We start from the raw sequence: 144,179 nt of genomic DNA on the forward strand, positions 1-144,179 counted from the left end.
TTGGAGGATGCTCTTGGACTGGCTGTTTAATGCACACCCAAGTGTGATTGCTGTGTTCTCATTTGCCAAAAGACAAACACACCCAGGGCTCCAATCAAACGCACTAAACACTGCATATGTGAAGGTACCAAGACATTTGCCAGGACTGTCCTCAACTGAAACATGTAATTTATTTTTCTAACCAGTGTTTATATCACTAAGTTGAGTACTTGCAATTGCCTGGCACCGTAGACCAATGACCTGTCTGAACAGTGCCCTTTTAAGCGGCGGATAAATGAGTACACCGCAGCCAAAACTCATTAAGAGAGCTCATTTTTGCCAACCAGGTTTGAAAAAGCATATTTCATTTTATGAAATGGTGACAGACAAATTAAAGGCAAAAAGGTCTGTTCTAACAGTGCAGGAAAGTACGAAGTGGTTTTAAAGAAGTTTTGTTTAAACGCCAAAACAGCATGGTATTGTTCTGAATTTGGGACAGGTTTAATTTAAGATGGTCTGTATATGTAGTCATGGAAATAGAAGTTTACCTTAGTGCACATTCTATCAGAGGCGAACCATCAGGGCCTTCTAGTTCTTCAGAGAAGGCCTAAACATACCAGCATTTCAAATGTGATATTTAATTTCTTTCATTCTTTAATAGCTTTCATAATTTCATTATAATTTTTTTTCTAATTTTAATTTGGCCTCATTTTCTATCAAATTTGTTTCAGAAATGAAAGGGTTACTGTCCTGAGAACATTAAAATAGACTTATCCAATGTGATTGTTTTGTATGTTGTCTCTAGGCTGAGAAGAGTTTAGAGCTGGGTCACTCATTGGTTACGACTTCATTGCCGGGACAGAAGGCCATGGCAGTGTATGTTTATGTAGAAAGTGACTGATGAATTAACCAATCAGATTTTGATTTATAGTGGGAGGGACCAAAAATGTTTCACCCTAGGCCTTCTCAAAGGCCAACGCAAGCCGTGAGTCGGCGCCATCAGCGCAACAGTGAAGTCACCTTCCAGCCGGTGTAACGTTCATCAGTCGTGTTAGCAAATGCTAATAAAGCAGTCAAATCAGTGCTATCAAGAGCAAGTAGCACAGGCTAAAAACTAAGATTTCTGTCTCCAGACTCTTCTTCCACGCACATGTAGCAATGTCATAACTTCATATGAATAAAGTTTTGGATTTTTTTGTGAACTTCTTCAAATCCCTCCATTATAAAATATGTTAATTTGTTGGGTTCCACTATTGTATGTTAATGGTTCCACTATTGTTTCTGGTGGCGTGTCAATTAGTGTAACACACCTGTGCTTGGGATGTCTGGAAAGGGGTAAGCTGGCTTTGTGAATCCTGCACGGACAATATTCATTAATACTATATATATATATATATATATATATATATATATATATATATATATATATTTTTTTTTTTTTTTTTTCCCATGATATGAGGTTTATGTTTTAATGTAAGAATGTTTTGACACACACCGCTGTTTGTATTGGATCAAATATTAAGTGCACAACTATTATAGTCTGTTTTATCTCACACAGTGTCATGTAGCGAGCCTACTGAACAATATGTAGCCTACAGTATGTAAATGTTTTGTACTTTTTTTTTTTTTTTTTAATCGTGGTTGGGATGCCTGGAAAAGGGAATGCCAGAATCTTTCCCCTGTCTCCGTGTGTTGATAGCCTGGTCATTCATTGTTTTCCAGAATAAATGCTGACAGATGAACTCTTCACCTCCTTTGCATAATCTATTAGCCACACAGAGACTTTTAGTTATTATTCAAGTAACTGACTGGTTATAGTCAGTTACACACACTCGTTTAAGAGTGAAGAAAGGAGTATGGCAAAGGTCCCTTCTGACACTGTTTTGCTTCAGTCTTTACAGCGAAGAGGTAATGTGGGAATCTGCTGACGAGCTAGCCTTGGTGGGTGTCCGGGTCATTGGCCGTGCAATCAACAACTTTCGTTATGCGGATGACATTGTTTTGATTGCTACATCACCAGAACAGCTGCAGCGACTGGTAGACAAGGTTGATACAGTCTCAAGAGAATATTCCCTTGAAATCAACACCGCCAAAACAAAAGACCATGGCAGTGACTCGAGAGGCAGAAGCGATCAACATCTACTGCAATGGTGCGCTACTTGAGCAAGTCAGCTCGTTCAAATACCTTGGGGCATATATCTACCAGGACACTAACTGCAGCAAGGAAATCCATCATCGGGTTGGCATAGCTACAACAACCATCAAAGCTTTAGCCAAACTCTGGAAAGACCACACCCTCAGTAAATCCCTGAAGGTCAAACTTCTTGAAACACTAGTATGGCCCATTGCAACCTATGGTGCTGAAAATTGGACCTTCAGGAAAGGGGATATGCAGCACATCAAGGCATTTGAGTTGTTCAGATACCACAGGATTTTAGGGGTTAGCTAGGTAGAACATAGAACTAATGAGTCCATTCTGCAGGAACTGAACACCCAAAGGAAACTCCTGCCTGCTATTGGCGAACGTAAGCTAGCCTATTTTGGCCATATAACAAGAGCTGGAGGTCTAACATGCACTCTCCTGGAGGGCCAAGTGGAGGGGACTAGAGCAAGAGATCGGCCTAGGAGGAGATGGATGGATGACATTCAAGACTGGACGGGCCTGACCGGTGCCATGTGCTCTTCCTTGGCACGGGACAGGCAGGGTTGGAGGAGTGCATGTGTGTCTCCTAGGATCGCTGACTCTCAAACATGAGGATGGCCAGAGAGAGAGAGACACACACACACACACACACACACACACACACACACTTGCCCCAGTATATTTCACTCAGACTTAAGTATTTATTTCCCTGTGGAATTTACTTAGTTACTTTTAAAATCAACATCGACAACTACACACAACAGAGCGACCTGACACCCTACTGCGAATCCCTTACAAAATCCTTTGGTCTGTTACTTTTGTGGTGTGTCTGGCTAAGTTTTGGCTGAGTTCAAGTCCCAGCTCTAACAGTTACAGTTTGCCAGTGCATTCTATTATATTTTTCATATGAAGTGGGCTGCTATGTGGACCGGAGCTAAAGTGATTCCAGGATTGTAGTCAAGAAACGAATGATGGATTTTTTCATATCTGCCTTGGCAGGGAATACGAAACCCCTGCAAATTTCATTTATTGAAATTCCCCTTCCTGTGCCATGGTAAATTTGAGATAACATCACACATCGGAAGCCCTGAGTTAATGTACCATACAGATCCCATTTGCACTTTTTGTATCATTGGTAAAAACCCCAGTACTGTGAATTCTAATATGGGGTTTGGCATTGGTGCTTTTGGGCTTTCGAATTACCTTCGAAATGATTAGCTTGTGTGTGTTACATAATGGAAAGACATGTAGACAATGAGGTGCGGTTTGAAATCTTAGACTTCTTGTTCCAAACCAGATGAGAAACAAAACAACGTTCAAATTTGAAACTCTCCCAATGTGGCCTTTTTGGATTCCCTAGATCATGTTGAGAAATTCCTGGGCCACATTACTTGGAACATAACTCATTTCGAGGAATGAAGCAAGGCCTGGGTCTTCATACGCTCGTCCATTTTTAAGTCTCTTCTGGTTCTGTTCACTTTTCGGCTCTTTCTTTTTCTCTCTCAATCTTCATTTTTCTTTTTCCTACTCTCTCTGGTATCTGGCCTGCTCTAAAAGCCAGAGATGTCACTCAGTCAAAACATCTTTCGATTCCCAGACCATCACCCCTCCTTCACTCCCTCCCTCCTTCACTCCCTCCCTCCCTCCCTCCCTCCACCAAAGTCAGCCTGAATGGTTTTAATTTGGCCTTTCCCTCATTCCATTTTGTAGTCCTGGTGGTCTCCTGCGCTCAATTTTATTCAAATCCATCAACACATTCCAGCAGGTTCTGTTATTTTACTGTCTGCGGAAACCTGTAGCTTCAACCACTTCCATGCTTTTCCAGTTCTATTAAATTAGATATCTTGAGCTTTAGCCCAGTCCTTTTTTTTTTTAAATTCCCAATAGGCATGAACAAATTAAGCCTGGACTTTCATTTCATCAGTTATCTCTTGTGAACAAATGGGTTTATTTTCACACCTTTTATTAGGGATTTTACTCGTCTGCGCTCTGTTGGCTTTGCCACTGGTCCTTAAGCTTCGGCAGAGAAATCCTCCAGGTTGCTGTCCTTGCTTGGCTGATGGTCTGGGTTCTGTTCCTCACAGTACACATAAGGGATAAAATCTGTTACGGTGCTCTCGATTTTACAGCTGATTTACTGGAGGCATGCGAACACTGGCAGGCTTCAGGAAACACATGCCAAGAATATCATGCAGCGAAGGTCTGGGATTTAAATAAGTCCATTCCCAACCTGTTAAATGACAGTTTGATAGCGGAACATTTTGCGCTTATATCATAAACCAGTGCAGCCCGAGTAAAAATACATGTTAACATGTTATTTGCTTTTAAAATGTGTTGCACAGGAAGTCATTTCTTCAGAACAAAACTGTGGATTTCACTATTTATATCAAGTATCTTTGATTATTAACTTGAAGAACATTAAATGTAAGTAAAACTGATATAAGTATAATGTTTTATACTGTTGTTAAAAGCTAATCAGTGTCAGGGTGGTAATGCGGCAGAAGTGCTACATGATACTGTACTGGCACACATTGCATCACCCTGTCATTGATTATTTTCATATACTAGCACACCTAAACAGTTTGACGTCCAACTTTGAGGCACATTCGATTATTCAAGACCCATGATAAATTATAATAAAAACCATATAAAATCCAAAGGTGATGTGAGCAGAGGGATAAATAAACATGTGGAAAAAAAACTTCATAGTACTTGTCCTCCACAAGGCAGCCATGTAAACCATTCCATTTCCACGAGCCATTTCTGTTTCAGTATGCCTTATTAGTATTAAAAAAAAAATACAACAATGGTACATTTGTCTATAAAGATCTTAATGTTCACCATTGCATTACTTATTTTAATTTAATTTTCAGTGTAATGTAGGTATTGTTAAAACATGGGCTATGCAACTATTAAAATATAATCAAAGTCTGTAAAACTGTGAAATTGCTTCTGTGGTTATAGTGAATCTATCTAATTGGGGGGGGAAGAAAACTTGTGGTGTCATGAGTGAATTTCATGCGCTTTTCATTAAAAAAAAAAAAATCCCTGGCTGAAAACAGTTTCATCTGCCCTCTGGGGTACATCAGGTCAAACCAGGAGACGTGAACGCAATAAAAATCAACATTAAAGAGCAGCCTGTCGACGGGTTTTTTGACAAACCGCTGGCCCTCTTTGGTTGGCTGGACGCTGATTGTTTTCATTCTGTTCCTCCCTCGAGGACAAAATGTGCACTGGCTCTCGTTTATTTTCCTGCAGATTTACTGTTCATGGCTGCAGAAGGCATGCAAACATTGCCAAGAATGGAGCACATCGTAATTATATTGTTAGCAGTGTGTGTGTGTGTGTGTGTGTGTGTGTGTGTGTGTGTGTGCATTGATCTCAATATGTATGTTTAGTAGAAAATATGTATGGTTTTGGTTTTAGGCAGCGGACAGAGACTTGATGCATCGGGTGGGGCGCGTTCGGAGCATTTCCTCAATTTACTGCCTTAATTGTGTAAGCCAATCAGAACACACACAGCAGGTGATTTCAGCAATCAAGCTGAAATATAATGAGCACTGGAAGAACTTTAATTGTATAAATACCAAGGTGCCAACACTTATAGCATTTTTTGACCCCTTGTACTTCTCATCTCATTATCTGTAGCCGCTTTATCCTGTTCTACAGGGTCGCAGGCAAGCTTGAGCCTATCCCAGCTGACTACGGGCGAAAGGTGGGGTACACCCTGGACAAGTCGCCAGGTCATCACAGGGCTGACACATAGACACAGACAACCATTCACACCTACGGTCAATTTAGAGTCACCAGTTAACCTAACCTGCATGTCTTTGGACTGTGGGGGAAACCGGAGCACCCGGAGGAAACCCACGCGGACACGGGGAGAACATGCAAACTCCGCACAGAAAGGCCCTCGCCGGCCACGGGGCTCGAACCCGGACCTTCTTGCTGTGAGGCGACAGCACTAACCACTACACCACCGTGCCGCCCGACCCCTTGTACTTACTACGTTTAAAAAGAAAAATCTCTACTTTCCACAAACTGCATTTTCAAACACTACATTCAGGATTACAACAATCTTAAATGAGGCTAGTTTTGATGAGGTTAGATGAGCTTGATGGAAAAAGTAAGTGCATAGAGATATTATGCTAATTCACATGTGAAAGTTAGCTGCACTTTTACTCAACTTACTTATTTTCAGAATTTCTCATTACATTCGGTTTAAATGTGTTTTATATATTTATAGGCAGATCAGATGTTCGCTGGCCGTGCTGTGAAAATTGTCCATGCAGACGCTCATCTAAGTTTCCAGATCTGTCATTGCTTAACTCTTGAATATTTTTTATCGTGAATACTATTATTAAAAAGCTTATAATCTCTGCTTTCCAAAGAAATTTATCTCATTAAGATCTGTTCAGTACTTTGGGAGTAACGGCAGATTGAAGTCGGTACAACAGAGTAAAAACTCTGCTCGTGTGACATCGGGAAACTGCCAGTGCTTTTCTTTTTGAGTCACGGGAAAGTGTTCAGTCTCTCTCTCTCTCTCTCTCTCTCTCTCTGTCTGTCTCTCCTGATTGGTTTCTGACTGGATTACTCATGAATATCAATCAGATAACTTTTATAGGGATGTTCGCTCGCTTTCACTGTTTCTGATGACAATTCAGCAAAATTTTCCGTCTGCTAGTTTTGATGCTATGATTCACAGGAGACTTTGAAGTGAGTTTTCATAGCTTTACCTACTTATTTTTTCAAATCAAACTGATCCATGTAAATAAATAACTATTTTAGAATATAACTGGAGTTGTTTTGGTGAAAAATATTGAAATCTTTGGGGTCGGAATGATATTTTTAAAAACTGGAAGTCAGAAACGCGAGTGTCAATTTCAGTTCAGTTAATTGGAATTGTTTATTGGATGTGGCTCACACAGGTTTTTTGAGGTTCGCCTGGAAAGCAGTGAATATTTAATCAAAATAATCATTTATATTCTTTAATATAAACACTAGTAGACCCTACTTAGAAATACAAAGGCCTACAGAGCACAAAGAGGGGATTAGAAATAATCTTTTATTACTTTTTTATTGAGTGTACTGATTTAACGTTTTTACCCAAGTAGCATAATTAATACTAATTAAACACTGATTTGCATAATTGGTTTTTACTAATTTTTCAAACTTTGTATTCAGTATACAACCATCTATGTGCCTGCCAATTTCCATGTAAACATCTTGAAAAATAAAAAAGGTATGAAGGAAAAATATTTGATCTCATGGGTTAATTTTGGGCCATGTGATCCTCATACAGAATATTATGGCAGTTTTCTAAAAATTAAACCGTTTTTTCAATCTTTGATTTGTAATATCTCAAGAACGGATAAACATATTTTAATTCTGTAAAAAGTGTATTGTTCTGCATTCAGTTCTGAATTCAATGAGAGCAGTTTCAAGCAATTTGGATTGAATTTGAATTTTCACCTGATATGCCTATTAGATAGATAGATAGATAGATAGATAGATAGATAGATAGATAGATAGATAGATAGATAGATAGATAGATAGATAGATAGATAGATAGATAGATAGATAAGTACCATAGCTGTCAGAACTTTTATTACTTTTTTCCCTGTTAGGTAGTTAGCGAGCTAGCTAATTCATACAGTAGCTAGTTAGCATAAAAAAACCTGCATAACAGGAACAATAAAATGTGTACTATTTCCGATACAACACTTGACCTGCTGTGTTTAATGTGGAATTTAGCCAGTACTCCATCTATACACAACAGCTTGCATTAGTAACCTTATTAAGTTCCTCTGCTCGGCAAGCTAGGTTTTTAGGACAACTAATTAGGATAGAAGAAATAACAAGACCAATAAAATACTTAATATTTCAAACTTGCTCTGTCCAAATTAGATTTGGAAAGCTGATACTTTATTCTGCTGCCTAGTTAGCATAACCAATGTGCATTTTTGCTAAGTGGATGAATGTGTGTGTTGGGCTGAGCATAACATTAGATGACAGAAAAGCATTTTTTTGCCAACTTCATGGATATTTGCTTGCAATTTGCCAAACTATTTCAACGGATGTGCAATGTGTGTGTGTGTGTGTGTGTGTGTGTGTGTGTGTGTGAGTGAGATAGTCCATATAATAAATTAGCATGTATGTAGTTCTTATGGCCCTTTTCCACTACCCTTTTTCAGCTCACTTCAGCTCGCTTCAGCTCACTTCAGCCCGACACGGCTCGCGTTTCGACTACCTTAGAGCAGCACGACTCAGCTCGCTTCAGCCCTACTTAGCACCCAAAACTCACACGGTTTTGGAGTGGGGCTGAAGCGAGCCAAACCGAGCCGAGTGGGGCTAGGGGCGTGAAGAGACACTCTCCTGTGCACTGATTTGTGAGGAAGAGCGTCCTCACATGCCCACACACGCCCCGCGAGCACGCTGGGATCTGTAAACACCGTAAACCCGGAAGAAGAAGAATTACGAATTACGAGAATTTCTGAAGCCTTATGCGCCTCACCTCATCTATACGCTCTTGCCAGTATCTGTTGGCGTTGTCGGCGACAACAAGCCACAGCACCAAGACCAGCAACACTAACGACTCCATGTTTATTGTTTACTATCCAGGTTGTGAGACTACCGCTTAAAAGATCACTGATGTCACTGTTGTCACTAACGACATTACGTGACATCCACCCACTTTCGCTAACTCCACCCAATGTGTCTACCCACTTCCAGCCAGCACGGTTCAGCGCGGTTGTAGTCGAAATGCAACTCCAACAGCCCCACTCAGCTTGACTCAGCCCAACTCAGCACGGCACGGCTCAGCCCAACTCAGCCGCGTTGGTAGTGGAAAAGCGGCATAAGAAAAGCGGCATCCTTATTATTTTAGGGGGATTTTTTTCCCCAATTTCAAACAAACATTCATCCATCAAGGGCTACTTTAGAAAACTAACATGAGCCTCAATGAGGAATGTTGTCCAGCGACTCCCATGTGGTGACTCAGAGGCTGTCCACACGGCAACGGATTCAGGTGAATCTGATAAAATTGTTTATCGTTTTGGCCTGGCGTCCACACGGCACCGGCGTTTTGGGTGCCCCAAAACGATATTTTTTGAGAACGGGTTCCAGAGTGGAAAAATCTGGCAACGGCGCCGTTGCGAAGTCGTCTGGATGAGTAGAACGGATTTGTTTACGATGACGTCACAACCACATGACTAGAACAAGCAGCACTCTTGCTGTTTTGTATGAACCACTGCATTGCATTCACTCTTGTATACAGCTTTTCTTTTAAATAAACAAGTAACTGAACCATTTCTTGAATTTCTTTTTTTTATTGGATAAGACTGCTTTTCAAAATGTTCACACACAATATAAAAAGTTATATAAATTATATAAAAATACTTTTCAAAATGTTCACACACAATAAGAAAATTAAGTTATATAAAACTATGCACACTAATAAAACTAATTTGTACACACAGAAGGCACGATTTCCTCGCGTAGTCGCAGCCATCTTCTTCTTGTTGTTGTGTGTTTGCTCCTGTGAGTGCTTCACGCCGGGTAGAAGAAGGGGTTTATGCGCATGCGTCCTACTTCTTCTATTGTTCTGGTGTCTCCGATGGGACCGTCTTACAGCGCACGTAGAGGTGTGGCATGTGTATTGCATTGTTTTCAGCAAGCGTTGCGTTGCCATATGTACCTGATATTTTACTGATCCGTTGCCAATGTGGACGCGATATTTTTTTAAATAAAATCTCGTTGCCGTTGTCGTGTGGATGTAGCCTCAAGCAGAGCTGTTACGACCTCTTAATGTTTTCAGAACATAAGCATCTCACCACCCTGCACTGACAATTTTTTTTCTGTCTAAGGAGTGCTTCATATTAATGCTACTACATTTCCATTACCTTTTCTTCATTCAGCTGAGGCTTTTATCTAAAACTGACTTGCAAGTGAGGCCTTGAAACTTGTATGTAAATTGTGGTCAGACGAAACACTGATCAGCCTGAACATTAGAACCACTGACCGGTGAAATTAATAACATTGATTATCTTGGGACAGTGGCAACTTTCAAGGGGTGGGATATATTAGTAAGAGAACAGTCAGTTCTTGAACTTGATGTGAAGCAGGAAAAATGGGCAAGTGTAAGGATCTGAGCGACTTTGATAAAGGCCAAATTGTGATGGTGAGATGACTGGGTCTGAGCATCTCCAAAATGGCACATCTTGCGGGGTGTTCCTGGTATGCAGCGGTTAGTACCTACCAAAAGTGGTCCAAGGAAGGACAACCAGTGAACCGGCGACAGGGTCATGACTCATTGATGCGTGTGGGGAGAGAAGGCTAGCCTGCCTGGTCTGATCCCACAGAAGAGCGACTGTAGCACAAATTGCTGAAAATGATAATGATAGAAAGTTGTCAGAACACACTGTACATCACAGCTTCCTGTGCACTGGATTGTGTAGCTGCAGATCGGTTAGTCAGAGTGCCCATGCTGACCCCTGTCCACCACTGAAAAACCTACAATGGGCACGTGAGCATCAGAACTGGACCATGGAGCAATGGAAGAAGGTGGCCTTGTCTGATGAATCATGTTTTGTTTGTGGACCAGTCTTCGGATGCACTATGGGAAGAAGGCAAGCCAGCAGAGGCAGTGTGATGCTCTGGGCAATGTTCTGCTGGGAAACCTTGAGTCCTGGTGTTCATGTAGATGTTCCTTTGACATGTACCACCAACCTAAACATTATTGCAGACCGAGAACATCCCTTCATGGCAACGGTATTCCCTAATAGCAGTGGTGTCTTTCACCAGGACACACTGCAAAAATTGTTCAGGAACATGACAGAGAGTTCAAGGTGTTGATTGGCCTCCAAATTCCCCAGAGCTCAGTCTAATCAAGCATCTGTGGGATGTGCTGGACAAATAAGTCTGATCCATGGAGGCCCAACCTCACAGGTGGTTTTACTATTATGGCTGATCAGTGTATACTGTACTGTATACTGTTGTGGAAACCAGCCATCCTGTCAATCAAAAGACACTCGCATTGTGCCTCGAATTGCATACTTATGTACTATTCTTGACAATTATTGAGCACTAACACTAAACTGTTTCCTATTAGAGTTAATGTTTTAATTTTTTTAAATTTCCCATGTCACCTTTAAACCTACTAAAAAGTCTGATTTGTGGACCAGTCTTCTGATTTGTGGACCATTATTAGATTACTAGATTAGTAAACACTTTTGAATGTAAGGTCAGAGTTTTGGATTTGAGAAGCAGATCATGACAATCACAACAATGGCAGAAGGTTTTAAAGAGAACCAGAGCTCAACGCTTGGACACATGGCGGACAGGAATGTTTTGGCTCTGACATGACTGAGTAAATGTCGCTTTTAAATATTCCAGATATACATAAGATACGCATTGAGTGTGTGAACAATACTGCTTGCATTACTGCTGCTTCTGCAAGAGCACGCAAAATCATGTGTCAAGTTTTAACCAGACGCTTTGCATCACACCAACCCAACATAGATTTTGCCCAGTATGTTACATGGTTTAATGTACTAAAATCTATAGGGTTCGTCACTGCATTTTTAGTTTCATGTAATAAAAATCTTCATGTTTATTTGGTTTAGGTTATTAATTAATATAATAAAATCTATAGGCCTAGCCATCATTTTGGCCATGCCACCTTTTTAACCTTAATCCAGTGCTGGCCTTGCAGAAAGGCACACTCCTAAATAAATTTAGTTTGATGTATTCAAGGAGGATCTGCATAATGTCTTCTTCACCACAGGCATCTCCAGCGTTCCTGAAAGATGAGCTGGCAGGAACACGGAGGTCTCTTTTGCAGATCTTCACCACATTCATCATGCATCTCATCTGAGATAAGCCTCCTTTGCATGAGCCAGTATGACTGGAAAATAAATATATAAAAAAGAAAACTTGCAACATATAAGGGCTCCTTTCTTCCAGGATGGTTTTAGCGATTTGGATGCCAAAGACATCCAGGAAATGAATTCATGACACACATATGCTCATAAATAGGCCTGAAATTGTGCCAGATTTGCTCTCAGTGTCTTTCAGTCAATGATAAGCTGGTAGAGAAAAGGCAGATCTTTAGAAATTAATCGAAAATGTACAGCCTAGTTGAAAAAGCAAGTGTGCACATCTTCGACCTCTGCAGGAATGCAACTAATGTAAACTGTGCTGAAGTAGCTGCAAGTGCAGACATACCAAAGCATAAAGTGTTTTCTGTGAACTTTCAAATAACTTAGGACTTGATGAGTAGGTCACTAAATAAATCACTTCAAGTGTGTCAATGAAAGCTATAATTTAGGAGCCAAATGCCTTTGGGTGCAAGGGAACACTTAGGGTTTGTACTTTTGCTAATTTATGATGCTTTTTTAAAATATAGAGTAGTGATGTTAGACTGGCTCCTGGAGCTTTGAAGCGAGCTTTTGTGTTGAGAAGGCTGGGCACTTTGAGATGAACCTCCATATTGTTGCACCATGCTTGTGACTCTAGTTTTTGGTGGTGCTGGATCTCATGGCCTCAAACAAAGTTACAGTGTCTTGCAAAAGTATTCATCCCCCTTCACGTTTGTCCTGTTTTGTCGCATTACAAGCTTGAATTAAAATGGATTTTTGGGGGGTTAGCACCATTTGATTTACACAACATACTGACCAATTTAAAAGTGAAAATTGTTGTTTTATTGTGACAAACAATAAGATGAAAAAACAGAAATCTCGAGTGTGCATAGGTATTCACCCCCCCCCCAAAAAAAAAGTCAATACTTTGTTGTTACTTTGCCTCCTTTTGTTGCAATTACAGCTGCAAGTCGCTTGGGGTGTGTCTCTATTAGCTTAGCACATCTAGCCACTGGGATTTTTGCCCATTCCTCAAGGCAAAACTGCTCCAACTCCTTCAAGTTAGATGGGTTGCGTTGGTGTACAGCAATCTTCAAGTCATGTCACAGATTCTCAATTGGATTGAGGTCTGGGGATTGATTAAGCCATTCCAAGACATTTAAATGTTTCCCTTTAAACCACTCCAGTGTAGCTTTAGCAGTATGTTTAGGGTCATTGTCCTGCTGGAATGTGAACTTTCATCCCAGTCTCAAACTTATGGCTGACTCAAACAGGTTTTCCTCCAGAATTGCCCTGTATTTAGTGTTATCCATCTTTCCTTCAGTCCTGACCAGCTTTCCTGTCCCTGCAGATGAAAAACGTCCCCACAGCATGATGCTGCCACCACCCATGCTCCACTGTAGGAATGGTGTTCTCAGGATGTTGGGTTTGTGCCACACATGGCGTTTCCCATGATGGCCAAAATGATACATTTTTGTCTCATTTGACCAGAGAATCTTCTTCTATGTGTTTGGGGAGTCTGCCACATGCTGTTGGGCAAACTCCAAACGTGTTTTCTTAAGCAATGGCTTTTTTTCTGGCCACTCCTCCATAAAGCCCTGCTCTGTGGAGTGTACGGGTTAAAGTGGTCCTGTGGATAGATACTCCCATCTCCGCTGTGGATCTTTGCAGCTCCTTCAGTGTTATCTTTGGTGTTTTTGTTGCATCTCTGATTAATGCCCTCCTTGCCCGGTCTGTGGGTTTTGGTGGGCGGGGCCTTCTCTTGTCAGGTTTGTAGTGGTGCCATGTTCTTTACATTTTGCTATAATGGATTTAATGGTGCTCTGTGGGATATTCAAAGTTTGGGATATTTTTTATAACTCAATCCTGATCTATACTTCTCCACAACTTTGTCTCTGACCTGTTTGGAGGCTCCTTGGTTTTCATGTTGCTGACTTAGTTGTGTTGCAGAGTCAGGGTCCTTCCAGAACAGGTTGATTTATACAGACATCATGTGACAGATCATGTGATACTTTGATTGCACACATGTGAATCTTAATCAACTACTTATGTGACTTATGAAGTGAATTGGTTGGACCAGCTCTTATTTAGGGGTTTCATACGAAAGGAGGTGAATACCTATGCACACTCCAGATTTCTGTTTTTTCATCTTAATTATTGTTTATGTCACAATCAAACAACAATTTGCACCTTTAAAGTGGTAGGCATGTTGTGTAAATCAAATGGCGCTAACCCCCCAAAAATCCATTTTAATTCCAGCTTGTAATGCGACAAAACAGGACAAACGTGCAGGGGGATGAATACTTTTGCAAGACATTGTAAATCAAGAGGTGATCACACTTGACCTACAGGCTACGATCTACCAAACGTTTTGAGTAACTCTGTAATAGGCATTTGACAGTTGGGAATATTTTAGAAGTATCTTTTTCTTCAATTGTATTTGATCTAATATCATTAATCAGGGCTGCAAACTTTCCATCAACCATCCATCAAGTCTGATCTCAGAAACCACACAAAGGATCTGAAAGTTGTCCAAAAAAAAAATCATAGAAATGGAAAAGGAGAAAAGCTTTTCTTTTTCTCACGCTTTGTGTGGGAAACAAGGTCACCATTGTTCACATGCATTTCTAAATGTACAGACAATGTCCACTCCATAATCCCACTTTCCGTCTTCAGCTTCGATATATCTTACAAGAGAAATGGTCCCGCACATCATAGCCACACTTTCTGCACTTGCACTTATTCCGTTTAATTCCGTATATTTGTGATCTTGGTGACTAGCCCACCCTGGCAACCCTGTTACATGTTCTGAAAAAAGATACTTCTGAAGACACTTCGGCCCTGTCCTCTTCTTGAGAAACCAGAAAGTGTTATCCACACTAGATAGTACAAGAGATAATTTCACATCATGTCTCAAGTAACGAATGTTCATGTCTCTAAGATTAACGAGGCAGCTACTAGGAAGAGGCATTCATCATCCACGTGTTTGTTCAGTCTTGTGCGTTTTCAATATCCAGTGCATTACAGGACCAATGGTGTTCAGGCACGTGCTGCTCGGTCAAGTTGGAATAAAGTATCTCACAAGTGCAAATCCAAAAGAGTGACTGGCCTTTCGAAAAGTTTTCCAGGTTCTCCATTTTACCTTTCCTTGCTTTCATAGATCTTTATTTTGGTGCAAAAGCACCCTCTTGTGGAAAAAGTGCAAAATTACCACTCAACATATTCGAGTTTTCCTGGATGCTCATATTTATTTACTGCTAAACAACATTACAAATGCACAGGATGGGATTTTTTTTTTAAATGCTCCATTCAAGTAAGCATAATGTAAATCAGTCATGACAACGCATATCCTCTAAAAACAGAGGGTAGATCTTTGATAGCACCACTAGATCAGGAAAACAACAACAAGAAGAAAATATAGACATTCTGCACCAAATAAATGAACTACATACATTTGTTAGCTAATCCCTGACTTAAAATAAGTTACTAACTAAAGCTATGATTGGAGTAAAATTGTAATGCTATGATCTTAAATCAAACCAGCACGAGATCTTCAACGAAATGAAAACAGGGTTCTGATTTGATCTTTCAAGGCATTTTGACAGCCTAAAATATCTGAGCCATTTGTGGTTAGCAAATGCTAGTTAGTAGTAAAAGGAAAGAAAATCAATGGGGCAAAATGCTAGATTATATTCCCAAAGGTCTGGGGTTGTACAAGTGTCCATGGAAAAGGCTCAAGGGAGTTTGACGTACCTTCTCAGGTTTGTTTGCGATTCTAATACTCTACTTCTTTTTTTTTTAGCTAGCTAGTTTGTTAGCCCTGTGATGACCTGGCGACTTGTCCAGGGTGTACCCCGCCTTTCGCCCGTAGTCAGCTGGGATAGGCTCCAGCTCGCCTGCGACCCTGTAGAACAGGATAAAGCAGCTAGAGATGATGAAATGAGATGAGATGAGCTAGTTTGTTGTTACTTAGCTAGCCATGTAGCGAGCCAGGTTGTAATCCCAGTCGCATTTCCCCAACTCTTTACAGTCATGTGAAATATGCAAGTACATCCCATGGAAATTGTAGCCGTTTCCCAACATATTTAAACAAGCAAACATTTCACCCTTTTGATACAGTGTCTACAGATAAAGGTGATGAACAAAACAAGGAAAAGTCGCTCTTTCAATCATTTACTCAGCAAAAATATCGATAGATGTGATTTTCTTCTGTAGAAAGTAAGTACACATTGGCTTCAGAAGCTAGTACAGTATTTCCCCCTTTAACAGAAATAACTTTTGTAGGCGTTTTGCATAACTGTCCACCAGTCCCCGACACCAGCTTGCTGAAATTTTTGCCCACTCTTCCATGCAAAATCCCTTCAGTTGCAAGACATTTGAAGGTTTTCTTGCATGTCCTGCCCTTTTCAAAATCTCCCCACAACATTTCAATGGGGTTCAAATCTGCGCTTTGATGAAAAAGGCCATTCCATAACCCTCCAGTTCTTCTTTCTGAGCCATTCCTTGGTGGATTTACTCCTGTGTTTAGAATCATTATCTTGCTGAAAGGTCCACCTACGGTTCAACTTCAACTTTTCAACAGATGGCCTCATGTTATCCTCAAGTGCTCTTTGATATGATTCAGAATTCACAGTTAAATCAATGAATGCAAGCTTCCCAGTCCCTGAGACAGCGAAGCAACCCCAAACCATAACATTTCCACCACCATGATTCACAGTTGGTATGAGGTTCTTCTCCTGAAAAGCCATCTTTGGTCTGCACCACACATTTAATTCGTCTGTCGGGAGCATGTTGTTCCAAAAGGCCTGGTCTTTGCCTATATGTTCATTGGCAAACTGTAGTCTTGCTTTAATGTTCTTTTTGGGCAGCAAAGGTTTTTTCCTGGCACGCCTCCCATGCAGGTGAAATTTGTCTGATGTCTTTCTGATTGTAGATGTTTCACACCACTTTGACACCAGCAGTTACCTGCAGATCTAGTGATGAAATTCTGGGTTCTTGGAGACTTCTTTTAGCATCAAACAGTCTGCTATTGGGATGAATTTGCTGCCAGTCCTGGACAAATTGGCAGTTGTTTGAAATCTACACTACTTGTACAGTAGAATGATTTATTTCTAATAATTTAAAGATCTTTTTAAATCCTTTGCCAGATTCATAGGCATCCACAACCTTTTTTTTTTTTTTTTCTGAAGGCCTGAGAAGGCTCTTTAGATCTTGGCATGATGACACCACACACTTCAATAACAAAGAGAGCTCCAGACCCAAGATGTCAGGTTTAAATAAGATGGGTTCCACCAGCAGGGGGTTCTGATCAATGGCAACTAATCTGGAACATCTGATTCTAATATTATGGACTTGAAAGCGTGATAAGTATAAGGGTGTACTTACTTTTTCCTGACTGATATATATATATATATAAAATGATGAAAATGACTACAAAATGTCAATTTTATGTGTCGTTTGTTCAAGTATATCACCTTTATCCCTAGGCACTGCATCAAAGAGTGAAATGTTTGCTTGTTTAAATATGTTGAGAAAAGCCTACAATTTCCATGGGACGTACTTTTATTTTCACATGATTGTATTTTACATTTCTAACGAGTGCACTATTAATATTCAGTACTAGTTGTTTATTGCACTAATATAGACAGGGATACTTATGTGCTAGCTACCTAATATTAAGCTAGCATACCACACAATTAGCATAAGTCAAGTTGCTAATGTGCTGCTCATAAAATAATCAAAATGTCTTTTAATTTAGAATATGTACAAACACTGTATATGGAGATTGTGTATTTATTATTTTTAGTCTTATTTACTGGTTTATTCCAATATATCCAACATGTATTGGCTGTTCCACGTTACCAACTGTAATTATCTTTGGCCAAACTCCCGAGATTGTCCATCATTCTTATTGAACACTGCAGTTTCTTCGCGCTGAACACTTTTTGGAAATGAAACGTGACGATTGTCGCCAATGCTCGGAAAGGTTTCACTTTTATTTCTCCAGAGAACTGCAGCTGAACGACATAAGATCATAAAATATTGAATGATACTGAAATACTATGAAGGCAGCAAAGTAATTGCAGATACAATTCCCAAATCTGGCTCCTTTTGATCTTCAGGAGTCCGTTCATGTTTGTGCACAAGTCCATTAAGGCTGAAAAAGTGCATCTGAATCACCAACACCAGTGGCTGATGGAGGCAAATGTGTTATGTTACCTTTGGATTGTCGTAACCTCAAGCCACTTTGAAACAACTTGAGATTCATTATGAAATAGGTGATCTGTTAGTCCACCGTTTTTTTGTTTTTTTTTTCTGGATGTCCTGAACCAGTAGTGTCAGAGTTTTGCTTTGGTGGGCATGTACTGATAATCAGTTGATCAAACTGTACCACAATGTTGAGAAAATAATCTGCCTCAAGCATAAGGTCAAGACCAAATATGAATGAAGTTCTATATATGTATATACAGAGAACATGGTGACAGTACTGTATACCATGATAAAAGGTGGTATAAAAATCATGATATCATAATTATCATTATATGCCCAGTTTTTTTTTAGTGTGTTTTATCATATAAGGTGATTTCTTTTTGGGGGGGGGGCGGGTTGGTAGGGTGTTTCATCCCAACAGAGTGGCAAAGGCTTGGTGCATGTATTTAGCACTAAGCCATTCAGGGAAGGAAACGTAGTGGTCCAAGCTCTCAGTGTCTCCGTCCACCTGTCCACCTTTTACCTGTGGATCACCTGGTTGTTCAAAAGGCCAGGAAACAGTTCATCTGTTTCACCGCTCACTGATCCACCTGCAAAAAGAAGAGACTGTCCTGAAGACTTTCCTGTGGTGGAAAACATAAAACTACAGCTTTAACTCTCACTGTTATAACCCGCTTCCAAAAACGCTTAAAAAAACGTAACAATATTTTCTTTCAAAATTCCTTTCTGTAGATCAGCCACCATAGAAGTTCCTGTGTCAGCTGTTACTATAGAAACAAAATTCATCAACACCTTATGACCAATCAAAAGTTCATCCAAATGTATGAACTGAAAATAATTTTCTGAAAACAATATATGATGCTATTGGCTCCTTTTGATTAAACTGTTACAATGACAGATAAATGTTTTCGGAAGTAAACCCAGAATTTCGGACCTGTTTATAGATTGAGATATACACTCATCGGCCACTGTATTAGGAACACCCATACATGCGCCTGCTGTTTGATGCCGTTCTCTAATCAGCCGATCCCTTGACAGCAACACAATGCATAAAATCATGCAGGTACAAATCAATGTTCTCAAACATCAGAATGGGAAAAATTGTGATCTCACAGTGAAGTGTGAATTTCTTCCACTGTGGTATGGGTGTTGGTTTGAGCCAGATGGACTGGTTTGAGTATTTCAGAAACTGCTGATCTCCTGGGGTTTTCACACACAACAGTCTCTAGAATTTACGCAGAATGGTGCGGAAAACAAAAACCGCTGAACGAGTGAGCGACGGTTCTGTGGGTGGAAACAAACGTCTTGTTGATAAGAGAGGTCAGAGGAAAATGGCCAGATTGAGAAGTTCAAGCTGCCAGGAAGGATATAGTAACTCATATAATCACTCTTTACAACCATGGTGAGCAGAAAAGCATCTCAGCATGCAACAGCAGAATACCACACTGGGTTCCAGTCCTGCAGCCAAGAACAGGAATCTTAGAATCAAGAACAAGTTCATATTAAAGTGGCCGGTGAGTGTATAGTATTTTTTTAAAATATGGACTAGATAGATTTTAAACATTTATATATTAATACTAAATTAAACTAAAAGTTAACACCAACTCAAATAATCACCATGTGATTATCTCACCTATATGGCAGTTGTACATCCATATACGGTGGCCGTCATAACGAGTCTTGCATTTCACAATGTTGTTGGTGTAATCAGACTCGGCCACCTCGTAATTGGGGTTAATGATGATCTGTAAAATAAGTTCAGAACAGAGGTTAGGTTCCATCTACAGACATTTCTTTCTCTGAGTAAGAGGTGTCTTGATTCAATTCTGCAGCATTTTTATTCTGGGAACTATTACACAAAACATCGTTATTCCCTCTTATTAAATCCACACTCGCTGGATATGAGCAATTGCACGCTCTGATTGGCTACTCCACTCCTAAGCTATCAGCTCATATACTGTGAGTAGAGAAAAACAAAATGGCGGAGCGTGTTGCTGAACCAATCGAGGACGAAATAAAACCTCAACTCGAAAACAAAACCCCAACAAATACAAAAAAGTAACAAAATATGGAATAAAAGTATTTGATGGTAAGAACATATCTTTTTTTATTTTCCAAGCATTATTATTACCATCGCATTTTTCACAAATTGCTCCTGTCATTTCGCCGGTTTGTTTACGTTCTTTATCTTTAAGCCTTAAAATTTGTTGAATTTTTTTAGATCAGTTCAAAAGCTCAAAGAAGTTTGAAAATTACAGAACTGAAATGTCCAAGGAAGAATTAAATAAATGTCGAAAGGTATTCTATACCTCGGCATGACAGCAAGACGGCACTTTCTACAAAAAAAAAAACACTAAAGTCAATCCGTGCAGCCATCGATAGGTTTTTAAGAAGTCCGCCTAAGCAAAATGATTTTGTCGGACGTTTTGTATAAAGTTTTTATTTGTCGAATTTGCAAAAAATAAAAATGCTCCGTTTCTCAAAATCCAGTGAATGTGGACAGAATAAAACAGTTATTCCACTCAATCTTGTCGTACATGGCTTATAGACAACTCGGTGCTATGTGTCTCGTCAGCTATCAGCTTATGAACGACTTGATTTCATGGAATAACTGTTAATTATTCACTGTGACCACCTTGTACTACATGACTGCATGATGAAATTTACATACTGTATGTAACACATTCTTAGCAAGTTTCCGACACCCTGGTAGAAGCATTGCTTCATAATACACTGCACATCCAGTATGTATGCGATCATGTTTATTGTATTACATACATTTTAAAATGCTTTGATTTATTGAACAAGTTTGTTCCTATAAAATGGGGAAACTACCGTAATTACTGGAGTAGCACGCCTACCGTAAGCACCATAACAAACTGGCAAGAATGCGACTAGAAATGTCAACATATTCATCGTTTTACTGTAAGAAAAAATGTCTTATGAAGGTTAGTATGTTCAGCAATCATGATTACGGAATTTAAAAAAAACCGGAAATAATCAGAAAACACACGATTCACCTGGAACATATAATCCCCAGGCTTGACGTCGGTGATGTCCACCCACTGGCAGTCAATGTCGTGTCTGTAAGTGTCCCAGCACCCCAGTGTGATGCCCTGCTCACCAAAGTTGGCGCATTCGTATTTCTTTTCAATGCCTGGTTAAAAGATACAAAGTTTTGCACAAGCACGGCAGAAAACAAACACTGTAACGTCATGCGGAAGGGCGGCCATCTTGGACAGCCGCTATCATTCTAGACAGAGAGTCGTACCAGAAAGCTAGAAGTTATGTCAGGAATGAAATGCTGTTCTAAGAAAACAATCAACCAACAGTGGAGTAGAGTTGGTTTTCCATGCTGAAGTTGATTATACAGTGTACAGTTTACAGTATATGTTCTCTCCAAGCTCCCAAGCAGTCAGTAACACTAAATACCTGGCGTTAGGCGCTGTGAGAGCACAAAGCTGTGGACTGTCTGTGAGTCATTTGAGTCTAACACCGTTTGATGTTCTAGAACAGCCGTTCACAAACCTTCATCACACTCCGAGTCCTCGAGACAGAAGCTGGCTTTGTGTCCTTCTGCTACTTTTGAACCGTTTAAGCTGAGCAGGTCGTAGTAAGTGAAGATCTCCATGCTGTGGTAATGTCTGAAAAACAGGGAACAAAAACAGTGCTAAGCCTCCCTGCCATCTATACAATTACATACCGTATGTTTTCGAAATAATATAATATTCAAAATATATTTTTTTATACTGAAGAAGTGATCACTATAAACTGTACTAAGGAATAAAGTCCCAAACCCAACATTTGTGTGAGGCTTAAAACTGACCCAAGCAACTGGTGGGTAGGAACTAGCAAAACCAAACTGGAGAGAAAATGGTGGAGGGGAAAGAGATTAGATTAGATTAGATTAGATTAGATTAGATTAGATTAGATTAGATTAGATTCGATTCGATTCGATTCGATTCACTTTATTCATCCCACATCGGGGAAATTCACGTGTTACAGTAGCAAGAAAATGTCAAACAGATAACAAATAAAACTGAAATAAAAATTAGACAAACGAAGGATTAAATACAAAGGGCTATTTGCATTATCTACCGTGAAAAAGTATAGAAAAAATTGCCTTATTGAGAGGCTTGGAAAAATTGCACATTACAGGTAGACTCTGTATATATATCTCATCTCATCTCATTATCTCTAGCCGCTTTATCCTTCTACAGGGTCGCAGGCAAGCTGGAGCCTATCCCAGCTGACTACGGGCGAAAGGCGGAGTACACCCTGGACAAGTCGCCAGGTCATCACAGGGCTGACACATAGACACAGACAACCATTCACACTCACACCTACGGTCAATTTAGAGTCACCAGTTAACCTAACCTGCATGTCTTTGGACTGTGGGGGAAACCGGAGCACCCGGAGGAAACCCACGCGGACACGGGGAGAACATGCAAACTCCACACAGAAAGGCCCTCGCCGGCCCCGGGGCTCGAACCCAGGACCTTCTTGCTGTGAGGCGACAGCGCTAACCACTACACCACCGTGCCGCCCTCTGTATATATATATATATATATACACACACACAAATATATATGCATAAAAATTACTTTTGCTAAATTTACTTCAGGACATGTAATTAAAGCTTCAGCATTATCCAGCGTACTGTACAGTCATGGCCAAATGTTTTGAGACTGACACAAATTTTCATTTTCACAAAGTTTGCTGCTTCAGTGATTTTAGATTTTTTTCGTCAGGTGTTTCAATGGTATACTAAAGTACAATTAGAAGCATTTCATAAGTTTCAAAGGCTTTTACTGACAAATACATCAAGTTTAGACAAAGAGTCAATATTTACAGTGTTGACCCTTCTTTTTCAAGACTCCTGCAATTAGCCCTAGCATGCTGGATATCAGCTTCTGGGCCAAACCCTGACTATGGCAACCCATTCTTGCATAATCAGTACTTGGAGTTGATCACAATTTTTGGGTTTATGTTTGTCCACCTGCTTTTTGAGGATTGACCACAGGTTCTCGATGGGATTAAGATCTGGGGAGTTTCCTGGCCATGGACCCAAAATTTCAATGTTTTGTTCCCCGAGCCACTGAGTTACCACTTTTTGCACCTAAATCAACCATTTATCGGATCATCAAGAACTTCAAGGAGAGAGGCTCAATTGCTGTGAAGAAGGCTTCAAGGCACCCAAGAAACTCCAGCAAGTGCCAGGAATATCTCCTAAAGAGGATTCGGCTACAGGATCGGGCCACCACCAGTGCAGAGCTTGCTCAGGAATGGCAGCAGGAAGGTCTGAGTGCATCTGCACGCACAGTGAGGTGAAGACTTTTGGAGGATGGCCTGGTGTCAAATAGGGCAGCAAAGAAGCCACTTCTCTCCAAGAAAAACATCAAGGACAGACTGACATTCTGCAGGAAGACTGGGGTAAAGTTATTTTCTCTGATGAAACCCCTTCAGGGGGTGGTACGGTGGTGTAGTGGTTAGCACTGTCGCCTCACAGCAAGAAGGTCCTGGGTTTGAGCCCAGTGACCGGCGAGGGCCTTTCTGTGTGGAGTTTGCATGTTCTCCCCATGTCCGCGTGGGTTTCCTCCGGGTGCTCCGGTTTCCCCCACAGTCCAAAGGCATGCAGGTTAGGACAATTGGTGGCTCTAAATTGACCGTAGGTGTGAATGAGAGTGTGAATGATTGTCTATGTGTTAGCCCTGCGATGACCTGGCGACTTGTCCAGGGTGTACCCCGCCTCTCGCCCATAGTCAGCTGGGATAGGCTCCAGCTTGCCTGTGACCCTGTAGAACAGGATAAGTGGCTACTGATGACGGATGGACGAAACCCCTTCAGACTGTTTGGGACATCTGGAAAAATGATTGTCTGGAGAAGAAAAGGTAAGTGCTACCATGAGTCCTGTGTCATGCCAACAGTAAAGCATCCTCAGACTATTCCTGTGCGGAGTTGCTTCTCATCCAAGGGAGTGGGCTCACTCACAATTTTGCCTAAGAACACTGCCATGAATAAAGAATGGTATCAAAACATCCTCCAAGGGCAACTTCTCCCAATGATCCAGGAGCAATTTGGTAATGAACAATGTTTTTTCCAGCATGATGGAGCACCATGTCACAAGGCAAAAGTGGTAACTAAGTGGCTCGGGGAATAAAACATTGAAATTTTGGGTCCATGGCCAGAAAACTCCCCAGGTCTTAATCCCATTGAGAACCTGTAGTCAATCCTCAAAAAGCGAGTAGACAAACAAAAACCCAAAAATTGTGATCAACTCCAAGCACTGATTATGCAAGAATGGGTTGCCATCAGTCAGGATTTGGCCCAGAAGCTGATCTCCAGCATGCCAGGGCAAATTGGAGGAGTCTTGAAAAAGAAGGGTCAACACTGTAAATATTGACTCTTTGTCTAAACTTGATGTATTTGTCAATAAAACCCTTTGAAACTTAGGAAATGCTTCTAATTGTACTTCAATATACCATAGAAACATCTGACGAAAAGATCTAAAAACACTGAAGCAGCATATTTTGTTAAAACCAAAATTTGTGTCAGTCTCAAAACATTTGGCCACGACGATATTTCTACAGACTTTGTATGATGGAATAAAAGCAGTCCTTGGCCCTGGACACAGACTTTCGGACAATGCTGTGTGATGTGTTTGGCTGACCTGTGACAGTCGTGCCAAACCCACGTTTCTCTGCTGGCTTTGGGTTTGAAGTCAGACTGGCCGTTGTTGTGGATCTGAGAGGAGAAACGCAGTAGACGTCTGTAAGAGTTGGCCGGAGTCGAGCTGGACGTGGAGGCCAGGCAGTTCTCCTCATACGCACACTGCAGCAGGAACATGGGCCGGTCCTCGATGTACGTGGTCTGCTCCACCACCTGCGGGTTCAGCACCAGGTCCGGCGCGGCTGCACGTGGGAATGTCCATAAAATATGCACCATGCATTCGTTTTTATGAAATTTTGGGGTATGCAATGCATTGTGAGTGATGATCTTACTCTCGGTGCAGGAGACCCCAGCGGAGTAGTGCGCTCCTCCTCTGGGGCAGTTCACATGCACTCCATGATGCAGACAGTGAGACAGAGACATCTCAGTACCAGCACAGCGCACACCGCTCATCACTATATCGTCAGCGCTCACCGATCCAGGCCAGGCCCACGTCTCCTACACATACACACGCGTTTCAGTTGCGTTTTTATTCTGATGTCATGTTGTGAAAATGATGACATAACTTTTCCGTAATATGTAAAGATCCAAAAATATCCAGAAATACATTAAAATCTATTTACTTTCATAGATATTCAAAAGAATTATACGAAAAATACTGTTGACTACTAATCTACTAAAAATATGAGTAGTTCAATTTACATCATCATCATATAAAATATTCTTTTCTTTTTTTCCATTTCATTATATTAAACGGAGTCATATTTAATTTATATTTCGAAACTAGTTGTACATACACAACAGTCAGTGTAACATGCCCCAAGAAGATATGTTCTCTTTGTATCCTGTAGGGGGCGTGAGTAAAGGTTTTCACCCAATCCTGTTATCATTTATCAAAGTTAGCTTTGTTTGAAGTATTTGGGTCACATGACTTGGTTCAAGGTACCTGAGATGGTTTAGTCAGCCTGACCAGAAACTATCATGGCCGCCCAAGGTGCAGAAGATACTGAGGTAATTAAATACATTAATCATCATATTTATTTTCAGTCCAACTCTATTATGTGCTGGTCCAGCACACACACACACACACACACACACACACATATACATATACAGGGTGCGATTTGTCAAAAAAACAGAAGGGGGGATGTTTTTTTTTAATCATGAAACGTCACAAAATTAAGGTAACAATAGGCTAACAGCTCAATAACATCCGATGATATTAAATGAATGACACTAAATGAAAACGAACACTAAACCAGAGATAGTAAATTCATCTTCCTATCTCTCTGACTAAATACACGAACAATAACACACAACAAAGTTCGCATTGCTTGTCGCGATGCTGTGATGTTTCTCTCCCTCCGGATTAAATGGACAGTGACTCGAAAATCACTAAAATACATGAATACTAAATGAACAGTTTGCTCTGATGGCGCAGTTCATGTGGCCTTTTCTGCTTTCCCGTCGGTGCGCTATCCGCCGCGTTTCGCCCTTCTTTAATCCACATTTCTGCGAATTTCTCAGCAGGGAAGGAACGCACGTCTGGCCCATTGACAGCGAGGAAAAGAAGGCTGTTCAGTGTGGATACATTCATTCTGTTGCGCTCATCAATAAGGATGTGATTCATGGTGCTAAATCCACGTTCACACTCTGATTATCTACAATGTATCTATTTGCTGGGGATGTTCGTAGGGTTGCCAACTTTCTCATATCCAAATGAGGGACACTTTGTTCTGGGTGCGGACAAGTACCGGTACAGGCCCTGTACACGCACCCCAAAATAGTTACAGTACCGAATCGCCTTTAGGTGAGTGTTTCAAATGTAGGCCACTACAAATTCATTTCTAAAATAGAGCTTTTAAAAATTAATAGACCAATTAATGGATATTTTTAAGTAACTTAATGCAAAATAACAAACAATTCTAATATTATTGTCTCATTTTTCTCTTTTAAACTTTGGCCAAATAATTCATCAGGCCACATTTATGAAGGCAATGTCATAAACTGAAAAATGATTTGCTGTAGCTGTAAAACCCTGATATTTGCTTAATTGTCCATTTGAAAACCCTAAGAACCTTCTGCAATGCTTCATAGCAGAAGAAGAAGAGAGAAAGACATCACAAAGGCAGGAGTGAGGCAGAAAAGCTCCCCTACTATAGGCTGAGGTCTATCCTGTTTCGGAAGGTTTTTTTTTTAAGCTATCTGCTATCCTTATCGAACAGTTAGGCTGTATCCACTGGCTGCACCATCTGCTCTAGTTTAACCCTTTGGTGACTGACCCCTTGAAAATGGTTCCTCCAGGAACAATGACGTTTCAGTTGTCAAGACAACAGAAAAACTAAAATACAAAAACAGAAAGATACGTCACAATGCTCTTGTGCACAAAACAAAATGCTCTTGTATTTGTATTTTAGTTTTTCCGTTGTCTTGACAACTGAAACGTCATGGTTCCTGGAGGAACCATTTTCAAGGGGTCAGTCACCAAAGGGTTAATTTGATGCCTATTTTGTCAGTATAGCTTAAACATTCAGGATATGGCAACAGTAAATGGTTTTAAATCGCAGATGACCGCAACTCGCGGTAATAGCGCTTCTCACGGCAATTACGCGATTTACACCACAGCATTGGAGTGAGGGGCAGGATCTGTCCCTGACGGGACAAATTAAAATTACCCAAAAAACAGGATGTCCCGCATAATACGGGACGGTTGGCAACCCTAGACGTTCGTGAACATCAAAGCTGCCACTTCGGGTCATTTTGAAAGTGAGTGCAATGTAGACCATAGAAAACTGTCTCACAACATGCCTGTCATGTCAACTTTTTTTTTGGTTTGTTTGTTTTATTGACGGGGTTGTCCCCGAGGATTTTTTTTCAGCAGAGATAAAAACCAGAGGGGGGGGATGATCCCCACCATCCCCCCCAGCAAATCGCACCCAGTATATATATATATATATATATATATATATATATATATATATATATATATATATATATATACTGTCCCAGTCAAAAGTTTGGACACATTCATAGTACATATGGACTATACACGTGTAATTGAACCACTAGAGGGAGCCATGCATCTATTTTACATTTTAGAAGCATCACTAGTCTCTATGCACTGCTGATGAGGCATGAAATAATGTTTTATCATGAACATTGTGAAATTCTGTTACAGAATCTGTCCTTATTACAATTTCCTTAAAAAAAGAAAAAAACTTCTGTTTGTTCTTCAATCTTCATCAGAATTATGGGGATAACATTCCCTGAAAGGTTACATTCTCAGTGAAGGAGGCGTCGTCTCAAGGCCTGTCAGTCTCACTAAAGGATGCGTGGCCTCTGGGCCTGTCAGTCACAGTGAAGGAGGTGTGGTCTCTGGGCCTGTCAGTCACAGTGAAGGAGGTGTGGTCTCTGGGCATGTCAGTCACAGTGAAGGAGGTGTGGTCTCTGGGCCTGTCAGTCACAGTGAAGGAGGTGTGGTCTCTGGGCATGTCAGTTTCAGTGAAGGAGGTGTGGTCTCTGGGCCTGTCAGTCACAGTGAAGGAGGTGTGGTCTCTGGGCATGTCAGTTTCAGTGAAGGATGAGTGGCCTCTGGGCCTGTCATTCACAGTGAAGGAGGTGTGGTCTCTGGGCCTGTCAGTCACAGTGAAGGAGGTGTGGTCTCTGGGCCTGTCAGTCACAGTGAAGGAGGTGTGGTCTCTTGGCTTGTCAGTCTCAGTGAAGGAGGTGTGGTCTCTGGGCCTATCAGTCACAGTGAAGTAGGTGTGGTCTCTGGGCCTGTCAGTTTCAGTGAAGGAGGTGTGCTCTCTGGGCCTGTCAGTCTCAGTGAAGGAGGTGTGGTCTCTGGGCCTGTCAGTCTCAGTGAAGAAGGTGTGGCCTTGGGGGCCTGTCAGTTTCATTGAAGGAGGTGTGGCCTTGGGGGCCTGTCAGTCTCACTGAAGGAGGTGTGGCCTTGGGGGCCTGTCAGTTTCATTGAAGGAGGCGTGGCCTTGGGGCCTGTCAGTCTCAGTGAAGGAGGTGTGGCCTTGGGGGCCTGTCAGTTTCATTGAAGGAGGTGTGGCCTTGGGGGCCTGTCAGTTTCATTGAAGGAGGTGTGGCCTTGGGGGCCTGTCAGTCTCAGTGAAGGAGGTGTGGCCTTGGGGGCCTGTCAGTTTCATTGAAGGAGGCGTGGCCTTGGGGCCTGTCAGTCTCACTGAAGGAGGTGTGGCCTTGGGGGCCTGTCAGTTTCATTGAAGGAGGTGTGGCCTCTGGACCTGTCAGTCTCAGTGACGGAGGCATGGCCTCTGCATGTGCCAGTCTCAGTGAAGGAGGTGTGGTCTCTGGACCTGTTAGTCTCAGTGAAGGAGGCGTGGCCTCTGGGTGTGTCAGTCTCAGTGAAGGAGGCATGGCCTCTGCGCAAGTTATTCTCAGTGAAGGAGGCGTGGCCTCTGGGTGTGTCAGTCTCAGTGAAGGAGGTGTGGTCTCTGGACCTGTCAGTCTAGGTGAAGGAGGCGTGGCCTCTGGGTGTGTCAGTCTCAGTGAAGGAGGCGTGGCCTCTGCATGTGTCAGTCTCAGTGAAGGAGGCATGGCCTCTGCGCGTGTCATTCTCAGTGAAGGAGGCGTGGCCTCTGGGTGTGTCAGTCTCAGTGAAGGAGGAGTGGCCTCTGGGTGTGTCAGTCTCAGTGAAGAGGTGTGGCCTCTGCATGTGTCAGTCTCAGTGAAGGAGGTATGGTCTTTTGGCCTGTCATTCTCAGTGAAGGAGGTGTGGCCTTCGTGCGTGTCAGTCTCAGTGAAGGAGGCATGGCCTCTGCGTGTGTCATTCTCAGTGAAGGAGACATGGCCTCCCTCTGCGTGTGTCATTCTCAGTGAAGGAGACATGGCCTCCCTCTGCGTGTGTCAGTCTCAGTGAAGGAGGCATGGCCTCTGTGTCAGTCTCAGTGAAGAAGGCGTGGCCTCTGCATGTGTCAGTCTCAGTGAAGGAGGCGTGGCCTCTGGGTGTGTCAGTCTCAGTGAAGGAGGTGTGGCCTCTGGGCCTGTCAGTCTCAGTGAAGGAGGCGTGGCCTCTGCATGTGTCATTCTCAGTGAAGGAGGTGTGGCCTCTGCATGTGTCAGTCTCAGTGAAGGAGGTGTGGCCTCTGGGCTTGTCAGTCTCAGTGAAGGAGGTATGGTCTCTTGGCCTGTCAGTCTCAGTGAAGAAGGTGTGGCCTCTGCGTGTGTCAGTCTCAGTGAAGGAGGCATGGCCTCTGGGCCTGTCAGTCTCAGTGAAGGAGGTGTGGCCTCTGCATGTGTCAGTCTCGGTGAAGGAGGTATGGTCTCTTGGCCTGTCATTCTCAGTGAAGGAAGGAGGTGTGGCCTTTGTGCGTGTCAGTCTCAGTGAAGGAGGCATGGCCTCTGCATGTGTCATTCTCAGTGAAGGAGGCGTGGCCTCTGCATGTGTCATTCTCAGTGAAGGAGGCGTGGCCTCTGCGTGTGTCATTCTCAGTGAAGGAGGCGTGGCCTCTGCATGTGTCAGTCTCAGTGAAGGAGGTGTGGCTTCTGGGCCTGTCAGTCTCAGTGAAGGAGGTGTGGCCTTTGTGTGTGTCAGTCTCAGTGAAGGAGGCATGGCCTCTGCGTTATTCTCAGTGAAGGAGGCGTGGCCTCTGCGTGTGTCATTCTCAGTGAAGGAGGCGTGGCCTCTGCGTGTGTCAGTCTCAGTGAAGGAGGCGTGGCCTCTGCATGTGTCATTCTCAGTGAAGGAGGCGTGGCCTCTGTGTGTGTCATTCTCAGTGAAGGAGGCGTGGCCTCTGCATGTGTCATTCTCAGTGAAGGAGGCGTGGCCTCTGCATGTGTCAGTCTCAGTGAAGGAGGCGTGGCCTCTGGGTGTGTCAGTCTCAGTGAAGGAGGTGTGGCCTCTGGGCCTGTCAGTCTCAGTGAAGGAGGTATGGTCTCTTGGCCTGTCAGTCTCAGTGAAGGAGGTGTGGCCTCTGCGTGTGTCAGTCTCAGTGAAGGAGGCGTGGCCTCTGGGCCTGTCAGTCTCAGTGAAGGAGGCATGACCTCTGAATCCTCAGAGCTTAGCTATTATACTCAGTTGCTTTGCATCATCTCAAATCAGCTTTAACTGCATCATTCTGACTCGACTTTAAATGCCTCTTTAATGAAATGGGTCATTAATAACAGATGGAGATACACAAGTATAATTAGCTGCAGGTCACGTTATCTGTGCTAGATGTGTTCCAGATGTTTACATGAAAGCAAGGGTTGAATCCCACTGCCAAAACTCAGCACAAGATGGCCATGACTGTCGCCAATGTGTCAACAAATATAATATAAACAAATATCTTTGTGTCTTGCATGTGTGGATGTGTAGACATGTTTTATATCAAATGTTCCCGCAAGGACAGGTATATCTGACAGTTTTGACCTTATCATTGACATTGGGCCAATCTTGATTCGCAAAACTGTTTATTCTACACTATTAGGATGATATAATATTATTATTCTAGTTAATTATTCCTGATATTTCATGTGGTTTGCCTCATTATGATTAAGTCAGCTTTTCACTTTTAACAAATATATATATATATATATATATATATATATATATATATATATATATATATATATATATATATATTTCTTATCTGCAAACAATTCCCTTTTCAAGGCTTTTGGCCAAGTTCTATCTGAGCCGTGCCAAAAAAAAAAGATCTCGCAATCTCAAGGTGGAAGCATGAAATAAAACTGTTGCTTTGTTGTAAAACAGAGAAAGTCCTCACCGATTTGTGATGGGATTCCTGAGTGTGAGGTAATCGTACCTGGAAGGCGTGGCTGGCGAAGCCGAGGCCGAGTTGCCTGCACACTACCATGGCCTCCATGGTGCTCCAGCCGTCTCCACACACCGTGCCCCACACCAGAGAGCCGTTTCGCTCCATCAACACCTCCACACGCCCTTCGAATGGGTTACGGCCTCCGCTCAGACGCAGCTGTGTGGGAACAAATGGTATTTCTTAATCATTTTGAAAGTATATCCAAAACAGTGTGTTCTTTGTTGGCTGAAAGCAGCAAAGACGATAACAAGGGTAGGTTGGTAGCGTTCCAGAAATGAGATACAGATTTGTGTAAGCAGCTCTGTTTTAATCAAGCCTGTATGTGTAGGTGTGTTTAATGTTCTCACGCGCTGCTGGAAGCCCATAGCAGGAACGTTGCAGCGAACTCCAGCATCCTCCTCATGGCTACATCCTGCTGAGTCTTTATCCATGTTAAAGGCACATTCGGTGACAGATTTCTCAAACCCAGAGCACTGCACCTCATTCATGTGGACCGCGCCCATTCCTATTGGATAATGGAGAATAATTAAATCATCAAAAATTAACATATAAATCCATTTCTCAAACAAGATCATTCAAAGTTATTTCCTGTTATTGGTTACATTATAGCAGCTACAAACATTAACCTCGTTCCCTCACCAGCCTCTCCAGTTCTCTTCTCTTGAAGTTAAACAAACAGCTTGACGTGTTACCTTAAAGCTCTGTCTTAAAGTTCTAGCTTTACCACTGTCCTTCCGAAGCACTGATGCTGGAGACTCCTTCCATTAATGTTATATAAACATCTCCTTAAGACGTTGTGGCAGCGGGGGCGTGGTCAAGCACCGGTCTGTGACAGGAGGGCGGAGTCAGGGAAGGTAAGTGGCAGATTCATTTCACCTGAGAGCAATTAACCTGTGTTTGTGTGTCTTCCCAGGGACCGCGCCCTATTTAGGGAGGGAGAGCGAGAGCAGAGGAGATCTCTCCCGAACCAGACATCGGATGTGTGTGTGTGTCTGGTTTAGACCGATTGTGTTCCCTGAAAAGTGGAAGCAATAAAACGATTTGTTGAACCTGATCTCTGTCCTGCCGTCCTCTGTGCTCCACCCACACCTAGGGAAAGCTACAGTGGTGCCGAAACCCGGGCAAATGGAGCACCAACCCAGCAGCCCCATGGAATCCTCCCCGTTCACCGACCTGGTCCACGCCCTCGCCACGGCTCAGCAAAGCCAGCACCAGGCGCTCGTCACACTCCGAAAGGAACAAGAGCGGCGCTTCGATGCCCTGGTGCTGGCCCAGCAAGAAGATCGCAAGGCGTTCCGGCGTCTCCTCGCGTCGGCGGGGCCCACCAGCGCTCCGGCCGCGGGCCCGTCTCCCCTCACCTTAACTAAGATGGGCCCGCAGGATGACCCCGAGGCTTTCTTCACGTTATTCGAGCAGGTCGCTGAAGCCTCGGGGTGGCCGATGGAGCAGCGCGCGGCGCGCCTCCTCCCCCTCCTGACGGGAGAGGCGCAGCTGGCGGCACTACAGCTCCCCGCCGATCGCCGGCTGGCCTACGCCGACCTTCGCCGGGCTGTCCTTCAGCGCGTGGGGCGCACGCCGGAGCAGCAGCGCCAGCGCTTCCGCGCGCTGCGGATGGAGGAAGTCGGCAGCCCGTTCGCGTTCGGCCAGCAGCTCCGGGACGCCTGCTGGCGGTGGCTGAGGGCCGAAGATCGCGACGCCGAGGGAATCGTCGATCAGGTGGTACTGGAACAGTTCATCGCCCGCTTACCAGCAGGAGCCGCGGAGTGGGTCCAGTGCCACCGCCCGGCGTCGCTGGATCAGGCAGTCGAGCTGGCGGAGGATCATCTGGCGGCTGTCTCGGCGGCAGGACAGCAGATGTCGACATCTCTTCTCTCCTCTTCTCTTTCTCTCTCTTTCTCCCCTCCTTCTGTGTCCCGTCCTCGCCCCATTCCCCCACCGCGGAGGCGGGGGCCGGCACCACCCCTGCCGGCCCGCCGCACCCGCGGTGCCCTCCCGTTTCTCCCTTCTGTGTCTGTCTCTCCCCCACCTCAGGTGAGTGAGCCCCAGAGCACCGGTGCAGAGGGAAAGCCCGGGCCGGTTTGCTGGCGCTGCGGGGAACCGGACCACCTTCAACAGCAGTGCACAGCAATGGAAGTGGGCGCGGTGGTTCGGATCCCCGACGCGCCAGAGGCCGCCCTCGATCGGGCCGGAGCGTATCGCATACCGGTGAGTATCCAAGGGGCTACATATCAGGCATTGGTGGATTCTGGTTGTAATCAGACCTCAATTCGCCAAAGCCTGGTTCAAAACGAGGCATTGGGGGGAGCACAAGGGGTGAAGGTTTTGTGTGTGCACGGGGATGTTCACAGCTACCCTTTGGTGTCGGTCCATATTATTTTCAGAGGGGAAAAATTTATAGTGAAGGCGGCGGTTAATCCTCGCCTTACCCCCTCGTTAATTTTGGGGACTGATTGGCCGGGATTTCGGGGTTTAATGACGCGCCTAGTAGAGAGTGGGTCCTGCCAGTTGACAGGGGGAGGTCCCGGTGTCGTTTTGGCGGGAGCAGCTGTCGCAGAGCCGTCTACGTCATCTCCGCGTCAGGGTGAGGAGCCACCGGCTCCTCCTCTCTCTATTGGGGAATCCCTCGCGGATTTCCCATTGGAGCAGTCGCGAGACGAGACTCTGCGGCATGCGTTTGACCAAGTGAGAGTAATCGATGGTCAAACGCTCCCGCCGAACGCCACCCCGTCCTTCCCCTACTTCGCGATTATGAAGGATAGGTTATACCGAGTGACGCAGGACACTCAAACTAAAGAGCGAGTCACGCAGCTTTTGATTCCAAAGAGCCGCCGGGAATTGGTATTCCAGGCGGCTCACTTTAATCCCATGGCTGGACACTTAGGGCAGGATAAAACACTAGCCCGAATAATGGCCCGATTCTATTGGCCGGGGATTCGCGGCGATGTCCGTAGGTGGTGTACGGCATGCCGCGAATGCCAGTTAGTAAATCCAGCGGCCATTCCAAAAGCGCCATTGCGCCCTCTACCGTTAATCGAGACCCCGTTTGAAAGAATTGGGATGGATCTCGTCGGGCCATTAGATCGGTCAGCACGAGGGTACCGCTTTATATTAGTTCTAGTGGACTATGCAACGCGATACCCGGAAGCAGTGCCTCTGCGCAATATCTCAGCACGCAGTATTGCAGAGGCACTCTTCCGCGTCATCTCCCGAGTTGGAATCCCGAAAGAGATTCTGACTGATCAAGGCACTACGTTTATGTCACGAACACTACGCGAACTGTATGGGTTATTGGGGATTAAGCCGATCCGCACCAGTGTGTATCACCCACAAACGGACGGTTTAGTAGAACGGTTCAACCGCACCCTCAAAAATATCATTAAGAAATTCGTAAGTGAGGACGCACGTAATTGGGATAAGTGGCTCGAACCCTTGCTGTTCTCAGTGCGAGAGGTCCCTCAAGCCTCCACGGGGTTCTCCCCGTTCGAATTATTATATGGGCGTAAGCCGCGCGGCATCCTGGACGTGCTGCGGGAAAATTGGGAGGAGGGACCTTCACAAAGTAAGAATGAAATTCAGTACGTTATGGACCTGCGCGCAAAACTCCACACGCTCACCCACCTAACTCAGGAGAATTTGCGGCAGGCCCAGGAACGGCAAGCCCGCCTGTACAACAAGGGTACGCGCCTTAGAGAGTTCACACCGGGAGATAAAGTACTCGTACTCTTGCCCACGTCGAGCTCCAAATTAATCGCCAAGTGGCAAGGACCCTTTGAGGTCACACGGCGAGTCGGGGACGTCGACTATGAGGTGAGGCGAACAGACAGGGGTGGGGCGCTACAGATTTACCACCTCAATCTGCTCAAACTCTGGAACGAGGAGGTCCCCGTGGCGTTGGTGTCGGTAGTTCCGGAGAAGGCGGAGCTGGGGCCGGAGGTTCAAAAAGGGGATTTGGCATCACGTACCTCTCCGGTCCCCTGTGGAGACCACCTCTCCCCGACCCAACTCACGGAGGTCGCCCAGTTGCAGGCCGAGTTTTCGGATGTGTTCTCGCCCCTGCCCGGTCGCACTAACCTCATAGAACACCACATAGAGACACCCCCGGGGGTGGTAGTGCGTAGCCGCCCTTATAGACTACCCGAACACAAAAAAAAGGTGGTTCGGGAAGAACTTCAGGCCATGCTCGAAATGGGCATCGTCGAGGAGTCCCACAGTGACTGGAGCAGCCCGGTGGTCTTGGTTCCCAAGGCCGACGGCTCGGTCCGGTTCTGTGTGGACTATAGAAAAGTCAACGCGGTGTCTAAATTCGACGCGTACCCGATGCCTCGTATTGATGAGCTGCTCGATCGACTAGGCACGGCTCGCTTTTACTCGACACTGGATTTAACGAAGGGATATTGGCAGATCCCCTTGACTCCATTATCCCGGGAGAAAACGGCCTTTTCCACACCGTTCGGCTTACACCAGTTCGTCACACTTCCGTTTGGGCTGTTTGGGGCGCCCGCTACGTTTCAGCGGCTGATGGACCGGGTCCTCCGGCCCCACGCCACCTATGCGGCCGCCTACCTGGACGACATTATCGTTTATAGTAACGACTGGCAGCGGCACCTGCAACACCTGAGGGCCGTCCTTAGGTCGCTGAGACGGGCGGGACTAACAGCCAACCCAAAGAAGTGTGCGATTGGGCGGGTGGAAGTACGGTATCTGGGCTTCCACTTGGGCAACGGGCAGGTGCGTCCCCAAATTAATAAGACAGCAGCGATTGCGGCCTGCCCGAGGCCCAAGACCAAAAAGGGGGTGAGACAGTTCCTGGGGCTGGCTGGCTACTATCGTAGGTTTATACCTAATTATTCGGACGTCACCAGCCCGCTGACTGACCTCACTAAAAAGGGGGCGCCAGATCCGGTCCAGTGGACGGAGCAGTGCCAGCGGGCTTTCTCTGAGGTAAAGGCTGCACTGTGTGGGGGGCCACTTTTACACTCCCCTGACTTCTCTCTCCCTTTTATGTTACAGACGGATGCGTCGGACAGAGGGCTGGGGGCCGTTTTGTCCCAGCAGGTGGAGGGGGAGGATCGCCCAGTCCTATACATCAGCCGCAAGCTGTCAGTGCGTGAGGGGCGCTACAGCACGATCGAAAAGGAGTGCCTGGCGATCAAATGGGCGGTCCTCGCCCTCCGGTACTACCTGCTGGGGCGCTCTTTCACCCTCTGTTCGGACCACGCGCCCCTCCAATGGCTCCACCGCATGAAAGATGCCAACGCGCGGATCACCCGTTGGTATCTGGCACTCCAACCCTTTAATTTCAAGGTGGTCCACAGGCCGGGGGCGCAGATGGTCGTGGCGGACTTCCTCTCCCGTCAAGGGGGGGGGGAGTCGGCTGCGGGCCGGACGGCTGCCCGGCCTGAGTCGGGCGGTGGGGGTATGTGGCAGCGGGGGCGTGGTCAAGCACCGGTCTGTGACAGGAGGGCGGAGTCAGGGAAGGTAAGTGGCAGATTCATTTCACCTGAGAGCAATTAACCTGTGTTTGTGTGTCTTCCCAGGGACCGCGCCCTATTTAGGGAGGGAGAGCGAGAGCAGAGGAGATCTCTCCCGAACCAGACATCGGATGTGTGTGTGTGTCTGGTTTAGACCGATTGTGTTCCCTGAAAAGTGGAAGCAATAAAACGATTTGTTGAACCTGATCTCTGTCCTGCCGTCCTCTGTGCTCCACCCACACCTAGGGAAAGCTACAGACGTATAGCTAAGTCATAGTCATATCTACCATTATACAATGGCAACACATTGTTTAAGCCATTGATTATTAGCCTCTAGGCAAGTTGTTACTATAGAAATAGCAACGTATTAGAATAAGCGCATTAATATAAGCCTACCGGTATGATGTGCAGCTGCACTATTGTCAGAGCTGCTGCAATAGAAAACTAATCAACACTTTCTGACCAGAGTCGAGAATGTACCAGCACTGTGCTATATCACATGTTAGAATTCATCGAATTAAAGTAGATCATCATTGCCAACCTTGACCCAGTTGACCTCCAGACAGTGCTTCTTTGGCGGTTCCAAAGCCGAGTTCTCGACACACCACTGTGGCAGCCAATAGATTCCAGCGATCATCACAAATGGTGCCCCACTCACCATTTTTGAGCACCTCCACCCGACCCTCACCGATCACCGCGCCTCCTCTCAGACGCACCAACGGCTGCTGAAAGACAGAATATCCAGAATATACTTATCCATTTGTTACCTTTAACCCAGGTTAGATCTTTAGAGTTTATAGCCTTCATATAATCTTATCTTCATCTAAATTGTCACCAATACAGGGGGCTGCAAAAGTAGGTATACAGTAAAGATTATTCCAGTATTATCAGTATCATAATAGTAATGCTAGGTTTCATTTAATACTAATGTTTTGTGCAAATGTTTTGTTTTTTATTACTCTATACCTACTTTTGCAGCGCCCTGTATAACTAATATTACCGGCACTAAAAGCACTTCCCATGCTTGAGGATCCACCTGATGGTGCATGTGTGTGCACACAAGTAGTCCATAAATGGTAATGTCTTCAAAATGTTTCTATGGTAGGGAATTTTTATTTTGTCATTTTTTAACTCTGTTATTACATTTTCTTCACCTTTAACAGTACATATTCGTCAAACTTGCACAGCATAATAAAGCTCTCTAGATTACAGGCTATAAAGAGAATCTAAATCTTTAGTCCTTAAGCAATCCTCAAAATCATTTTCTTTTTTTTTTCCAAAACACATGGTCTACCCTTTCACCAAATAAACATGTTAGAAAATTATAATACATTCATCCAAACTGTTAAAATGATTAAGATCATTCCGCATCGTTAATGTTTATCCATCCATTATCTGTAGCCGCTTATCTTGTACAAGGTTGCAGGCAAGCTGGAGCCTATCTCAGCTGACTATGGACAAGAGGCGGGGTACACCCTGTACAAGTCACCAGATCACTGCAGGGCTGACACATATGCCCCTTTTCCACCAAAGCAGTTCCAGGACTGGTTCGGGGCCAGTGCTTAGTTTGGAACCGGGTTTTCTGTTTCCACTGACAAAGAACTGGCTCTGGGGCCAGAAAAAAACGGTTCCAGGCTAGCACCAACTCTCTGCTGGGCCAGAGGAAAGAACCGCTTACGTCAGCGGGGGGGGCGGAGTTGTTAAGACCAACAACAATAACAAGACCGCGAAAGATCGCCATTTTTAAGCAACGAGAAGCAGCAGCTGTACAAACACGAAGTCATCCATTATTATTATTATTATTGTTGTTGTTGCTGCTGCTTCTTCCGTGTTGTTTTTGCTTTGATATTCGCGCCAAGGTTTATGTAAACGTAGCGCCATAACTGACGTATACAGCGACGTAACTGACGTATACAGCGACGTAATGACGTGGCTCCGCTTAGCACTGCGAGCTATGGAAAAGCAAACTGGTTCTCAGCTGGCTCGCAAGTTGAACGAGTTGTGAACCAGCACAGGCTCCGAACCAGCCCTGGAACTGATTTGGTGGAAAAGGGGTAATAGAGACAAACAACCATTCACACTCACACCTATGGTCAATTTAGAGCCACCAATTAGCCTAACCTGAAGGTCTTTGGGGGAAACTGGAGCACCTGGAGGAAACCCACGGGGAGAACATGCAAACTCCACACAGAAAGGCTCCTGTCAGCCACCGGGCTCGAACTCAGAACCTTTTTGCTGTGAGGCAACAGTGCTAACCACTACACCACCGTGCCACCTTGTTAATGTTTATTTATTAACAAAATCAGTCAAGAAATGTCTCCACACTCTGGCTCCATGACACATCATATGCACCTATGTAGAACCAAAGGGGGCGCTACAGAGGAGAAACCACAAACAGTTTTTCCATTGTTTTATTCTTATATTTTTATTTTTTATTTTATTTATTTTTATTTTATATTGTTATTTTATATACATAATTTACATAATACATAATAGATTATTTTATATGTATTTATATTTTTATTTTATTTTAATTTCATTTTTTAATTTTATTCTTAGATTTTATTATTTTATTATTATGTTCTAACATTTATTTTACAAATACATTATAATATCCTGGGGGACTCGCGTTACTTATTCATACAAAGCAATTCATTTCAAATAAAACGTGATGTTGGGAGCATTTAAGCTTGCCATATGTAGGATCCTCAAGCATGCAAAGACATTGTGGGTTTACATTTATGTCAGTATTGTCTAAAATGAAAATACATACAAAATATATACAACATATAATTAAAATATTACGGGGTGGGGTTAAAGTGTTACAGTATGTATATTGATGTAAAATCTAAAGAGATGGGTCAATAAGACATCGCAATGTGGCCGCAGAACTCGGGAACGTGCCAGGCTGCCGTCCTGACATCTGGAAACGCACGGTTTGGTCAGTGAAATCATTCTTTTGGGAAAAATCCCGCGTGAGCAAAATTTGAGAGTGATCGAACACCATCCCTTATATTAATGTCGGCGTAATCATAGAGGCTCGTCTGAAATTGCAGGGTTGGGAACGGAACCTTCATGTATGGAGTTGAAATAAATGTCGATCTTAAAATACATGGAAATGATACACTGACTCTACTGCAATGCCGGCTTTGTGTTTTGAGCGAAAAGCCTTTGGTTTGGGAGAAAGTTGGTCTGTTTTGAGGAAGCTGATGAGGACAACATGAGGTAAAATGTCTCATGTTAAATGATTTAGCTCATCTATGTTCTTCCTCAAGGGCGGCACGGTGGTGTAGTGGTTAGCGCTGTCGCCTCACAGCAAGAAGGTCCGAGTTTGAGCCCCGTGGCCGGCGAAGGCCTTTCTGTGCGGAGTTTGCATGTTCTCCCCGTGTCCGTGTGGGTTTCCTCCGGGTGCTCCGTTTCCCCCACAGTCCAAAGACATGCAGGTTAGGTTAACTGGTGACTCTAAATTGACCGTAGGTGTGAATGTGAGTGTGAATGGTTGTCTGTGTCTATGTGTCAGTCCTGTGATGACCTGGCGACTTGTCCAGGGTGTACCCCGCCTTTCGCCCGTAGTCAGCTGGGATAGGCTCCAGCTTGCCTGCGACCCTGTAGAACAGGATAAAGCGGCTAGAGATAATGAGATGAGATGTTCTTCCTCATTATGGTCATGGGCGGTATACAGTTTCATGACTTGACTGTAGAATCCAAGAGCTCATATCCATGTGTGTGAGATGTTCTGATGCATTTCACCAACAGGTACATTTCTAACTGAATATGTGTGGAAAATAGGACATCCAAAGCAGTCAAACACAGTCATGGAGAGGTTGAAACACATTCACAATGCCACCACCAACAATAAGTCTTTTCATTTTCTTTCGAACCATAAGCTAATCCTTAGGCGTGTCTTTGAATTTTTGGTGACGCCAAGGTAAACACTTCAAGCGAGTGAAGACTGAAATTGAACTGGACACATGAAGAGATCTGAAACCCACCTCATGTCTGAAGGCTTTCCTGTAGCCAAATAATGGGGTTGGAGCGAAGGCTCTGCCTGGAATGCAGCTCACCACCGCAGGCATGCCCTGCCTACACGTGTTATTGATCGACAGCAAACGTCCCAAGTTACAGCTCGAGAGGTGGGCTTCGTTTCCTGTGCAGTTCACCGAGTAATTCCAGTATGAGGGTGGCTTTCTGCGTGCGAACAACCTGGAGCGAGAAAATCATCATCATCATCATCATCATTATTGAAAAATAATGGTCTCAGATCGTAGCACAGTCTCTCATATGGACCAGTCCTGTCATGCTGAAGAATAAAACTGCTTTTGTGTTCCAAGCTCAGATAATTGACTTCAGATGAATCAGTCTGAAGTATGAAGATGTACGACAACAAAGTCTGTTTTTGCTAAATGGCGTGGAATAAAACACAATGATGATGTACAGATTTCAAAAAGACTTCAACTACACTGACATAGTCCTCGTGTCAACTCAATTCAACGGCACTTTTACTAACAGAACAGCTTTACAGAAATCCAGGTGTAGATTTAGATCTGCACTGAGCAAGTCAGTGCTGAGTGTGTTGAAATGATGACTAGTATGAGCAGGCTGTGAGTAAGAGTCCGGAGATGAGCACAGGACAGTCTTTATGATTCCAGCAGTAGTTGTTCAGGACAAATCTACAATATTGGCATGAGATTCTGAAGCACTGAAGCAATAAACTGTTTTTGGGAAGCGGTGTAATCTTTATGGTGTCCATGTGGGACCATTCATAACAGCAGAAGCAGAGCATCAGGATGGATCAGGCTCTGGATCGGGATCTCATCCAGAAGCTCGAACGCGTTTTTTTCATCCTCCGTGTAAAATTTATCATATACGGTACTGTGCAAAACTTTGTTATAGATTTTTATTTTATGACTTCTACATTATCGAGTCAGTACAAAAACCTTTTAGAGTTCCAAACGTTCGTTTTCCAGCACAAAATTAAACGTTACAGAGGAAAAAAAAAGTTTGTATCTGAGCAGCATACTCCATAAGAGAGCACTTTTCAGATTAAAAAAGAAAACATAATGAAGGCTGCTGGGTTTTGGTGCAAAATGAAGAAGCGAGTGCGACAGTCAAAGTGTCCAGAAGAACTGTGGCTGGTTTTGCAAGATGCTCAGTAAAACCTACAGCTCATTTCCGCATAAAACTGCACTCACTGGACCTGAGACTAAAGCAAAGGGTCGTCTCACACCAAATATTGACTTTGTTTCATTTATTATCGCTGACTGATTACTGTTTATAGTGGGGGTTTTTTTATGTTAAAACATTTCATTTCATTATTTTTAAGCCATTTTTGGTCGAAAGTATTTCTTTACATATGCCTAAGACTTTTGCACAGTACTATACACTACCGTTCAAAAGTTTGGGGTCACCCAGACAATTTTGTGTTTTCCATGAAAAGTCACACTTTTATTTACCACCATAAGTTGTAAAATGAATAGAAAATATAGTCAAGACATTTTTCTGGCCATTTTGAGCATTTAATCGACCCCACAAATGTGATGCTCCAGAAACTCAGGCTACATTCACACGACAACGGCAACGAGATGTTATTAAAAAAAATATCGCGTCCAAATGGGCAACGGATCAGTAAAATATCAGGTACATATGGCAACGCAACGCTTGCTGAAAACGATGCAATACACATGCCACACCTCTAGGGGCGCTGTAAGACGGTCCCTTCGGAGACACCAGAACAATAGAAGAAGTAAGGACGCATGCGCATAAACTATTATGCGCGAGACTTCATATTAGCCACAAAGTCTGAAAAATCTGTTCGTAAAATTACATTATAATGACCAAATACAATGAAAAGTATTTTTCCAGTCTCACCTGTGAAAGGTAATCCCATGTGATCTCGTTTGGACGGCAAACCTGGTGGTACAGTTAAACGCAGCACATGAATGAGGCATCTTTATTCTCCGCTTTGACCCATCCAATATGGCGGCGAGGATGACGTATGATTCTACACGGAAGGCGGCGTCTTTAATGGTCCGGAATAAATTGAATGCTACACGTTGATGGATTAATTTGTTCTTCTACGCCATTTTTGAGGAATGTATTGTAGGACTTAAACCAACATCTGAAGAGGTGAGATCGCTCCTTTTTTTCCCTATTTTTGCTGGCGGGATTGACTCTGCCCTAAGGGCTATTCTCTCTCTCTCTCTCACTTTGCACCATTACACAATAAATATTCACAGTGAAAATATTTTGTAAGCGCGTTTCATGAACCAAGTTATAGGATTTGTTGACAACTCGCATCGAGTTCGTTACACTTCTACCCGGCGTGAAGCACATGTGGTTGTGAAGTCATCGTAAACAAATCCATTCTACTCATCCAGACGATTTTGCAATGGCGCCGTTGCCAGATCTTTCCACTCTGGAACCCGTTCTCAAAAGATTTCGTTTTGGGGCACCCAAAATGCCAGTGCCGTGTGGACGCCTGGCCAAAACGATAAACAATTTTATCGGATTCACCTGAATCCGTTGCCATGTGGACAGGGCCTCAATCTGCTCAAAGGAAGGTCAGTTTTATAGCTTCTCTAAAGAGCTAAACTGTTTTCAGCTGTGCTAACATGATTGTACAAGGGTTTTCTAATCATCCATTAGCCTTCTGAGGCAATGAGCAAAAACATTGTACCATTAGAACACTGGAGTGATAGTTGCTGGAAATGGGCCTCTATACACCTATGGAGATATTGCACCAAAAACCAGACATTTGCAGCTAGAATAGTCATTTACCACATTAGCAATGTATAAGTGTATTTCTGATTAGTTTAAAGTGATCTTCATTGAAAAGAACAGTGCTTTTCTTTCAAAAATAAGGACATTTCAAAGTGATCCCAAACTTTTGAACGGTAGTGTATATCGTATTTATATTTATATTCACAGAATTGCATTGAGTTTTGGTTCTTTTTCTGGTCCAGGATGTCAGACACAGCCGAGAGTTCCTCTTCAATAACTATGTGATACAAACACTGATTCAGGAAGCTGTACAATTTCCAGCATCAACCGTACTGCCAGTTATGAAAAAAAAAAATGTTTAGCTTTTCACAGATGTGCTTTTTTTTTGTGGACATTTATTCTGGCCCATCGGAGCCAGACAGAAGCAGCTACTCCTCTTATGCAATATCAACCACGCCAAACCTTCAAACAAACATTTCTTCTTTCCTTTTCACTGATTCACTGAAGTGCACTGATTCTTGTCTATTTTTCCCCCTATTCTGTTAGCTCCAGATGCAACTAGCTGCGCAAATAAAACAAAAATAAAATGCAACGATTTTGAAAAATGTATAATCTGAAATGCCAGTCATGCCACCATATTCTTACATGCACATGCTTTTTAATTTACAGTTTGTTGCTTGTTTGGGTTTTTTCCCTTTCTTATCAAGTGTCAGACGCCGGTGACTATTCAGATAAACCACAAAGATCTAAATACTAACTACGATGCAAATGCAGATTTCATAATACAGTATATCTAATCTAGAAATCACCATATTTTTGTGTTCCGTTGAAGCCAAAAGTTCCTCCACTGTGAACGTGAACACTTGCAAGAGGCGCAACTCAGGCCACATTTGTTTCTCATTTAGCCCCTAAGCACAGGAATGTCTTGCGCTGGCCTCTATCCAAAGCAGTCTGTGTCAAAAACAACTAATGGGGACGTTGACTCTCTTACTCGCACTAAAATACTGGCAGAACAGTTTGCTTCTCCAGGCCACCGATCAGTGATTCAAACCACAGATGGAAAAATAATTCAGTTCACTAAACACAACCTGCAGCGACCAAAAAAGAGACTCTTTTTTTTGAACATTTAATATTTTAGCAAGCGATCCTCAAAGAATTCTCATTGGAAATAAATTCTAACACTAGGCATCTGATCCCATAGTGTCTAAAATACATGATTATTTACAGGTAAGATGTTTTCGAACGGGTTTCCACATGGTCCTGAATCAAGGCTTAGAGATTTATGAGACATTGTGCAACCATGAATCATGGAATGTACCAGAAACAGCCCTTTATAATTCCTTTCCAAGTGACATTAAATTATGAAGGATTTTTCTAAGCAGGGCTGATGTCCAAATATTCATGGCTTTCCTTCAGACTGAGCTGGTCAAACTAAAACAAGCCATTGGAGACGATCCTTCCTGGTAAGTTGCAAGAAGAGGTCAGCGATTTGTGCTTGTGGTTTAGACATAGCCAATATTTTCCAAAGGACTGAACTTGTGGTTTGTGTTTACTGCCATTATGAAAGAGTCTCCTGTCTGTCTCATGCTTTACAGTGGAGTCAATGGATAAATAATGTTGTTTACTATTTATGCATCTAGCTAAATTATGTACAATAAATATTAATTTTGGTGGCCAACATCAACAGTCAGTATTGAAGAGAACTGTTCTAGGAAAAGACTGTTAGAACACCTCCAAAATCCTTTATTGTAGGATGGTGATGGAAAGACTGTGAAATTATGATGGGAATACCGAAGAATATTGAATATAGTGTGTATGTGATGAAGACATTGTGGAATGGGGATGGGAATGTTGTAGAATGACCGGAAAGACTGGGAAATGGTGATGGAGAATTGTGGAATGATATTGGAGAAATTGGATGGTGATAGGATTGTAGAATGGTGATGGAGAGATTGTAGAATAGTGATGGAGAGATGGTGGAATAGTGATGGAGAGATGGTGGAATAGTGATGGAGAGATTGTGGAATAGTGATGTAGATATCACAGAATAGTGATGGAGAGATTGTGGAATGGTGATGGAGAGATTGTGGGATAGTGATTTGAGAGATTATGGAATGGTGATGGAGCAATTAGGGAATGATGGAGGGATTACGGAATGGTGATGGAGTGATTACAGAATGCTGATGGAGAGATTATGGAATGCTGATGGAATAATTATGGAATGGTGATGGAGAGATTATGGTATGCTGATGGAGAGATTGTAGAATGCTAATGGAGAGATTATGGAAAAGTGATTGAGAGATTATGGAATGGTGATGGAGAGTTTATGGTATACTGATGGAGAGATTGTGGAATGGTGACTGCTAGATTATGGAATAGTGATGGAGAGATCGTGGAATGGTGATGGAGAGATTATGGTATGCTGATGGAGAGACTGTAGAATGGTAATGGAAAGATTATGGAATGGTGATTGGCTGATTATGGTATGCTGATGGAGAAATTGTGGACTGGTAATTGAGAGATTATGGAAAAGTGATGGAGAGATTATGGAATGCTGATGGAGAGATTATAGAATGGTGATGGCTAGATTATGGAATAGTGATGAAGAGACTGTGGAATGGTGATGGAGAGATTGTGGAATAGTGATGTAGATATCACAGAATAGTGATGGAGAGATTATAGAATTGGGATGGAGAGATTGTGGAATAGTGATGAGAGATTATGGAATGGTGATGGAGTGATTAGGGAATGATGATGGAGAGATTATGGAATGCTGATAGAGAGATTATGGAATGCTGATGGAGAGATTATGAAATGCTGAAGGAGAGATTATGGAATAGTGATGGAGCAATTATGGTATGCTGATGGAGAGATTGTGGAATGGTAATGGAGAGATTATGGAAAGGTGATGGAGAGATCATGGATTAGTGATGCAGAAATTATGGAATTGTGATGGAGAGATTACAGAATGATGATGGAGAGATTGTGGAATGTGATGGAGAGATTATGGAATGATGATGGAGAGATTAAGGAATGCTGATGGAGAGATCATGGAATACTGATGGAGAGATTATGGAATGGTGATGGAGGAATTATGGAATAATGATGGAGAGATTGTGGAATAGTGATGGAGAGATTGTGGAATAGTCATGGAGATATCACAGAATAGTGATGGAGAGATTATGGAATAGTAATGGAGAGATTGTGGAATGGTGATGGAGAGATCATGGAATAGTGATGGAGAGATTATGGAATACTGATGGAGAAGTTATGGAATACTGATGAGAGATTATGGAATAATGATGGAGAGGTTGTGGAATGGTGAGGGAGAGATTATGGAATGCTGATGGAGAGATCATGGAATGCTGATGGAGAGATTATGGAATGGTTATGGAGGGATTAAGGAATGCTGATGGGGGGATTATGGAATTGTGATGGAGAGATTGTGTAATAGTGATGGAGAGATTATGGATTAGTGAAGAGATTATGGAATGCTGATGGAGAGATTATGGAATAGTGATGGAGAAATTACGGAATGGTGATGGAGAGATTACGGAATGATGGAGAGATTATGGAATGATGATGGAGAGATTATGGAATGCTGACGGAGAGATCATGGAATGGTGATGGAGAGATTATGGAATGGTGATGGAGGGATTATGGAATGCTGACGGAGAGATTATGGAACACTGATGGAGAGATTATGGAATAGTGATGGAGGGATTATGGAATAATGATGGAGAGATTGTGGAATACTGATGGAGAGATTATGGGATAATGATGGAGAGATTGTGGAATAGTGATGGAGAGATTGTGGAATGGTGATGGAGAGATTGTGGAACAGTAATGGAGATATCACAGAATAGTGATGGAGAGATTATGGAATAGTGATGGAGAGATTGTGAAATAGTGATGGAAAGATTGTGGAATGGTGATGGAGAGATTGTGGAATAGTGATGGAGATATCACAGAATCATGATGGAGAGATTATGGAATACTGATGGAGAGATTGTGGAATACTGATGGAGCAATTAGGGAATGATAGAGGAATTACAGAATGATAATGGAGAGATTATGGAATGCTGAGGGAAAGATCATGGAACGCTGATGGTGAGATTACGGAATGGTGATGGAGCAATTACGGAATGGTCATGGAGAGATTGTGGAACAGTCATGGAGAGATTGTGGAATGGTGATGGACAGATTGTGGAATGGTAATTGAGAGATTATGGAAAGGTGATGGACAGATTGCGGAATGTCATTCTTCACGAGCACTGCATGATCTTCCAGGATACGAATATTTGAAAACTGGATTGACAACTTGAGAAAAGGCAGAGCACACTGACTTGTAGACGCGTGTGTTGTATTTCTTCTCAGCAGGGAAGCCGAACATGCCACAGATCACCCTGCTGTTCATGGGACTCCACTCCTCATCGCAGATCTGCTTCCATTTGCCGCCATCCTTGACCTCCACGTAACCTTCAGTTACAGGGATTCGCTTCCTTAAGGAGGACAGAATCGGCTTGATGCGTACATCCTCCACGTGGATCGTCATATGCTGAAAAGAGGAACATATAACTGTTCAAATTACCTATAAAATTTCCAATAAATAAATTGCAGGTAATCCTGGCCAGTAGTCTTATGCATCTGCAATCATGCACCCACTAGCAGTAACTGTTGCCCACATTATCTTTAAATACTTTAGAAAACGTAAAGAAATTCACTTATCAGTGAAGATAGGTTCCTTTTTCCTACAGAATAACATGATTCTGGCACCAACATTTTTCCCACTTAACATCAGTGCTGTGCATTACACCTAGAAACCTCCTGTTACTCCCAGATTATTGCAGAATTTTATGATTCATGATGTTGAAACAAACCACTTGTGGCAGCACTCCTCCTCATCTGAGACAGCACCAACAATGTGAACCATCGAGCAGATTACATTTCAGAGCAATTTCCCATTAGGAATGTGAACAGAGAGACAATGGAGGGGAGGAGGAAAGGCCTGGAGGCTAAGACTAATTTCACAGCCCAGTAAACCAAAATATGTTGTAACGTAAATGTGCCATTTATGCTGTTTTCTTTTCAAACTACTTTTACAATACCACATTGTTCTTTCAAGACCATTTTGGGGCCCTTATGTACTCAATTGCTAACCCAGATCTCCACTGATCCTAATAAAGCCTATGATGCTAAGTATGATACACGATGTCATGAGACAAACCCAAGACACATGTAGTAAATGCTGTAAAAGTTAGCAAAGAATGGAGGCTAATCCTTCAGAACTAAAAAACATCACTACACCTTGCTATGCCACCTACGGTATATACATTGTTAGCATCTCAGTGTTGAGTTAAATTGTCACAACAAATAGATTCTTACTTGATAAACAACGAATAAAATCTAATGTGTCAAACTCACAACATAGTTTGAGTAGTTAATGATGCTACCTTTTTTTTTAAAAAAGGCATGAAATGGCTGGAAAAAAGGGCTAGTTAGCAAACAAAAAACAAAGCTAATGAGCAATACAAGCTAATGTTAGGAAAAACAAGCATGTACTAAATAAATGTAATTTAATGGCAAAGATAAGATTAATGCTAAGTGGTACTACTGATAGCTACTTGTAAGCCAAACCCCTTGTTACCAAACCCCAACATCTTACACAGTAAACCTACGAGTGGAAAGCAAAGCTGACATGACTAGAATGGAATGGAATTGAAAGAATGGAAGCTAACATTCTGCGAAATGATGTTAGCCGCATGTCAGGATGTACAGTTCAGCGAGTTTATTTGCATTTCTTTGTCTACGGCTGTGTTTGAGAAGTTTGGGAGACTCAAAATTAGCTGTGCTCAGCAAAAAAAAAAAAAAAAAAAGGCCTTAAGCCTCCCACAGTTTGACCTCGACTTCATACACACACACACCACCTACACACCCATCTGGAACACGTATAATACTTTTCCTGAAGCTGAGCAAACTTTTTCCTGACCACAGCAGCAGAAATGAAACGAAAAGTCACACTGTACTGAAGCAGACAGCAAACGGAAAGCAAAATAATCCAAAATCCAAAGCTGTAAAGAAACATGCCGAGCATCCTTTCTGCGTATTAACTCTGAACACATTAATAGGAGTTATACCACAGTGATGTTGAGTACTTGATTCTGATTGATCAGGTGTTGATTCAGTTTCGATAAAAGCAGCTCTGATGGTAGCAAAGCTGCAAATCGCAGGTTTATATTAATGCACTCGTTCTAATGCGTTATCGTTTCTTTAGTAACAACTTCTGCAGGGATTTGGGGTATGGTGGACGCCCCACATTTTTCAAGCCTGATAATAAAACAATAAAAAAAATGTGTTGGTATTTAACAAAGAATGATGTATCATTATTGATATAGTGAGGTGAGATGTTTATTTAACAATTAGGGAAGGAGTCTCCAGTGCCAGCACTTTGTAGTCACAATAGCACAACCTGAAGTCTTTTATTCCTTACACAGAATGCATGGATTCTTTGAAGAATTCTGATATTATATATTTATTCTATCCACATTCACTGGATATGAGCAATCATGCGCTCTGATTGGCTACTCTACTACTAAGATATCAGCTCATATACTGTGAATAGAGAAAAACAAAATGGCGGAGCATGTTGCTCAAGCCACTGAGGACGAAATAAAAAATTTACTCACAAACAAAACCCAAAAAATTATCAGTTATTTAAAAGAAACAGAAATAGCTAAAAGAATATAATATTTTCCCCCCGAATATCTCCTGTTCCACACTCCAGCCCAGTCGGTGGTGGTAATGCACCTTTAGGTTGGTATGCCAACCGCCAAACAAAAATCCGAAAGAAGAGGAAGAAACCCCCCACAAAAATATGGAATAAAAGTATTTGATGGTAAAAACATATCTTTTTTTATTTTTCAAGAATTATTATTATAGCATTTTTCACAAATTTCACCAGTTTGTTTACATTCTAAGCAGAAATGATTTTGTCAGACGCTTTGCGTAAAGTTTTCATTTATCGAATTTGCAAAAAATAAAAATAATTAAAGCCGCTAGCAGCCTTGACGGGCCCTCGCACGTGTGGTTCCGCAACCCAGGACATTCCGCCATCCAACAAAACAGTCACATGTCATATATTCATCAAATGTTCAAAGGTGATGTGCATGTTGCAAATGCCATGACTGCTTGACGGATGAGAGATAGACAGACAAAGACTGTGTGTGTGTGTGTGTGTGTGTGTGTGTGTGTGTGTGTGTGTGTGAAAATGTACATTTATATATGTACAAAACTATACATGTGTCTCCTCCTTATCTCTATCTCACGCTGTAATCTTAAGTCATCTTAGCTTTCCTGTCTCCAGTGTGTGTGTGTGTGTGTGTGTGTGTGTGTGTGCACGCTGAGTTTTCATATGTCTGCAACAAAATGCACAATGATGGCAGGTCACTAATATATAGATTTAGGCATTGCCTAAAAGTGGAGCTCCCATCTGTTTCTGGGTTGTAGAATTTTCTTATATCCTAGCCAGTCTCTTTTGTTTTATTTCTTTACTGGCTAGCACTGGCCACTAGGCGGTGTGTATGACTGGTAATTACTAACACTGGCCACTAGGTGGTGTGTATGACTAGTAATTACTAACACTGACCACTAGGCGGTGTGTATGACTGGTAATTACTAACACTGGCCACTAGGCGGTGTGTCTCATCTCATCTCATTATCTCTAGCCGCTTTATCCTGTTCTACAGGGTCGCAGGCAAGCTGGAGCCTATCCCAGCTGACTACGGGGGAAAGGCGGGGTACACCCTGGACAAGTCGCCAGGTCATCACAGGGCTTAGGCGGTGTGTATGACTGGTAATTACTAACACTGGCCACTAGGTGGTGTGTCTCATCTCATTATCTCTAGCCGCTTTATCCTGTTCTACAGGGTCGCAGGCAAGCTGGAGCCTATCCCAGCTGACTACGGGGGAAAGGCGGGGTACACCCTGGACAAGTCGCCAGGTCATCACAGGGCTTAGGCGGTGTGTATGACTGGTAATTACTAACACTGGCCACTAGGTGGTGTGTATGACTGGTAATTACTAACACTGGCCACTAGGTGGTGTGTATGACTGGTAATTACTAACACTGGCCACTAGGCGGTGTGTATGACTGGTAATTACTAAGACTGACCACTAGGCGGTGTGTATGACTGGTGGTACACGTACACCTCATCTCATCTCATTATCTCTAGCCGCTTTATCCTTCTACAGGGTCGCAGGCAAGCTGGAGCCTATCCCAGCTGACTACGGGCGAAAGGCGGGGTACACCCTGGACAAGTCGCCAGGTCATCACAGGGCTGACACATAGACACAGACAACCATTCACACTCACATTCACACCTACGGTCAATTTAGAGTCACCAGTTAACCTAACCTGCATGTCTTTGGACTGTGGGGGAAACCGGAGCACCCGGAGGAAACCCACGCGGACACGGGGAGAACATGCAAACTCCACACAGAAAGGCCCTCGCCGGCCCCGGGGCTCGAACCTGGACCTTCTTGCTGTGAGGCGACAGCGCTAACCACTACACCACCGTGCCGCCCCGTACACGTACACACCACGAAAAAATCGACTCGATGGGTTTACCATTTTTTCTTAGGTATGGTGCTCCACTGGAGCTCCACTATTATTGTGTGTGCATGTGTGTGTGTGTGTGTGTGTGTGTGTGTCTGTTAGTCAGAGGGAAAGAGAGAGTGCTCATAGATGTTGCGTGTGCATGTGAGTGCATACTTGTGTGTGTATGCATAAATATGCATATGACTATGAGTGTGTGTATGAGTGTGCACAGAATTGTATATGTTATATCATCAGACTGGCGGCACGGTGGTGTAGTGGTTAGCGCTGTCACCTCACAGCAAGAAGGTCCGGATTCGAGCCCCGTGGCCGGCAAGGGCCTTTCTGTGCGGAGTTTGCATGTTCTCCCCGTGTCCGCGTGGGTTTCCTCTGGGTGCTCCGGTTTCCCCCACAGTCCAAAGACATGCAGGTTAGGTTAACTGGTGACTCTAAATTGACCGTAGGTGTGAATGTGAGTGTGAATGGTTGTCTGTGTCTATGTGTCAGCCCTGTGATGACCTGGCGACTTGTCCAGGGTGTACCCCGCCTTTCGCCCGTAGTCAGCTGGGATAGGCTCCAGCTTGCCTGCGACCCTGTAGAACAGGATAAAGCGGCTAGAGATGATGAAATGAGATGAGATATCATCAGACACAGGATATCCAATATTTTGTAAAGTTTCAGATCAATCCATCAATGAATTGAACATTTTTCCCCATTTCCTGCTTGGCCAGATGGTGGTGCTGTGCTAGGCATCTGGATTACACATGTGAATATCATCACAATCATAATACACAATATTTTGTAAGGTGTCAGATCAATCAGTTAAGGCCTTGCCAATTTCTGGCACATTTCCTGCTTGGCCAGGTGGTGGCGCTATAACAGGCAGTCCCATTGGGCGTCAGGTTATCATAATAATCATAATATCTATTGAAGTAAGAAGTGTCCGACCATACAGTCAATGCACTGTGGCTTTCTGACACGTTTCCTGTTTATGTGGCAAGATATTAAAATCATAAGGCCATTTCAACATATTACAAGATATCAAAAATCCCTTCACAATTTAATATCAGCGACATCTTGGCATCACGTATAACCAATTTCACATGAATCTCATGAACCGTCTAGGAGGAGCATGTCAAAATTCATCATGTGTCAAAAGACACATATTCAAAACCCTATTCTTTCCTTGGCCAGTTGGTGGCACTATACCAGACAGGCCCATAATGGATAAAGAGTATCAGAATCAGAATCATATTACAAGATATCAAGTTCAACATTCAGCAATATCTTGGCATATTATATGTTATAATATTTCACCATATTACAACATATCAAAAATCCCTTAGCAATTCAACTTCAGCAATATCTTGGCATCATGTCTGCCAAGTTTGACATGAATTTGATGAACCGTCTAGGAGGAGTACGTTAAAAATGACCATGTGTAATTTCACTCCAAATGGCCTCATGACATCATCATTCCAAAGTTCTACCCATTCATTTCAATGGGAAATGGAAAAAGGGGTGCTATGAAGTCCCTGGGCCATGCCTGGGGCCAAAAGTCTGTGGCCGAGTAGTGTAAGTGTGTGTGTGTGTGTGTGTGTTTCCGTAGTGTGAAAATGTACATTTATACAGTATGTACAAAACTATACATGTGTTTCCTCCTTATCTCTATCTCACGCTGTAATCTTAAGTCATCTTAGCTTTCCTGTGTGTGTGTGTGTGTGTGTGTGTGTGTGTGTGTGTGTGTGTGTGTTTGTGTGGACATACAGAGTTTTCATAATATGTCTGCAACAAAATGCACAATGATGGCAGGTCACTATTAGTGTGTGTGTGTGTGTGTGTCTGTGTGTCTGTTGCTAGGACAACGATCATGATTTATGTCATTTTTGTACTGATCTAAGGGTTCTGAGTAAGATTCTAGCCATAAGTTCTAAAGAGTTTTGCTTCAATTAGGGGGCGCTATGAAGTCCCTGGGCCATGCCCGGGGCCAAACGTCTGTGGCTGAGAAGCGGTTACAATGACTGATGTGTGTATCAAATTTCATGAGTTTTCGTGCATGGGAAATGCCTCAAATAAGGCCAAACGCGTCAGAAAAATAATAAGAAGAAGAAGAATCCTTCGGAAAACAATAGGATCTCGCACTGAACGGTGCTCGGGCCCTAAAAATGCTCTGTTTCTCAAAATCCAATGAATGTGGATATAATAAAACAGTTATTCCACTCAATCTCGTTGTACATGGCCGTCGTACACGCTACATGCCTCGTCGGCTATCAGCTCATATATGACTCGATTTCATGGAATAACTGTTAAATATACAGTCATGGGCAAGTCAATGTAAATGCAGTCCAGGCAGACCCAATAACTGACGTCCATGGACATCTGTGGTCACACGGTACTTCGGGTGGCTCCACAATTACAGTCCTAAGACTGCAGTTAATCATTAAAGAGCCATTTATACATTTTGGTGAACACATGGAACCATGTATCTTGGCTTGAAGATGTGCGATCCACCACAACTCTCCCAGACTCCTCAGCAGGACCATCTGAGATTGATTAGCATGCAGTACAATCTGCTATCGCATCCAGTGAGTGCAACTAGACGTTTGTGATTTTACAAAAGAGAGTTCTAAAGACTCCGTTAATAAACATAGCCCATAACTGTTACAATCAACAGATGAATATTAGCTTTTTTTTTTAATCAAGATTAAATACTGTCTATCTGATGTAAGGCACCTCAAAGTTATTTTGCAAGGCCTCTCATCCCAAATTTTAGACTCAGCTATATTTTTGTCTGGCACATGAGCAAAAAAGAGCAAGTTTTTCCTTGAAAAAAAAATCTAAACTTGACTCTGTGGTCAATAACCAAAGGGGGAAATATAGGATCGGTTTCAGTGTGGTGGCACGAAACCGAGCGCACATCTTACTCACAGTGCTGATTTAAGTAAAACTTAAAAAAAATAAGTATTAGTTGATTTGTAATACATATTTGCTTGGTATACACTTTATAGTGTATAATCTATCTATCTATCTATCTATCTATCTATCTATCTATCTATCTTTGAAAGCACATAGAAAACAAGAAACACCCATATCCATCTCATTTTAAAGATGTGCTGCATGCTTAAATGTGTTTTTGAGCTGTAAACTGAATGATATGAATATACTGTGATGAAACACATCAGTGCTGATATTAGTAATGACAAAATTATCATTTTTATAAAAATGGAAATGCCTCAAAATGGCATCTGGTTACAAATATCCTGAACCTTGCAAGGTCGATGCTGATGTAGAGTCAACCATTTGGTACTTCTCTACATTATGAAATGTATTGTAATGTAATGTAAATACAATGAATGGAATTTGTTTTAGAAAAAAAAAAGTATGTTAACACCCTCTAACCAGAGGCCCACCTCCCCCGGCCCCTGCTCTTGCGTTTTTATTTATTTATTTATTTTTCAAAATTGCAGTGGGTGGTGTTATGCCGCTTTTCCACTACCAACGCGGCTGAGTTGGGCTGAGCCGTGCCGTGCTGAGTTGGGCTGAGTCGAGCTGAGTGGGGCTGTTGGGGTTGCATTTCGACTACAACCGCGCTGAACCGTGCTGGCTGGAAGTGGGTGGACACATTGGGTGGAGTTAGCGAAAGTGGGTGGACGTCACGTGATGTCGTTAGGCGACGCAAACAGTGACATCAGTGACCTTTTAAGCGGTAGTCTCACGACCTGGATAGTAAACAATAAACATGGAGTCGTTAGTGTTGCTGGTCTTGGTGCTGTGGCTTGTTGTCACCGACAACGCCAACAGATACTGGCAAGAGCGTATAGATGAGGCGAGGCGCATAAGGCTTCAGAAATTCTCGTAATTCGTAATTCTTCTTCTTCCGGGTTTACGATGTTTACAGATCCCAGTGTGCTCGCGGGGCGTGTGAGGACACTCCTCCTCACCAATCAGTGCACAGGGGAGTGTCTCCTCACGCCCCTAGCCCCACTCGGCTCGGTTTGGCTCGCTTCAGCTCCATTCCAAAACCGTGCGAGTTTTGGGTGCTAAGCAGGGCTGAAGCGAGCTGAGTCGTGCTGCTCTGAGGTAGTCGAAACGCGAGCCGTGTCGGGCTGAAGTGAGCTGAAAAAGGGTAGTGGAAAAGGGCCATTAGACTCAGAGCTGGGGCTAAAGTTATACTTTAAAGCTAGACGGCCTTTCGATTTCATAAAATCGGTGAAATTTAGTTCCCTCTGAAATGTGGTCATTGTGATACATGTTTATTTCTGTAATATCTCACAAAATATCAGGCCATTCTGTGGCTGGAAAGTTATTTAATTTGAGGGGATTCCTGGGCAAATAATGTGCATGAAATCGCTCACTTCGTGCAGTCAGGCAGACAGAGGAAGTCCATGAGTGTGTGCATGCGCAGGTTTACCTTTGACCGTGCACTGACAGTTCCATCATTTTTTCGCTCAACAAACAGCTGATCACACCGAGGTGCTCGCTGACCGCCGATATTTATTAGTTTGGTCCTGCGTTTCTTTTCCTTCGTATATAACATAACGTCTTTTCTTCTCGCTTTCTTTCCGTTACTGTAGTCGGTCTTTCACGTTTCATTCGCACACTCACATCCTCCATTTTTCTTCCCTGTTTCAAATTTGTATTCCACAATTCCTTGAGCGAACGGGGAAAGCCCACCGTGTGATGCATGATGTAGTATCTTGAATTGGGTCATGGTGAAGCAGGAAAAAATAGCAGAGAATTTAGGGTGACGTGGAGATACATTCATTAATTGTTCTATTAGGGGAAAAAAATGAATAAAATTGAAAGTCTGATTCGAATTCAGTAGCTTTCGGTCCACTAAACAAAAATAGTTAGTGTCGGGGAAAATTCTTTTTATGACCTACACTTGAAAAATCTGAAAGGCTGTCTACCTTTAATGTGTGTTACCTCGGGCTGAGCAAGATGATGATGTATTGTCAATATCATAAAACATTACATCACAATATACTTTTCAACACTGATATATATATATATAGCAGTAGCAGCTGATTCGAACTTGGTCCTGAATCTTTGCAAGTGTAAGACGGATACAAATGAATTGATAATCAAACAAATAAATGAAGGTTTTTCTTCATTTTCAGCGTGAAACAATATATTTTTCTGTAAATAAAGAAAAGTATAATCTAACAAAAATTTTCAGTTTTGTCGGCAGCTTGTGAGTAAACCTACATACTAGGTGAGCTAATGGATTTTTGATTTATCTCACCCTGGATTAGATTGTGTACAGATCAGACAGATCTCAAACACTGTACCAGATCTCAGGCAATGCATACAGTTCATCTCCATTGAGGAGAAAGCTCACATCTACAGGGAAAATACAACAATTGCGAAGAAAATAAATACCTCGCCATGTTTAGAGCTGATGGACTTTCCATACTCTTCTGAGAATATTATTAACACCAGGGGAGAGAGTTTTACGTGTACAAAATGCAGACGATGAGAGCTCACGTGAATACGTGGTGTAATGTTGGCGAGATCGGACCATTCCTTACCCAGATACTGATAAAGAATGCGTGTTTAGGTAAGCCGTAAATGTGGTTTAAAAGATATTCAAACAGATCATAGACTTTGCTCGTAAGTTAGTAAAAGAGTGACTGTGTGTGGATGTGGAATGATTTAACTTTAAGCACGCAGTCAAAACATTGAAACTTTCCAAAATAAAAAAAAGCCACACACAGTTTTCATGTAAAGCTGTTTGTGATTTCTGAGGTAAAAAAGTGGGGGTTGGGGGTAAACGTCTGAAATGTGGCTAGACTCAATAGGCTCTAAAACACACACACACACACACACACACATTCAAACGCAGATGCTATTTGTTGCTTGATTTCCTGTCGTTTTCAAACTGACAGATATAAGGAGGTAGCATCATTTACAACCTATTACCAGGAAACAAAGCTTTGGTCTATTTCCAAAACCCATGTGGCTTGTTTCCATGGATGAAGATGTGTGTGTGTGTGTGTGTGTGTGTGTGTGTGTGTGTGTGTGTGTGTGTGTGTGTGTGTGTGTGTGTGTGTGTGTGTCAGGGGGTTGTTCACCAGCTGGAAGATCGATTTGTAAGAACATGTCTGTCTTTTTTTCTTTCAGAAACAAAATAAAGTTCCCTTAGGCTCACCGAACTTGAGAAGGAGATAGAGGCACAAGCGGTGAAGCTGTTTCCTCATCATGCCAAAAAAACAAGGAACAAAAGAGTGAAAAAAATGGAACACGTGTATGTTCAGTCGAGAGAGAGAGAGAGAGAGAGAGAGAGAGAGAGAGAGAGAAAGAAACAGAAACTGCAAGCATGGAGGCTGTGGTTCTCATTCTGCACTTCTCATACTTTGTATTCCTAAAAAGCAAAATGATCTCCAGCAAAGATTTTTAAGAATCAAGTGGATCTTGTAGCAATGTCAGAAGAAAATCTATGAGAGAGAATAATAACAACGTAAATCAACATAAAACAAAATAAAGTAAAATAAAGATAAAAAAAAAACAGTTCAAAAGTTGGGGCGGCATGGTGGTGTAGTGGTTAGCGCTGTCACCTCACAGCAAGAAGGTCCGGGTTCGAGCCCTGTGGCCGGCGAGGGCCTTTCTGTGCGGAGTTTCCATGTTCTCCCCGTGTCCGCGTGGGTTTCCTCCGGGTGCTCCAGTTTCCTCCACAGTCCAAAGACATGCAGGTTAGGTTAACTGGTGACTCTAAATTGACCGAAGGTGTGAGTGTGAATGGTTGTCTATGTGTCAGCCCTGTGATGACCTGGCGACTTGTCCAGGGTGTACCCCGCCTTTCGCCCGTAGTCAGCTGGGATAGGCTCCAGCTTGCCTGCGACCCTGTAGAACAGGATAAAGCAGCTAGAGATAATGAGATGAGATGAGACTATCATTTCTCTCAAGAATGCAGACAAAATGAAGCGTTAATCAGAGTCGGGAAACAGACATGAAGGAAATGGTTACAGATTGAATAACTTGTTTAAGTTTGATAAAAATCACAGAGAACAGAGTTTAAAATCAAGAACAAAGAAGTGCACAAGTGGGACAAACAATGGGGTGGTCAGTGGTTCGTCATTGAGAACAATGGGGTGATCAGTGATTGGTCTTTAGGAGCAATGGGGTGATCAGTGATTGGTTATTGGGAACAATGGTGAACAGTGATTGGTCATTGGGAGCATCGGCTCTCACTGCTTAGTCACTGGTAGTGAGTGACCAAACCTATTCTCTCAACTCTTATAAACAGCAGTGAGCTGGAGAGTCATGTCAAGTGCATACCAGTCACTAATGACTGCTCAAAAGGTCATCAGACTTATTACTAGGTTCTAGGGATTTAAAGGAGGACTGAAGTCATTTTTAAACTTGCTTTATTTCTTAATTAACATGTTATTCAATTACGTTTTCAGTTTTAGTAACCTTATATCGTGACTCGTATTGGCAACTAATTGCAATTAAATATTATACTTATCGGCTTATTAGGTTTTTAGCCGTGTTGAATTTAGTTCGTTTGGTCCATGGCACGTGTCGCTTATCCACGCGATCTTCACGAGACTTGTGCGAGACTTCGAAACGTGACGTGTCAGTGCCGCCATTTTGAAAACTGTTTTCCAAACGAAATATTGCACAAAAATGAGTTTAAATGACGATTACTGCCTACTTTTTTCAAACTTTCCTGATTGCTATCAAAACAAACAAAACTTCCGGCTTGATTACATCAGCGTTCGAAAGAGGGCACGCGCGTCTTTTTTGCGGTTGCGCTGAAAGAAATCAAATTAGAAGTCTTAAATTTGATTTAATAAAAGGCAGCGGCAAAGAAGAAAGTATTCAGCCTTGATTTAAAAAAAACTGAAAGCTGCAGGTACTTTGTATTTATTAATGTGGGAAATGCACTCAGTATTATATGGACTTATCACAAAAACATGCATGTATTTATTATTTTGAAAACCCACCAGCCGACTGATCTGGCACGTTTTAATTGTGCGACAGTAATGATGTAAATAACAGCACGATGGACTAGTGTCCGAAAGCATTTTTTTTTTTTCATTTTACCAGTGAGCTCAATATATAGTAATTCTCTATGTAGGGAGTAGTGAACGAGTGAGCGATTTTGGATACAGGGAACGTTGGCAGATGTTGGTCGCTTTGATTTCTGCTGTATGTTTTACTTCCGTCCTACGACGTCTCACACAGGTCTCAACGAATCTCGTTTACAGCCATTGCTTTGACATATGGACTGATATATTACAGAGCATATTTCAAACATTCATAACTTGCATAACAAAATAGCTATCAAAAACGCATTCCTATAGGCTCCAGCTTGCCTATGACCCTGTAGAACAAGATAAGCGGCTACAGATGATGGATGGATGGATGGATGGATGGATGGATGGATGGATGGATGGATGGATGGATGGATGGATGGATATTTAATAAAATGAGATAAATAGAATTTTGATAATAAAAAAAATTGCCTTCAGTTCCCCTTTAAAAAGTTCACATTTTCTTGCACCAGTTGGAGGAAGAATTACAACATCTAACCCTTTCTTTAACTGTACCCCTTTCTACATTTTTTTTTTGTTACAAATTTATAATTGTAAATATTGTGGAAAAAAGTTAAAATCCGGAAGTGGGTTTGTAGGTTTACGTTTTTAGCTTTTTCTTACCCATAAAGGTTTTCTGTACAAGAGCAAGTTCTTGTTCCAGAAAAGCTTCCATGGAGAAACTCTTTAAAAAGCTTGAACCATCCAAAGAAACATTCAAAGAACCCTTAGGGCAGCATTTTCTCGAGAGTGGAGCTTCTAAGTTTTCTTAAGTGAAGATAATTAACACTTGACAATCAAGTTAATTTAAAAAAAAAAATACTGGCAAACATTTTAGCTGAAAAGAAAGCCTAAGGTCTAGATGCCATGTTGGACCGTTTGACCGCTTATCTTCTCTGGCATGTCTGAACTGATTGGAGTTGTGCGATACAGAGAAATACACGGTGAATGTTGTCTCTTGACAGCTGAATGAATGACTCATGTTTCGCATGCCCTTGTGCAGCGAATGAGGTCTATAACATCTGGAGGAATACAGATTTTGAAGTGACCATAGCAATGGTGTCTAGTAATATGCTATGGTTGCAAGCATGGCCTTTATCATCATCAAATTTCTATGAGATTCAGAGGACTCCACTGGAAATCAGCAAAATGGCCTTAAAGGGCATATTCTGGACCAATTTCGTGTTTTTTTTTTTTATATGAAAGTATGTCCCTTTACACACTCATCCAGAAGGGTAATGTTGCACAAGGCCATCTGTCTACAGCAGAAAAAAATAAAATAACAAAACGCGTCTGGAAAAATCCCAAGGGAGTCTGGAGCCAGATTCGTGACGTTACCTGCGGAAGCGCCAGCAGGCTGCGCGAGCTTTGCACGGTTTCAGTGCACAGCCTGTGTAGACCAAGCGCTCCCATTTCTCTCTTATTGTCCGGCCTTTTGGGAAACAATGAGTACTAATCCCATCAAGATTGGTGTTGCTACACCCTCCTACGATACATCTGTTAACCATTTTAATAATTACGCGATAACGTCGAAGAAATTTGCAGAAAACCACCAGGTCGTTTTCTCATAAACAAACCAGCGCTGATGTAGGATTCAGAGGGAGGCGTCCCGCACATGACATCACGAAAATCAATGTCTCATCTCATCTCATTATCTCTAGCCGCTTTATCCTTCTACAGGGTCGCAGGCAAGCTGGAGCCTATCCCAGCTGACTACGGGCGAAAGGCGGGGTACACCCTGGACAAGTCGCCAGGTCATCACAGGGCTGACACATAGACACAGACAACCATTCACACTCACATTCACACCTACGGTCAATTTAGAGTCACCAGTTAACCTACCCTGCATGTCTTTGGACTGTGGGGGAAACCGGAGCACCCGGAGGAAACCCACGCGGACACGGGGAGAACATGCAAACTCCGCACAGAAAGGCCCTCGCCGGCCACGGGGCTCGAACCCGGACCTTCTTGCTGTGAGGCGACAGCGCTAACCACTACACCACCGTGCCGCCCCGAAAATCAATGTTTCCCAGGAAATCCAAATGCCACGTTTTTTCAGAGGCGGACCAATTCGCCTCAAATGGCTTGATTTCAACTGAATTTTTCTGGTATTGCGCAAGGTAAAAAAATTGCAGAGAATGCAGAATGTTACAGATATTTGACCAAAGTTTAATATAAAATAGGAGAATTACATTGATCTTGCTCCTGAATTTACCTGTGATATGCACTTTAAACCTCATCTGGATAACTATGTCCAAAAACAAAAAAATTCACCACTTGTCTTCCCAGTCTCCGGTTGCAAAAGATCTTCTCAAATTTTCCTACAGACATGCTAGCAGCCTGACTCGCTCCGAGCAGCTGATCTCCATCTACTTAAACCCAACAGTGCTGTTTAAATAAGTGGGAACATTCTGTCGACTCTAATGGCTCACACGATCTGGAAAAATAAACACTCCCCTATAAATTTTGGCACCATCACAAACACTCGTTTGACGATTATGACTTTCTGATTTTAAGAGACAGTTTCAGAAGAGCTTTTCCAGACAGAATTACTCAGGCCTGACAACTAGGTTTAGAGTGCAATTTTTTTTTTTAATGTAGAGCAAAATTGTCATTCTGGAAATATAAACAATAGCAATATGACAATGTCTAAGCGCATAGTAAGCCTTGCAAGGTGAAAATTAAAAGCATTGTTTTGGCTGAGTAGAAAGAAAATGTGGAAGTATAAAAAGAGCTAAAAGAGAGTAAAACAAGAATCATGTGTGGTTTCACATTTAGTAGGTTGTATTTAAGGCTTCATTAGGGCAAGCTCAGGAAGTTGCACATGTGTTGTTTTTTTTATGAGAGAGAGAGAGAGAGAGAGAGAGAATGATGTCATGGTGCTTCAGGAACACATATGTCCTGCAGGCAGTTAATCTCCATTAAGGATGCCATTGTAATGTATTGACTGAAAGCCCAAGGGCATGAGCGTGACCTTTAACCTTGGGAAGATTAAAAGAAAGACTCTGGAGTCTGCTGTTTATATTCCCCCACCAATCCATTATGATTAAAACATGACTGGACAGTGCTTTTAACGGAAAATTCCATCTTGAAACAATTGTTTATATTCAAATGTTGTTGTTGTTGTTGTTGTTGTTTTGTGCTATATTTTCATTATTCTAATGAGTTGGACATTTTTAGTATTATCACTGTTATTATTACAACGGGGTCTAATCAGAGGAAAAAATTCTCCAATCTCGAACGTAAATGTTAAAAGGTCAGGTTTTGCTGCTAGCTCCTAAAAACAAAAGAGTTTTTCTTTTCTCTTTCCTCTTTTTCCAGCGGTGCTTAAAGTCATATTAATGAGAAATCAAACGTAGAAGAAGTATGGATGTTGGTGCAAATGCTGGACTCAATATTCCAGAAAGAAAAAAAAAGATAATTAACCAACACGTCAATGAAAGAATTGTTGGAATTTCACTACAAGCAAAATCTTATACACTAGTGAAGATCATCTTTTAATTACTGTATAAAGCAAGTCATACAGGATGGGTTGTTCCTTTAAAGTGCTCCTCATTTCCTGGTCATGCATCACTTCAAACGAATTACCAGGAGAAATGTTCAGAACCCAAGATCACCAGCAAAGCACACCAGAATAGTGTGATATAATCCAAGATCTGACTTAACCTGAATCCAGGTTAGTTAATTTGGTCTCATGTCTTCTGTGAAGTTTTGCTGTGCGAAGCAAGATGACAGAATACACAGCCGAGTTCCTCGTTTCTCTCTTTGTAGTGCCACACTGATCCAAGGTCAGACGGTTTCAGTCACACACTCAGACCCAGAGCGAACCAAACGGTGAAAAACTGATCCGTGTTCCTCAGAAACGGTTGATTAAATACGACTCAGGGTTACGCGGGGGAGTCTGGGAACATATGAGTCATTGTTTGGAATAGAACAACAGGATCTGGAGTCATTCTCCTGCTGGGATTACACTGCCTGTGAGCCGTGGATAAAACCGGGGATTTGTTTTAAATAAACGTTCTCTATAATAAAACTGATGAGTTCTGCAAGGTGTGAAGGGTTTCTTCCAGAATGGGATCAAGCTCATGCAGAAAATCTGCTGTTTTATGATGTGTTTGGTAGTGTCAGTTCCTGGCTGTGTAACTCAGAAGTAAACAATGAAAGAGAGCCCAGAAGGAAGTGGGTCGATTGTATAAAGTCAGTCTATATAGCATGATGTCCATCTTGCACTGTCTAACAAGGTTTCAGTGAATATAGTCCCTGCTTCATAGTTAAGTTAAATAAAGTCAATAAATCACACCAGTCCGAAAACCTAGCTTGACGTATCACTATTGCCATGGTTACTCTTATTATGATTACTTTGGATTTAATGCTAAAAAGTCTGATGATGACTTTTTAGCATTAAATCCAAATTATTATAACATACGCGCTACCTCCGGTAAAATCATGCGCTCTGATTGGTTCCTTGGCGGGCAGTATTTTCCTATAGAGATCTTGCAGTCACGTGACCGGAAAGTGCACAGCCGCCATCTTGTCGGTAAAAAACACTGCTGAATACTGCTGCACTCGTGTACGAAATGGATAAATTTCAACCGACGGACTACACGGCTCATTTTTCTAATGAACAGATAACTAGATATATGTCTAAAATAAATGACCTACAGATTAGTGACCCTTATCACTTACCGGACATAGTTTTCACGACCGTGTCAGTGGATATTGAACTGCCAGAGGTGGAATACCCAGACGTGTATAATTACCTCATTAACTTTCCCTCGCTGTTCAGTGGTGAAGCACTGCGTGCTTATAAATCTTTGGACAGTTATCTTTACAGAAATTCAGGATTTGTCAGCGACTCAGATGTGGCATCTTGTAAACAAGAAAATAATGTGCTATGGGAAGATGACATTTTCCAGTTGGGAAGTGGTATTTACCAGTGTGTTGTGTTCACATGCTTTTGTTGTTGTTGACAAATTAGAGATGGTGGACCAGATTCAGAATCAGGCCTGTTATTTGGCTAAAACAATTATAGATTGCCTTGTTCATCAGCTGCAGCAGGAATATGAGTTATCAAAAGGTAAATAATGCTGAATATTTCCTGATCATGACAAGTAGAGATTTTCTTAACCCATTGAATGCCACGCAGTTTTTGGAAATTTGGCTGTAGCCACAATGAGAGTAGCCAGTATCTAGATCATTGTTGGCGTTCTTTGGACAGCCACAGAATATTTTGTATTAGGCTATAATATACATATTATAATAATATAATATACATAACATGACTCGTTTAAAAGGTGAGAGTCAGCTTCCCGTAGGTGAAAACCACTTCTTTCTTGGTTCATAAGCTAGTCTTGTACCGCTCGCCGCCATGTTGAAAAGGTTAAAGTTCATCTCATCTCGGCAACTCGTGTATCAAAATTTTCTACGAGTTGCCCAGTGGAAAATACCACAAGAGGGGGCGTTCATGTGTGCTTTCCATGTCGACGTTTGGTATTTACCATAATTCCTATAGCACATGAACGCACCATAACAATCCTCATTGGACGGGTAAGTCACTTAAGTATTACTAGTACTGATACTAGATATATCAGTAGTATCTAGTATAGCACTGACCAGCTGATTATAGAATAGAATAGAATAGAATAGAATAGAATAGAATAGAATAGAATAAGGTAATTCCAGCTGTAATTCCAAATCTTCCGTCTTGTTTACCATGGATCTGGCGTTGGAGAGATAGAGGCTTGGCAGTGGAGATTTGAGTGGCTGTTTTCTGAGCTTAGTCAACAGGCCGGCTCTGCCTGCAGCCTCGCTTTTGCTTCCACTCCCGACGCCGCCTCCTTCACCTGCCAGACCCGATAACAATCCACGGAGACCCCACTGGTCTCGCTATCTCGTCCGGAATGTTGTGCATGCGATGGAAATCGCTACAAACCGTCATTTTCTGCTGGAAACCAATGTCCAGTAAGTCCATACGGTTGTAGTGGATATTGAAGTCCGGTACAGACGAACAACACGCAAAAATACACACAAAAAACATAAAACACGTGCACAGGTAGGGAGAGCTTGTACCCGCAGCCGTTGTAGTAGAATTGTATATAGGGTTTTCCAGAAGAAAAGGTAGAAGTAGAAGCAGAAGTAGAACCAGAAGTAGACGGCGGAAATATGGCGTTTGACCGACAAGATGGCGTCTGTTACAATCTGGATCGGCTGTGACGTCACATGCAAGATCTCTATAATGCCCGTGGGCATTTTGTTTGCAAAAAACAAACAAAAACAAAACGACAAAAAAAGGTTAATTGGACATCAAAATGGAATCAAAAACGGGCAAAAGATAAACAAGAGTCATCGAGTTATTCAAGAAATGAGCAACAAAGAGCATTCAGACACTGCTAACCGCTAACAGAAATTCAGTTTTGAAACCGCTAGGCATTTATTCTGCATGCGTGACTCAACTACGTTACAAATATGACGTGACTGAAAGCAGCGTCACGCCTCGTTATAATGACTTGATTTTAATCTTAGAAATAAAACCAGCCGTATAATAAACTACTTATTAACCTCGCTTGCTCGTTCTTTTTTTACGGACCGAGCCTATGTCAAGACCTTGTTCTGATATTTTCCCATAAAGACCTCGTGCTCAGTTAATAAGTAGTTATTCCATCACAAATCTAAAACAACAATGAGACCCAATACCCTCACTGTAAGCCATCTGCTGCTTTACACTTTACATTTATCACAGTCAGCTACTGTATTAGCTTTGTTTTCATGCTGGCTAGTTTCCTGCTAGCCTTAGCTAATGTTCTTCCTATATTCCTTGGTAAAAATGGCACTAGTTTACCATCAGTACCTTAATACTCATCTCATCTCATTATCTCTAGCCGCTTTATCCTGTTCTACAGGGTCGCAGGCAAGCTGGAGCCTATCCCAGCTGACTACGGGCAAAAGGCGGGGTACACCCTGGACAAGTCTCCAGGACCTTAATACTTCTTTTTCTTTAGTTACCCATTCCTGTACTGTTTTTTTTTTTTAATCTGAGTGATGACTCTGAAACTGTACCTTGACCAGATGATTTATGCAAGTGTGCAGCACAGTGCATTAGCAGTTAGCCAGCAAGAAAGCACGTTTTCCTAAATCCCTTCTCCACACAAACACAAACTAGCTTGGCCAAGCTCTGCAAGAAACGGATTCACACAAACGCCGGAACGCAGCACCCCGTCTGAGTTAGTGATTGGGACAGATCTAAACTCTGGATGGGGAAATATTTCCACAGCACATGGATGGATTTACCCTGGGACACGATGTCCATCCTGTCCTGAGGTAATAAATAACGCTGCGAAGAAACAATGCCAATGTGCAGTGGACATTCATCAGTTATGATTTCTCCAGGACTTGTAGATCTAAGAAGAGCTAATCCTGAGTAATAAAACACTTAATGAAGTAGTATTAACGCATTATAGTATCATTGATGAATCCTCTCTTCCTGAACATGCTAGTATTAACTCTCGGGAATTCCACACAATGCTAATCCCATTCCTCCTTACATGTGGTGAACATTTCTGTCATTATGGCTGACCTTGCTGCCTGTTAACCACCGTTACATGTGGTTTATTGCCAGATGGGAGAAAATGACTCTTTTCTCGTTGGCTCAGTTGGCGGCCGCTGAAGCGACTGGATGAAGTCTGAAGGCCAGATTTCTAGACAGATGAAAGCGTGCATGCTTCACTTGTAATTTGTACTTGTCTCTTTTGGAGTAAAAACAAACAAACAAACAAACAAAAAAGCACCGCGATGTTGCCTTCTCTCTTGAACTGATTTGAATTTTGAACTATTTGCTTTCTTTTTGGCCAATTTTTATAAATCAGTCATGATAAACCAGTAGTAGTAGGGACAAATTTGCATTCTGCAAAGAAATCATGCAAGTTCTGCAGAAGGTAAAACCAATGCTAGCTCCTCCTGCAAACGATTTCCAGTTCAACAACAATGTGCTTCTTGCAAAGCTTCGATAGCAGAATTGCAGCTTTAAACCTTGACATGCCAGACTAGTCAGAATACAATTACATCATCCAGCTTCCACTAATGAGCAAACCTGGACCAAAAAAAAGGCTTCTTTCTTCAAAAAAGGAACCGCAGTCACTGGAACTAATTGCAGCAGTGAGCTACAGTGGCATACAAAAGTTTGGGCACCCTTACTGAAAATGTCTGTTACTGTGAATAGTTAAGTGAGCAGAAGATGAACTGATCACCAAAAGGCATAAAGGTAAAGACGAGACATTTCTTTACAGCGTTTTCTGCGAGATTTGTGTATTATTTTTGTTTTGTACAATTGGAGAGTGAAAATAGAAAAGGAACACCATGCGAAAGTTTGGGCACCCCAATACATTTGAGTTCTCAGGTAACTTTTACCAAGGTTCCAGACCTTAATTAGCTTATTGAGCTGTGGCTTGTTCGAATTTTTCGTTAGGAAAGGTCAGATGATGCAGATTTCAAAGTCATGTATAAATTCTCTGACTCCTCAAACTTGTCCCTAAAATTAACAGCCATGGGCTCCTCTAAGCAACTCCCTCGCATTCTGAATAATAAAATAATTGATGCTCACAAAGCAGGAGAAGGCTACAAGAATGTACCGTAGCAAAGTGTTTTCAGGTAGCTGTTTCCTCCAACTGTAATGTTATTAAGAAATGGCAGTTAACAAAAACAGTGGCGATCAAGGTGAGGTCTGGAAGATGAAGAAAACTTTCTGAAAGAACTGCTCATTGGATTGCTAGAAAGACAAATAAAAACCCATGTTTGCCTGCAAAAGACCTTCAGAAAGATTTAGCAGACCCTGGAGTGGTGGTGCACTGTTCTACTACGCAGCGACACCTGAACAAATATGACCTTCATGGCAGAGTCATTAGAAGTAGGGATGTCCCGATCAGGTTTTTTTGCCCTCCGATCCGATACCGATCATTTGATTTTGAGTATCTGCCGATACCGAGTCCCGATCCGATACTTCTTATAGTCCATAAAAAATAAACACGAGGAAAGAAACGGATCCAGGATGTTCCTCATTTTTTATTTAACACCTTAACATCCAACAACTCCGTTAGCAAACAGAGCACTTACGTGAGGCAGTTTGAACAATAAATAACAAATTAAAAAAATAACCTTAAAATACCTGGCAGGAATGTAAACAAATAAAAAAAATAAAAAGTGCCACAGTGCCGGTAATTTGCTTTTAAGAACGCATCTCACAGTGGTGTACAGTAATTTCAATTAAGGAAATGAACGTTTTTCTTGATGAAAACGAACATTTCTACCCTTTCAGGTTTGAGCCCGTTTCTTTTGTCATCCAACGAAAAAAAAAAATGATCTCATGCTTTGCTTTCCGCTTCGAACTGCTTCCGTGTTCAACTTTGCCGGCAACAGGCAGCCAATAACCAATAGCGTCTCCGCTACAAAGTGATGTCATGCCGCACGCGTTGATGTTGCTGTGTTGAGACAAGAGGTCTGGTCTCACTCTGTGCCAACGCATAGCTATTGATGTGTTAAAAATGAGAATATATTATACAGATATATATCCGATCCCTGATCGGGAGGCAATGCCCGATTCCGATCGAGTCTGAAACCATGTGATCGGGCCCGATTTCCGATCACGTGATCGGATCGGGACATCCCTAATTAGAAGAAAACGTTCCTGCATCCTAGCCACAAAATTCAGCGTCTGAAGTTTGCAAATGAACATCTAAATAAACCTGATGCATTTTGGAAACAAGTCCTGTGGACTGATGAAATCAAAATAGAACTTTTTGGCCACAATGTGCAAAGGTATGTTTGGAGAAAAAAGGGTGCCAAATTCCAGAAAAAGTACACCTCTCCAACTCTGAAGCATGGGTGTGGATCGATCATGCTTTGGGGTTGTGTTGCAGCCAGTGGCACAGGGCACATTTCATTGGTCGAGGGAAGCATGGATTCGAATAAATACCAGCAAATTCTGGAAGCAAACATCAGACCATCACATCCAAAACACACCTCAAAATCTACAATGGAATACCTCAAGAGGCACAAGCTGAAGGTTTTGCCATGGCCTTCACAGTCCTCTGACCTAAACATCATTGAAAATCTGTGGATAGTTCTCGAAAGAGCAGTGCATGCAAGACAGCCCAAGAAACTTGTAGAACTGGAAGCCTTTTGCAAGGACAAATGTGTGAAAATCCCCCAGGTAAGAACTGAAAGATTATTAGCTGGCTACAAAAAGTGTTTACAAGCTGTGATACTTGCCAAAGGGGGTGTTACTAGGTACTAACCATGCAGGGTGCCCAAACTTTTGCTTCGGGCCCTTTTCCTTTTTTGTCATTTTGAAAATGTAAAAGAAGAAAATAAAAAATTGATTTAACTTAAAATATAAAGGGAGTGAGTCATCTTTAACTTTATGCCTTTTGGAGATCATTTCATCTTCAACTTGCTTACCTGTTCACAGTAACCGCAATTTTGACCAGGGGTGCCCAAACTTTTGCATACCACTGTATCACTACACTGGTTAAACTCTTTTTCCAGGGGGCTGTTGAAAATCAGACCTTTTGGTCAACAAAGAAAGTTGATAATTTGCACGGCTATACTTTATAGCAAAAATGTATTGTACATGACTTTTTCATTAGCTCATGGTGGTAACCCAGTGGTCAATGAACTTGGCTGTGACCAAGCAGTTATGGGCTTGATCCAGTCTCCTAAAGTTCTCCTAATGTGAAGCCGACAAGCCTGAGAATGCAGAGTGATTGTTGCATCAGGACAGCATGCCTCCACCAAGGCACTAAAAGAAAAAGTGCACTTACGTCTATGGTGTTGGTGACTGGATTGAGGAACCTGAATCCTGGGATCCTCTTGTCACTGCAAACGACTCCGACATCTTCTGAGTGTTTGCAGTCAGACACACCAATGCCGTTCGAATCACACTGCGCCAGGGTGCTCTCCTTCCCTGTGCAATGGACGTTATCAAACCAGATGCGGCCTAGAGAAGCAGGGGAAATCAGTCAGAACTCCTTCACATGTATGGAGTGTGTTAGCTTTATAACGTAACCAATACCAGGTCCAATTGGCTAATTAGAAGACAAATTCTAGAACTGGTACTGGTTTTCATTTTGGCATTTCTGTGTGAAATAAGGCCATAGCTAAAGTCACATCAAACATGTCAATCACACCAACATTGATTCTAATTGTTCAAAATCAAACTAGTGCACACTATTGTTCGTTAGCCCTCTAGTCAGCAGCTACAGCATCATACCTTCCCCTTTCCCGTATTTGGCTGAAGGTGACCAGGAGACTGCCTTGGAATAGCCAAGCTCTCTGCACACAACTTCAGCGGCATGGTGGTTGAAATCATCATCGCAAACAGTCCCCCACTGGCCATCATAATAAACCTCAAGACGTCCCTCGTTGTGCTTCCGTTTCTCTCCGGCTAAGCGTAACTGGATCCTGGGCACATCAGCAGGAATCTGTGGAACGGTGTAGTGATCCTGCTCAAGCTCGGGGTATCCATGAGGGTAAATCAGATACTCAAATTGTGCTTGGCACAGGTTCCATAGGCATGCGAACACTGGCAGGAGGCACTGGATAGACCATGGTGCCAGCATTGTGGGGTGTCTCTGACAAGTCTGAAAATTAACACAGGGTTAAAAATATATATATTAGTGGAATTGTACCAAGCAAGGATCCAAGAGGAAGAAGTGTGCCAAAAAACATGCTGTTCATTACATAACACTTCAGGACATGCTGTTACTGGAAAATAATCAACAATGGGCTGTAACCTGACACAAAATGTACAGTGATTTACCAACAAATGCAATTTGTATTTATGAATTAAAAGGACACTTTTTTCTGCTGTGGAACATCTGTGAAAATAGGAGCTAGAAATTGCTGGGTTTCAGTCATGTGACTTTTCTTGGCAGTTTTACCGGAAGTGAAATAGATGGTGGTCTAAACGGCTGCCGTAGTGCAAACAACTAGTGAAAACTTATCAGAGTATGCTCGTAATCTAGAAGCCACTGCTCGCTTTAGATATATTCAGAAGATGTTGTGTGCAATGGAATCAACCCCTACAGTCTGGAAAAGAAGGATTTGTCATACAATCTTGAAAACTACCCTTCAGTCGAGTTCCCTGACATCTCGAACTATCTGGTGTTGCAGATGTCCTTCTACACCACAAAACAGATGAAAGTGTGGAAGAATATGGAGGCTTACAACTTGCACATGGCTGGGTAAAGGATCTCAGGATCAAATCGCTGCCGAATGAATCCTGTATTGTTTTAGCCTGTGTAAGAATTGTTTTTTTAAGCTCTTCGTTCGTGTCTTTACAATGAAGCGCTGCAAGTTGAAGTGGAAACAAACAACAGTTCACTTGATTCTCACTTGTGTTAGCTCTTATCTCTCAGGTAAATCATTCACAAAGATCATAAGAAACCCCTTTAAAGACCTGGATCTTAGTTAAACAAGACGGAGAAGTGATCACGGCGCATTGTAACTGTATGGCTGGGTAAGAATTCTGTTGCGACCTTCATGCATATGGACTTTATGAGGAGTGAGGAGTAAACAAAGAAACAGCTAGGGACTTTAGTGCTTCGTGACTAAAAAAAGTACCATAAAATAATGACACATATCAAGAAAAGTACTTGGAAAACACTAAGGCTATGGCTGAGAGGGAAATACAAACCTTTCACCAAGTGATCACTGCAAACTCGAGCATGCTTCAACTCAGCTCCCTTCGATTTCAGTGAGAGGTTCAAAAGCCACCTTTCTCGACGGCTTTTTGTGAACCCCTGTGTTTGTTCACTCTTGTTTATTAGTTCACGGGGAACCCTGAAGAAACTTTTATCAGTTTCAGGGTTTGATCGATTCGAACAACCTAAAACAACACAAGTGTAAGGCATTTTTCATGCGAGCAAAGCACCTTCTCCGTACAAACGCTTTGTCAACTGAGCTCTGGTAGACCACCAGCTAAAGTTTTAAAGAACTAATGAGACAGATGTGATGCCATGTGAAACCCAGCAATATGCAGTGGTGCTTGAAAGTTTGTGAACCCTTTAGAATTTTCTATATTTCTGCATAAATATGACCTAATACAACATCAGATTTTCACACAAGCCCTGAAAGTAGAGAAAGAGAACCCAGTTAAACAAATGAGACAAAAATATTATACTTGGTCATTTATTTATTGAGGAAAATGATCCAATATTACATATCTGTGAGTGGCAAAAGTATGTGAACCTTTAGGATTAGCAGTTAATTTGAAGGTGAAGTTAGAGTCAGGTGTTTTCAATCAATGGGATGACAGTCAGGTGTGAGTGGGCACCCTGTTTCAGTTAAAGAACAGGCTTCTATCAAAGTCTGATCTTCACAACACATGTTTGTGGAAGTGTATCATGGCACGAACAAAGGAGATTTCTGAGGACCTCAGAAAAAGCATTGTTGATACTCATCAGGCTGGAAAAGGTTACAAAACCATCTCTAAAGAGTTTGGACTCCACCAATCCACAGTCAGACAGATTGTGTACAAATGGAGGAAATTCAAGACCATTATTACCCTCCCCAGGAGAAGTTGACCAACAAAGACTACTCCAAGAGCAAGGCATGTAATCGTCGGCGAGGTCACAAGGGACCCCAGGGTAATTTCTAAGCAACTGAAGGCCTCTCTCACATTGGCTAATGTTAATGTTCATGAGTCCACCATCAGGAGAACACTGAACAACAATGGTGTGCATGGCAGGGTTGCAAGGAGAACGCCACTGCTCTCCAAAAAGAACATTGCTGCTCGTCTGCAGTTTACTAAAGATCATGTGGACAAGCCAGAAGGCTATTGGAAAAATGTTTTGTGGATGGATGAGACCAAAATAGAACTTTTTGGTTTAAATGAGAAACGTTATGTTTGGAGTAAGGAAAACGCTGCATTCCAACATCAGAACCTTATCCCATCTGTGAAACATGGTGGCGGTAGTATCATGGTTTGGGCCTGTTTTGCTGCATCTGGGCCAGGACGGCTTGCCATCATTGATGGAACAATGAATTCTGAATTATACCAGCGAATTCTAAAGGAAAATGTCAGGACATGTGTCCATGAACTGAATCTCAAGAGAAGGTGGGTCATGCAGCAAGGCAACGACCCTAAGCACACAAGTCGTTCTACCAAAGAATGGTTAAAGAAGAATAAAGTTAATGTTTTGGAATGGCCAAGTCAAAGTCCTGACCTTAATACAATTAAAATGTTGTGGAAGGACCTGAAGTGAGCAGTTCATGTGAGGAAACCCACCAACATCCCAGAGTTGAAGCTGTTCTATACGGAGGAATGGGCTAAAATTCCTCCAAGTCGGTGTGCAGGACTGATCAACAGTTACTGGAAACTTTTAGTTGCAGTTATTGCTGCACAAGGGGCTCACACCAAATACTGAAAGCAAAAGTTCACATACTTTTGCCACTCACAGATATGTAATACTGGATCATTTTCCTCAATAAATAAATGACCAAGTATAATATTTTTGTCTCATTCGTTTAACTGGGTTCTCTTTATCTACTTTTAGGACTTGTGTGAAAATCTGATGATGTTTTAGGTCATATTTATGCAGAAATATAGAAAATTCTAAAGGGTTCACAAACTTTCAAGCACCACTGTATAGTAGTATAAATGTATTTTTGTTACTTTTTTTCTGCTTTTTGTTGCTTGTGTGGGCGGGGCATGGGCATCGTGTTAAATTTACCACTGACACTGGAGACTCCTTCCATAAACATCTTGTGAAAGAAAATTTCACCATATCACATTTTACTTTATTCTTTGTTGACTATTAAACGTAGATTAAGTGCAGTGTTACATTATTATACCAACAATAATGTATTAGAAGAAGGGAATTAATATAAACCTGCACTCCTGTGATACATACATACAATGAATGAATACCTTCTGACCAATCAGATTTGAGAATTTAAAAAATAGGAATGTCAGCCCTGTGATGACCTGGCGACTTGTCCAGGGTGTACCCTGCCTTTCACCCGTAGTCATCTGGGATAGGCTCCAGCTTGCCTGCGACCCTGTAGAACAGGATAAAGCGGCTAGAGATAATGAGATGAGATGAGATGAGATGAGATGAGATGAGATGAAAAAATAGGAAAGCTCTTTTTTCCATTTTTTTTCCTTTATAGTAATCAAGTAGGACAGAAATGAGATCCCAGGATTGTCAGAATTCGGACGAGCAACTGCAGCAAATTCGATTCTGTCTGATTCACTTTGAAAAGGAAAGTTACTTTTGATAAAAGTCTATGAAAACTGAAATGCCAAAGTTTTTGAATAGCAAAAAAAAACATAAAGGAATGTCAAAAATGTCCTTTTTTAAAACTCCATAGCCCTTTAGCACAACGTTAAAAAAAAAGGAGGAGAGGTTTTCTTTTTGGTGTTCCCCTGAAAATTTCCACAAAAACAGAATCCTCCCCTCAAATATCACACCTACAGTATGTCAGAGCTGTTTTGATGCATCCATTAAGTAACTACACATTGCATCTCGAAAAGTGTTGTCAAACAGGAGCTTCATGTAGCTCAAATGCAGATGTGGCAGCCTCGAAGCTCAAAAACCCCTGAAGAATTACTCACACTTTCCATCTCTACACCGTAGGGCTTTTGCTCAGGCGGAGCACAGCGTGGCAGTTATTACACAAGGTTTTAAAAATGTACACGTTACAACATGGTTGGAAAAGGAAACCAGAAACCATACCATGGCCTGTAGCTCAGCTGCTCAGCTTTCTACACTGAGTGCATATGTGGGATGTGTTCAATTCCTGATGTGTTTGCAAAAAAAAAACCCTGACAATCTGATGTATGAGATGATGTGATGCTTGTGCTGAGCCATTCCATCCCTTGTTATGTGGGTGGATTACACAGACACTACTTGACACATCATTGCACAGAATTTAAAATCATTTCTGAATATCTCGTTAGCAAAACAAAAACAGCTGGAAAAGCGATTATGGGTAATTCTGACAATTTAAAGAAAAGCATATAAAAATGTTTATGATCCTTGTAAGGAACAATGAAAAAACATTCAGCATAATACACTGAAATAATGCTGTCTCACTCAGTTACTGTAGGGTGAAGCATTCCTTTTATTTTGAGCAAATTTCATACATTCTGTGTGTCCCAAAGGCTTTCCTATCTTATCCTGTCCTATCCTTGCATTTCCAACTGTCTGTTATTTAGGATTTACGCAACACAGGAGATGTTACATTTCACACTCTGTCTCTATATGCTGGGCTCATTTGCACATTTTTGCCCCCATTTGCCCCGAGCCAGGACCATCACAGAGGTCAGGGGTCAGACAAGGACTAATAGTGGCTTATTGACTACTTTCACATTACCCACAATGCTTTGCACCTTGGGGGGGGGCAACCAGGTGCTATCCTTGACTTGCAAGTGACGTCAAAGCAAAATAGAAACCCGGATGTCGGCTATGTTGGTGGATATACAAATGCAGGGTCAAGCGACATTCCATACAAAACATAGTCACACATGCGCAACTCTCTTTGTTTTAGCACTGCTTTAAGCATCCTTTTAGCGATGCCATATCTTTGTGCTGTATGTGGTTGTGGTCACAACAGTACTTGTGACCGTGGCACGTTTAGATTTTTTCAAATTCCGTCCGTGATTCGGAAAGAGGGCGAGGAAATTCTGAGGCTTAGTACGGAGAGGAGACGAGCACGGCTGAACAACATTGGCAGGGCTGATCTAACAGAAGCTAAAACCAAAACAGCTCGTGTTTGCAGTAATCATTTTATCTCAGGTGAGATTCAAAAGCTTTCTCAATAAGATCATGGAAGAATTTTATTTCGTGTTGCTACAATTTTGCTATAAAATCAGCGTTCTCTTGTCGTGGTTCACTTGGTCGTTGTTATAATTTTAACACGTGTATTACCATTTCAATTCTAGGACTGCCAGCAAAATTATACGATAGAAACAATCCAGACTGGGCACCCACTCAGAGCATGGGCTACGTTTCGTCCAAGGTCGGACTTGATTCTTCGGCAGCCAAACCAGATAGAACACGATTATCTGGGCACTCGATGGTCGGTAGAAGCGTCTTATCTTCAGAAAAGTCTGACTTTTTTAAAGGTCTCATTGCATCGCTTTTTCATTAATTGTGCAGTGGTCTCTAGTATGAATGAATGCCCTGTGAGCCGGTTTTGGTGAAAAAAATGCTGTGGTTCTCCTGTTTCAGGCTGTTCTAGTTTGGTGGAGGAGTGGGTGGTGGAAGACCAACAGGATTTCAGCTCTTACTCATTAATATTCATGGCATGTAAACGTGTTACCTCTGATTGGCTAACAGCAATCAGTAAACGTGTTACCTCTGATTGGCTAACAGCACTGTGACGCTACCTCCAGTGGGTCAGAACAAGTGGATGTGGGTGTCTTTGTAAAAACTGTTTTGATTGGCTATTATGGTCTCAACATTGATGTTTTGACCAATAACAATGTAGATAACACAAATTTTACATCACATTCAACGAGATTTAAACGAGACTAAAGATGGCAACTTACAAATAATGTGTAAACATTGTTGGAGTTAATAAAGTTTGAACAGCATGAAGGAACATACCCCAACCCCCTGAAATTAATAAAAAACAAATTCTCAACAGATTTGGCATAATATAAAAAGGTCGTTTTTTTTACTCAGAAAAAGCGGAAATCCGCCGAAAAGCGGAAAACTCTCATCCCTGCCTAGCTTGTGACCATGTCATGCATGCTAACGTGGAGAATATGAACATGCTATTTTGTAACAAATATCTTCGAACTAAAAGTTCATGTTTTACTTACAGCTTGTGAGCTGGTGGTCGATCGTCTTGACGGTACAGATCCAGGTATTAAAAACAACCTCGAAGCAAAACCACTACTGAAGGCACCGAAGTTTGAAAAGTCACTGTGGTTGAAATGATCAGAACACAGTACTAGCGTTGCATTATACTTCGCTGGTGGTGTTCAAAAGATAAATTCCAACCATTTCTTCTTCACCTCTTCTATCTTGGGCAAGAAATGCAACGTTGATGTCTTACTGCCACAAATAACACAGGCACGAACTTGTTCAGACATGTTTTCAGCTTGCTGTCAGGTCCTCTTCGTTAGCTACTGAGGAGATGGGCTCTGCTATCTCTCCTCGCGCTTAAATCCGAACTTTCTTCCCGTGGGTGGTCGCAAGCCAAGGTGGGCGAGGCCATGAATACTAATTTTCGAAGTGACGTAAATTCGTAGGGCTTTTTCAGATCTGCTCGTTTTTCCGACTATTTTCTTTCATAAGCTAATACAGGGAATGGGAGTAGAATTACATTTTCACATGCAGCATGCATATGCAACTCGGCATGAACTATGGTATTTCAAAAAGAGACAGTATTAAACGTTTTTGGTGGAAGGAAGGGCACCTTTAAATAATATGGGTCAAAACCAGACATGTCTATCTTCTCTTTGTATTGAATCTTCCCTCGACCGTTCAAATTGTGGTAATACTGAGAAAATTCAGCATTGTTTACAGACACGCTTTCAGCGGCTGCCATCCTAGTTGCTTTGTACGGTATATCCACCTGTGGCAGCGGGGGCGTGGTCAAGCGTCAGTCTGTGACCAGAGGGTGGGGTCAGGGAAGGTAAGCAGAATCACTGCACCTGATGTTGGTTAATCTGTGTTTGTGTGTCTTCCCCAGTGACCACACCCTATATAAGGAAAGAGAGAGCAGAGGAAGGAGGCTCTCTCCCTGACCTGAGGACTCATGTGTGTGTGTCTGAGAGAGTGACTTTACTGAAAAGTACTAAATAAAAAGAGTTTTCTTGGGGAACTTGGTTCTGGCCTGCCGTCTTTTCTGTGCTCCACCCCTACGAACTGCTATACCACCATCATGGCAGACGCTCATGACGTAGCACATTTTGATCACGTGGTTGCTATATTTGTTTACTAAGTCAGATAACCTCAGTCATTTCTTTGAATTCACATGGGAAAAATGACTTTTCCTGATTGAAAATTTTATAGAATACCTAAAGAAGCTACGCGTCGAAAAGCACGGTTAACCAGAATTCGCCGTCAAAATTTTACACAGACAGATAATACGCGACTGTGTTCTACACACTTCAGTGGTGGAGTGAAGTCTGATAATCCAAGTCACGAAGCCTACAACCCCTCTGTCTTTGTGTTTAGTCATAAAAAGTGCGAAAACCAAAAAACAAGGATAGGTCAAAGAACTGAAAAGGACGACTTTATTGAAGGATCAACTCCCAAAACAAAATGCAAACAATGCAGTGTAAGTAAACCGACATGTAGTACTTCCTGTTTTAGTGTTTATGTCAGTAGATCGAATGTAGCATTTGACCCTGTAGTTCTAACAGCTTCCTCTAAAGGCCTCTGCACGCTCTTGCGACAAGGCTTTCGCAGATAGCTTTTCGCAGACAGTTGTAATTTATCGTTGAGCGGGGAGTAATAGGCGTGCGCGATGTTATTCACCGGCACAACACAAGGGGGCGCGAAGTCGCTAGGAGTAGTTGGTGGGTGTGGTTAGTGGAGTGTTTATCCTCCGGTTACTTATAATGACTAGAACTTTTTTTTTTATAATGACTAGAACTGGAGTCGTATAGATGTACGTACTTCCTCAATCAACCGCTCTTCATGCTGCTCCATCTTCGCTCGTGTTTTTAAAAATGCCGGTCATGAAAACAAACCAAACCGGGAAAGTAGGGAAGCGGAAGTGCGTGTACAGCGGATGTAGAGTGGACCAATCAGAGCCCTCTTGTCTGCGACGCTGTCTGCAAGGCTTCTGCGGCGGTCACAATTTTTGGGAGGTGCGCGCAGAGCGTCTGCGAAGGTGGGGGGGCTACGCAGACACTGTCTGCGACGCTATCTGCGAGGACTGGCTTGTCAGCATAAATTGGTCTTGACAGCCCAAAGATTGTCGTAATCTGGTAGCATATGAGCTCAAATCAGAGTGAAGGAAATCAAAATCAACTTCAACTTAAAAAATAAATCTGACAGTCCTGGTGTGTTTACAGTACTGACTCGACTGAGTGAATTCCTTGCTTGTGTTCCCGTGCACAAAGCATTTTGTATTTTCTTCTGGCTTTCTCATCATAACCAGCACCCAGCAAAAACCATTTCACTGTGGGTTCGTCTCTGATCAGTGCCCATCTTTCTCAGCTCTTCTGCCAATCTTTCAACTTGTGCAGGTCAGTAATTGTTGGAATACCCGTGTTGACAGACGAAGAAAGCTGCTGATTCACTGTCACCCGAAGTAGAGATGCTCAAAGCGTTCGATACGATATTTACAAGCGCTTTTTTATTTACTGATTGATTTCTCGAAGTCCACAGAAAAGGCTTTGCAGGTTTCTTTAAGCTTTGGTTTAGTTAGTTTTGACACTTCTTTGAAGGTTTTAGGGAGATTTAAATTTGAAAGATTACTGTCAGTGTGCGACACCATGTTGTTTTAGTTTGTTTATATTTTGGCAAAAAAACAAGGCGCAAAGCATTATGGGTAATGTGAAAGTAGTCGATACGTCTTCGATCATTGATTACTTTTCTTCTAGTAGATAAGTGACATTACATCCCAGCACAGCACATGTTAATATTAAGCATCGGTCACAACCGGCTGTACGTGCTCCTACGGCCGGTCTACGTGCAAAAAACACAAGAAACGCACGGAGGGCGCGCATGTGACGTGCTGATTTTCGAGCTGTAAACTGGCCGCAGACCGGCCGCAGAGGTTCTTTGTCATGTCAAACAAACTCTACGGGCGCTTACGTTTTTTTCAGGTTGCAAGACAAACTTACGGCCAACGTGCGTCTTTCTCCACGAACAAAAAAAACGCAGCGATTTGGGAAACGCCAAAAATCGCACGGCCAAAAAATCGTACGTCCGGTTGTGACCTAGGCTTTAATATTAATGCTTTCAATAAGAAATAATACAGTGCTGTTTCGATAGTTTCTATATTAACAGCTCATTCACACACACACACACACACACACACTATGAAACATGCTGTTATTTAACAAAGACAAATGTGGAATTGTTTCCAATTCACATGACGTTTTCTGTAAGGAGACATTTATTTCATACTGATGGGAGGAGTCTCCACGGTCAGCGCTTTCAAACAGTCAGTAGGTTTTTCCACCATGGGAAAGTCCTCATTTACAGCGAATGTTTTGAAGCATCTGTTAAACACATTAGCTTCTGTTCTCACTTACGCTATCACATCTGTAAACAATCGTTCCTTCATTTTCTCTTGAATCTGATGATAAAAACAAGTGTAAACCACATCTTTAAACTTTCCCATGATGGCAAACTTTAAAGAACAGCTTTATTTCTGACTCGCACTGACACTGGAGACTCCTTCCAAAAAAAGATAACAAACAGGAGGGCATATCTGTCACTCTTTACAAACAGAAAGCTGCAATATAGAAACAAATAATTATTGTATAATAAAACAAGAAACTCACTGATGGCAATTAAAGGGTAAAAATAGTGTTTACATTTCTTCCACCAGTTTTCTTTAACATATCAAAAGACATATTGTAGCACCTCAATATAATCAGAATATGACTTTTTCGACCAGATCCTTCAATCCTGATACTTCCTGATACATCATCCTTTCTTAAAAAAAAAAATGTAGTTGAACAACTTTTACTCCATGCACTTTTGTATTAAACATGTTATTTTAACACAGCAATAAAACAAATACTGGATGATAAAAGTCATTTGTAAATAAATATTGAACTGAATCAAACCACTTTGTTGAACTCACTCTTTTTTGTGTCCGATGTGGCTTCAGGCTCCTCTCATCTGTTTCCCAAAAACTCCCTCAACTTTTGTCTGCAGTCCAGCTCAAATTCTGAGGTTGCCAGATTGTAGCAAGTTTTATACCTCCTTTTGGGCCTTGCTTCAGTTCTTTTTAAATGTTCCCTCCTGTACCTGCCTTCATGACTCGGAAATGTGTGGAGTATAGATGGATGAGTGACACTGAGATGATCCACAAAAAAAAAAAACCTTGCCTTGGTTTTATGTGTCAGATACAGTGAGGATACTCTGCAAATTCTGCAAATAAATAAAATGACTAGGTTCTACAATCAGTGCGGTACTAAAAACGGACTCGTGTAGAAATGAAACATTTCTACAATACCGTTCAAAAGTTTGGGGTCACCCAGACAATTTTGTGTTTTCCATGAAAAGTCACACTTTTATTTACCACCATAAGTTGTAAAATGAATAGAAAATATAGTCAAGACATTTTTCTGGCCATTTTGAGCATTTAATCGACCCCACAAATGTGATGCTCCAGAAACTCAATCTGCTCAAAGGAAGGTCAGTTTTATAGCTTCTCTAAAGAGCTCAACTGTTTTCAGCTGTGCTAACATGATTGTACAAGGGTTTTCTAATCATCCATTAGCCTTCTGAGGCAATGAGCAAACACATTGTACCATTAGAACACTGGAGTGAGAGTTGCTGGAAATGGGCCTCTATACACCTATGGAGATATTGCACCAAAAACCAGACATTTGCAGCTAGAATAGTCATTTACCACATTAGCAATGTATAGAGTGGATTTCTGATTAGTTTAAAGTGATCTTCATTGAAAAGAACAGTGCTTTTCTTTCAAAAATAAGGACATTTCAAAGTGACCCCAAACTATTGAATGGTAGTGTAAGTCAAAGTGAACTTGAAGTAATAGGATACTGTTTCCGATCAGTTTTACTATCATGATGACCGTATTTGGAGCTAACCCATGAGTTTGGCGTCGTCCAATCCTGTCATGTGATGGGTGGCTTTTGGACGAGCATCCGAGCAGAAATTCAGGCTCACACTTTGACCAGAAGTTTGACATCAGGAATTCTTTTATGATGTATGATTTTTGTCTGTGACAGCAAAATCAGGTCAAATACTGTACAGCGTAATGACATGGATATTCACCCACTCAGGGGTGGTACGGTGGTGTAGTGGTTAGCACTGTCGCCTCACAGCAAGAAGGTTCTGGGTTCGATGCGGGCCTTTCTGTGTGGAGTTTGCATGCCCTCCCCGTGTCCGCGTGGGTTTCCTCCGGGTGCTCCGGTTTCCCCCACAGTCCAAAGGCATGCAGGTTAGGCTAATTGGTGACTCTAAATTGACCGTAGGTGTGAATGTGAGTGTGAATGGTTGTCTGTATCTACCATATGTGTCAGCCCTGCGATGACCTGGCGACTTGTCCAGGGTGTACCCCGCCTTTCGCCCGTAGTCAGCTGGGATCGGCTCCAGCTTGCCTGCGACCCTGTAGGACAGGATAAGCGGTTACAGATAATGGATGGATTCACCCACTCATGGAGACTTTACATTCATGCCATAATTTTGAATGGATAGGTCCATGATTGAAGAATGGTTCGGTCTTTTTGTTTGTTACCTCGCCTGGGACAGAGTCCACCAGGAGGAGAGGTATTGTTTTCAGTGGGGTTTGTTTGTTTTTTGTTAACCATATTACGGGATAACGGCTGGACCAATCTTCATGAAACTTTCAGGATAGATGGGCATTGGTCTCAAATAGAACCTCAAATATTTTGAGGTTCATCCAGTCAAGGTCACCAAAAAGGTCAAAATCGTTTTTGCTGTGGCTACTGCCTCATATAGAGACGCTAGCCACTACGTCATCATGCTGTATGAATGTAAGAGTGTAACAATCACGCACTGCGCATGTGCAAACACACGTTCCAATTAAAATTGCCTGTGAGGGTATACAATTCGGTTCACCATTCGAAATAAATGGACTAGACTAAAGAAATCGCTTTCAAACATGTTTATGCTTATTACAGAGGGAAAGTGCGTTCCACTGAGCTCTAGTGCCGGGCCATTTCCAGGAAATAAGAGTTTGGGTCATGGTGACAGTGTGTGTATGTCAGCCTCGGTTTGGAGGTTTCAGTTTGGAAAACTGTAAGAGGTAAGAGTAGAATAATATAAAGTACAGACACTTGGTATATTTTACTTCTGTGATTTTCAAATTGTTCATTTTTGGATTACACCTCATTTTTGTGGCTACTGCTTCATAAAGTAAATATATATATGCTGTATTTACTGTATGGACATGGGATCAGAAAATTTTTTATTTATAAGCAGTACCCATAGGGTACCTATTTTTTTCACGATATCTTCCTTCATATTCATCATAAGTGCTACCAGGCGAGATTTGTTTTGCCTGGCAACACTTGTTTGTTTGTTTGTTTGTTTTTTGCTTCAAGAGAGAAAAGGGAAAAAGGGAGGCTGGTTAGGGAACTATAATATAAGCTGCTATAATGTAAGTGATAACAGGAATGAGCTGGCTTCGAGGATGTACATTAAAAGTAATTTTACATGAATAAAAAGTATGACATTTATTCAGTGTTGTAGTCGAGTCACTAAACCTCACGTCCAAGCCCAGTCTTGAGCCCCCAATGTTCAAGTCCAAGGCTACATCCACACAACAACAGCAATGAGATGTTATTTAAAAAAATATCACATCCACATGGGCAATGATCAGTAAAATATCAGGTCCATATGGCAACGCAACGCTTGCTGAAAACGATGCAATACACATGCCACACCTCTAGGGGTGCTGTAAGACGGTCCCTTCGGAGACACCAGAACAATAGAAGTAGTAAGGACGCATGCGCATAAACTATTATGCGCGAGACTTCATATTAGCCACAAAGTCAGAAAAATCTGTTCGTAAAATTACATTATAATGACCAAATACAATGAAAAGTATTTTTCCAGTCTCACCTGTGAAAGGTAATCCCATGTGATCTCGTTTGGACGGCAAACCTGTTGGTACAGTTAAACGCAGCACATGAATGAGGCATCTTTATTCTCCGCTTTGACCCATCCAATATGGCGGCGAGGATGACGTATGATTCTACGCGGAAGGCAGCGTCTTTAATGGTCCGGAATAAATTGAATGCTACACGTTGATGGATTCATTTGTTCTTCTATGCCCTTTTTGAGGAATGTATTGTAGGACTTAAACCAACATCTGAAGAGGTGAGATCGCTCCTTTTTTTCCTTATTTTTGCTGGCGGGATTGACTCTGCCCTAAGGGCAGAGTCTCTCACTCTCTCTCTCTCTCTCTCTCTCTCTCTCACTTTGCACCATTAAACAATAAATATTCACAGTGAAAATATTTTGTAAGCGCGTTTCATGAACCAAGTTATAGGATTTGTTGACAACTCGCATCGAGTTCGTTACACTTCTACCCGGCGTGAAGCACATGTGGTTGTGACGTCATCGTAAACAAATCCGTTCTACTCATCCAGACGACTTCGCAACGGTGCCGTTGCCAGATCTTTCCACTCTGGAACCCCTTCTCAAAAGATTTCGTTTTGGGGCACCCAAAACGCCTGTGCCGTGTGGACGCCAGGCCGAAACGATAAACTTTATCGGATTCACCTGAATCTGTTGCCGTGTGGACAGGGCCTTAGTTAATAGGCTACAGATAAAAAGCTTGTTCATTGCTCAGCAAGCCCCGCCCACTATCAACAGGGCAAATAACATAAGAGAGGGTTAACACTAGCTAGTTCATCGGTCAGCAAGCAAGCCCCACTATCAACAGAGCAATGAACATAGCGTGCCACTTCTTTCTCTGGGTGGAGTCTTACCAAATGACGATTGAAGTTCGAGGTTGTCCCCGTCGTCTCCTCGATAGTCCTTCTACATATGGAACAAATAGCAGTGCATTTTTTCCCACTGCACGAGAAGACTGTATTAGCAAAGCAGACAATCCTAGGACCGTGCTCTCCAGGCATTTTAGCGCCATTAATGTTTGTTCCTGAACATGACGTATGAACAGGTGAATGTGCATTCTCTTGCACAAAATTAGTATAAAAATTAACGTAGATATAAACATCTTATGCCAAATTATTATGGCATGTTACAAAAAAATAAAGAAAAAATCTGAGTCCCCGTCTCCAATTTATGAGTCCAAATACAGTTAATGCACGAGCCCGAGTCCAAGTGCGAGTCATCAGTGCTCAAGTCCAAGTCAAATCACGAGTCCTTAGAATTAGGGCATGAGTCAGACTCAAGTACTACAAGCCTGCATTTATTCATCATTTTTTTAAATCTAATAATTGGTAAATCGCTATGGTGTAAGAGAAATGCTGTTATAAGAAAAGAATCAGCTTTGAGGTGGCAACAGTAACTTCATCACACCAGCCATAATGTTTTACTCCTCCGAACATAAAAATGCATTTTAATGAGTACAGCTTACACTTATGAAAGGCTGAATTTAGTAAGCTATCTAATGGCCCTTTTCCACTACCCTTTTTCAGCTCACTTCAGCTCGCTTCAGCTCACTTCAGCCTGACACGGCTCGCATTTCGACTACCTCAGAGCAGCATGACTCAGCTCGCTTCAGCCCTACTCAGCACCCAAAACTCGCACGGTTTTGGAGTAGGGCTGAAGCGAGCCAAACCGAGCCGAGTGGGGCTAGGGGCGTGAGGAGACACTCCCCTGTGCACTGATTGGTGAGGAGGAGTGTCCTCACACGCCCACACATGCCCCGCGAGCACGCTGGGATCTGTAAACACCGTAAACCCGGAAGAAGAAGAAGAATTACGAATTACGAGAATTTCTGAAGCCTTATGTGCCTCGCCTCATCTATACGCTCTTGCCAGTATCTGTTGGCGTTGTCAGTGACAACAAGCCACAGCACCAAGACCAGCAACACTAACGACTCCATGTTTATTGTTTACTATCCGGGTCGTGAGACTACCGCTTAAAAGGTCACTGATGTCACTGTTTGCGCCGCCTAACGACATCACGTGACGTCCACCCACTTTCGCTAACTCCACCCAATGTGTCCGCCCACTTCCAGCCAGCACGGTTCAGCGTGGTTGTAGTCGAAATGCAACTCCAACAGCCCCACTCAGCTCGACTCAGCCCAACTCAGCACGGCACAGCTCAGCCCAACTCAGCCGCGTTAGTAGTGGAAAAGCGGCATAAACCTGGTACTGAATTATATCTCATCTAAAAACCAACCCAAAATTTGGGTTTTTATTTTTCAGTCACTGGCCACTTTATTAGGAAGACACACCCACCTGCTGTTTGATGCAGTTCTCTAATCAGCCAATTCCCTGACAGCAGCACGATGCATAAAATCACGCAGATACAAATCAAGAGCTTCAGTTAATGTTCACAATGTTCAAACATCAGAATGGGAAAAATTGTGATCTCAAAGTGTGACTTTCTTTCACTGTAGCATGGGTGTTGGTTTGAGCCAGATGGACTGGTTTGAGTATTTCAGAAACTGCTGATCTCCTGGGGTTTTCACACACAACAGTCTCTCGAGTTTACACAGAATGGTGCCAAAAACAAAAAAACATCGAGTGAGTGAGCAACAGTTCTGTGGGTCGAAACAAACGGCTTGTTGATAAGAGAGGTCAGAGGAAAAAGGCCAGGGGTAGGTTTCCTGATAACATTGCACTTTAGGGCTAAAGAGTGAGTTTAATGACGCTCTTAAGCAATGAACATTGTCACTGTACATAGTTTTCCCGAACTCACTCATAAGACGGAGTGCAATGCGCGTCCCCGATATATGCATTAGTAGTTGCTCAAGGCATTCGTACTGTAGTTACTGAAGGCATTAGTAGTTGCTAAATCCAATCGATGAAGTCACAGGGCATTTGTTTTTAAGCAAAAACCAATGGAATATAAAGTGTTAAAATCGGTTAATATATTGTATTGTCCTTAAGCATGACATATACTGTATAATGTGGTAATAAATTATTGAAACTATTTTACATTTTTAGACAATCCATCCATACATTCTGGCAAATCACTACAGTGATGTGGCCGCTCTGACAGCTTCAGCCATCAAAGTGTCTAGCGAACATTACAGTAGTGGTTTCCCGTTTCCCTTCTACTGGATTATTATAGAGGTTTTCTCCTCTCAACCATTCACACACACATTCACACCTACAGTCAATTTAGCCACCAATTAGCCTAACCTGCATGCCTTTGGATTGTGGGGAAAACCGGAGCACCCAGAGGAAACCCACGCAGACACGAGGAGAACATGCAAACTGCACACAGAAATGCCCCCGTCGGCCGCTGAGTTCAAACCCAGAACCTTCTTGCTGTGAGGTGACAGTGCTAACCACTACACCACCATGTTTTGGACAATAGCATTTTTATTCCAATAACATTTTTTATTTATTTTATTGTGTGTACAACACCGATTCCAAAAAAGTTGGGACAAAGTACAAATTGTAAATAAAAACGGAATGCAATAATTTACAAATCTCAAAAACTGATATTGTATTCACAATAGAACATAGACAACATATCAAATGTAGAAAGTGAGACATTTTGAAATTTCATGCCAAATATTGGCTCATTTGAAATTTCATGACAGCAACACATCTCAAAAAAGTTGGGACAGGGGCAATAAGAGGCTGGAAAAGTTAAAGGTACAAAAAAGGAACAGCTGGAGGACCAAATTGCAACTCATTAGGTCAATTGGCAATAGGTCATTAACATGACTGGGTATAAAAAGAGCATCTTGGAGTGGCAGCGGCTCTCAGAAGTAAAGATGGGAAGAGGATCACCAATCCCCCTAATTCTGCGCTGACAAATAGTGGAGCAATATCAGAAAGGAGTTCAACAGTGTAAAATTGCAAAGAGTTTGAACATATCATCATCTACAGTGCATAATATCATCAAAAGATTCAGAGAATCTGGAAGAATCTCTGTGCGTAAGGGTCAAGGCCAGAAAACCATACTGGGTGCCCGTGATCTTCGGGCCCTTAGACGGCACTGCATCACATACAGGCATGCTTCTGTATTGGAAATCACAAAATGGGCTCAGGAATATTTCCAGAGAACATTATCTGTGAACACAATTCACCGTGCCATCCGCCGTTGCCAGCTAAAACTCTATAGTTCAAAGAAGAAGCCGTATCTAAACATGATCCAGAAGCGCAGACGTCTTCTCTGGGCCAAGGCTCATTTAAAATGGACTGTGGCAAAGTGGAAAACTGTTCTGTGGTCAGACGAATCAAAATTTGAAGTTCTTTATGGAAATCAGGGACGCTGTGTTATTCGGACTAAAGAGGAGAAGGATGACCCAAGTTGTTATCAGCGCTCAGTTAAGAAGCCTGCATCTCTGATGGTATGGGGTTGCATTAGTGCGTGTGGCATGGGCAGCTTACACATCTGGAAAGACACCATCAATGCTGAAAGGTATATCCAGGTTCTAGAGCAACATATGCTCTCATCCAGATGACGTCTCTTTCAGGGAAGACCTTGCATTTTCCAACATGACAATGCCAAACCACATACTGCATCAATTACAGCATCATGGCTGCGTAGAAGAAGGGTCCGGGTACTGAACTGGCCAGCCTGCAGTCCAGATTTTTCACCCATAGAAAACATTTGGCGCATCATAAAACGGAAGATACGACAAAAAAGACCTAAGACAGTTGAGCAACTAGAATCCTACATTAGACAAGAATGGGTTAACATTCCTATCCCTAAACTTGAGCAACTCGTCTCCTCAGTCCCCAGACGTTTACAGACTGTTGTAAAGAGAAAAGGGGATGTCTCACAGTGGTAAACATGGCCTTGTCCCAACTTTTTTGAGATGTGTTGTTGTCATGAAATTTAAAATCACCTAATTTTTCTCTTTAAATGATACATTTTTTCAGTTTAAACATTTGATATGTCATCTATGTTCTATTCTGAATAAAATATGGAATTTTGAAACTTCCACATCATTGCATTCCGTTTTTATTTACAATTTGTACTTTGTCCCAACTTTTTTGGAATCGGGGTTGTACACACACACACACACACACACACACAGTGCCTTGCAAAAGTATTCATCCCCCTTGGTGTTTGTCCTGTTTTGTCGCATTACAAGCTGGAATTAAAATGGATTTTTGGGGGGTTAGCACCATTTGATTTACACAACATGCCTACCACTTTAAAGGTCTCATTGCATTGTGTTTTCATTAATGTGCGGTGGTCTCTAGTATGAATGAATGCCCTGTGAGCCGGTTTTGGTGAAAAAAATGCTACGGTTCTCCTGTTTCAGGCTGTTCTAGTTTGGTGGAGGAGTGGGTGGCAGAAGAACGACAGGATTTCAGCTCTTACTCATTAATATTCATGACATGTAAACGTGTTACCTCTGATTGGCTAACAGCAATCAGTAACCGTGTTACCTCTGATTGGCTAAAGGCCAATTTATGCTGACAACCAAGTCCTCGCAGATGGCGTCGCAGATGGCGTCTGCGAAGCCCCCCCACCTTCACAGACGCTCTGCGCACACCTCCCAAAAATTGTGACCACCACAGACAGCCTCACAGACAGCGTCGCAGACAAGAGGGCTCTGATTGGTCCACTCTACATCCGCTGTACACGCACTTCCGCTTCCCTACTTTCCCGGTTTGGTTTGTTTTCACGACCGCCATTTTTAAAAACATGAGCGAAGATGGAGCAGCACAAAGAGCGGTTGATCAAGGAAGTGAGGAAGTACGTACATCTATACGACTCCAGTTCTAGTCATTATAAGTAACCGGAGGATAAACACTCCACTAACCACACCCACCGACTACTCCTAGCGATTTCGTGACTTCGCGCCCCCTTGCGTTGTTGTGGTGAATAACATCGCGCATGCCTATTACTCCCCGCTCAACGATAAATTACAACTGTCTGCAAAAAGCTATCTGCGAAAGCCTTGTCGCAAGAGCATGCAGAGGCCTTAACAGCACTGTGATGCTACCTCCAGTGGGTGAGAACAAGCGGATGTGGGTGTCTTTGTAAAAACTGTTTTGATTGGCTATTATGGTCTCGACATCGATGTTTTGACCAATAACAATGTAGATAACACAAATTTTACATCACATTCAACGAGATTTAAACGAGACTAAAGATGGCGACTTACAAATAATGTGTAAACATTGTTGGAGTTAATAAAGGTGGGCGAGGCCATGAATACTAATTTTCGAAGTGACATAAGTTCGTAGGGCTTTTTCAGATCCGCTCGTTTTTCCGACTATTTTCTTTCATAAGCTAATACAGGGAATGGGGGTAGAATTACGTTTTCACATGCAGCATCCATATGCAACTCAGAGTGAACTATGGTATTTCAAAAAGAGCCAGTATTAAACGGTTTTGGTGGAAGGGCACCTTTAACGGTGCACATTGTTGTTTCATTGTGACACAAACAATAATTAAGATGAAAAAATAGAAATCTGGAGTGTGCATAGGTATTCACCCCCTTTCGTATGAAACCCCTAGATAAGAGCTGGTCCAACCAATTCACTTCATAAGTCACAATTAGTTGATTAAGATTCACCTGTGTGCAATCAAAGTGTCACATGATGTGTGTATAAATCACCCTGTTCTGGAAGGACCCTGACTCTGCTACACTATTAAGCAAGCAACATGAAAACCAAGGAGCCTCCAAACAGGTCAGAGACAAAGTTGTGGAGAAGTATAGATCAGGGTTGGGTCATAAAAAATATCCCAAACTTTGAATATCCCACGGAGCACCATTAAATCCATTATAGCAAAATGGAAAGAATATGGCACCACTACAAACCTGACAAGAGAAGGCCGCCCACCAAAACTCACAGACCGGGCAAGGAGGGCATTAATCAGAGATGCAACAAAGACACCAACGATAACACTGAAGGAGCTGCAAAGATCCACAGTGGAGATGGGAGTATCTGTCCATAGGACCACTTTAAGCCGTACACTCCACAGAGCGGGGCTTTATGGAAGAGTGGCCAGAAAAAAAAGTCATTGCTTAAAAAAAAAAATCACGTTTGGAGTTTGCCCAACAGCATGTGACAGACTCCCCAAACACATGGAAGAAGATCCTCTGGTCAAATGAGACAAAACTTTATCTTTTTGGCCATCATGGGAAATGCCATGTAGGGCACAAACCCAACATCCTGAGAACACCATCACTACAATGAAGCATGGTGGTGGTAGCATCATGCTGTGGGGATATTTTTCATCTGCAGGGACAGGAAAGCTGGTCAGGACTGAAGGAAAGATGGATGGCACTAAATACAGGGCAATTCTGGAGGAAAACCTGTTGGAGTCAGCCAGAGGTTTGAAACTGGGACGAAGGTTCACATTCCAGCAGGACAATGACCCTAAACATACTGCTAAAGCTACACTGGAGTGGTTTAAAGGGAAACATTTAAATGTCTTGGAATGGCCTAATCAAAGCCCAGACCTCAATCCAATTGCAAATCTATGGCATAACTTGAAGCAGTTTTGCCTTGAGGAATGAGCAAAAATCCCAGTGGCTAGATGTGCTAAGCTGATAGAGACATACCCCAAGAGACTTGCAGCTGTAATTGTAGCAAAAGGTCTCATCTCATTATCTCTAGCCGCTTTATCCTGTTCAACAGGGTCGCAGGCAAGCTGGAGCCTATCCCAGCTGACTACGGGCAAAAGGTAGGGTACACCCTGGACAAGTCACCAGGTCATCACAGGGCTGACACATAGACACAGACAACCATTCACACTCACATTCACATCTACGGTCAATTTAGAGTCACCGGTTAACCTAACCTGCATGTCTTTGGACTGTGGGGGAAACCGGAGCACCCGGAGGAAACCCACGCAGACACGGGGAGAACATGCAAACTCCGCACAGAAAGGCCCTCGCCGGCCACGGGGCTCGAACCCGGACCTTCTTGCTGTGAGGCGACAGCGCTAACCACTACACCACCGTGCCACCCCTGTAGCAAAAGGTGGCTCTATAAATGATTGACTTTGGAGGATTGGGGAATACTTATGCACACTCCAGATGTCTGTTTTTTCATCTTAATTATTGTTTGTGTCACAAAAAAAAACAATGTGCACCTTTAAAGTGGTAGGCATGTTGTGTAAATCAAATAGTGATAACCCCCCCAAAACCATTTTAATTCCAGCTTGTAATGCAACAAAACAGAACAAACACCAAGGGGGCTGAATACTTTTTCAAGACACTGTATGTATATGTGTGTGTCAGCCCTGCGATGACCTGGCGACTTGTCCAGGGTGTACCCCGCCTCTCGCCCATAGTCAGCTGGGATAGACTCCAGCTTGCCTGCGACCCTGTAGGACAAGATAAGCGGCTACAGATAATGGATGGATGGACACAGAATGTTGCAGTGCAGAAATTTGTCTCATTTATGACACTAAATGAGATAATCACGTGGCTAATGGAGTTAAATTTGATTAAAATGTGCCGATATCAATGTGACATTATGATATCATATGTCATTCCATAACATATTGAAATATATTCAGAAAGGTTTTCGTCTATTTATTTAATGATTAAGTCGATGTACTTGCAATGTACAAGAAAAATAGTTGACCATCGACAGCAGATTCAACACCAGTTTCCGCCCACTGATTGTGCGAGTCCATCAGAGGCTCATGCGCAGTCTGTGTCTTCGGCTGTAAGGAGATGCTCTTTGTTGTGAAAGAGTGATCGAGGTCCATCGTAAGTTAAGAGCAAACTAAAGTCCTACTTTGGCTACGATGTTGTTCGGGAAAACCAAGTTGGCTTAACGATGGTGCTTAAGAGGTAGTTAAAGACACTCTTAGCCTTAATAGGCTTTTGGGAAACTCACCCTCGATTGGTTTGAGTTGTCAGGAAGGATTTCATTACTCGTATCATCATTCTTTACAGCCGTGTTGAGCAGAAAAGCATCTCAGCATGCAACAGCAGAATACCACACTGGGTTCCACTCCTGCAGCCAAGAACAGGAGTCTTAAGGGGTGTTCACATGGCACATATTTGCATCGATGCTGCACGATGTATTTTGTTGCGATATATCTTACACCGGTGTAAATTTTGTGGAGCGTTCACACGTCACATACCTGCTTACTAGAGAGAAGCGTGTTAACACTGATGCAGCCCCACTTGCGTTCACACGGCAGTTTTTGCGACCGTGCTATACAATAGTAATAATGCAGAAATGAAATATGTGCATGCGTGAAAATGTACTTCCTTTTCCCGCCTTGTTTGTGATTGATATATTGAAAAACCATGGTTTATACTTCTCCAGACAAACTTTCTACATTGTGGTCTATCAGACACTGTAAAAGGGTAAAAGAGAGAAAGGAAAGGTTGCGCAAGTACAAGAGAGCACGAAAACAACGCATTCTACAATTCATTCGGCAACAAATCGACGACTTCGTGTCATTCATGGCCATGTGGATGGTTGTCATGGCATCACCAAGCGCCGGGAAAACAACGTGGATGAAGACACGCAGTTCTGTTGTTGTTGATATTCGCCATTTTGGAAGCGCAAAATACCAGGATGCAAATTATGCAATGCCCGTATGTAATCAACTCTCCTCACGCGTAGCGAGTCTACCCCTGTAGCGTTCAGACGTCCCATTTTATATCGGTGCTGCCCCGCAAACTAGCATTTACTCCGGAGGAAATTTCTTAAACCACCTCCCGAGCAGGATTAGATTTGCACTGGTTTAAGCAGCTTTCAGGGGCTACACCGATATAACTTTGTACCGTGTGAACGCTCTACCGGAGCAGCCCCGGTGCTACACCGGAGTAAAGGCCAATTTATGCTGACAACCCAGTCCTCGCAGACGGCATCGCAGATAGCGTCTGCGTAGCCCCCCCACCTTCGCAGACGCTCTGCGCGCACCTCCCAAAAATTGTGACCACCGCAGAAGCCTCGCAGACAGCGTCGCAGACAAGAGGGCTCTGATTGGTCCACTCTACATCCGCTGTACACGCACTTCCGCTTCCCTACTTTCCCGGTTTGTTTTGTTTTCATGACCGCCATTTTTAAAAACACGAGCGAAGATGGAGCAGCACAAAGAGTGGTTGATCGAGGAAGTGAGGAAGTACGTACATCTATACGACTCCAGTTCTAGTCATTATAAGTAACCAGAGGATAAACACTCCACTTACCACACCCACCAACTACTCCTAGCAATTTCGCGACTTCACGCCCCCTTGCGTTGTGGCGGTGAATAACATCGCGCACGCCTATTACTCCCCGCTCAACGATAAATTACAACTGTCTGCGAAAAGCTATCTGCGAAAGCCTTGTCGCAAGAGCATGCAGAGGCCTTTAAAGTTGCCGTGTGAACACCCCTTTAGACTCAAGAACAAGTTCCTGTTAAAGTGGCCAGTGAGTGTGGAGTACAAAATGTTGTGAAAGGATGGGTTCATGATGGGGTTTCAGCTCAATCTGGCAACCCAGCAGAGTCACGCCTCCTTGGACTGCACCCGTATCCCGCTGGGATGCTCTGTTGGTCGCCTCCGTTTCAGAAACTTCACCGAACGTGGGAAACGTGCAGAATGACGTGCCAGCGAAAAAAAAAAATCGTGCCAGCTTTCGGGAAAGTTTAGACGGTGCGCGTGCGACTGGCCGGTGCGCACGTGCTTGCGCCAAATGAGAGGCACGTGCAGGTCGGGGTTTCGGAGTCTGCGTGCAAGAACATCACTAGAGGCACGCGCTCCAAAGCAGCTGGGATCTCCACGAGCGCGTGCTGCCACCGCGTGGATAGTCACGTGCCAATAACAAAACAACCACCTGAAAGTTATTATTATTATTATTATTATTATTATTATCTCTGTGTCTTAGATGAAGCCATTTAACCATTTCATTCATTAGGGATGTTCACACGGCACATATTTACATCGATGCTGCACCGATGTATTTTGTGGCGATATATCTTACACCGGTGTAAATTTTGTGGAGCGTTCACACGTCACAAACCTGCTTACTAGAGAGACGCGTGTTAGCACCGGTGCAGCCCCACTTGCGTTCACACGGCAGTTTTTGCGACCGTGCTATACGAATGAACCCTTTATTGTCACTGTTACCAGTGAAATTGACCATCAACCTGTCCTTATAGAGGGGGAACAGGACAGGAAGACAGGGATAAAAGAAAAAGAAACACAGTAGTAACATGAGGAAAGAAAGATTATGACTATTGAGGTATTTCACCTGACGTCACAGGGTCACGTGACGCCCCGGTGTCCGCCATTTTGAACGTCAAGCTAGCTAATGTCAACAACATAGTAGCTGGTATGTTACTGTAGCAATGTTTACGTTCAGTCATTTGGATGACTGTTAAAACCTTTCAGTCTCAAGTTTTTCCTTTACTAGATTTACTAGTTTACTGAGCTAGCACGCTCGGGCAAGCCGGCGTCCGGCTAGCGCGCTCGGGCAAGCCGGCGTCCGGCTAGCGCGCTCGGGCAAGCCGGCGTCCGGCTAGCGCGCTCGGGCAAGCCGGCGTCCGGCTAGCGCGCTCGGGCAAGCCGGCGTCCGGCTAGCGCGCTCGGGCAAGCCGGCGTCCGGCTAGCGCGCTCGGGCAAGCCGGCGTCCGGCTAGCGCGCGCTAGCTCCCAGCTTGCCTGAGCGCGCTAGCTCAGTAAACTAGTAAATCCAGTAAAGGAAAAACTTGAGACTGAAAGGTTTTAACAGTCATCCAAATGACTGAACGTAAACATTGCTACAGTAACATACCAGCTATGATGTTGTTGACATTAGCTAGTGCTAACAGCTAGTTGCTAATACACTACTACAACTACATCGACCCTAATAATACAGTTCTTGGTCCTTGTCTGGTAACAGCAAATTTATAACGGGCCATGTCTCAACAGACTAAGAAGTTCTTTCAATGACATTTAATAACATTTTGTTTATCCTGAGGACCGAAAGTAAATGAAAATGTGAACAAACCTTAGCTGTAATAAGATGGCGACCACCAGCTCCAGGGACGACCCGCTGATGCAGGCATGTTACCCAGCCTGACACAAAATATTTGGAGGTATCCAAACTCTTATACGCTTTCAGATCAATACCTGTGTATGGCGATGGGTTTTTAACGACATAGGTATACAGATCATGTGGGCCGAAGTCAGGTAAAGACGAGGGCTTCGTGTACTTCCGTACGTCAGTGAACAATCCTGGTGGAAGCAGGTAAACGTCGTTCTCTAAGCCTGCTAACCTCAATTTTTGCAAATACCTCTCCCTCTGCTCGCCCTGTAAATGCCCTACGTCGCTGGATAGTGAAGGTGTTTTCTGCATCTCGCTCCTTTTTCTTTTATGTTTTTCGTTTGTCGCCTTCCTCGCATTCAAACGGATTCGAGCCATGCCGTCCAAAATGGCAGCATCACATGACTTGGTCACATGGGTGAAATACCTCAATGCGATAGTAATAATGCGGAAATGAAATATGCACATGCGTGAAAATGTACTTCCTTTTCCCGGTTGTCATGGCATCACCAAGCGCCGGGAAAACAACGTGGATGAAGACACCAGTGTTGCCAGATACTGCTGACGTTTTCCAGCCCAAAATATGTTCAAATCCGCCAAAATGCACTTAAAACCTCCTAATCTGGCAACACTGGAAGACACGCAGTTCTGTTGTTGTTGATATTCGCCATTTTGGAAGCGCAAAATACCAGGATGCAAATTATGCAATGCCCGTATGTAATCAACTCTCCTCACGCGTAGCGAGTCTACCCCTGTAGCGTTCAGACGTCCCATTTTATATCGGTGCTGCCCTGCAAACTAGCATTTACTCCGGAGTGAATTTCTTAAACCACCTCCCGAGCAGGGTTAGATTTGCACCGGTTTAAGCAGCTTTCAGGGGCTACACCAGTATAACTTTGTACCGTGTGAATGCTCTACCGGGGCACCCCCGGTGCTACACCGGAGTAAAAGTTGCCGTGTGAACACCCCTATTGTCTCCATACTAAAAAAAAACCTGTGAACACATAAAAACTGTGGCGATGACAGTGGACTTTAGGAGGAGCCCCCCCCCACACACACACACACACTCTGCTGCCCATTACCATCACCAACAACATTGTGACTGCTGTTGAAAGCTTCAGGTTTCTGGGCTCCACAATCTCTCGGGACTTGAAGTGGGAGACCAACACAGTCACTATCATCAAAAAGGCCCAGCAGAGGTTGTACTTTCTGCACCAGCTCAGGAAGCTCAACCTGCCTAAGGAGCTGCTGACACAATTCTACTCTGCCATCATTCAGTCTGTTCTTTGCTCTTCCATCACTGTTTGGTTTGGATCGGTCACCAAACAGGAGAAGAACAGACTGCAATGGACAATAAGGTCTGCAGAGAAAATGATTGGTGTCAACCTGCCCTCCATCCAAGACCTGTACCTGTCCAGAGTCAGGAAACGGGCAGGTAACATCTCTGCGGACCCATCACACCCTGGTCACAAACTGTTTAAACTTCTCCCCTCAGGGAGGCGATATAGATCCACCATGCTGCCCACATTTTTTATTATTATTATTATTATTATTAGGGCCCGAGCACCGGTCGGTGCGAAGACCCCATTGTTTTTTGGAGGATTATTATTATTATTTTTCTGTCACGTTTGGCCTATTTTGAGGCATTTCCCATGCACGAAAACTCATGAAATTTGATACACACATCAGTCATTGTAACCGCTTCTCAGCCACAGACGTTTGGCCCCGGGCATGGCCTCAGGGACTTCATAGCGCCCCCTGATTGAAACAAAACTCTTTAGAACTTATGGCTAGAATCTTACTCAGAACCCTTTGATCAGTACAAAAATGACATGAATCATGATAGTTGTCCTAGCAACAGACACACACACACACACACACTCACTCACACACACACAATAATAGTGGCCTGCCATCATTGTGCATTTTGTTGCAGACATATGAAAACTCTGCATGTACACACACACACTGCAGACACAGGAAAGCTAAGATGACTTAAGATTACAGCGTGAGATAGAGATAAGGAGGAAACACATGTATAGTTTTGTACATATATAAATGTACATTTTCACACCATGGAAATACACACACACTTACAGTCTTTGTCTGTCTATCTCTCATCCGGCATTTGCAACATGCACATCACCTTTGAACATTTGATGAATATATGAAATGTGACTGTTTTGTTGGGTGGCAGAATGTCCTGGGTTGCAGGACCACACGTGCGAGGGCCCGTCAAGGCCGCTAGCGGCTTTAATTATTGTTATTATCACATTTTAAGTTTAGCCTCTTTTTGAGGAAAACGCCATGCAGTCATGACATTTATTATTCATCGCATCTCATCTCATTATCTGTAGCCGCTTTATCCTGTTCCACAGGGTCGCAGGCAAGCTGGAGCCTATCCCAGCTGACTACAGGCGAAAGGTGGGGTACACCCTGGACAAGTCGCCAGGTCATCACAGGGCTGACACAGACACAGACAACCATTCACACTCACATTCACACCTACGGTCAATTTAGAGTCACCAGTTAACCTAACCTGCATGTCTTTGGACTGTGGGGGAAACCGGAGCACCTGGAGGAAACCCACGCGGACACGGGGAGAACATGCAAACGCCGCACAGAAAGGCCCTCGCCGGCCACGGGGCTCGAACCCGGAACTTCTTGCTGAGAGGCGACAGCGCTAACCACTACACCTCCATGCCGCCGCGATATAGATTACTGTATGCAAAAACAACCAGACACAAGAATAGTTTTTTTTTTTCCCCTCAGGCTGTCTCTGTGATGAACAGCTAAAATCCAGATTCAGATATCAGTAATATCACTTGTAAAATATCTGCACACTCATACCATCATTCTGTGCACACTGTATACTTTATATTTATCTATTTCATACTTGACTTACTTGGATTACTTTGCACTATGCACCTATTGCACCATTTTTGTTTGTTTGTTTGTTTGTTTTGTGTATACGCTTTTTATCTGTTTTGTACTATGAGAACTAAGTGAAACCGGAGTCAAATTCCTCATGTGTCCACATACCTGGCAATAAAAGTGATTCTGATTCTGATATCTGTTTTTAGGGAAATTAATTACCAGTATAAAATGTACCACTTCTGCTTGCACTGCTGCTATGAAACCCCAAAATGAGCTCTTTGGAGAAAAGAGAGAGAGAGGGAGAAATGCTGATGAGTTGTTTTCACAGTGATCCACCTAAAATGCAACATGGTTGGACCTCTGCGGCCATTTTGTTTTGCCGAGAAGCTAACACAGGCTACCTAATGCATGGTCCTTTCATATAGATGGATGTTCTTACCTGAGATTTGAAATATTTCATTTAATTCTTTTTAAAAAATCAGCCCAATTTGTTAAAAAAAAAATCAACATGAAATCCTCATAACAGTGTCCTCCGTTCAACTCACTGGCCTCAGGTGAAAATACACCTTCGTGTACTTTAGCAGCAAGATGAATGTTGGAAGAGCTTTCCATCCATCCATTATCCATAACTACTTATCCTGTGCAGGGTCGCAGGCAAGCTGGAGCCTATCCCAGCTGACTATGGGCGAGAGGCGGGGTACACCCTGGACAAGTCACTGCAGGGCTGACACAGAGACAAACAACCATTCACGGTCAATTTAGAGCCACCAATCAACCTAACCTGCATGTCTTTGGACTGTGGAGGAAACCGGAGCACCCAGAGGAAACCCACACAGACACGGGGAGAACATGCGAACTCCACACAGAAAGACCCTCGCCGGCCACTGGGCTTGAACCCAGAACCTTCTTGCTGTGAGGCGACAGTACTAACCACTACACCACCATGCCACCCTGGAAGGTCCTTGCTTTTTGTCAATATTGTTGAGAATTTTTTTTAACATTAAATTTGTTGAAATAAGTTGTACATTTCATACCAAAGTTTGATTAATCCACCATATCTATAGTTGTGAGGATAAATGAGTTAAACATTGAATGAACCTTATACTGGAATCGAGGATCAGTAAGTTGTGTCTTTCTCAGATGTAATATCTCAGACGTAATATATGTAAATAACTTCCGGAAACATGAAGAATCTTGACCACAATTGTCACAGTTGACCGCAGTATAATTTTTTATCCTGGCTCCGGCCCTGATTCTGGACAATAAAAACCACTTCGAAATAATCTATACGTGAACGGGTTCATGAGCCGATGCTGCAGAGACATTTCATGAAAACACGTACCTGGTTATTTTTAGAAACAGCGGTTTCTAAAACGGTGGCGAGACAGAGTAATCATCTCAGCTCGCCATCGCCAAGAGCCAACTCTTTTCATTCCCGAGAGGCTCCTTGCCAGTTTTTGGTCTCCTGTGGTTATGGTTTTCTTGTGAATAGCTCTCGCTTACTTCTCTGACTAATCCCCTCACTGACTTTGCCCAGATTGGCTCCTCTAAGCAGAGTTGCGGTTTTCTCTCCATGTTTGGGAATTCATTTTGCACTGTGGGATGTTCAAAATTTGGGATATTTTTACAACCAAACTCCAATTTATTTGTCCCAGACTTCGATAGCTCCTTGATCTATGAAAGGAGCATGAAGTGGGATAGACACATATATTCATTTATTCAGTGAACTATAATCCAAATTACATCCATTTCAGGTAGAGCTTGTAACGTTAAACATGAGATGTCAACAGGGTGAATATTTTTGCAAGCCACTGTCTACACCTAAAATCTTTGGATGGACTTGGCTACAGTTCACAACCCTGGATGTGTTAATGTTTTTCCTATTCTCACACAGTTCAGGAATTGCTGGATGATTGATTCAGAGAGTTTGTTGTGTTGGAGCACAAAAAGCAACACAACAACAATATACACTCACCGGGCACTTTGTTATTGAGTCTAAGATTCCTGTTCTTGGCTGCAGGACTGGAACCCAATGTGGTCTTCTGCTATTGCATGCTGAGATGCTTTTCTGCTCACCATAGTTGTAAAGAGTGATTATATGAGCTGCTATATCCTTCCTAGCAAAAAAGCTTGAACCAATCTGTCCATTTTCCTCTGACTTCTCTTATCAACAAGGCGTTTGTTTCCACCCACAGAACTGTCGTTCACTCAACTCAATGTTTTTTTGTTTTCCGCACCATTCTGTGTAAACTCTAGAGACTGTTGTGTGTGAAAACCCCAGGAGATCAGCAGTTTCTGAAATACTCAAACCAGTCCATCTAGCTCAAACCAACACCCATACCACAGTGAAAGAAAGTCACACTTTGAGATCACAGTTTTTCCCATTCTGATGTTTGAATGATGTGAACATTCACTGAAGCTCTTGGTTTGTATCTGCATGATTTTATGCATTGTGCCACTGTCAAGGGATTGGCTGATTAGAGAACTGCATCAAACAGCAGGTATGGGTATGGGTTTTCCTAATAAAGTAGCTGGTGAGTGTATATTCTGGCAACAATCTGAACTGACAGCCAAATAGTTATTTTACGAAGTGCATTTTTTGTTAAATAGTTTGGACAGTGTAAAACTTTGCATTTGTGTCTCTGAAGTTTCTCGAAAACATGGGCTAATCTCACTACCTGGGAGCTCTATTAAGAGATGACATTGGGTTTAAAAAAATAAGGTAGACTGTGGTTGCTTTGAACTGACACCTTCTTGTTCTGGGCCAAGTTTCCTCAAAGCATCGCAGTGCAAAGATCATTGTTTAATGGATGAGTGAACATCACACTGAACACTCTCACTCCCAGTTAACTTCACGATGCTTTTGGGAAACACAAACATTTATACTGCAACCCTGGAGCCTGATGGCGAGAATCCGAAATGTTCTTTCTCATTTTCTTTCCCTAGCACCTCATGTACTAAAAACTAAAGAATCTCCATGGAGAAACCATGGAGGCACGTCTCATACCATCATGCCACTTGAAGTCAAACCTATCAAGGCTTTTATTTGTTTTTACTTGTGACTTTTGCATCAAATTCCCAAAATCCTTTGCAAACCTGCAACGGACTACCACAAGAGGGTGACAAGAGCTGCTGTATAACACCACCAGGCGCTAGTTTGGATGTTTTATTTTTTTCAGAAACCAGTTTACTCTAGTGATCAGTAACATGAAGAAGAATAAATGATCTCCCGTATTTATTACATTGAGATTTATGTTATGACAATATGCGCCAAGTGAAGTCAATTTCTTTTTGAAAGACACCACAGGCATTTTGTTTGACTTGGTGTAAATTGGCATCAACACGAATCAAGGATGGAATAAATCACACGGGTGTGTGCTATTATAGGAAATTATATATATATATACAGGACACTTTTTCGATGGAATAAAAACGTGTTCCATTCCCTTCTAGTGGGTTTCATTCATTTGGTTTGATAGCATGCAATATTGTTCGCATATTGCTTATCCTACATGCATTACATCACTCTACCCAATGGAGAATGAGCATTGAATATGGTTTACAATATTGCATGGTTGTCAAGACATGACGTCACATGTCGGAGAAGTAAAACTTCTGTGCTAGCGAGTGACTGTGACAATTTTCTTCGTGGTCTATCAGATATATTCCATTCAGCTACTCGTCTTCGACTCATTCAATATCATGTTAGCTGAATAAAATATATCTGATATACCACTCAACACCAGCCAATATTATTTAAATAGTCAAAATGTGATGAAGTGGACTATGAATGACAATGTCTTCTTTATTAAATAAAGCATGATACTTTTTTAACTGTTAACACTAACTGTAGTTAGTTCCTGTGGTTTGAATTATAGCCGACCTGACTGCCACCTTCTGACGCATCAGGCACTGTGGTACATTATTACAGTAGAACAACCTGCATGTAGTTTTGTAATGCACACAAGAAATATCCTGACTGTCGGAGATTTTGTTACATCTTTCCATACAGTGGTGCTTGAAAGTTTGTGAACCCTTTAGAATTTTCTATATTTCTGTATAAATATGACCTAAAACATCATCAGATTTTCACACAAGTCCTAAAAGTATAGAAAGAGAACCCAGTTAAACAAATGAGACAAAAATATTAGACTTGGTCATTTATTTATTGAGGAAAATGATCCAATACTACATATCTGTGAGTGGCAAAAGTATGTGAACATCTAGGATTCGCAGTTAATTTGAAGGTGAAATTAGAGTCAGATGTTTCCAATCAATGGGATGACAATCAGGTGTGAGTGGGCACCCTGTTTTATTTAAAGAACAGGGATCTATCAAAGTCTGATCTTCACAACACATGTTTGTGGAAGTGTATCATGGCATGAACAAAGGAGATTTCTGAGGACCTCAGAAAAAGCGTTGTTGATGCTCATCAGGCTGGAAAAGGTTACAAAACCATCTCTAAAGAGCTTGGACTCCACCAATCCACAGTCAGACAGATTGTGTACAAATGGAGGAAATTCAAGACCATTATTACCCTCCCCAGGAGTGGTCGACCAACAAAGATCACTCCAAGAGCAAGGCGTGTAATAGTCAGCGAGGTCACAAAGGACCCCAGAGTAAAAACAAGGAGAAAGCCACTGCTCTCCAAAAAGAACATTGCTGCTCGTCTGCAGTTTGCTAAAGATCACGTGGACAAGCAAGAAGACTACTGGAAAAATGTTTTGTGGACGGATGAGACCAAAATGGAACTTTTTGGTTTAAATGAGAAGCGTTATGTTTGGAGAAAGGAAAACACTGCATTCCAGCATAAGAACCTTATCCCATCTGTGAAACATGGTGGTGGTAGTATCATGGTTTGGGCCTGTTTTGGTGCATCTGGGCCAGGACAGCTTGCCATCATTGATGGAACAATGAATTCTGAAGGAAAATGTCAGGACATCTGTCGATGAACTGAATCTCAAGAGAAGGTGGGTCATGCAGCAAGGCAACGACCCTAAGCACACAAGTCGTTCTACCAAAGAAGAATAAAGTTTTGGAATGGCCAAGTCAAAGTCCTGACCTTAATCCAGTTGAAATATTGTGGAAGGACCTGAAGCGAGCAGTTCATGTGAGGAAACCCACCAACATCCCAGAGTTGAAGCTGTTTTGTACGGAGGAACGGGCTAAAATTCAAGTAAATTTAAATTAAATTTCAAGTAGTTTTTATTTCGTCCTCAGAATCTGGACTCAGAGCAGTTTAAGTAGGAAAGGGATTTGAAGCTGACTAAAATTTTTATCCTGATTTACTAATAAAACGTTATATTTTCTAACAAGTTGCTACAGAAACTACTTTAATGTCTTGTGTAAATATACCTGATACATTTACATAATTATACATCAGCGTGTCTGCTTTCTGAAAGACATCAATCAAATCCTGTACTGTGATGACCAGCCTGTTGGGTTTGAAAGCCACACTTAACTGATATTTGAAGATATATTTAAGATAAATAACTTATAACTTAGCTAGTTATAGATGTGATTGCAGAGATGCCTACTAGTACGGATTGGCCGTATTTTGTACGGAAAAGTTACGTAAATACGATGTTACGGCAAACAGTGTTATTCTGTACGGAATTATTATAAAGTCTTAAAAAATTCCAGTGAGTTGTTTTTAAATGTCCAAGCGACATTTTCAATCCATGCGCGATTCACGGCTATTTATTTTTACGACAACCACACATGCTGTGTGTGACATGCGCAGATTCCGCACATTTGTTCGCACTATTTTCGATACGGTAGAATGGCCGTGCATTACACCCAGTCAAAAGGGCAATGGATACGCGCACTGCAAACTGTGTAGAACTGACATTAACATCACTCATGGTGGTCGCGATGACTGCACGCGGCATGTCAACTCCAAAAAACATATGGAGTATGCTGAAATGGCGAGTCAAGCGGAACGTAAATCTGGGGGTATCCAGCAGTTTTTTACGAAATCTGTGGATGAAAAGACACGGAACGTGACCCGTGCTGAAGCGGTGATGGTTGACCTATGCTTGGAGTTGAACTTGCCAATTAGTGCCATGAAATGTGAGTTAAACTTATTCAGTTTCTTTTTACATGTCTGATTTTTATTCACTGAAATATCAAACACTGGCTGGACTTCTTTAATTCAAAGTCTTTTCAGTGTTGCAAGTGCAAATGTACATGTAGTACGATCAAAAACAGAATTTTATGATTAGCGCTGTTGGGATTGTGGCAAAAAATGTATCATTCCACTGTTTTAAATACAATTATAAATGTCATTTTATTCAGTGTCTCTTCTGAAGCATTATGCTGAAGTATTTATATATTGGGACATTAAGATAACAATGTCGGACTCTCTTTGGCATGAAATAAGAAATTTTTTAAAAATTTTATTAGAATCCGTTAACAGGTAGAACATTTTGCCAGGCAATATAATATAATATAATACTTTTGAGGAGTTACATTCAATACCAATGATTGGTAGTCAACCGTAATGTCTGCAAACAGGGAACACTATTGTATTTATAAAAATGTGATATATTGTATGCTCTAGAAATTTGTTGAGTGGAAATTCAGTTGAGATGGCTGCTCACGTTTTGTTTATTCAATTCACACAAAACAGTTCTTTTTAATAATTTAAATGTTAAACATATTGGTATATACACCTCTTTATAATGGAAATGCACATAAATTAATGTTACTGAAAGTCATTCCGAAATACTGAAAAATGTTTTCAAGAATACTGAAATTCAAAATTTGGGGTAGGCATCTGCGATTGTGATAGATGATCCACCTTTAATTAATTAAAAAAAAGTCACTACAGTAAAGTGTAATATTGTGGTAATAACTACACAAACAAAAGTGGATTTTACACTTGTTTTATTTGGATTTTTTGTATTAAAATGTTTTTTAAGATATATACACAAATGCTTCAAAGTTTAAATGAAAAAAGACATATCACAATTACAGAAAAGCTGTTATTGTTACACAAATAAATAAATTAACATTTTTGTTCTTGGTATTTACATGAAGTTTCAATTGGTATGTATTTACAAAAAGGGAAAAAAATGGGACTAACATGAGCACAAACTTTCAAAAAAAAAAAAAAAAGGTTAATTACAGATCTGAAAAAAGTCAAACATCTGAAATGTTGTGTGCAGATGGAATTTTAGTGTAAGGACTTGCTTTTGTGGTCTTTTCCTTCGGGTCTGTGGTCTCAGTGGCTGGAGGAGGAGGAGGAAGGACTGGGAATCTGCACCAAGCCTTAGTCGGATTTGTGCGTGATGTGTAGAGGTAGTGAGAGAGGGTTGTGTTTTCAGAGTCCACTACACCAATAGCAACATTTCCATTCAAATCATCAGTTCCACTACTGTTTACGTCACTTCCGTTTAAAAATAAAACAACCAAAACCACTACTTTCTCTACCGGAAGTGCGGACGGAGCAGACAAGAAATGTTTTAACTTATTTAGTTTCAGGTTAACAAACATTTTGTATCAATAAAAAAAAAAAGACAATATTAGAAAAAATATATATGTATATTCAGATATACCCACGAGTCATGTTGTGTGTGTGAAGGAAGAAGTTTGTCCTCGGATGGAAACATGGCTAATGTTGAGTGCGCCGCTGTTGATCTCGCTGGTGTTCCTCTCCAGCCCTGTCAGCACACTCTCATCACTCCTCCACTCGTCAGGCCGTAGGATTCGAATCAGTTCTGCGCATGCTCAGTCCAAAATTTTAACCCTTTCCGTAGCTCTTTCAGATTATAGCGTTATGCTGCCGGTATTTTGAAGTTGAAAATATGACAAGTTGTTGCTTACTTCTTCTTTGCAGCCGCTTTCCTGGCCTTGGCCGCTTTGGGTTTGGCTGTTTTCGGCTTTGCAGCTTTGACTTTCTTACTCGGGCTCTTGGTCACTTTCTTGGCAGCGGGTTTCTTCGCTTTCTTCGGGCTCTTTGTGCTCTTTTTGGCCGCTGCAGGCTTCTTTACTTTCTTCGGCGCCTTTTTAGTAGCCGGCTTCTTGGCTGGTGCCTTTTTCGGCTTGGCCGCTTTCGCCGCCGGCTTCTTCGGCGCAGGCTTCTTGGCTTTGACGTCGCTCTTTTTGGCAGGCTTCTTCACCGCGCCGCCTTTGCTCACCTTGAACGAGCCGGATGCTCCGGTGCCTTTAGTCTGCACGAGCGAGCCCTTCTTCACGAGCGCTTTGAGCGCGATCTTGACGCGCGAGTTGTTCCTTTCGACATCGTACCCGCCGTTCGAGAGCGCCTTCTTCAGCGCGGACAGCGACACGCCTTTGCGCTCGTTGGACGCGGACACGGCTTTCAGGATCAGGTCTGAAACGCTCGGACCGGACTTCCTCAACTTCGCGGCGGACCTCTTCTTCGGAGCTTTGGCCGTGGTGGCTGCCGGAGCGGGCGCGGTCTCTGCCATTGGACTCGGTGAAAAGTTGGACGTTAGCGTTTACGAGATTAGAAAAAAAAATGCACGAAGTGACAATGTTTACGTCGAACAGCTGAGGGCGACATATAAACGAGTGGTGAGAACCTTATAGACTCAACCGAGCGCGCGGCTGCTCCCAACAGTACAGAGTGGACTTCAGATGTGTTTTCTTACCTTGAGAAACGCTGTAATTTCCGAACAAATGATCCAAAATTTGCGGTGTAAAAAGTATTTACCGATAGCTGAGTTCCCGGTTTGCACGGCTGTTCCTCGGTTTGCTCGATTTGCCCGGCCATTTTGTTTAAAATGGCCAAAACGCAGCCAAATCTGCAGGGATACTGAGTGGTGGAAACCGTACTTCCTCTATTATTTTAAAGTTTCTATAACAAATTTCGTGACCAAATGCACTTTTTATAGCCAATTCACACAGAAAAGACTCTGATTCACACACCCATGGTCGTTTTACCCGGACTTTTCTCAACACCGAGTAATTTTAGACGATTTTCGGCGGTGGAGGTAGCACACTTTCACACCGTCGCCATTTCAACCTCCCTTAATCTCACGGAGTCTTTCTTTATCTCACCAAACATTAATTAAGTCTCTTTTCTGTCAAACATTCCGTCAAAGAAATAAAAACAAGCGAGTAAAACCGTCTCATTGGGAAAAAATTCCCGGTCTTTGGGATTTAAATGAGAAACAGGAATGCTAGCATTAGCACTGTGGGGATGTGTAGTGGACTGGGTACTGAGGCTAACTCTGAGCAGAAAAGTTGGGAATTAAAATGTCGTGTTTTGTGCTCATGTTAAATTAACAGTCCATTAAATCTTCACAAGACTCAATATTAATGTTTCACGAGGCTTTAGGCACGAACTATCAAATATACTTAGTAGCTTAATGCTAATGGAGTCACGAAATTAGACAGCCCAACATACTGTACTATGCTCATCACTGAAAGGTTTTGTATCTGTGTGATGACTGAAATTATTATTATTATTATTATTATTATTATTAAGCGTTTGGAGGCATTTTCTCCATCTGATCAGTTGTCTCTACCTCTGTTATTTACCCTAAAAGAGGAGTCCTTACACAGGACATTGTCTCTGGAGCAAATTGAAAGCAGCACATGACTTGTAATTTAATCACTAATTAATTACCTTAGATTCCGGGTTATAACAGAATTATGGAGAGTAAACAGTACAAGTTTAACCCCTGAGATGATGATGATGATGATGATGATAGCAAAAGCCTTCTGTCATTGCAACTTGTGGCCTATAACCTGTATATTCCTGATATGACACGTGTTAATGAGCTCAACATTAGCAGCGAATGAACCTACAAAGGTCATAAATATCTGAAATATTTATCACAAATGGAAAAGTCAGTTTATAGGAGCTGATAAAAATTACCTTTTCTATCAGGTTATTCAGGCAAATAAGAAAAGAGGTTTAAGGGACTTGTTGTTTATAGTTATTATCATGATGTCATACCATTTTTATCAGACAGATCAGTGAAAATAACACTGACTTATTACTTCTCAATTAAATTATGCACAAGAAGAGTGGATAATAGTTTTTTTTAATACACAAATGAAATTCCATAAGCAGGTTTATCACCAACTTTTGCATATTTAATGTAATTATAATGCAATTATTCTTTTAGCAGCATCAGTTCTAGAAAACAAGTGATTTATACTTAAAAAAAAGGAAAATTTCAGGAAATTTATATATTTAATATATGTAGCATAGTTAGTATGTTCTATTCCATAGAATATTATTGTATGTAAGGGTTTTTTGTTTGTTTGTTTTTTAAGTATCTATTTGTAAATGTGATGTTTTTGGTTACTGGATTATGTGCAATAGTTATGTGGCAGTTATATTTACCCAGTGGATCGAAATTTCGTTTAAATGTGCATTCTGAATGTACAGGTATCTATCTATCTATCTATCTATCAAATTACAGTACTACAGGTCATAAATAACCTGATCATATCGTACTTATACGCTTGATTTGATTTCCTTACAATAAACATACAAATAAATTAATTTGAATCCTTTTTTAATTCTTAATGAAGTGATGTGAATGAAAATAAACACCAGACTTTGCAAGTTGAAAATGCACAATTAGCAGCTTGGTAACTGATTTTTGCCTAATTAATGTAATTACAATATAATTATTCATGTAATAGTCATTAGAGCTGAAGAATGAAATGTTTTCCCTGAAACATCCAAATTTGTGCAAGAATAGTTAAGTGATATAAAATGTCATTAATATAGTTAAGTGAATCCTTTTTTTTTACACGTGTAAAAAAAAGGATTCACTTAACTATATTAATGACATATTTTATACATAATATACACAATTTTTGTCCATTTTAATTTTTCAACGAATTTCAAATTGATGTTTAATTTATATATCTTGCTTTGTATAAAACATGCTTATTCTTCCTTATAACATTGTTTTATATTTTCACCCCAAGACAAGAACAGACCACTGAATTAGAATCAGAAGCATTTTATTGTATTGAAAAAAATCTCACAATAATTCCAAACAGAGTACAGATACCGAATTTGGGCTTTGCTCTCAGAGAGAGGACCTGGGCGGCCCTGAAAAGAGCCTTTGGGTTTGTTTGAGTTTGTTCAGAGTCTGCAGACCGGAAGTGCGCCTTCAGCCGCCGAAGCCGTACAGAGTGCGTCCCTGGCGCTTGAGCGCGTACACCACGTCCATGGCAGTGACAGTCTTGCGCTTGGCGTGCTCGGTGTAGGTGACGGCGTCGCGGATCACGTTCTCCAGGAAGACCTTCAGCACACCACGGGTCTCCTCGTAGATCAGACCGGAGATTCGCTTCACGCCGCCGCGGCGAGCCAGACGCCTGATAGCGGGTTTGGTGATGCCCTGGATGTTGTCCCGCAGGACTTTACGATGTCGCTTGGCGCCGCCTTTCCCGAGCCCTTTCCCGCCTTTTCCTCTGCCAGACATCTCGGTGCGACTAACACTCTCCTTCCGTCCTTCACGCAGCGTTCAAAGAAATGAAGAGCGGTGTGTAAGCGAGGAACTATAATATCTAAGACGCGGACCTAGTTGAAAGCAGCATGCTGTTTGTTTGGCGCTGGGCCAAAGCTGAACAAAGAGGAATTCATGGTGTTTTTTTTTTTACACAGAAACAGTATAGTCTTTTATTAATATATAACACTCTCCGGAACCTGAGGGAAAAAAAAAAAAAAAAACACGAAAAGCAGCTCCTTTATTGGGACCTGGGAGGCTCTTAAAAGAGCCTTTGTTGGTATGTTTTTCCCACGTGGGTAGAGCAAGGGTGTGTGTGCGTGAGAGAGATTCACTTGGAGCTGGTGTACTTTGTCACAGCTTTGGTGCCCTCGGACACAGCGTGCTTGGCGAGCTCCCCCGGAAGCAGCAGGCGCACGGCGGTCTGGATCTCGCGAGACGTGATGGTGGAGCGCTTATTGTAGTGCGCGAGACGCGATGACTCACCGGCGATCCGCTCGAAAATGTCGTTCACGAACGAGTTCATGATGCTCATGGCCTTGGAGGAGATGCCCGTGTCCGGGTGGACCTGCTTCAGCACTTTGTACACGTAGATGGCGTAACTTTCCTTGCGCGACTTCTTGCGCTTTTTACCGCCTTTACCTGCCGTCTTGGTCACGGCTTTCTTCGAGCCTTTCTTAGCAGCTGATTTTGCAGGTTCCGGCATCGCGAGCAGAAGCGAGAAAAACCCCCACCAAAAACAAGAAAGAAAAAAATAATAAAACACGCTACTCAGGCGTAGTAAATGAGTTTATATACAGACCATATGCAGATTTATAACAGGGCGCTCCGATTGGACCAAATGTTTCCCTTGCTTCCTATTGGTTAACTTTGAACACCAAGATGCTCGTGCTCCGTCCTATAACGAACCTTGCTTCCCTTGTATGTCTGCCCCTCCCCACCCTTCCCAAACCGGTTTGAACCGGATTGAACAACAAAGGCAGACAGCAAGGTGGGTCATAGTGTTAGAAAATGATGCATAACAAAATATTCTCACTTTAAAAAGTCATACATTTTATTAGTCATTCACAGAATCACATTTACATACACAATGAAGCTCACATCTGAATATTTATTTAAAATCATCCTAGCCCACTTTCTTTTTGACACTGCTTTTAATGCTGCACTGCACACTTGAATGGCAATCAAGTGTCCAAATACAAAACAAATCGTGTAATTTAAAAAAAAAAAAAGTGACTTAAGACTGCTTAAAGCAATGCTCCAAGCAGATAAACCTCTGTGCATTTAAACTGATCCAGACAGCACCAAGAAAGCTAAAGGAAAGGTGTTGAAACTTCAGCTGTTGTCCCCTGGCAATTGCTGGAAAGAGAAAAAGGGGAACAGCAACATGAACAGCTAGTTTTTACACATGCACAACAATAATGCAAGCTGGCTTTATATATACACACACACGATCTGTTATTGTTTGGTGCATCTGCATGGCTCATGTACAATAAGTGTTCACATTTCATGGATGCCAGATCCTAATGCATGTGAGTAAAACACCACTCCTACTTTAAAGCAGCAAGATAAGAACAAAATATTACATACATACGAATTGAATCATCATCATCATCATCATCATCATCCCCCCACACAACACAAACACACACTCACCCTGTACCCCGCCTCCTCGGTCCTTTGTTCAGGACGTTGCCAAGCCTGATTGGACAGGATTTTCAAGACAACCAGTGCCAAAGCCACAATGACGACACCAAGTGAATTCCCGAGTACCGCCTCCGGTGGCAGCTGGTTGTATGGCAGCGTCCCATTGGTTCCCTTTTTTCTAAGAGAATGGACCAATAGCAGAGCAGAGTTTGCATTGGAGCACTTTCAGACAAATGAACAAGACTTGCCTTGGTTCCACTCTAAAGCTTTTGTTCTTTGTGTATGCAGCACTCCATAACAGTTTGGACAAATTAAACTTCAAAATGGGGTCAGCCAGCCAGCCAGGCCATGTTCGGTGTCCTATTTTTGTCCATGCAGTTTGCACAACTGACATTGCAAAACTGATGTCTAAATATGCACTTTAAAAACACTGACTTAAGACAAAAACAGTCATGATACTGAATCATCTTCCTCAACGTCCTGGATACCGGTGCACAGTAGGTGTAGCTTTAGCGGATAAGCTGACAAAGCTCAGACATTGTAAGCAGCGTGAATAAAACGCATCTACGACAGTTGTCCAAGAGCCACCAATAAAACAGGACAGCATAGGATGAATTTCAAAGCACAGCTACAAATACAGTAGTAGCAGCAACATCAAAACACACTAATGGACAAATTCTCATTTCCATTTATGCACAAGCCCATATGCTGATAATGTACACAAAAGGCAGTGATTCTTTAATTGCAGGTTCAAGGACCATATAATCTGACAGTCTGAAGATGGAATACTCCTATGCTAAAAGCCATAATAAAAACTGAATTAGTACGTTAATACAAGTTATTCTGCTATTTGATGAACCCACGTATAAGCATTGTATTACAGGTCAATTTCAGCCAAACTATCACCTGAAAAAATTAAAGTAAATGCACTAAAGAGGTACAATAAGCAGGAGAAAAAAAAAAAAGCGTTCCTCATGTAGGGGACGGGTGGAACACCTCCCAACCAACCAACCCTCAGAACAGGTGTTTCTCACCCAGTACATTCCAGGATTTCCCGTTTTTTTAAAATAAATAAAAGTGTCATGAGGATTCGGTTCTCATCTGACTGAGGAAGAAAAAAAATTAATCCAACAAATTCAGTTGCATATACACAAATCTTATGGCAATGATTACTAGCAACTCTCAGCAAGCGGTGTTGAAAGAAATTGTTAGGATAGTGACATCTTTCCATGTGCAAGTGTCCCCATTATGGATAAAAAGAGGAAAAGCCAATGAGTTACATCTTAAACAGTGAGCACTTATTTGTAAATTTCAACCATTTGGGGGGGGGGGGGGGGGGGTCTGTTCATTCTATGGGTGGTACTGTCAAATTTCATGCAATATGCATCCAGTAGTTACATTTCTACACATTACGATGACATTTGTTGAAAATTAAGTTCCAAGCAGGTCTGTTCTTGTTCATCAGAAATGTAAAGTTTAAAAAAAAAAAAAAAAACTCACTAATTCTGTATCAGGTTTTGACTTGGAATAAGGTCTTACATGTTAAATTAAAGTGCATAGTCCTTGATCTTCAACAGTTGCAAGTGTGGGTTTGATTCCTCCCACTACTTCCTTTTCAAAGAAATAAGAGGGGGCAGATTCAGGGGAACTACACATTTCTGCTGCGGTGAATCCGACAACGTTGGTCTTCCCCATTTGAATGGTAAATCTGGTGATTTGCTTCCTCCTGTTCACATGGCCAATCACACTATACCACCTACATGTTTGGCTTGCTGGTCATGTAGTCCCTCTCGGCACATTTCAAACAGTTATTCACCAAGTCCTGAGATTTCAACTCACTTTGCACACAAAGTTACTGCCTGATTGAAGAGACACCACTTACAGTGCAAAAAACAGCTTCTCGTTGATGCCAGAGATGCAGGACACAACACTAAGGACCAGGATAATGGCTCCCATCCACACGTGAGCAGGTTTGACAAACACTCTGAGAGGCACAGGAGAGCACGGGAGGAGGAAAGCTCCAAATCCAACAACCCACTACACACAGGAGAGGATTATAAAAACCAGTCTCATTTATGAAATCACAGCACTTAAAGCCTAAACCTGGAGAGATAGTTTCTTTCTAAAAAAGGTTTCCATGGTAACAGTTAACATACACAACATTTAATATCATCCTCTAGAAAACCATAATCATTTTCTGTACCTGAGCAGCAAACAAAGCACTGGTGAGGATTCCCACCCAGCTGTGCAGCGAGTAAAGGTTTGGTATATTATTGGCATTATGGTAGTCAAACACAGCACACAAGCCCACAATGGTGAAAATCAGTGCAAGGAGAAGGAGGGAAGCATGGACAATCTTCCATATCAGTTTGTCCTGAATCCAGGTCAGTGGGACACGATACACCACAGCAGCTGAGATAAGAGAGATTATATTTCATCAGTTGACCGTCTCAGTGACTTGCTTACATTTGTTATGAGATCAAGATTACACCTGTACATGATAAACAAAAGCAGTCATACACCACAATCCACAAATGACTCGTACACACATGCCTTCTGCTTATTCACCCAGCCACTAGTACACACCCATCATTGTTCTCATAGTGATAAGCACTTTGTCCCTCACCGTTTCCGTACAGCACCACCAAGCCAATCACCATGAGCACGGGATGCCAGTTGAACTGCGTGTTTTTCCCATCCCAGGAGAAGCCTTCACGGTAGGTGGCATTCCAGGAGATGACCAGCACCACACACACCACACTGAGCACCAAACACAGCAGATAGGCTGTGTAAAACGATACAGTCGCCTTCATTGCTGGAAACCACCTGAGAAAATGGTGGACATGTTAAAATATAACGATCATCACAAAAAAAAGAGTCACATTGAACCGGTCAGAAACTGAATCAATGACTTGCATAGTAATCCTAAAGTCATCCTTCATGTCTATCTAAAAAGAACAAGTGCAGCAGAGCCTCAGTCAGTCCTGCTCCAGCAGCACAGCTTCAATTTTTATTCCAGGCAGAACAGCATAAACAACAGAGTGTTTTTAATATTTTCCCCCCCTCCATGATTCTCCATTATACCTGTTCTACCGGTATTCCTCCATTTCAACAGAGCAGTACATAGCCAAAAACAAAAGTTCAGAACATCCATTTAGCACCAGACTTGCTAAAAACATCACAAATATTTCAGTAAACATGTTCCTCATTACTCACCAAGTAAAAAGAAAAAAACCCTGAGTAATTTAAACTGTCCCTCATCATGTCCCATGGGGAAACATCCAATTTCAAAACACTACCTTTTCAGAAAGGCTTTGAAGTAAAACCCTTTAAGAAGCCAAAACCCCTGAAAAACCCTGTGAAGATACAAGTGAAGCTTGAGGAAATCCAGAATTTTGTTTCACCATGTAGATTTAAACACACATCTTACCAAAATCCCCCAACTAACTGAAAACTTACTAAGACAAAGTGCTAACACTGGAGACTTCTTCGTTGAACAAGTCTCCTTACTAACCCACCTTCTTCCATAAGATAACATTTAGGTTTCAATTACATGGAGCCACACAATTACCTGCTGTAATTACCAGAACTGCTGTTCCAGATAATGAACCAACACCTCCTGACCAATCAGAATTAATCAACGCTGTGGTCGACATTTGCATATTTTGCCTCTTAAATTGACTTACCTCACCAAATGAGCTTCAAGCTTCTAAAAGTTAGTATAAGTCTTTTGAACTGTCAGAAATACACAGTTCCAGTGTGTATGTGCGTATCTGAAAGTCTGAAAGTTTCCTGTTTTTGGTGACATCACCCAAAAATAAACCGCGTGATCTGTCGTTATTTAAATTATTTCAGTTCTTCTTTCCTCAGCTGAGTCTTTCTTCCTTTCCAGAGTGTTGCCCAGGTGCACAAAGTCCCCCTAATAATAATATCACATCAGCCTCTTTTTGACAAACACACCATGCACTCATGACATTTATTATCTCATCTCATTATCTGTAGCCGCTTTATCCTGTTCTACAGGGTCGCAGGCAAGCTGGAGCCTATCCCAGCTGACTACGGGCGAAAGGCGGTGTACACCCTGGACAAGTCGCCAGGTCATCACAGGGCTGACACACAGACACAGACAACCATTCACACTCACATTCACACCTACGGTCAATTTAGAGTCACCAGTTAACCTAACCTGCATGTCTTTGGACTGTGGGGGAAACCGGAGCACCCGGAGGAAACCCACGCAGACACGGGGAGAACATGCAAACTCCGCACAGAAAGGCCCTCGCCGGCCACGGGGCTTGAACCCGGACCTTCTTGCTGTGAGGCGACAGTGCTAACCACTATACCACCGTGCCACCCACATTTATTATTATGATTATTATTAGGGCCCGAGCACCGGTCGGTGCAAAGACCCTATTGTTTTTCGAAGGATGATTTTTTTTTTTTCTGTCGCGTTTGGCCTATTTTGAGGCATTTCCCATGCACGAAAACTCATGAAATTTGATACACACATCAGTCATTGTAACCGCTTCTCAGCCACAGACGTTTGGCCCCGGGCATGGCCCAGGGACTTCATAGCGCCCCCTAATTGAAACAAAACTCTTTAGAACTTATGGCTAGAATCTTACTCAGAACCCTTAGATCAGTACAAAAATGACATGAATCATGATAGTTGTCCTAGCAACAGACACACACACACACACACACACACACAAAATAATAGTGACCTGCCATCATTGTGCATTTTGTTGTAGACATATGAAAACTCTGCATGTACACACACACACTGCAGACACAGGAAAGCTAAGATGACTTAAGATTACAGCGTGAGATAGAGATAAGGAGGAAACACATGTATAGTTTTGTACATATATAAATGTACATTTTCACACCATGGAAATACACACACACTTACAGTCTTTGTCTATCTCTCATCCATCAAGCAGTCATGGCATTTGCAACATGCACATCACCTTTGAACTTTTGATGAATATATGAAATGTTACCGTTTTGTTGGGTCGCGGAATGTCCTGGGTTGCGGAACCACACGTGCGAGGGCCCGTCAAGGCCGCTAGCGGCTTTAATTATTGTTATTCATCTCATCTCATTATCTCTAGCCGCTTTATCCTTCTACAGGGTCGCAGGCAAGCTGGAGCCTATCCCAGCTGACTACGGGCGAAAGGCGGGGTACACCCTGGACAAGTCGCCAGGTCATCACAGGGCTGACACATAGACACAGACAACCATTCACACTCACATTCACACCTACGCTCAATTTAGAGTCACCAGTTAACCTAACTTGCATGTCTTTGGACTGTGGGGGAAACCGGAGCACCCGGAGGAAACCCACGCGGACAGAGGGAGAACATGCAAACTCCGCACAGAAAGGCCCTTGCTGGCCACAGGACTCGAACCCAGAACCTTCTTGCTGTGAGGCGACAACGCTAACCACTACACCACCGTGCCGCCCACATTTATTATTATTATTATCACATTTTAAGTTTAGCCTCTTTTTGAGGAATACACCATGCACTCATGACATTTATTATTACACTGGCAGTCAATGAAAAAGTCCAGGTCAATAATTCAACATATTATGCAATACGGAGTTGGGGAAATGTTTGTTTTGAGATGTTTCTATTGAATAGCGTGCACAGAAGTCATTAATGAGTTCTCCTCAATCCAAACATTTTTCAATAGTCTTCAGGGAGTGGTCTTTAGGAATCAGCTCAAAGTGCTGTTTTGGAGAAAAACAAAAATTTGTACACGGTTGAAAGGATGGGTTGGATAGCCTTTATTAAGGCCATGAAAAAGCCGACTTTTGTATTCCTTATGTCCAAGATGCCACGGTTAAATCCAGATGACAGATGCACGTCCGCATGCTGCCCGTGTCACCAGAGGGTTCCTGGAAGGTCAGAATGTCCAAACCCTGCCATAGCCTGCATATTCACCTGATCTCAATCCCATTGAGCATTTATGGGATCACCTTGGTGTTCAGATCCAGAACCGTGTTCCTCGTCCCATGAACAGAGGTCAACTGATCCAGGCTCTTCAAGAGGAGTGGCAGGCCATTCCACAAGACAGGATTCGCCGTTTGATACGCAGTATGCGTTGCAGACTGACGGCTTGTATTGCTGTTGGTGGGGACAATACTCGGTACTGAAGCTGCAACTTTCCAATTACAGGGTATCCATTTTGTTCGGACTGTACATTATCAAAGCTCACAACAATTGTGATTTTTTGTTTATTCATCTCGAGTTAAATGTCAGTATATTGATCTGTAAGCTTCTAGTACATGATTTCATAGCTTATGAATAAAATTATTTTCATAAATGTCACCTGGACATTTTCATTGACTGTCAGTGTATTATTATTATTATCACATTTTAAGTTTAGCCTCTTTTTGAGGAAAACACCACGCACTCATGACATTATTATTATTATTATTATTATTATCACATTTTAAGTTTAGCCTCTTTTTGAGGAATACACCATGCACTCATGACATTTATTATTATTATTATTATTATTATTATTGGCGGCACGGTGGTGTAGTGGTTAGCGCTGTCGCCTCACAGCAAGAAGGTCCTGGGTTCGAGCCCCGGGGCCGGCGAGGGCCCTTCTGTGTGGAGTTTGCATGTTCTCCCCGTGTCCGCGTGGGTTTCCTCCGGGTGCTCCGGTTTCCCCCACAGTCCAAAGACATGCAGGTTAGGTTAACTGGTGACTCTAAATTGACCGTAGGTGTGAGTGTGAATGGTTGTCTGTGTCTATGTGTCAGCCCTGTGATGACCTGGCGACTTGTCCAGGGTGTACCCCGCCTTTCGCCCACAGTCAGCTGGGATAGGCTCCAGCTTGCCTGTGACCCTGTAGAAGGATAAAGCGGCTACAGCTAATGAGATGAGATTATTATTATTATTATTATTATCACATTTTAAGTTTAGCCTCTTTTTGAGGAATACACCATGCACTCATGACATTTATTATTATTATTATTATTATTATTATTATTATCACATTTTAAGTTTAGCCTCTTTTTGAGGAATACACCATGCACTCATGACATTTATTATTATTATTATTATTATTATTATTATCACATTTTAAGTTTAGCCTCTTTTTGAGGAATACACTATGCACTCATAACATTATTATTATTATTATTATTATTATTATTATCATCACATTTTAAGTTTAGCCTCTTTTTGAGGAATACACCATGCACTCATGACATTATTATTATTATTATTATTATTATTATTATTATTATCACATTTTAAGTTTAGCCTCTTTTTGAGGAATACACCATGCACTCATGACATTTATTATTATTATTATCGCTTTTTTAATACATATTTTTCAGTAATAAAGGATGATTGGTCAGGTTTCTCCACTCACAGTCTCTGAAATATTTTCAAACCAAAAATAACTTCGTGCTGTTTCCACGGTAACTGTTTTACTGCTCGCGCGCTCGGTTTTTCTCTCTAAACAAACTGCGTTATTAATTTAATTTAATCCATAAAACAGGAGACCTTTTTAGGGTTGATGTTTGTTTCGACCGCCTCAGAAGACCGTCCTTAAGACAGTTTATCACACACCTGCAGACCTCCCCAGCTACGCCGAGCTCCCATTGTTTACTTCCGCCTTTCCTCACCGCAATGCATCATGGGTAACGCAGTGGCTCTATCAGCATGTATAATGCTGCGTTCATGTGCTCTGGGAAGATGATATTTTCCAGTTGGGAAGTGGTATTTACCAATGTGTTGTATTCACATGCTTTTGTTGTTGTTGACAAATTAGAGATGGTGGACCAGATTCAGAATCAGGCCTGTCATTTGGCTAAAACAATTATAGATTGCCTTGTTCATCAGCTGCAGCAGGAATATGAGTTATCAAAAGTCAAAAAATGCTGAATATTTCCTGATCATGACAAGTAGAGATTTTCTTAACCCATTGAATGCCACGCAGTTTTTGGAAATTTGGCTGTAGCCACAATGAGAGTAGCCAGTATCTAGATCATTGTTGGCGTTCTTTGGACAGCCACAGAATATTTTGTCTCATCTCATCTCATCTCATTATCTCTAGCCGCTTTATCCTTCTACAGGGTCGCAGGCAAGCTGGAGCCTATCCCAGCTGACTACGGGCGAAAGGCGGGGTACACCCTGGACAAGTCGCCAGGTCATCACAGGGCTGACACATAGACACAGACAACCATTCACACTCACATTCACACCTACGGTCAATTTAGAGTCACCAGTTAACCTAACCTGCATGTCTTTGGACTGTGGGGGAAACCGGAGCACCCGGAGGAAACCCACGCGGACACGGGGAGAACATGCAAACTCCACACAGAAAGGCCCTCGCCGGCCCCGGGGCTCGAACCCAGGACCTTCTTGCTGTGAGGCGACAGCGCTAACCACTACACCACCGTGCCGCCAGAATATTTTGTATTAGGCTATAATATACATATTATAATATAATATACATAACATGACTCGTTTAAAAGGTGAGAGTCAGCTTTCTGTAGGTGAAAACCACTTCTTTCTTGGTTCATAAGCTAGTCTTGTACCGCTCGTCGCCATGTTGAAAAGGTTAAAGTTCATCTCATCTCGGCAACTCGTGTATCAAAATTTTCTACGAGTTGCCCAGTGGAAAATACCACAAGAGGGGGCGTTCATGTGTGCTTTCCATGTCGGCGTTTGGTATTTACCATAATTCCCATAGCACATGAACGCACCATAAGTCGTAGAGAGAGTTTATGAAAATAAATTCAGTTACAACCTTTGTGTTGCTCTTAAATTTGTTAATTAGTCTAGTAAGGGAAAAACAGTATAAACATTTTGGAATGGAATTGAATTAATTTAATTTTAATTAGCATTTTTTATAGCAGGCATAATATATAAAGTACACAATCAAACTAACCAACCATCTGGAGGGCAATCAGTTACCACTAGGAACTAAAGTCAGTGTGTGATTTGAAGCAAATAGCTTTCTGATGTTTGGGAAATCCCTTTCATACTTCTCAACCTGAGGAATCAGGGTTTTTTTTTTTTTTTGCTGTTGTTTTTTTTACCGCCTCTGTACAGTTCCTAGTATACACACTATGTGGTCGCCTGAACATCACACTCATGTAGTTCTTCCCTAAACTGTTGCCACAATATAGAAAGTTCATCGTTGTATCAAATGTCTCTGTATGCTGTAGTATTATAATTTCCCTTCACTTGAACAAAGAGACCCAAACCTGCTCCTTTTGCAGCATGACAATGCCCCTGTGCACAAAGCGCTCTAGTGTTTTCAGGTTGGAGTGGAAAAACTCATGTGTCCTCTGGCCCAGAGCCCTGACTGAACACCTTTGAGATGAACTGGAACACCAACTCCACCCTGTGGTGTGGAACACCACAACCGAGGATGGGTTCCCTTTTGAGTGTGGTTCCTCTCGAGGTTTCTTCCTCATGTCGTCTGAGGGAGTTTTTCCTTGCCACCGTCGCCACAGGCTTGCTCATTGGGGATAGATTAGGGATAAAATTAGCTCATGTTTTAAGTCGTTCAAAATCTGTAAAGCTGCTTTGCGACAATATTTATTGTTAAAAGCGTTATACAAATAAACTTGACACCCCACACCTCCCCAAAATCTAATGGACAGCCTTCACAGAAGAGTGGAGGTTATAATAATAGCAAAGAGGGAATAAATCTGGAATGGGATGTTCAACAAGAACGTATGGCTGTGACAGACTGGTGTCCACATACTTTTGGACATATAGTGTACGTCAACATGTTCTCACACACACACACACACACACACACACACACACACACACACACACACACACTTTGTCATTTCTCCATAAACATCTGTAAAAGTTTCCTTTCTGGTTCTAACCACACAGGTTTAACCTTGGGGCCTCACCACGTGAATCACTTGGTGAAAATAATCACAGAACTGAAAACGTTTAGTTTGAAACAATGCCATTTTATGCAGCACCGCCCTCATGCGGTCAATAACGGTATGACAAGCTATAAATACTCCAGTTTAAAAAAAAAACAACTACTTCTGTACATTGCTCTTATGAAATAATAAAAATGTCAAATAAGAATATTGCGTTTAAAAAGTAAACTAATCCTTAGTTACAAGTATGGTTGTGCATCATTTATGTGAGAATTAACAAGTGAAAGAAAATTGATAATATCAACCATATCTTAGTTTGTGGTGTTGTTTTCCACCATAGTATAATCAATATTCATCCTGCTTATTTTATAAAAAGGTACAAAACACATTTAGCAAATAAGACATTTAATATTACCTCACAAAAAGTAGGAAACAGAATGGATGAATATCAAAGTCAACCAATCAGTACTTCATACATTATTTAAAGGCCAAAAAATAAAAATGTACAATTTCACGAAATGCCGACATTCACAAATAATAAAGGCAAAAGTATACATTCAAAAATAATAAATAACACAAGTCCAATTTTCACAGTTTTCCACAAGCACCATAGAAGATCTTGTGCTTGTTTTCAGTCTTCATATCTGAAGTAGCCACTCTCGATGGCTCTTGCGATGATGCTTTCTGCAGACAGCTTCTGGTTCAGATAACAAAGGGCTTCGATGAGGCTGTTAAAATCCGCCTTCATGCCTTCTTTCTCCATCCAGACCTTCAGCAGCTCGTACACCCTATCCTCAGGCAAAGAACAGGTCATCTCGGTGGTCTTTATGATGTTGTCGCTCAGGCCGAGGAACCTGAAGAAGCGGTTGTGGTAGTTCATGTCTATCTCTCCGAACAGGTCAAAGCTTTTCCTCAGAGAGTCATCTGCTTGGGAAGAGGGAAAAGAAAAAAAAAGGGGGGGGAAAAAAGCCACACACACACACACACAAGGTCAAACACTGTCCAGGAATGACCCAGAGCTGAAGTATTTAATATATGAAGGTCATAAACTTACCATTTAAAGGAACAAGCCTACACAGTGTTCCATTTTCCTATTATGGGAAAAAAAAGTGGAAAAATTCTCATTAATGCAAATATGATTTCTTACTGAATATGAAGCTGAGATGATGCTGTGATTCTTTCAGCCACCAGATGGCGCTGCATATTGCTATGTTATTTGATGTGAACATTAAGACACACGAGAGTCATTTGCTCCTATTTTTCATTACTCTTGCAGTGTAATTTAACCAAAATGCTTCCACAGAAACCTCGTTTCAACATCCAAGCTGTCCATGAGTGTGAACAGTGAGCCGTTTGTTTGATATGCGTGTTTGTTTATTAAAAGCTATAGTCAGATTTCTCATGAAACATACACTATCGTTCAAAAGTTTGGGGTCACCCAGACAATTTTGTGTTTTCCATGAAAAGTCACACTTTTATTTACCACCATAAGTTGTAAAATGAATAGAAAATATAGTCAAGACATTTTTCTGGCCATTTTGAGCATTTAATCGACCCCACAAATGTGATGCTCCAGAAACTCAATCTGCTCAAAGGAAGGTCAGTTTTATAGCTTCTCTAAAGAGCTCAACTGTTTTCAGCTGTGCTAACATGATTGTACAAGGGTTTTCTAATCATCCATTAGCCTTCTGAGGCAATGAGCAAACACATTGTACCATTAGAACACTGGAGTGAGAGTTGCTGGAAATGGGCCTCTATACACCTATGGAGATATTGCACCAAAAACCAGACATTTGCAGCTAGAATAGTCATTTACCACATTAGCAATGTATAGAGTGTATTTCTGATTAGTTTAACGTGATCTTCATTGAAAAGAACAGTGCTTTTCTTTCAAAAATAAGGAAATTTCAAAGTGACCCCAAACTTTTGAACGGTAGTGTACACGTATATTGCAATCTATGCCCAGTTTAACACACAGGGTGGCAGAGGATTATGCAAAACTTACAGGAGAGCAAGAAGACAGTAATGGGGAAACAAAACAGACTCCACAAACTGTTCACTGGTGTAAAAAGACCCTAAAAAGTGTCAAGAGTTAAATCGATCCCATGGGAATAAAATACTTCTAAATTAAGTGGGTGGGGCCAAGTTTCATTCTCAACAACCATGAGTCGAAGTCATTCCTTCCTTCATAAAAAGTTACAGCAGATTGCGCCAACCTAGCTAGCAAACCTAGCTGACCTTGTACAAGTGTCGCGTTAATGCTACACCTGAATGTTTTTGTACATGTATGACTACAATTTGTTTGTAGAAGCAAATCCTGTTCATCCATCCATTATCTGTCCTACAGGGCAAGATGGATCCTATCCCAGCTGACTATGGACAAAAGGCGGGGTACACCCTGGACAAGTCGCCAGATCATCGCAGGGCTGACACAGAGACAACTCACATGCATACCTACGGTCAATTTAGAGCCACCAATTAGCCTAACCTGCATGTCTTTGGACTGTGGAGGAAACGGGAGCACCCGGAAGAAACCCATGCAGACATAGCAAGAACATGCAAACTCCACACAGAAAGCTCCCTCGCCAGCCGCTGGGCCCGAACCCAGGACCTTCTTGCTGTGAGGCGACAGTGCTAACCACTACACCACCGTGCCGCCCCCTGTACAACAATCCTTATTATCCAATCCAGTTCCGCTTGAGTGATGCAACAGGCTGGACAGAAGGCTGTCAATCAAGTGTGCTCATTAGAATATTCGTGCCACGCCCACACAAACCTCAGGTCAGTCTAATCAGCAAACTCAGCTGAGTATTACTGACTCAAACTTTGCAGGATGTTTAATAGAATGTGAACTTGATCAGTTATACCATCACCTGAGCACCTGGGAGAAGCACATTTCGACAAGATTTTTAATTCATAGAGGTCTGGCACACACAAAAAAAAAACAGGCTGTTTAAACTTAAGTAAAATGATTAGTTAAAAGCTGATTAATTAATGATGACAGAAGACCATTTCAGGTGGATAAACTGAGTAAAATGAAGTGTGATGTAAAACCATCATATAACGCTCCTGCTTACTACACGCAAGTAAACAAAGAGATAAAAATATAAAATCCCCTGAGTGAAAAAAAAAAAAAAAAAAGATGATGATGCATTCAGAAACCATCCACAGCAGCAGCGAATGAGTCATTTCTGACTAAAGAAGTTGTGAGTAGATTACGAAAGTGAGGACACGACATTCTGTTTGGGACTCGAATTTTTCAATTCGAAAAAACAATTGAGAAATGAGACAAGGGAGGTGTGGATGTGCTACAGCAGATGAAAAGACCACAAAGAACAAAGCAACTTGCTGATGAGCAAAAGTTTGCAATAAAGCCGATCCATAAACAGCACAAAAAAATAATTTTTTTAAAAAAAAGCATGCACACACACACACACACACCTGTGCCAGCATCAGTTAGTGGTGGTAGAGCCTGACAGAGTGACATAACACAATTCAAGAATATTAAAAAGTTTTATTATTAGCTTTAGGTTATGCCAAGCATCTTTCATACAAGTCCCTGATTTAATTGTTGCTATAGAAACGATAAGGAGCGCATCAATAGAAACCTGTGATTTGCAGGCGCATTACTGTCAGAGAAAATTAAAAATCAACACCTTCTGACCAATCAGAGTAGAGAATCTCACAGTGCTGTGGAATAAAGCATTCACTCACTGGCCACTTTATTAGGAACATCCACCCACCTGCTGTTTGATGCCGTTATCTACAGTGGTGCTTGAAAGTTTGTGAACCCTTTAGAATTTTCTATATTTCTGCCTAAATATGACCTAAAACATTATCAGGTTTTCACACAAGTCCTAAAAGTAGATAAAGAGAACCCACTTAAACAAATGAGACAAAAATATTGGACTTGGTCATTTATTTATTGAGGAAAATGATCCAATATTGCATATCTGAGAGTGGCAAAAGTATGTGAAACTCGAGGATTAGCAGTTAATTTGAAGGTGAAATTAGAGTCAGGTGTTTTCAATCAATGGGATGACAATCAGGTGTGAGTGGGCACCCTGTTTTATTTAAAGAACAGGGATCTATCAAAGTCTGATCTTCACAACACATGTTTGTGGAAGTGTATCATGGCACGAACAAAGGAGATTTCTGAGGACCTCAGAAAAAGTGTTGTTGATGCTCATCAGGCTGGAAAAGATTACAAAACCATCTCTAAAGAGTTTGGACTCCACCAATCCACAGTCAGACAGATTGTGTACAAATGGAGGAAATTCAAGACCATTGTTACCCTCCCCAGGAGTGGTCGACCAACAAAGATCACTCCAAGAGCAAGGCATGTAATAGTCGGCGAGGTCACAAAGGACCCCAGGGTAACTTCTAAGCAACTGAAGGCCTCTCTCACATTGGCTAATGTTCATGAGTCCACCATCAGGAGAACACTGAACAACAGTGGCGTGCATGGCAGGGTTGCAAAGAGAAAGCCACTGCTCTCCAAAAAGAACATTGCTGCTCGTCTGCAGTTTGCTAAAGATCATGTGGACAAGCCAGAAGGCTATTGGAAAAATGTTTTGTCGACGGATGAGACCAAAATAGAACTTTTTGGTTTAAATGAGAAGCGTTATGCTTGGAGAAAGGAAAACACTGCATTCCAGCATAAGAACCTCATCCCATCTGTGAAACATGGTGGTGGTAGTATCACGGTTTGGGCCTGTTTTGCTGCATCTGGGCCAGGACGGCTTGCCATAAGGCCAATTTATGCTGACAACCCAGTCCTCGCAGACGGTGTCGCAGATAGCGTCTGCGTAGCCCCCTACCTTCGCAGATGCTCTGCGCGCACCTCCCAAAAATTGTGACCACCGCAGAAGCCTCGCAGACAGCGTCGCAGACAAGAGGGCTCTGATTGGTCCACTCTACATCCGCTGTACACGCACTTCCGCTTCCCTACTTTCCCGGTTTGTTTTGTTTTCACAACCGGCATTTTTAAAAACACGAGCGAAGATGGAGCAGCATGAAGAGCGGTTGATTGAGGAAGTACAGACATCTATACGACTCCAGTTCTAGTCATTATAAAAAAAAAAGTTCTAGTCATTATAAGTAACCGGAGGATAAGCACTCCACTAACCACACCCACCAACTACTCCTAGCGACTTCGCGCCCCCTTGCGTTGTGCCGGTGAATAACATCCCCGCTCAACAATAAATTACAACTGTCTGCGAAAAGCTATCTGCGAAAGCCTTGTCGCAAGAGCATGCAGAGGCCTTAGTCGTAGAGAGAGTTTATGAAAATAAATTCAGTTACAACCTTTGTGTTGCTCTTAAATTTGTTAATTAGTCTAGTAAGGGAAAAACAGTATAAACATTTTGGAATGGAATTAAATTAATTTAATTTTAATTAGCATTTTTTATAGCAGGTATAAAATATAAAGTACACAATCAAACTAACCAACCATCTGGAGGGCAATCAGTTACCACTAGGAACTAAAGTCAGTGTGTGATTTGAAGCAAATAGCTTTCTGATGTTTGGGAAATCCCTTTCATACTTCTCTAACCTGAGGAATCAGGGTGTTTTTTTTTTTTTGCTGTTGTTTTTTTTACCGCCTCTGTACAGTTCCTAGTATACACACTATGTGGTCGCCTGAACATCACACTCATGTAGTTCTTCCCTAAAAACTGTTGCCACAATATAGAAAGTTCATCATTGTATCAAATGTCTCTGTATGCTGTAGTATTATAATTTCCCTTCACTTGAACAAAGAGACCCAAACCTGCTCCTTTTGCAGCATGACAATGCCCCTGTGCACAAAGCGCTCTAGTGTTTTCAGGTTGGAGTGGAAAAACTCATGTGTCCTCTGGCCCAGAGCCCTGACTGAACACCTTTGAGATGAACTGGAACACCAACTCCACCCTGTGGTGTGGAACACCACAACCGAGGATGGGTTCCCTTTTGAGTGTGGTTCCTCTCGAGGTTTCTTCCTCATGTCGTCTGAGGGAGTTTTTCCTTGCCACCGTCGCCACAGGCTTGCTCATTGGGGATAGATTAGGGATAAAATTAGCTCATGTTTTAAGTCGTTCAAAATCTGTAAAGCTGCTTTGCGACAATGTTTATTGTTAAAAGCGCTATACAAATAAACTTGACACCCCACACCTCCCCAAAATCTAATGGACAGCCTTCGCAGAAGAGTGGAGGTTATAATAATAGCAAAGAGGGAATAAATCTGGAATGGGATGTTCAACAAGAACGTATGGCTGTGACAGACTGGTGTCCACATACTTTTGGACATATAGTGTACGTCAACATGTTCTCACACACACACACTTTGTCATTTCTCCATAAACATCTGTAAAAAAGTTTCCTTTCTGGTTCTAACCACACAGGTTTAACCTTGGGGTCTCACCACGTGAATCACTTGGTGAAAATAATCACAGAACTGAAAACGTTTAGTTTGAAACAATGCCATTTTATGCAGCACCGCCCTCATGCGGTCAATAACGGTATGACAAGCTATAAATACTCCAGTTTAAAAAAAAAACTACTTCTGTACATTGCTCTTATGAAATAAAAATGTCAAATAAGAATATTGCGTTTAAAAAGTAAACTAATCCTTAGTTACAAGTATGGTTGTGCATCATTTATGTGAGAATTAACAAGTGAAAGAAAATTGATAATATCAACCATATCTTAGTTTGTGGTGTTGTTTTCCACCATAGTATAATCAATATTCATCCTGCTTATTTTATAAAAGGTACAAAACACATTTAGCAAATAAGACATTTAATATTACCTCACAAAAAGTAGGAAACAGAATGGATGAATATCAAAGTCAACCAATCAGTACTTCATACATTATTTAAAGGCCAAAAAATAAAAATGTACAATTTCACGAAATGCCGACATTCACAAATAATAAAGGCAAAAAGTATACATTCAAAAATAATAAATAACACTCAAGTCCAATTTTCACAGTTTTCCACAAGCACCATAGAAGATCTTGTGCTTGTTTTCAGTCTTCATATCTGAAGTAGCCACTCTCGATGGCTCTTGCGATGATGCTTTCTGCAGACAGCTTCTGGTTCAGATAACAAAGGGCTTCGATGAGGCTGTTAAAATCCGCCTTCATGCCTTCTTTCTCCATCCAGACCTTCAGCAGCTCGTACACCCTATCCTCAGGCAAAGAACAGGTCATCTCGGTGGTCTTTATGATGTTGTCGCTCAGGCCGAGGAACCTGAAGAAGCGGTTGTGGTAGTTCATGTCTATCTCTCCGAACAGGTCAAAGCTTTTCCTCAGAGAGTCATCTGCTTGGGAAGAGGGAAAAGAAAAAAAAAAGGGGGGGAAAAAAAAGCCACACACACACACACACACACACACGAGGTCAAACACTGTCCAGGAATGACCCAGAGCTGAAGTAGATAATATATGAAGGTCATAAACTTACCATTTAAAGGAACAAGCCTACACAGTGTTCCATTTTCCTATTATGGGAAAAAAAAGTGGAAAAATTCTCATTAATGCAAATATGATTTCTTACTGAATATGAAGCTGAGATGATGCTGTGATTCTTTCAGCCACCAGATGGCGCTGCATATTGCTATGTTATTTGATGTGAACATTAAGAAACACGAGAGTCATTTGCTCCTATTTTTCATTACTCTTGCAGTGTAATTTAACCAAAATGCTTCCACAGAAACCTCGTTTCAACATCCAAGCTGTCCATGAGTGTGAACAGTGAGCCGTTTGTTTGATATGCGTGTTTGTTTATTAAAAGCTATAGTCAGATTTCTCATGAAACATACACTATCGTTCAAAAGTTTGGGGTCACCCAGACAATTTTGTGTTTTCCATGAAAAGTCACACTTTTATTTACCACCATAAGTTGTAAAATGAATAGAAAATATAGTCAAGACATTTTTCTGGCCATTTTGAGCATTTAATCGACCCCACAAATGTGATGCTCCAGAAACTCAATCTGCTCAAAGGAAGGTCAGTTTTATAGCTTCTCTAAAGAGCTCAACTGTTTTCAGCTGTGCTAACATGATTGTACAAGGGTTTTCTAATCATCCATTAGCCTTCTGAGGCAATGAGCAAACACATTGTACCATTAGAACACTGGAGTGAGAGTTGCTGGAAATGGGCCTCTTTACACCTATGGAGATATTGCACCAAAAACCAGACATTTGCAGCTAGAATAGTCATTTACCACATTAGCAATGTATAGAGTGTATTTCTGATTAGTTTAACGTGATCTTCATTGAAAAGAACAGTGCTTTTCTTTCAAAAATAAGGAAATTTCAAAGTGACCCCAAACTTTTGAACGGTAGTGTACACGTATATTGCAATCTATGCCCAGTTTAACACACAGGGTGGCAGAGGATTATGCAAAACTTACAGGAGAGCAAGAAGACAGTAATGGGGAAACAAAACAGACTCCACAAACTGTTCACTGGTGTAAAAAGACCCTAAAAAGTGTCAAGAGTTAAATCGATCCCATGGGAATAAAATACTTCTAAATTAAGTGGGTGGGGCCAAGTTTCATTCTCAACAACCATGAGTCGAAGTCATTCCTTCCTTCATAAAAAGTTACAGCAGATTGCGCCAACCTAGCTAGCAAACCTAGCTGACCTTGTACAAGTGTCGCGTTAATGCTACACCTGAATGTTTTTGTACATGTATGACTACAATTTGTTTGTAGAAGCAAATCCTGTTCATCCATCCATTATCTGTCCTACAGGGCAAGATGGATCCTATCCCAGCTGACTATGGACGAAAGGCGGGGTACACCCTGGACAAGTCGCCAGATCATCGCAGGGCTGACACAGAGACAACTCACATGCATACCTACGGTCAATTTAGAGCCACCAATTAGCCTAACCTGCATGTCTTTGGACTGTGGAGGAAACGGGAGCACCCGGAAGAAACCCATGCAGACATAGCAAGAACATGCAAACTCCACACAGAAAGCTCCCTCGCCAGCCGCTGGGCCCGAACCCAGGACCTTCTTGCTGTGAGGCGACAGTGCTAACCACTACACCACCGTGCCGCCCCCTGTACAACAATCCTTATTATCCAATCCAGTTCCGCTTGAGTGATGCAACAGGCTGGACAGAAGGCTGTCAATCAAGTGTGCTCATTAGAATATTCGTGCCACGCCCACACAAACCTCAGGTCAGTCTAATCAGCAAACTCAGCTGAGTATTACTGACTCAAACTTTGCAGGATGTTTAATAGAATGTGAACTTGATCAGTTATACCATCACCTGAGCACCTGGGAGAAGCACATTTCGACAAGATTTTTAATTCATAGAGGTCTGGCACACACAAAAAAAAACCAGGCTGTTTAAACTTAAGTAAAATGATTAGTTAAAATCTGATTAATTAATGATGACAGAAGACCATTTCAGGTGGATAAACTGAGTAAAATGAAGTGTGATGTAAAACCATCATATAACGCTCCTGCTTACTACACGCAAGTAAACAAAGAGATAAAAATATAAAATCCCCTGAGTGGAAAAAAAAAAAAAAAAAAAAGAGATGATGATGATGCATTCAGAAACCATCCACAGCAGCAGCGAATGAGTCATTTCTGACTAAAGAAGTTGTGAGTAGATTACGAAAGTGAGGACACGACATTCTGTTTGGGACTCGAATTTTTCAATTCGAAAAAACAATTGAGAAATGAGACAAGGGAGGTGTGGATGTGCTAGAGACAAGGGAGGTGTGGATGTGCTACAGCAGATGAAAAGACCACAAAGAGCAAAGCAACTTGCTGATGAGCAAAAGTTTGCAATAAAGCCGATCCATAAACAGCACAAAAAAATAAATAATTAAAAAAAAAAAAAAAAGCATGCACACACACACACACACACACACACACACACACCTGTGCCAGCATCAGTTAGTGGTGGTAGAGCCTGACAGAGTGACATAACACAATTCAAGAATATTAAAAAGTTTTATTATTAGCTTTAGGTTATGCCAAGCATCTTTCATACAAGTCCCTGATTTAATTGTTGCTATAGAAACGATAAGGAGCGCATCAATAGAAACCTGTGATTTGCAGGCGCATTACTGTCAGAGAAAATTAAAAATCAACACCTTCTGACCAATCAGAGTAGAGAATCTCACAGTGCTGTGGGATAAAGCATTCACTCACTGGCCACTTTATTAGGAACATCCACCCACCTGCTGTTTGATGCCGTTATCTACAGTGGTGCTTGAAAGTTTGTGAACCCTTTAGAATTTTCTATATTTCTGCCTAAATATGACCTAAAACATTATCAGGTTTTCACACAAGTCCTAAAAGTAGATAAAGAGAACCCAGTTAAACAAATGAGACAAAAATATTGGACTTGGTCATTTATTTATTTAGGAAAATGATCCAATATTACTTATCTGTGAGTGGCAAAAGTATGTGAAACTCGAGGATTAGCAGTTAATTTGAAGGTGAAATTAGAGTCAGGTGTTTTCAATCAATGGGATGACAATCAGGTGTGAGTGGGCACCCTGTTTTATTTAAAGAACAGGGATCTATCAAAGTCTGATCTTCACAACACATGTTTGTGGAAGTGTATCATGGCACGAACAAAGGAGATTTCTGAGGACCTCAGAAAAAGCGTTGTTGATGCTCATCAGGCTGGAAAAGGTTACAAAACCATCTCTAAAGAGTTTGGACTCCACCAATCCACAGTCAGACAGATTGTGTACAAATGGAGGAAATTCAAGACCATTGTTACCCTCCCCAGGAGTGGTCAACCAACAAAGATCACTCCAAGAGCAAGGCGTGTAATAGTCGGCGAGGTCACAAAGGACCCCAGGGTAACTTCTAAGCAACTGAAGGCCTCTCTCACATTGGCTAATGTTAATGTTCATGAGTCCACCATCAGGAGAACACTGAACGACAATGGTGTGCATGGCAGGGTTGCAAGGAGAAAGCCACTGCTCTCCAAAAAGAACATTGCTGCTCGTCTGCAGTTTGCTAAAGATCATGTGGACAAGCCAGAAGGCTATTGGAAAAATGTTTTGTGGACGGATGAGACTAAAATAGAACTTTTTGGTTTAAATGAGAAGCGTTATGTTTGGAGAAAGGAAAACACTGCATTCCAGCATAAGAACCTTATCCCATCTGTGAAACATGGTGGTAGTAGTATCATGGTTTGGGCCTGTTTTGCTGCATCTGGGCCAGGACAGCTTGCCATAATTGATGGAACAATGAATTCTGAATTATACCAGCGAATTCAAAAGGAAAATGTCAGGACATCTGTCCATGAACTGAATCTCAAGAGAAGGTGGGTCATGCAGCAAGACAACGACCCTAAGCACACAAGTCGTTCTACCAAAGAATGGTTAAAGAAGAATAAAGTTAATGTTTTGGAATGGCCAAGTCAAAGTTCTGACCTTAATCCAATGGAAATGTTGTGGAAGGACCTGAAGCGAGCAGTTCATGTGAAGAAACCCACCAACATCCCAGAGTTGAAGCTGTTCTGTACGGAGGAACGGGCTAAAATTCCTCCAAGCCGGTGTGCAGGACTGATCAACAGTTACCGCAAACGTTTAGTTGCAGTTATTGCTGCACAAGGGCGTCACACCAGATACTGAAAGCAAAGGTTCACATACTTTTGCCACTCACAGATCTGTAATATTGGATCATTTTCCTTAATAAATAAATGACCAAGTATAATATTATTGTCTCATTTGTTTAACTGGGTTCTCTTTATCTACTTTTAGGACTTGTGTGAAAAACTGATGATGTTTTAGGTCATATTTATGCAGAAATATAGAAAATTCTAAAGGGTTCACAAACTTTTCAAGCAGCACAATGCATAAAATCACACAGATACAAATCAAGAGCTTCAGTCAACGTTCACTTCAAACATCAGAATGGGAAAAATTGAGATCTCAAAGTGTGACTTTCTTTCACTGTGGCATGGGTGTTGGTTTGAGTATTTCAGAACCTGCTGATCTCCTGTGGTTTTCACACACAACAGTCTCGAGAGTTTACAAAGAATCGTGCGAAAAAAAAAAAAACATTGAGTGAGTGAGCGAGCGACAGTTCTGTGGGTGGAAACAAACACCGGTCAGAGGAAGAGGGCCAGATTGGTTTGAGCTTCTTTTTTTTTTTTGCCAGGAAAGATATAGCAATTCATAGAAACTCTTTACAACTGTGGTAAGCAGAAAATCATCTCAGCATGCAACAGAAAACAGAAGAGCACACTGGGTTCCACTCCTGCAACCCAGAACAGGAATCTTAGAATCAAGAGCAAGTTCCTAATAAAGTGGCCGGTGAGTGTAATACTCATCACTATGATTTTGAACCAGCAAACCCACTGCGTGTCACAAGGTGGCACTAAATCAGTAAATATTGCAATTTTACATTAAGACTGCTTGTTGGAGCTTGTTGCTTTGCTGTATTTTATTAGCTTTGGAAACTTATAGCTCCTGAAAAATGCATCAGCAAAAAGGGTTATACTGTATTAGTCAGACCCAGGAGAACAACCACTTTCTTGGTGTCTGACATGGCCCAGTGCCTGCATGCATCATACTTCCTGTTTTTAAAAAAAAAAAAAAAACCTCCAAGACGTTGTCATTGATTTCCTCCGAATCATGTAAGCGTACAGTACTTCATTTGCTTGCAGTAGCTGTCTTTATAGGTTTAGAAAGCGTGACATAGAACAAGGTGCATTTTCTTACACGATCAATAAAGGATCAAATCTGTCCATCTACTCTTTCTCTCCCACTTTCACACAATCCAATCCCTCGCTTTCCTTCAATCCTCCTTTTCCATCCTTCCTTGTGTTTTATATATTCATCTGACCTTATCCTCGTAATCTTGTCATTTATATACGAGTAGATAAAGAGGGAAACGCTCCTTCATTCATCTATCCATCCATCAACGTCCCACAGTCCTGCTTCCAGACTCCATCTTCTCCTGATTCTTCCTTTTCTCTGGGCTTGTCTTTCTTCACAAGATTAAAAATAATGGCAAGATTCTTGTTTCAGTCCTCCCTTATTTATTTTCATGCAATTCATTCAGCCATCAATCAGGGCTTTTATATCCTCAGCCTTCAAAACAAGAATAAATGATACTGTGTTTCTGTCCATCTATCTCTCGATCCATCAGGTCATTCTCACCATCCATCCTATACACCTTCCATATACTGGACCTACTCAATTATATCCGCCCATCCATTTGTCCATACATCTACCCAGCCACTGATTTATCCATCTACCATTTCACCCATCAATCAGCCTTGCAAACTATCTATCCAGCCACCATTAGTTTAACACCTCATCCGCCCATGCATCTACCAGCCAATCCATCTACTAAACTTATCCAACCACTAATCCAACCATCCCATAGTTGACATCATATCCACCCCATCATTTTCATCCATTCTGTCTGTCTTTACATACATTAATCCATCTAGCCACATCGCTATCTTTCCATTTATTGCTCCACCCAACAACCCAGCAACCACCTCGACTGCATTCCTTAACCTGTCCCTAACGTACCACACCTGTGCTTATGTCTTTTCCCCTTACTTTCATTCTTCTCTACTGTTCATTCCATCCACTATTCTCTTCGTGTATTCACAAAACACTAACTGTGCTTTGACTGTGAGCTGTGTTTGATGACGACATGCACTGGAGCTGCGAGTCTCACCCGAGCGTTAAGCTGCAGAGGCAGTAAGCGGCTAAGGCAGTACTCGCTTGCGTCAGCTGAGGCAGGCGCGCACACAGGCAGGCTGGTCTGGGACGAGGCTGTGGTGTTGGGGAGGCTTGGGCCAAGCCCTTTATCCTCCTCGTCCTCTATGTCTTCACCCACCGGCTGAGTCAGACTGATGAGGGGCTGGAACTGTCCTCCTTTCTCCAGTATGCTGATGTTCACACAGTTCTGATTTATCTCCACCAAATTACTGTCATTTGCCTAAAATTGGGGGGGGGGGGGGGGGGGGGGGGGGTGTTTAAAAAATTATTTTATATATCACATTCTCTGCCAAAAAAATCCCCGTTTGCACACGTGTGCGCACACACACACCCCAAAATGCAGGAAGAGCTTTTCCATAAACCTAAAATTACTTACCGTGTCCGTTTTCCAAATTCCTCTCAGCCATTTTGATGCCACTGAAATGACACAGAGGAGTGAAAATATTGGCACTGGTGAAAATATTTCAGAACGGGGACTTGATCAACGACAGCAGTGTGGAGGCCATATATTACCTGCTTTCTTATCTGCAGGCATTGTTTTCCAGTACAGGAAACACAGGAAGATCAAGATTACCATGATTAATGCCATGACTGAGATGACTGCCCCTGCTTTTCCAAACACAAGACATGATTGATATACATTCCTATCCATCATGATAAAAAAAAACAACTGGAATTTGAAAAAACTGGCATCCATCGCATGATAGTGTGTGATTAGCTGACCTCATTTAAATTAAGCTCCGCCCTTGTTGATATATTAAAAAAAAAAAAAAAAGGGCAATACTGTACAAAATCAGGTGCCCTTTCACCCGAACCTTAATTATCGATAATTTTACATATGAAGTTGGCCATAGTGGGGTAACATGGTGTGTGTGAGAGCATGATATAGCTACCTTGCCATGTCCGAGGGGAGACGGGGCCTCTTTTTTGGCAGATGGTGTTTGAGTTGGCTGTGCAGTTCTCCACCATCTTCTCGTCTTCTTTACATCTGGATAAATCAAATGACAGGGAAACCGGAATCAGCTTTCATCGCCAAGCAAGAGCCACGTATGAGGTGTGTGACTGATAATCTGTTACACAATATACTGAACATCGACATTAGAAACGCAATACTAACCGTAAAACCTGCAATCATGACTTATATCAAGATCAAATTGTCATATCACTGGGCACTAATGGCTATTTTTCCTCCAAAATACACAAACGCGCATCGAGTTAGTTGAGACATTGAAAAAGCCCTTGATGTCTTAGATGATGCTGTACTCGTATATTGCTGCTTAAGACTATGCAACACATACACATCTCATCTGCATCCTCACACACAACGCAGAGGTGCATTACATACTTCCTGCACGTCTTGCAGATCTCACAGGCTTGTTCTGGCAGACAGAAGGAACCGGCTTTACACTGGCAGCGTGTGTTTCTGGTGCTGTTGCATCGCTCCACAAGCTCCTGATCTACACGTGTTGATAAAGAGATAAGCATCAGAATCAGAGTGCTGTCAAATGGAAACCTAGCAACGCCGAACAGCACGAAGTAACTATAACCAGATAAAAAGTACAATGCGTCATGATTCATTTTTAAAAAATCCTGTGGTGCAAGAGGAATAAAACTCTTCAGGGTGTGCGGTGATAGGAAAACAATCAGCTTTGGGATGGTAACGGTGTAAAGCTGCACAATTAACCCTTCATTTATGAACAATTTTTTCTGACAGTGTTCCGTTTAAAGCTCGCGCTGCCATTTAGCTATGATCTTGGATTATATGAACGCGTATATAAAACACACTGACTGTCTGGCTCGGAGTTGAGTACCTGGGCGACACTTGGTACACTTCAAACACCTGCTCAGTCCATTATCATGCTCGGTGTAGGTGTCCAAAGTTGCACTGCTGACACACACCTCTCTCAAGCGCCTTGCTGCACCCCTCTTTGACAAAAGTACCTGCAAAAAAATAATAAAAAGTTAACTTTAAAAAAAATAATAATAATAAATCACCACCCATGGAAACCAAATCCAAGAAGAGCTGGAAGAATCATCATGCTTGTGTGAAACACGCTTCCCCACTGTACGTTATGGGAATCGTGACGCTCACCAGCTGGACAGTTGAGGCAGCAGAGGTTGTTGTTGTTGTTGTGCAAGTATCCAGCGCCGTCGTGGCACACAATGTCTCGCTTCGTTCGGCTCCCGCTGGAGCTCCAGATCCATAACATCAGCAGCTAGAAAACAGAGATGCAGAAAATAAAATGATATTTTCGTGAGCATGCTGATGCACTTTTTCTGAGCTACATTTATTTCTTACTTGTATGGCAGACGTGTCACATTATTTAAAAAAATAAAATAATTCCCAACATGGCTTCCCAAGGGCGGCACGGTGGTGTAATGGTTAGCGCTGTCGCCTCACAGCAAGAAGGTCCGGGTTCGAGCCCCGTGGCCGGCGAGGGCCTTTCTGTGCGGAGTTTGCATGTTCTTCCCGTGTCCGCGTGGGTTTCCTCCGGGTGCTCCGGTTTCCCCCACAGTCCAAAGACATGCAGGTTAGGTTAACTGGTGACTCTAAATTGACCGTAGGTGTGAATGTGAGTGTGAATGGTTGTCTGTGTCTATGTATCAGCCCTGTGATGACCTGGCGACTTGTCCAGGGTGTACCCCCGCCTTTCGCCCGTAGTCAGCTGGGATAGGCTCCAGCTTGCCTGCGACCCTGTAGAACAGGATAAAGTGGCTAGAGATAATGAGATGAGATGGCTTCCCAAACTGCACCAAAATTAGCTACGTGTCCAATAAACTGAGGTGACGATGCTTGCTGCAGGTCTCCTCACAGTCTCAGGAAAAGCATTTCTTTTCCCATCTACTGTACGTGGAACACAAATGAATAGCAGTTTAAAAAAAAAAAAAGTCCACCTATTTTCACCTTCAGTGTTAATTTTAACTTTGGCCACATTTTACACATCTGTGAAGCGAAACTGATGATTCAGATAGTGAGTGAGCGAGCATCTAACCTCTTATGTTGTGTGAACTCTTCAAAACCCATCCACATCTCAAACTTTTGCTTCATCGACATGTCATACATAGACACTTTGAACAAAGCATGCCCAAGGCTCTCTTTCCTTCATGGCCACCCGTAAGATGGCCGAGCCTTGTTCTGGTCCATTACAACAGAATAACAATACAAAAACAGAATTAACTGGCGAAAAGAATTGAAAATAAACACTTTAACAAAATGTCTTGAATGCCCTTCACGTTACAGTTTTTAAGATCTATGGCCGAGATACTGCATTGTTTCTGGAATATCGCTAGCACGGAAAATGGCAGCGTGTTACTTGGCAGAGAGGATTCTGGGACGAGTGAGCTGGCCCCTTTAAATCTGCACGAGTCAGTCGGATTATTGGAGCACATTTAATTTACATGTTGAGCTGCACAATAAACAGGTTCAACAAAATAAAATACTATTTCAACCAAGGATATCCATCTATCTATCTCACTCCCTCCTGGTCAGGGTCCAGTGGATCCAAGAACACTGGGCATGAGGTTGGAATACACCCTGAATGGAATGCCAATTCATCACATAGTGCAACCCCACCCCCACACACTCACACCAAGGTGCAATTTCTCTCAGTCAATCCACCCAATTGCATGTTTTTAGGAGGTGGCAAGAAGCACATGTAGACCAGAGCAGAACACAGAGAAAGAATCAAACCCAAGACCCTGGCGCTTTGACGCAGTGAAAGATCACTATAGCACCTGTATTCCTTTATCCGCATGCATAATTATTTATATAAATATAATATTCCAATAAAGTGTACTGATAGCCAGATGTGATACAGATGTGTGTTTTTAACCCTTACATGCAGAAATTAAGTCAAAAAGTAAACAAATACAAGCACACGATGGATCCTTGAACCTGAAACTAAAGGAAAAAGAGGCATCTTTCAACGCATTTGAAAGTGTGGCACAGTGGTGTAGTGGTTAGCATGGTTGCCTCACAGCAAGAAGGTTCTGGGTTCAAACCCAGTGGCCGCTGAGGGCCTTTCTGCATGGAGTTTGCATGTTCTCCCCATGTCTGCGTGGGTTTTCAACAGGTGCTCTGGTTTCCCCACACAGTCCAAAGACATGCAGGTTAGGTTAATATGGGACGGCTTTGGGCTGAGATGACCTTGAGTGAGGCACCTTGCTCCCTGAGTGTGTGTGGGTTAAATGCAGAGAGGAATTTCACAAGTGTGTGATGAATAGTTAACGTTTACAAGATTTTTTTTTTTTTTGGTACTTCAAGACCATAAATATTTTCCTGACGTAAAAACTTTGCACAATTTACTTCAGAGATACAATAAGGAAAAAATATTCTAAATATTTTTGGTTTTAATAAAAGCTAAAACTGGGCAGCACGGTGGTGTACTGGTTAGCGCCATCGCCTCACAGCAAGAAGGTCCGGGTTCAAGCCCCATGGCCGGCGAGGGCCTTTCTGTGCGGAGTTGGCATGTTGTCCACGTGGGTTTCCTCCGGGTGCTCCGGTTTCCCCCACAGTCCAAAGACATGCAGGTTAGGTTAACTGGTGACTCTAAATTGACCGTAGGTGTGAGTGTGAGTGTGAATGGTTGTCTGTGTCTATGTGTCAGCCCTGTGATGACCTGGCGACTTGTCCAGGGTGTACCCCGCCTTTCGCCCGTAGTCAGCTGGGATAGGCTCCAGCTTGCCTGCGACCCTGTAGAACAGGATAAAGCGGCTACAGATAATGAGATGAAATATCAGAATTATTTACAGTAAATACAGGATTTTTTTTTTTTTAAAAAAAGGTGATTTAGAGGTGATTTCCAGTTTACTTTTTTCACTCTTAAAAAAACATCCTTGAATTTTCCATTAATGTGAACAATGGGCACGAAAGGGTTAATGTTAATTAACATTAACACTTCATCTTAGATCCCAGGTTCTGTGGGTAGATATTTCTGACTTAATAAATTAAGAAAGTAAGTTTTCTGGCTCCAATAAACAGCCCAGATATTAGTGTAAACAAGGAGTTTAATAGTAGATTATATTCACACAGAGAGAGAGAGAGAGAGAGAGAGAGAGAAAGCCAACCTGTGAAATGTATGAGTTAAATATGTGCCTGGCTGCTGAGTAAAACTACTCTGTGATCAAACAAAGCAACTTTCGACGCGTTTACATGAGAAAAGTGTGTTATGTAGTTGAGCTCCAGACTCACCAGACTGATAAAGTGTCTCATGATGATCGTTCAGGACTCACAGAGAAACAAACCTGCTGTAAATAAACTCCACAGAATAAAAACTTGTCAGCAGTCTCATTCCGGAACGACGTCAAGACACGCGTGTTCACCCAGCGAGTTTCGGATGTGGTGAAGCGTGAACATTAAGCATTCAATACGCCTCCCTTCCTTTCTCTCTCTCTCTCCTCACCTGCTTCATTCACAAACTCGAGCTCACATCAAACCCAACCTTCAGGTCACACTTGCTGACTTCCTCTTGTTGTCGTTTAAGGATTTCTTTCTTCTCAACCGGATTTACTGATTGATAGATAGATAGATAGATAGATAGATAGAACTTCATTGATCCCTTTGGGAGGGTTCCCTCAGGGAAATTAAAATTCCAGCAGCATCATTACAGGATAAACAGAGAATAGAAAACTAGATAAATTAAGTAGGGGAGAGCGGGGTAAGATGAGCCACTTTTTTACATTTTTTCATCATAACTACATCTCATCTCATTATCTGTAGCCGCTTTATCCTTCTACAGGGTCGCAGGCAAGCTGGAGCCTATCCCAGCTGACTACGGGCGAAAGGCGGGGTACACCCTGGACAAGTCGCCAGGTCATCACAGGGCTGACACATAGACACAGACAACCATTCACACTCACACCTACGGTCAATTTAGAGTCACCAGTTAACCTAACCTGCATGTCTTGGACTGTGGGGGAAACCGGAGCACCCGGAGGAAACCCACGCGGACAACATGCAAACTCCGCACAGAAAGGCCCTCGCCGGCCATGGGGCTCGAACCCAGGACCTTCTTGCTGTGAGGCGACAGTGCTAACCACTACACCACCGTGCCGCCCCATCATAACTACATGTTAAAGCCATTTTTGCTTCCATTCTACACACCGTACCAAATTTCAAAGTGTACTGTTACTATATGAGCAAAAAATAATTGATAAGCTCTTATGGTTAGAGTGATATTACCTCTTGAAAAAAAAATGTCAAGTGGCTCAACTTATCCCATGCACGGGGTAAGATGAGCCACTGTGTGGGGTAAACTGAGCCAACACAAAACATGTTAGGTTAACAAAGTAAACAACTTTTATTATTAGAAATGCAATCAATGAATCAAGTCAAGTCAATCAAGTGGGGGATAGGGCCGTTGCATAGAGAAGGGGAGATGAAGAGAGAGGTGATAGAACGAGATGGGATAGGGAGGGATAGATAGATGGACAGAGAGAGAGATATGCGTAGATCATGCACACCTGTAATAACAGAGGGCATTATTTTATTTATTAAAAACCTTTTAAACATATTATTTATATTAACATGTTATTTATTTGTTTGTTTATTTGTTGTTGTTGTTGTCATATATGACCAGTAAATGTGAAAACTTAAGTGTCATCCATATTGGGTAAGCTCAGCCACCAATGGGGTAAGTTGAGCCAGTGGCTCAACTTGCCCCACATCTAATGGCTCATCTTACCCCGTGGCCACCATTTTGTAGAAAAATGCTAATAAAGGGGATTAGGCTAATCAAAATTATTTTTATTAGCATTCATATCATAGCTTAGAAAGCCACTAACTTAACCCTAATGTGTCTAAATATTATTCTACTTTTGTCTTCTCTAAATCATCTTCACTGTGGACAAACATGGAATTGACTTAGAAAGCACAAAAACACATTTTTATAAATATCTCCCTCACCTAGTTTGACATGTGGTGCTCCTCTCCACAAGTGTAAGTAAATGGTCCCGGCCCCCTTTGAATGTGGTCACATTTGTTTACTGTTTCTTAGAAACAGGGGGTGGCTCATCTTACCCCCTGGCTCATCTTACCCCGCTCTCCCCTATTAACATGTGCAAATATTAAAAAAAAAATAAAATATGAAAAAAAAAAGTCCAGCAGGAGAGGTAGGTATTGCACATTGTCCAGTATTGCTTTTTGTCAGGCTCGGCTACTGCTCCTTCCCATCCTCTGTCCTCCTGTTACCCCTACTCTCCCCCCCAGAGAGGAGTTGTACAGTCTGATGGAAAGAAAGCACAACTGTATTCATCACATACTTGTGAAATTTCCTGTCCTGGACTATAATTCACTCCGCATTCTTTACTGTTCCCTGGTTTGACCGTACTTAAATTACTGCTCAGTGGTGTGGGGAAATACGTATAAATGTTCACTAATTCATAGTGCTGGTTACCGAGATCATACTAATTCACTATACTTAAATTCAAAATGTT

At 42.2% G+C, this 144,179-nt stretch overlaps 7 protein-coding genes across 11 annotated transcripts; all 7 read right to left on the minus strand.

Annotated features, from left to right (window-relative positions):
- Window positions 1-17,514: 17,514 nt before the first annotated feature.
- loxl2b (lysyl oxidase-like 2b) lies at window positions 17,515-82,310 on the minus strand. Its single transcript, XM_060906665.1, has 14 exons — window positions 82,241-82,310; window positions 71,727-72,096; window positions 71,278-71,453; window positions 48,181-48,392; window positions 41,107-41,317; window positions 37,656-37,839; window positions 31,991-32,148; window positions 31,632-31,799; window positions 25,191-25,356; window positions 24,860-25,100; window positions 21,718-21,833; window positions 21,210-21,346; window positions 19,823-19,934; window positions 17,515-18,779 (listed from the first exon to the last, which is right to left on the minus strand). The coding sequence occupies exons 2-14, from the start codon at window positions 72,073-72,075 to the stop codon at window positions 18,709-18,711; spliced, it is 2,301 nt and encodes a 766-aa protein (XP_060762648.1). The 5' UTR covers window positions 72,076-72,096; window positions 82,241-82,310; the 3' UTR covers window positions 17,515-18,708.
- Window positions 82,311-106,943: 24,633 nt separating this feature from the next.
- Window positions 106,944-108,580, minus strand: LOC132872079 (histone H1). Its single transcript, XM_060906667.1, has one exon. It carries the CDS (start codon window positions 108,502-108,504, stop codon window positions 107,896-107,898), a length of 609 nt encoding a protein of 202 aa, XP_060762650.1. The 5' UTR covers window positions 108,505-108,580; the 3' UTR covers window positions 106,944-107,895.
- Window positions 108,581-111,008: 2,428 nt separating this feature from the next.
- zgc:153409 (uncharacterized protein LOC767650 homolog) lies at window positions 111,009-111,586 on the minus strand. Its single transcript, XM_060906676.1, has one exon. The coding sequence runs from the start codon at window positions 111,487-111,489 to the stop codon at window positions 111,178-111,180; it is 312 nt and encodes a 103-aa protein (XP_060762659.1). The 5' UTR covers window positions 111,490-111,586; the 3' UTR covers window positions 111,009-111,177.
- On the minus strand, window positions 111,436-112,274 carry LOC132872082 (histone H2B-like). Its single transcript, XM_060906675.1, has one exon. It carries the CDS (start codon window positions 112,217-112,219, stop codon window positions 111,845-111,847), a length of 375 nt encoding a protein of 124 aa, XP_060762658.1. The 5' UTR covers window positions 112,220-112,274; the 3' UTR covers window positions 111,436-111,844.
- A 268-nt stretch (window positions 112,275-112,542) lies between these two features.
- Window positions 112,543-120,799, minus strand: LOC132872081 (lysosomal membrane ascorbate-dependent ferrireductase CYB561A3). 5 transcript variants are annotated; one of them, XM_060906673.1, is made up of 6 exons: window positions 120,753-120,799; window positions 115,787-115,986; window positions 115,364-115,572; window positions 115,043-115,197; window positions 113,170-113,338; window positions 112,543-112,872 (listed from the first exon to the last, which is right to left on the minus strand). In XM_060906673.1, the coding sequence occupies exons 2-6, from the start codon at window positions 115,971-115,973 to the stop codon at window positions 112,849-112,851; spliced, it is 744 nt and encodes a 247-aa protein (XP_060762656.1). In that variant the 5' UTR covers window positions 115,974-115,986; window positions 120,753-120,799; the 3' UTR covers window positions 112,543-112,848. The 5 variants fall into 5 exon arrangements, with proteins under 5 accessions (XP_060762656.1, XP_060762654.1, XP_060762655.1 ...); XM_060906671.1 differs by having other exon boundaries at window positions 120,687-120,799; XM_060906672.1 differs by lacking the exon at window positions 120,753-120,799 and adding an exon at window positions 116,847-116,982.
- Window positions 120,800-123,625: 2,826 nt separating this feature from the next.
- Window positions 123,626-124,288, minus strand: LOC132872891 (tumor necrosis factor receptor superfamily member 10B-like). The gene is made up of 3 exons (XM_060908008.1): window positions 124,280-124,288; window positions 124,095-124,131; window positions 123,626-123,967 (listed from the first exon to the last, which is right to left on the minus strand). The coding sequence occupies exons 1-3, from the start codon at window positions 124,286-124,288 to the stop codon at window positions 123,672-123,674; spliced, it is 342 nt and encodes a 113-aa protein (XP_060763991.1). The 3' UTR covers window positions 123,626-123,671.
- A 5,215-nt stretch (window positions 124,289-129,503) lies between these two features.
- Window positions 129,504-142,133, minus strand: LOC132872084 (tumor necrosis factor receptor superfamily member 10B-like). Its single transcript, XM_060906677.1, is given in 11 exon segments — window positions 129,504-130,342; window positions 130,480-130,516; window positions 136,702-136,965; window positions 137,122-137,162; window positions 137,259-137,351; window positions 137,639-137,733; window positions 138,091-138,202; window positions 138,557-138,620; window positions 138,622-138,686; window positions 138,838-138,961; window positions 141,937-142,133. Coding segments are annotated over 11 exon segments (1,212 nt in total). The 5' UTR covers window positions 141,958-142,133; the 3' UTR covers window positions 129,504-130,046.
- Window positions 142,134-144,179: the final 2,046 nt, after the last annotated feature.

This window comes from Neoarius graeffei, chromosome 24 (genome assembly GCF_027579695.1).
Source record: "Neoarius graeffei isolate fNeoGra1 chromosome 24, fNeoGra1.pri, whole genome shotgun sequence".
Classification (NCBI taxonomy): domain Eukaryota; kingdom Metazoa; phylum Chordata; class Actinopteri; order Siluriformes; family Ariidae; genus Neoarius; species Neoarius graeffei.

Excerpts from the sequence above, each read along its gene's own strand:
- loxl2b (XM_060906665.1), bottom strand. The coding sequence starts at position 72,075 with ATGCTGGCACCATGGTCTATCCAGTGCCTCCTGCCAGTGTTCGCATGC. Across the intron at positions 48,393-71,277 it reads CAGTCACCAACACCATAGAC|CATATGACGATCCACGTGGA; the intron begins GTAAGTGCACTT and ends TCCTCTTTTCAG. Across the intron at positions 32,149-37,655 it reads TGGAGGTCAACTGGGTCAAG|GAATGGGCGCGGTCCACATG; the intron begins GTTGGCAATGAT and ends ATTATCCAATAG.
- LOC132872079 (XM_060906667.1), bottom strand. The coding sequence starts at position 108,504 with ATGGCAGAGACCGCGCCCGCTCCGGCAGCCACCACGGCCAAAGCTCCG.
- zgc:153409 (XM_060906676.1), bottom strand. The coding sequence starts at position 111,489 with ATGTCTGGCAGAGGAAAAGGCGGGAAAGGGCTCGGGAAAGGCGGCGCC.
- LOC132872082 (XM_060906675.1), bottom strand. The coding sequence starts at position 112,219 with ATGCCGGAACCTGCAAAATCAGCTGCTAAGAAAGGCTCGAAGAAAGCC.
- LOC132872081 (XM_060906670.1), bottom strand. The coding sequence starts at position 116,102 with ATGAAGGATGACTTTAGGATTACTAT. Across the intron at positions 113,339-115,042 it reads GAGAAGCTGTTTTTTGCACT|AAAAAAGGGAACCAATGGGA; the intron begins GTAAGTGGTGTC and ends CCATTCTCTTAG. Across the intron at positions 112,873-113,169 it reads CCGAGGAGGCGGGGTACAGG|CAATTGCCAGGGGACAACAG; the intron begins GTGAGTGTGTGT and ends TTCTCTTTCCAG.
- LOC132872891 (XM_060908008.1), bottom strand. Across the intron at positions 123,968-124,094 it reads TAGGCTTGTTCCTTTAAATG|CAGATGACTCTCTGAGGAAA; the intron begins GTAAGTTTATGA and ends CCTCTTCCCAAG.